The 142,268-nt window shown below is 45.4% G+C and overlaps 3 protein-coding genes and 3 long non-coding RNA genes across 18 annotated transcripts; 3 read left to right on the forward strand and 3 right to left on the reverse strand.

Annotated features, from left to right (window-relative positions):
* The first annotated feature begins 2,516 nt into the window (after positions 1–2,516).
* Positions 2,517–30,129, forward strand: VEZF1 (vascular endothelial zinc finger 1). Of its 6 annotated transcripts, none has more exons than XM_082200816.1 (9): positions 2,518–2,838; positions 15,548–16,266; positions 17,273–17,336; positions 19,408–19,591; positions 21,435–21,476; positions 22,902–23,045; positions 26,669–26,707; positions 27,614–27,658; positions 28,326–30,129. In XM_082200816.1, the coding sequence occupies exons 1-9, from the start codon at positions 2,806–2,808 to the stop codon at positions 28,751–28,753; spliced, it is 1,698 nt and encodes a 565-aa protein (XP_082056942.1). In that variant the 5' UTR covers positions 2,518–2,805; the 3' UTR covers positions 28,754–30,129. The 6 variants fall into 6 exon arrangements, with proteins under 6 accessions (XP_082056944.1, XP_082056947.1, XP_082056942.1 ...); XM_082200817.1 differs by having other exon boundaries at positions 2,519–2,838; positions 15,548–16,245; XM_082200818.1 differs by lacking the exon at positions 21,435–21,476 and having other exon boundaries at positions 2,517–2,838.
* A 3,166-nt stretch (positions 30,130–33,295) lies between these two features.
* LOC309519730 lies at positions 33,296–40,273 on the reverse strand. The gene is made up of 3 exons (XR_014213986.1): positions 39,356–40,273; positions 34,758–34,860; positions 33,296–34,055 (listed from the first exon to the last, which is right to left on the reverse strand). It is a non-coding gene; the product is annotated as an uncharacterized lncRNA (long non-coding RNA).
* On the forward strand, positions 38,662–95,207 carry CUEDC1 (CUE domain containing 1). 8 transcript variants are annotated; one of them, XM_082200836.1, is made up of 14 exons: positions 38,662–38,882; positions 60,481–60,605; positions 74,355–74,480; positions 75,825–76,044; positions 77,469–78,108; positions 81,831–81,958; positions 85,982–86,108; positions 87,904–88,087; positions 88,714–88,797; positions 91,463–91,537; positions 92,131–92,224; positions 93,231–93,289; positions 93,932–93,995; positions 94,867–95,207. In XM_082200836.1, the coding sequence occupies exons 5-14, from the start codon at positions 77,818–77,820 to the stop codon at positions 94,871–94,873; spliced, it is 1,113 nt and encodes a 370-aa protein (XP_082056962.1). In that variant the 5' UTR covers positions 38,662–38,882; positions 60,481–60,605; positions 74,355–74,480; positions 75,825–76,044; positions 77,469–77,817; the 3' UTR covers positions 94,874–95,207. The 8 variants fall into 8 exon arrangements, with proteins under 8 accessions (XP_082056962.1, XP_082056963.1, XP_082056964.1 ...); XM_082200837.1 differs by lacking the exon at positions 38,662–38,882 and adding an exon at positions 38,939–39,088; XM_082200841.1 differs by lacking the exon at positions 38,662–38,882 and adding an exon at positions 55,008–55,139 and having other exon boundaries at positions 93,932–94,000.
* Positions 88,852–91,456, reverse strand: LOC309519736. Its single transcript, XR_014213993.1, has 2 exons — positions 91,121–91,456; positions 88,852–90,892 (listed from the first exon to the last, which is right to left on the reverse strand). It is a non-coding gene; the product is annotated as an uncharacterized lncRNA (long non-coding RNA).
* A 361-nt stretch (positions 95,208–95,568) lies between the features above and the next one.
* On the reverse strand, positions 95,569–100,372 carry LOC309519729. Its single transcript, XR_014213985.1, has 2 exons — positions 98,731–100,372; positions 95,569–98,662 (listed from the first exon to the last, which is right to left on the reverse strand). It is a non-coding gene; the product is annotated as an uncharacterized lncRNA (long non-coding RNA).
* A 4,329-nt stretch (positions 100,373–104,701) lies between these two features.
* Positions 104,702–110,347, forward strand: MRPS23 (mitochondrial ribosomal protein S23). Its single transcript, XM_082201318.1, has 5 exons — positions 104,702–104,857; positions 105,515–105,691; positions 107,409–107,486; positions 107,598–107,721; positions 109,918–110,347. Exons 1-5 carry the CDS (start codon positions 104,814–104,816, stop codon positions 110,065–110,067), a joined length of 573 nt encoding a protein of 190 aa, XP_082057444.1. The 5' UTR covers positions 104,702–104,813; the 3' UTR covers positions 110,068–110,347.
* Positions 110,348–142,268: the final 31,921 nt, after the last annotated feature.

The following is a 142,268-nucleotide window of genomic DNA, read 5'->3' on the forward strand; positions in this document are numbered from 1 at the left end:
AATCAACTGTTAATTGCTGCTTTTACTAGCAAACTCAGGTGGTGAGTACCACCAGCAGGATGGTAGCCCAAAAGTGGCTACTGTGATTGAAGCAAGAGGGAAGTGGAAACCTGCTCAGGGGATCCCCAAAGATTTGGAGTAGGGGAAATCTAACTGAGCTAAAAACAGCCCACAAAGGACTGATCATACTCTGTAGCAACAGAATGCAGAGTTGGGGAGTAGATTTTCTGCTTGGAGGAAACAGCTGGCCAAGAAACCTGAACAGGAACATGTTTAGAAGGACAACATTTTGGCAGAGCAGGCCCCAGGTTCAATTCCAGGTAGAGCTGGAAGACTCCTTACCTGAAATGCTGGAGAGCCACTCCCAGTCAGTGCAAACAGTATTGGGCTAGAGGTACCAAATGCTTTGACTCTGTCTAAGGCAGCTTCCCATGTAAGTAAGATGTCACGCAGGTGGGGGCTGTCCAAGGGCAGACAGAGTTTGGTGGGGCAGTGCCCAGCCACTATTGACTAGCTAACTTTTGACCAGATTCAGATGTTTTTGCTCTGGGGTGCGGGTGAATCTGTATTTTTCAACCACAATCCAGTACTACTTTCTGTTCCTTGGATTTCTGGGGCATTATAAAGAGTGAAACACAATGAGCAGTTAACTTCCGAGTGGGTCTTGATTGCGTGAACCATGCTTCCATTAGATGTTTAGAAGGGTTGCCAGATATTTCTTATTCTAGGATACCCGTTCGTATACTAAATAAACCTTAGAGAGTCTGTTGCTGTGGCATAACCTTTCACAGACAATGGCCTTGATTGTATGGATGGCTGGAGAATAGATGAAGTAAAGAGAATCAAATAAAGAAGCAAAAACTATACGAATACACACATGGTCGAGTTAATAGAATCAATATACTGCATGCCATAGATTAAGACCATTGTTTATGAACAGTTAAAAAAAACAATATTGCCAAATAATTTGGCAATTATATGCAATCATTTATTAATAACTTGGCACCACATATGTTGAATTGCTTTCTAGACTCTGTGTAATCCTAAACATCTTTTACTGAGTAGGAAGTTCCATTAATGTTACTTGAAGTTAACTTCCAAATTCATTTAGGATTGGATTGGCGTTGTCTGCCACAATCCTATGCAAGTCTGGGAGTACGTTTTTATGGTGGTTTGTTTTGTGCTGAAGAATGACGGATAGGATATAAGTATCTTAATAAATAAATTGAACTTTCTTCAGAGGAAACATGCAGGATTCTGCTGTTGACCTGACAAATTGTACTTCAGATTAGAACAAGGAAACCCTATATTACTAAAGAAAGCTGTACAGGGTTCTGTATATGTAAGTTAGCTGTAAGTTGTATTGCGTTAGATCAGGCTCACACCCAAGTGCTATACAGGGCAATCCTAAGCTTACTCAGAAGAAAGTCACATTATTTTAAATGGGACTTACTCCCATGTACCGTAAGTCCTTTTAGGATTGCAAGCTTAGATGGTGTAAATGGCAGGATTCTTTTTTTTGCAGGATGCAACTTTCTAAACTTCCCCAATGTTGCAGTTTTGAATTTTAGGCTGGGGATTTGGGTTTGACATGGAAGAGTTACCCTGCTCTGCCTGGTCTCATTATTTGTGAATGGTGACATTGATTTTAGAACACTGTAACAAGCCAATTATGTTTTGAAAGGCAAACGAGAAGCCAATTTGATAAAATAATTCATATTGTCATCTTCTTGTGTGTGTGGTTGGGGGTTTTTTGGGGGGGTATGCCTTTGTCTTTGGGGAGATTTCTCCCCGCTAAGCAATACCTATTATACGTATTTGTGTGAAGCAGATTTTTGTGGATTTTAATACTTCTCAGGGAAAAACGGAATTCCTCCGCTCCCAGATGCTGTTTTTGACAGAAATTCCTCTTCCCTGCTTTTCAACCTCACAGGACACTCTGTGTTTGGCTTTATTTTTAAAAAAGTGAGGGCGGGACGGGGAATAGCCTTGGTGACCAGCCCGGGCCTTCACCCTCAGCCCTCTCTCCTCCATCTTCTCACAGCTCAAAAAAGGCTCAAACGCTTCTCTCTCTCCACCTCCCCCCCCCCACGCCCCGCGCTTCAGCAGCCTGAGGAGAGCGGGCCGTCCCATTCCGCGCCTCCGCGGGGGTGTCCCACTCACCACCCTCGCCTCGCGCCTCCCCCCCGGGCTCCCCTTCGCCCCTCTCTTCCCCGCACCGCACCGGAGCTCAGCCCCCCTGGGGCCAGGGCGCGGAGGAGCGGGGTCCCCGGCTCCCCATCCGGCCCCGCCCTCTCCCCTCTCCCCGCCGAACCCCCCTATTCGGGGCGATGGTACGGCCCGCGGGTTAGCGGAAGCGCGGCCGCTGTGGCGCTGCCATGTTGAGCAGCCTCCTCCTCTCCACCTCCTCCTCCTCCGCCGCCGCCGCCGCCGCAGCAGCCCCAGCCGCCGCCGCTTGTGCTTTGTTGTCGGCTCCATGTAGTTGGGGGCCCGGGGGAGGGAGGAGGGGAGGGGGGCGGGCGGGGGAGAGAGAGAGAGAGGAGAGAGAGAGAGGGAAAAAAAAGAGAGGGAGAGGGAGGCGAGCAGGCAGGAAGAGCGAGCGGGCGCTGTGAGGAGCCGCAAAAAGACCAGGCCGCCGGGCCTGAGGAGAGAGAGGGAGGCACCATTTATATATATATCTATATCTTATAACTCTTATCTATCTATATACAGAAGGCACTATTTTTTATTTTTTTAAAAAACATATATATATATCTATATATATAACCTTCCGTATTCCCGGCTGCCGCCGCCGCTTCCAAAGCCATGGAAGCCAATTGGACCGCGTTCCTCTTTCAGGTGAGGGGAGAAAAGACGACCACCCTCTTCAAAAACCAACCCCCCCCCCCGCACCGCGCGCGCACTTCTGAATAGCCCCCCCCCTCCTTAAATGTCCCCGCCTCTCCCTCCCCCAACCCCCCCTCCCTCCCTCCCGCCCGCGCTTGCCTGCCTCCCCCCCCCCCCGCACAAGGCACCCCGCGCAACCCTCCCCGCCAGGCCCTGATTCTTCTTGCAAAGGGCCGGCTCGCTCTGTCAGCAGCAGCGGCGGCGGGCGACCCCCCCCCCGCTAGAATAGCCGCGCGCGAGGGGGGGCGGAATAGCGGGAGGGAGGAGAATGTAGCTGCTCTCTACGGCGCTGTGGGAGGCCGGCTATAGCGCGCTCGCTCTCCCTCTTTCTCTCTTTTCTCCTCTCTCCTCCCCCCACCCGCAGCCGCCTGCGTCCGAAACAGCAGCCCCGCCACTACCGAAAAACAAACACAAATCTGTTTTGTGGAGGTGGCTTTCCTCTCTCCCCCCCCCCCAATACTTTGCCTTCTGTAGCTGGTTGGGTTTTTTTGTGTGTGTGTCCATTTTTTCTTCCCAAAGAAGAAGGAATTCGAGCTCTCTCTCTCTTTAATTTGGGGAGTGGTGGCTGCCCTCCGCTCTCCCGTCTACTCATCGTATTTGCTCAGATATTGGTGGCCGACGTTTCTTTTTTTTAAGGGGGCCATCCAGTGTTTTCTCCTCCACCCATTGAGCTAGAGTCCCCCCCCCACCCCATCTTGGGCTCATATCGGTGGCTTTTAAGGGGAACAAAACCTGTTCCCATATATATTATTGTACTTCTTGGGGCTTCTGTGCTTTTTCTCATCTTGTGCTCAAGTATCCGTGCCCCTTTATATGTTAAACTCCTTGACACATTAGTTTTTCTTTCTCCCCACCCCACCAGATTTTTCTACTGATATATGTGTGTGTGTGCTCTTAGTTCTTTTTTATGTTCTAATTGTTTACGATTTTAATTAAACTCCCCTCCCCTTGCATAGCCCTCTCTTAACTCGCATTTTCAGCTGCTGCATTCTTTGGCTCCCCCCAGTTCTTTAGGACTCATTTACTAATTTTCCCTCTTTCCTCCATGAGCTTCTCTGTGCACTCGCTCTTGCTCCTTCCCTTGCCACCACATTTTCTGCTGCATTCTTTATTCCAACTCCCTCCAGTTCTCTAGGATGTTTAACCAACTGCCTGCTATGAGATTTTCTGTACACTCTACTTTCTTCTCTCCCCTCAACTCTTTTTGCATTTTTCATCTCGTCCCCTACCCAGTGTTTAATTGGGAATCTTAAATTATTTTTCTCTCCTCACTCCCACAATGGAAAATAGGATTTTCTGCATACTTTTCATTCACTTCAATCTCCTCTACATCTTGTGTTTTTGAGCTGCTTATTTTTCTCCCTCAATACCTCTGCTGCTTTGGGACTCCTTAACTAATCCTTACCATGTCCTCTCTACCCCCTCTAAAGATTCTCGACACCTTTTACTCCCCAGGCTCCTAGTAGTTTTTGGTCTGCATTATTTCTCTTGTCCCCAAGATACTTTTGCTGCCTTTTATTATTAAAAATAGGTGCTGGCTCCCTCCCCCTAGCCCTATTTATTTTGCTTTTATGTTTTCTTTGGTGCTTTATTTGCATTTATCCCCCCTTTTACTCCCATCATCGGCACTTTCCCTTTAGTCTTTTAAGGTGCAATAGGGCCTTATGTGTGTATGTGTGTATTCTGAAACTAACGGCTACTCTGGAATTTCTTGCTTTGTAAGTTGCTGCTACTTTGGTCGCCCTTACCCCCAGCATGTTACCTTTAACTGTTCCCTCTCTTTTTTTAACCATGTTTTTGGTGGTGCCAATTTTACTGATTTTTCATTCTTTTTCTGTCCTGCAAATCATTGATCTTTTGCCCCTCCTTACTTTGGCTTGTGGAATTCTGTATTCCTCCCCTTCTTTGCCCTCTTCTGTTGTTTTCCAGTTTTGAACTGAGCTACTAATTCTTGTTCCCTAAACAATTATGCTCTTCCACCTTTTGCAACTTTGTCCTCCCATTTTTACTACTTTTTTTGCCCTCATATTTTTCTATCTGCTGTGCCTCCTGGTTCCTTCTCCCTCTTTCTGTTCCCTCTACCTTTTTTCCTTTGTTTTTCCCCTCAGTTTTTATCATGTACCTTTAAAGCATATTTTTTCTTTAAAGATTTATCACTTTCTCCAGTTTGTCCTGCTTCTCTCCCTTTTTTCTAAAGATGTGTATTCACATGTTTCATTTCCTCTTAGCCCATTCTTCAAAAAATTGTCACTTTCTCTACCCTTTTGTTCTGCTCTCCTACTTTAAATTACTATTCTCTTCTCCCTTCTCCCTTATTCTGTTTTCTCTCTGTTACTTTGTCACATAAAGCCCTTCTACTTCCCCCCTGGGTTTTTACTATTCTTCTGTTGGAAAGTAGTCCACTGTCTCCTGAAAATTATTTGTAAGTGGTTCTTTGGACAAGTCTTAAGGACAAATTATATTTTAATTTCCACACCTAACCCTCTTTATTGGGATATAGGTCAGGAATCCCCTTACCTGCATGTGGAATCAAATACTGGGCTTCTTTCAGGAGAGAGCATGTTGATAATGTAGCTGGAATTTGTTGACTTAATAAGAAAATGTTGGGACAAACCATCAGGGGTGGGGGCAGGATATGTTCAGGTCCTAATCAATTTACTAGTCTGCAGTTTTGATTTCAAGGAATACTTGCCCATGATAATTTTTGAGGGATTGCTCTCTAAAACCAGGGCCTGAGTGAATGATGAACATGTCTTCTATTAAGCAGCTCTCCTTGCTTAAACCCCTTTGAAAAACAAAACTCCCATTAACTGCTTTTTCTTAAAAAGATGCCAGAATAATGTAGTCAAAATGATGCCATATAGCCTACAACTTGAGTCACTTAAAAGCATTAATATTCTGTAAGGAATGCAGCATGCCAAGCTACTTCCTCCTTAAATCTACAATCCAAGTGAGAACCTAGATTACAAACCATTTCCCCTTTTTAGCTTGGAAAAAGTAAACTAATTACAATACCTCTTCTCCCCCTCTTTCTTGAAGGTAAAATAATCCTCTCTGCAAATTACAAGTCTGCGTCATTTTCCCACTGAGTCTTCTGTTCTCTTTAAAATACAAAGCATGACTCCAGTTTGAAAACATGAAGCGAAGGAATAAATCTGAGGCAAATGCACTGCAGTCTTTCTCTTCTAAAGGAAACTAGTCACCCAAGTACAAAGATGAGTCATTCGCTTAGGTGCCCAGTCTTTGGATGCAGGCTTAAAAAATCCTCTTGAAAACAGAATCTGTTTGAGCTTATGATAACTAAGAGCTCTTGTGTGACTTTTATCTTTGAATACAAGGAATGAAATGTTTTACCATAGGCAGATTCTAGCAGTGATACATCTGCAGTCCAATGATGGGTTTGATTATTTTCCCTGTTTAGAGATTTGAACATTGTTAATCTCCTTAGTGAATCATAGGTTATAAGATACATTTTTCCTTCTCTTTACCAACCTCTACTCCCTTGGCTTCTTTCCATAATAACCACTTGAAGGAATGATTATTGTGAAAATATATGTTAGGACCTTAATGGCTGTCTCACAGTTATATTTGTACTTCACTTGGCTTTTACTTCTTAGCTAAATAATTTGGTACAGTATTTCAGAGTTGGGGTAAAAATTAATCTTATGAGGAGGTCAACTTCATAAAAATATGCTAATGTCAATTAGTATGCATGATGGATTTCCCCCCACTTTTTAAAGGTTTTTGATCTTGTTCATGTGTTGAAAATGTCCTGCTCTGAAGCAAGGTGGAGGTTTTAAGCCTGAGTAACTTTTGCCTACACAACGGTTTCTGAGCTTATGTATATGTTAAAGCAGATTTTATAGCTGCCTAGGAAGTACACGTTGCATGTTTAATATTTGGGGAAAAGATAACCCATCTAATAATGCAACCAAGGTATGACTCACTTATGCTAATTGGTTGCTCTGACATCAAGGCTTCAGTGCAAAAAAAACTTTGCTTCTGGCAATGAAAGTTCACAATGCCAATCCTTCTACCCTGGGTCTTGAAACTGTTTTGTTTTCTATCACAGAAATCACAAAAACTACACTGCAAGTGAATGAAAATGACTTAACAAAAGATAGTCAAATGCTCGTGCCCTCATTTACCATTTAGCCCCTGATCCTTTTTTAGAAGGCCTTAATGCAAGGGATCATTAGGAATCACAGAAACCATTGCTTTTGGCAGAAAGGGGACATTGATTTAGCAGTTTCAGCAAACTCTTAGCAAGGTGAGATACCCAGGTCTTAAAGTAGATATCCTTGTTCAAATTACTTTTATAGCAGAAACCTTTATGAGTATGTAGAGTTCAGCCATCTTAACAGTTATGTAGATTTTGTGTTAAAAGAATGAACCTAACCTCCCTCAGACTTTCACGTTCCCCCTTGCCTGGTGGGGCTGCAAGGAAGAGTTTGGAAGCTTCCACTTCAATTTCAGATAAACCACAGTTTAGTCTATTATCTGAACCCTAAATCTTACTGGTGATTAGTGAAAGCATGGCAGCCTCTTTTAACTATGGTTTGAAATTAGATTGTTTCTATTAACCATAGTAAAATAATTCGGTTTTTCAAGATGTAGATAAAATGGCAAGTTGCTGGTGATAAAAGAGGACTTAAATGTCTTCTCATGGTTGCATGGGGCTTGGGGAGAAGAGTGTGCAAGTCCAGAGAGAAACTAAGCTTGTTCTAATGATGCTAAACCATAGTTTCCTGCTGGGTCCACACAACCCCAAAGCTTTAAAAGGTTCTTATTAAAGTGTGGTTTCTTGAATCTTGTCTGAAGGATTTGTGTTCCATTTTGAACTGATATATTTGTGCCTTGATAATGTGATTTAAGTTGGGTGCCTTGGGCCAAATCTTTCCCTTCCATTATTTTTTATTGGTGCCTCAGTTACCAACAGAGGTAAAGGGAAGGGCATGGAAGCAGATGTAGGAGCTGTGCTAATCACTAACAGGCTACTTTGATAGAGGTGGCTATGGCCCTGGCCCCCTGCTGAGAACTGCTTGCAGGCTGCCATCGTAGATAATGTGTGCAGTGTATTAAAATATGTAAAAACTTTGTATGAAGATAATTGGGCTCCGAATGCTTACTGTCTTCAGTTTTTTTTTGTGTAGAGCCTACAGGGAAATAAACATACAGTAAAAGAGTTAAAGCTTGTCCGAGTTGGGTTTCCAGTGGTTGCATCCTTGGCTGCAATTGTTTTACAGGATCATTATGATATTTTAGTTGAAATCTTGATGAAAAGTGGAACCTTGTGTTGGGTTCACGCTCTGGTCACCCAGCCTCCAATCCCTGCTATATTAAAGATGCCTGTGAGCTATTCTAACAGGCTCAAGAGCCTTTCTGGGGCAAAAAAGGTTCTGTGTAATTCATACAAAATTGGGCACTCACATTACCTATCCTTGGAAAGTACCTCCCCCCCCCCCAAGAACAACACAATGCCATTTATCTTCAGTGAGCAATCATTTCAAAGGTGGCGGTTGGAAAAAGGTTGCAGCCATTTTTGGTCTCAATAAACTCTCAGATGCTGCATCTGACAGACGTACTTGCACAGGCTTTTGTCTTTTTAGCTTTTGGAGGGATGTGCTACTGATTGTGAATTAGTAATTAGTGACTTGCATGTGCTGTTTTATGCTTTGCTGATTTTATTGTATTGTTGTGGGTGGCTTTTATTGAATTTTGGGGTTCTAATATTTTAATTTGGTTTTTAATTCTATGTCGGCTACAAAAGTACATTTCCTAGGTAAATAAGTGAAATAAATAAATGTTAAAAACAAACCTGACAGCAACAGCTAACTTCATAATAATGGGAGGCTGGACTCTCCTAAGCCCATCTTTTCAGCTTGGAATATAGTGGAGGACTCTGTAAGGACAGAAATGTCTCCTCTTCCAGCCTTGCTGAAAGTGGCCAGAGGTGCTATCTAATTTCCAAACCATGTGGATATAGAGTAGAGAATGGCAGAAAGGTGGACAGAGATGCTGAAATATTTGGGAATTTCTCTTGTCACTTCCTGCACTCTGTGCCTGGTGGGATACTTGTAATGGCTTGTGGACCTGATGCAAAACCATGTTGTGGGTGACCCGCTGGCTGTTCCTTGTATATGAGGTGGGTTAGCTGGTTTAAGTCAGACTATCTCAAGTGAAAATATATGGTTGAAATTGTGCAACTCATGAGAGGGTTGCATGTTGTTTAGACTTTGTTTTCCTCTGAAATAAGCTATCCAGGTGTTTCAGAACCAGCCTGTGCTATCCAGAGAGCCCAGTTCTCACAAGGCTCGTGCAGGCCTCTAGTGTGAGCATAACATGGCCTGGATTTACTCACTCAGCATGCCTTGCAAGTCTCCTTAAGCTATTTCTAGTAGCAAAAGTTTGTGAAAGGCTTTGTTTTTCACTTTAGTACTTGATGGAGTGCCTCTAGACATGAACTGCAGAGGTTCTTTCAAAACATGGTTGTTTAACTCAGCTTCAATAAGGTCTGTCTTCAAATGAAGAACCATTTCAACGCTGGATTCTGATTCAGACTAAAAATGTATGACTAATTTTGGTTAATCCCAACTATCGAAAAGCAAATGACAGTGCAGCTCATACAGCGTGAAAGGAAACAAGCCTCAGTTTTTTTCTTACCTCTATAGACAAAATTTAAATAAACTGTACTGGTAACAATTAATTTTGCCAGTTGAAGAGAACCTATAGGGTCTGATTCCAGTAGGAACAAGAGTACAGGCAAACTGTTCATTCCTGGGAAATGACATAGTGTGTACAGTTGTCTTTCTCTGCAGTCATTCAGGGTCAACTTGTACTCTGGCAAGTTTTAAGAAGTCTCTGCTTGAATTCTCCCCAGTCCTATACAGTGAGACCCATTTATGGTTTTAAAATACTTTTCTTTACTTTGAAAGCAAGCTTAGTACAATTTTGATTTGTTAAGGTTGCCAAATCTTACATAGTACCCCCAGATAACACTCGAGTATGGATGGAATCCACTCCACGCCCCTTCTTAAGCAGAGTCATAGAATACTTGGGCAACTGTACATGGGAACTCTTTTGTCTTCATGCTGGGCAAGTGAGTTTCAAAACTGGGATACAGCTAGCACCTATTCTCACATCTCCCTTGGTTTATTGTTCTGTCTGATACAGAGCACTGTCAAAAGCTCTCATGAAATGCCGAGAAACAGGGCCATGCACACACTCCTTAAGCACAGGTTAGCATGTGTTTGAAAAGTTGCTCATCTAAGAATATTTCTCTTGTGAGCTCTTTTTAACATTGCAAAGTGAGAAATCCAACCAAATGTCATGTCCTCTCCTACCTTTGCTCCTTCTATAGAAGTGTGGTTTAGCTAGAACTATTCCCTTTGTCCTTGAGCCCAGCTTGTTTGTCCTCTCCATGGCATCCAGGTGATATGGCTTGCAGGCCATAGCCCCATTATGGATTTAGAAGTGAAGCCTCTTGGGTTGTCACCAGATCCTCTATATTTGCCCATCTAAAATCTGTTCCCCAAGGAGCTGCTGACAGAATAAGAATTACATCTCTTATTTTCACCTGTTTTCAGCCTGGAATGCCTTAGTCATTGTGTTACTAAATATATACATGTCAGAAGGTGTGAGTTCCCAGTACATGCTCCTTGTGTTTAGTTCCATCACGGACAAGTTATTACAAGTACAACTGACTTGGTTGTACTGTCTGTCTGGCGGGCTCATGGTTGGCTTTCAGAAGCAGCCTTCCTGTCAGTGGACTGGTGTCGACAGTTGTGTTATCCCCCATGTAATGTATCCACAATCTAATAGAGCAGAGTGGGCATTATAATTGTATTTGTAACTTGTAGTTAACCAAATAGGCTGTCATTAAGATAGGGATCATGTAATATGTTGAGCAGCATGGCATACACCCAGTCATTAGCTGCAAGAATTGCTCCCCTCAGGAATTAAAAAAATGGTTTGCTGAAATGTGCACCTTACTATATCCGCCTGACGAACGCCTGTATTTAGAAAGCAAGTGGCTTATCTTCCTTTTGGGGAAATTACTGTGGGTGGGATTATATAACTCTAATGTCCATTTACCTCAGTTCTTATGTTGAGGATTTGCTCTTGTGTTTATAGTGGGAAAGAATAGCATAGTAAAAAGGTGGAAACTTCAGTGGTTTTGCAGGTGACATTGCTATTTAAGTTGGCCAGCAATTTACTTTAAGAACACACTCCTGGTGGTTCAACAATGGCAACAACAAAATATTTGCTCTCCCCATTATATGGCTGAAATGAAGAAAGCTAGGAGTAGGGGAGGGGATCTTTTTGTGGAAGAAGTGAAAGTTCTGTCAGTTGTACTGTATTAAAAACAAGTTATTGGGTTTAGAATGTTTTAATTCTAAGTGTGTCTTTTGTTCTGGAGGATTTGGGGTTTTAGTAAAAAAGAAAAGAAAAAGGAGATCCTGCATGTCTTAAGTCTGCCTACCTATATTCTAGGAGTATGCTTGGTTCAAGCAGGTTTAGTGATGAAGTCGAATAGTCAATACAGTGGTACCTTGGGTTACAAACACTTTGGGTTATAGACTCTGCTAACCTGGAAGCAATACCTCGGGTTAAGAACTTTACCTCAGAGTGAGAACAGAAATCATGCAGTGGCCGCACAGTGGCAGTGGGAGGCCCCATTAGCTAAAGTGGTACCTCAGGTTAAGATTGGTTTCAGGTTACGAAAGGACTTACAGAACGAATTAAGTACGTAACCAGAGGTACCACTGGAGTGATAATAAACATAAGGCATAACCTCATAGTCCAAGTATTTGTCCCTCTAGCCCAGTGCAGTCTGCTCTAACGGGCAGCTGCTCTCCAGAAATTCAGGCAGACATCTTTCCCATCACTAGTTGCCTGAGATCTTACTTGGCAATGCTAGAAATTGAACTAGATACCCTCTGCAATGCAAAGCTTGTGGTCTGCAACTCTCTTTCTCTTTTCTGGGTTCCTTGGAAATTTCCCTGGAATCTTCTGCAAGATTCCTTAGCACTTCAGTCAAAATGGGAAAAGTCCACTGAAGAGAAAGAGTTTGAAAACCCTGTTGTTGTTGTTGTTTGTTTGTTTGTTATATCACTTTTCATCACAAAAGAGTAACCCAAAGCAATTTACAAAAACTCTGGCAGTCTGAGTGCGCAGTCTACATGAGACTCTCTGGGTCAGACCAATTATATGCAAATCTGTTCTCCTAATCTCAGTGGAACTTATTTTCAGTAAGTATTTGAGAACAGTGACCTAAAAAAATGTTTTTAGCCGCAATTTTCAATCCTTACTGCCTATTTTCTATTATTTAGGATGACTTGCTCTTTAAAAAAAGTTCAATTCATCAACAGTCAGTCTGTATAAATATACTTCCCAATAATCAGCAATAAGAGAAACTGTTTTATTAATATTTTGAAACATTTCAAGACGCGTCACAAAATAAAATGGGTTTTGTAGTGAATTTTACTACTGCTGAGTTGCATTGAGCTTGCCTTCTGCTTTAACTTTATTTCTAGCCTGAAGGATACTGCAAGTCCTAACTGCTGTACTCAATGCATTGGTAACCTCGATGCTGGATAACTGTAACACACACTGTGTAGGGGCTGCCCTTGGGCCTGGTTGAGAAGCTTCAGCTGGTACAGAATACTATGACTACATTGCTGATGGAGGCATCTGGCTGACAGCATGTGATACCAATGTTAAAGTATATTCACTGGCTGCCCATCTACAGCCAAACCAGGTTCATTGTCTTTGTATTGATTTACAAAGTTCTGAACAACTTAGGTCCAGGCTACTTTAGGGACCACCTGAACCCTTATATCCCAGCTCAGTCACTTCAGTCATCTGCTGGAGTGATAGAATCATAGAATTGTAGAGTTGGAAGGGACCCCAAGGGTCATTAGTGCAACTGCTTGCAATGCAGGAATTTCAACTACAGCATCCATGACAGATGGCCATCCAACCTCTGCTTAAAAACCTCCAGTGAAGGAGAGTCCACAACCTCCTGAGGGAGTCTGTTCCACTGTAAAACAGCTCTTACTGTCAGGAAGATGTTCCTGATGTGTCACCAGCTATGTTGGTGAGGTTCATTTGACAAGAAACAAAGCCTTTAGTGGCACCAGCCCAGTATTCTGGAATGCTCTGCCAAAAGAGATTCAGCAGGCTCCTTCAATTTCAAACTTTAAATTCCTGCTGAAAACTTTCCTATTCCATCAGACTTATGTAGGCAGTTACGAATACATCTTTCCACAATAGTTAGATTTTAACTTTTTGTATGCTTTTTATTGTATTGTTTTACATGCAGTTGTTTTAAACAGCTCTGATATACTTTTATGAATAAAGTAGAATATACCTGTTGGGAACAAAAGGATCAGTATTACTTTCCTTTCTCTTGGATAAGTTTGCCCCTTCAAGTGCTAGATGGACCAATACCCCACTTTCCAAGTAAGATTGGCTCCTACAATTAAAATTCATACAAAATCCACCCCCAGTTGATAACGTACAAAAATGTGGCTTTGGGCTGAGTAAGTACGGAGGACAGTTGTATTAAGTAACAGGTGAGGCAGACCAAACATTACTTGTTATTCCTGGCCTGTTAACCAGTTGAGGATCAACATTGGTGGCCATGTGGGTGGCTTTCTTAATGGAGCATGGATTAGGATTTTGATGTCTTGGGAGGTGTATTGGAAGACTTTGGAATTTTGACATTCCCAGCACTTTCGGCAAATAATCATGAATTAGTCTGAAATGAAAGCGCACTACATTATAGTCATACTTTGGATCTTGAACACCTTGGCTCCCGAACAAATTGGCTCCCTAACGTTTGAAACCCGGAAGTGAGTGTTCTGGTTTTTGAACGATTTTTAGAAGCCGAATGTCCAGCGTGGCTTCTGGTTGGCTGCAGAAGCTTCCTTCAACCAATCGGAAGCCACACTTTGGTTTCCAAATGTTTTGAAAGTTGAACAGACTTCTGGAACGGATTCTGTTCAACTTCCAAAGTACGACTGTATATAGTATACAGCCCTCCTGGCCTTCCTCTCAGGTGCAGAGCACAAGGGAGTTAGTCAGAAGTATAGCCCTGACTAGCTGTTTCTGTAGGCTCTCCTGCTCTATCTCCTGTGGTGGTTCATACTCTTAGCTTTCCCTCAAACAAGGAAGCTTGATACTGGTTGCTATTTAAAAGGCATACAGTAAACAAAAGCAAATGCCTAGACCAGTACTTAAACTGCACTCTTCCATTTATTAGCCTGCGGGTGGGGAACCTCTGGCCCATCTATAGGCAATTTTGACCAAGCCGCACGTACTTGTCAGTCACCTGTTTTGGTATTAAAAGCTCTATCAGCTGATCAGCAGAGCTTCAAAGCACTGCACAACACTTTGAAATCCTGATTATCAGTACATATCTGTGCATCACAGCACTGCAGTGTCATTTGCAATGTCAGATGATTGATAGATGAGCAGCCCCCCACATGTCAAATTCAGCCCAGGGGGGTGGGTTGGGGAGCTAAGGATCCAGTTTCCCACTCCAGCACTAGCTATAGCAAGTTTCCAATACTTCATATCAGTATAAAGAAGATTTTATGAACTGCCTTCACCTGCTTCCTAAAAATAGAAAATGACGAGTTTAGGTGGATCTCCTGGCGGAGGTAATTCTATAAAAGGTGTGCCACAAACTGCTGGCTGGCTGTACATGAGAACAAGATTCATTTGTTAAGACAGGTTTCTTGCTTACAGTGTCAAAAATTTGAAAGCACATTGACTGACTGATGACTTGAAAATGAAACAACTTTAGTCAGGCCTGTGATAAAACTTGGATGTCTTGCAGAGTTGCTTGTCCCTTCTGTTTGCTCAGTCTGTATAACTTGCATTCAATTCTTGTGTCAGGCTTCCTAACTCTTGCTAATGTGTGTGGGGCAGGAGGGGAGAGGAAATAAAAAACCTGAATTTTGGTGGTAGTAGTATAAATTAGCAAGGTAAGATATGTACAGATTTGCTTTCAGCGTTCTCTGTGTGTAGCTTGAATCCTTTTGTTGCCTTGTGTGTGCACAGTCCTACACATTAAGTGCCATTTGAACATTAGGAGCTGGGTTAGTAGAAATGTTATAAGGAATTAAGTATAAACAGATTAATAGAATATTAAAGGAAAAAATAAGGTTAGAATGTGTTAAGATAATTATAGGATAGAAAACATAGGAAGATGGAAAGGAATTGCTGAAACAATTAACAGAAGTGGAATACAAAAAGGGAGGTGTGAGGAGGTCGTGGAAATAAGTGAATGAAAGATAAGATACTGAAATTGTTTGATGTGTTTTAAACTGTTTTTGTTTGGTTATGTTAGTTTAATGTGTCAGTGCTATGTAGTGTTTTTGTATTGTATTGTATTGTTCTTTTTTTTTGTAGCGTTGTGTTTAAATTGTTGGAAAAGTAATAAATATTATTTTCAAAAAAAAAAAAAAAGAACATTAGGCGCTGGGCCCCCTCAAATCTGTTCCAGTGAAGGGCAGCTCTTGCCTTCCGAATTAAACCCTACGACATTAGGTAATGCGTGGAATTTACCATCTCAACAGGTTTCTGAGCAGTCTTCCCTTATCAAAGCTAAGTAGTGCGCTTGTAAGTTACAAATGAATATTTCTGTTTTTAGGCACACGAAGCATCACATCACCAACAGCAGGCAGCACAGAACAGTTTGCTGCCACTCCTGAGCTCTGCTGTTGAGCCCCCCGACCAGAAACCAATTTTACCATTACCAATAACACAGAAACCTCAGCCCCCACCGGAAACGCTAAAAGATACCATAGTCGGGATTAAAAAGGAGAAACCGAAAACCTCCTTTGTGTGCACATACTGCAGCAAGGCCTTCAGGGACAGCTACCATTTGAGGCGCCATGAATCCTGCCACACAGGGATAAAGTTAGTGTCACGGCCAAAGAAAGCTCCTGCAACGATGGTGCCCCTAATCTCGACCATCGCAGGTGACAACAACCGGTCAACGCTGGTTTCGACCATCGCAGGTATCCTCTCAACAGTCACTACGTCTTCCTCCGCCACCAACCCAAGCAGCAGTGCTGGTGCCACAGCAATGCCGGTGACGCAGACGGCGAAGAAGCCCAGTAAGCCTGTCAAAAAGAACCACGCCTGTGAGATGTGTGGCAAGGCCTTCCGTGACGTCTACCACCTCAATAGGCACAAGCTGTCCCACTCAGATGAGAAGCCTTTTGAGTGCCCAATTTGCAACCAGCGTTTCAAAAGGAAGGACCGCATGACCTATCACGTGAGGTCTCATGAGGGTGGCATCACCAAACCCTACACCTGTGGTGTTTGTGGAAAAGGCTTTTCGAGGTACCATGTAGAAAATCCCAGGCGAGCTCAAGTATTGGATTTTCATTCCGTGTTCGCGTGGGGGGTGGGGGTGGGAAGGGGCCGTAAGGAAAGTGAGTGTGGGAGGCGGGGTGGGGTGGGGTTGGGGACAGTGACCCTTCTTGGGTCTTGAAGTCTGAATCTAAAGGCAATTTTGCAAGTGATAGGACATGCTGCTTGTGAATTTAAAACAATAAATTATTTATGTTGGTCTGCATTGGACCTTGCATTAGCAGGCCATGGATGGAGATCTTAAAACAACTCTTTTTATACAGACCAGAAAGAGTACCAATCTAGCAGTATTGGGGAAGCAGAGATTCTGTTCTATTTGGATGATCTCCAGTTCTAATAGCTAGTAGATCTTTCTCTTAAAAAGAGAATTATACCAATGGGGTATACCCCAATTGGGACGCGGGTGGCGCTGTGGGCTAAAGCCTCAGCGCCTAGGGCTTGCCGATCGAAAGGTCGGCGGTTCGAATCCCCGCGGCGGGGTGCGCTCCCGCTGCTCGGTCCCAGCGCCTGCCCACCTAGCAGTTCGAAAGCACCCCCGGGGGCAAGTAGATAAATAGGTACCGCTTACCAGCGGGAAGGTAAACGGCGTTCCGTGTGCGGCTCTGGCTCGCCAGAGCAGCGTTGTCACGCTGGCCACGTGACCCGGAAGTGTCTTCGGACAGCGCTGGCCCCCGGCCAATAGATGTGAGATGGGCGCACAAACCCCAGAGTCTGTCAAGACTGGCCCGTTCGGGCAGGGGTACCTTTTTATACCCCAATTATACCATTTGGGGGGGATTAATTTTTTTCTTTTCCCGCAAATAATCACAGGCAAGCCATGTGACCTCTTTGAGGAATGCAGTTAGAATGCTGCTTATAGGGAAGTATGGATTTGAAAGATTTGGGTGGTTGGTTAATTGTTTATTGTGGAGGATGTTGGGTTTTATAAATGACCTACACTGTGTTATGTGTAACAATGTGTTCTCTTTGTGTCTCTACTTTTTTCTTTCTTATACAGGCCTGATCACTTAAGTTGTCATGTTAAACACGTTCATTCCACAGAGAGGCCCTTCAAATGCCAAGTAAGGGGTTTGGTGATCTACAGTGCTAAATTTATATGCTGTCTGCTAAACTGCTTCACAAAGAGTTTGGATTTGCATGTCATAGGGGCTCTTTGAATTGGAAATATTGGGGCGTGAGAACCAGATTGGGTTGCATTATGGATCCTTGGAATCTTACCTTCAGGCTTCATCAGTAGAGCTTCACCTTGCTTTAGAGCATTCTTTCAGCTTATCTCCATGAGGCGACTTTGGCTAAGTGCTGAAATAGCCCAGAAGACTTTTTACAGCATAGGTGAAAAAGCACAAGGGAGAGAGAAGCTCCCACTTATGGTAGCAGCTTCCTTGAACAGGGCTCTACAGATCTCGGGCTGACTTTGGTAGCCAGCCCAAAGTGGTTGGGTCATGTCTGTGCCATTATGCTAAGCTTGGCATGTCACAGAAGAGCACTGTAAGTTCAAGGTGAATCTCTTCCCCTTTCCCAGCTTCAGTGTGTAGCTATGTTTACTTGGCTGAATGTAAATGCTCCAGATGTTCTTGATAGAAGCATAAATGTATTTTTATCTCTGTATTTGAGCAGGACTGTACACATGGATTACTTGAGTGTCTTGTTTTGCTGTCTTAAACATGTTAACTTCACTGTTTCCTCCAGTGGAATAGAAAATGTCCTCCATCCTGAGACCATATCTAGTCTTAGTTCAGTAAGCACATTCTAAGGCATTTTCAGCAAATATTGCCAGTTCTAGCCCCAGTATTGAAAACAATTTCTTGTGACAAAAGTTAGCTAGGAACCAAAGACATACTTGCAAATATCTCTTTGCAAATAGGAATCTCCTTCAGCTGTGACTGCATAATTAAGCTTTTGTAAACTGAAGGAATAGTTGTGTTCTTTTTTTCCACTTGCAACTTGTCACTGTGCCATAAATGACAACCTGCATGCATATGTAGGCAGACTAGCAATTCTTTTTGTATTGGCTAATAACTTGTCAACTAGTTTATGAGGCTGAGCTTAAAGGCAAGCAAAATGGCTAAGTTGATTGAACAGTTGGCTGTTCTTCTATTTTGCTTCATCTGTGCAAGACTGAGCTTGTTCTCCGTGACTCAGCTATGGCCAGCTAGTGCTTTGAATTAAAAGGAATGACTCTTCATGCTTTGTGCTTAGTTTTTGTCTTGATTTTTATTTAACTAAATGTAACTGAACAGTGGAAAAATCATAAGCAGGAGTGCTGGCAGAAAACAATACAAGAGACCACCTGTGTGTGTATTCCTAGCATTTATAAGCCCCATGGCAGTTTGGTATGCGAGACTGTCTTGCTATCAAAACACAAAAGTTCCACTTTTGTCCTCTTTAAGCATTACTCAGCTCTATGACATGAGTGTGCTGCTCAGTGTTTGGATAATGGGTACATCAGTTAAGAGATGGTTGGAACCATAGTTGGTATCGAGTTCATAGAATCCCAGAATGTATTTAGATTGGTCTTTTATCAGCTGCATCTTCATACTGCCTTCATACTAGCCAGCTGCAAAAGCGTAGTTCGGTGGCTAAGCATGTTAGGCCTGGTAGACGTGCTAAAACTCCCAAACTACTTCATGGTTCACATAGTTGAGCGGCACTATACGCACACACAGATTCTTTCCAGAAAGAAGGAGAGGAAGGATTCTAGCCTATATTGCAAATAATTCTTATGCAGGAGGATTCAGTCATGATACTCTCCCCTGCTGTCTTCCCACTCTGGGCAGTCTAAAGTTGTACAGTCCAGATACAGGTTTACAATTTTACTTGTGTTTTAACAAATTAAGTGTTGTATCCCGTTTACACATACTCTGATGGATATGACTACTGGGGTGGGGTGGGGAGCAGCCATACTGGTTGGGCTACAAATGAAAGGGGTCTTCCTTCACTGTGTGTACTTACGGGGAGGAATACTGCTATGCTTTAATTGCACGTCAGAAGGGTTTGAACTAAATCTCAAATTTCAGTTCCTCCTTTGTGGGGTGTAAGGACTGATGGTGTATTGGCAGCATAATAAGAAGAATATACCTAAAATTAGCATTCATTGGAGTAAGGGTAAACCTTCTGTTTCCTTCCATGTAGACTTGCACGGCTGCCTTTGCCACCAAAGACAGGCTGCGGACACACATGGTGCGCCATGAAGGAAAGGTGTCATGTAACATCTGTGGTAAACTTCTGAGTGCGGCATATATTACCAGCCACTTAAAGACTCATGGGCAAAGCCAAAGTATCAACTGTAATACCTGTAAACAAGGCATCAATAAAAGTAAGTGGACACCCCCTTTTTTCAAAACAGTCTTTCAGCGTACTCTTTAGCATCAGCTATATGTAGTGTATGTGTGGCATGTTTAAAATATAAAATACATGATGTAGCTCAGGCATAGGCAAACTCGGCCCTCCAGATGTTTTGGGACTACAACTCCCATCATCCCTAGCTGACAGGACCAGTGATCAGGGATGATGGAAGTTGTAGTCCCAAAACATCTGGAGGGCCAAGTTTGCCTATGCCTGCTGTAGCTTATGTGAGAAATGATGGGGAATTGTAGTCAAACAGATGAGACTTGCAAGGAAAGGAATTTCTGTATTACAGTGGAGTTTGCACCAATTTTTCTTTCCTTACCCAGTCGATCTCAAATGTTGCCAGGCCTTACCCAAAGCCCTTTGAAGTCGGTGGAAAGTATCCCATTGATTTTAGCAGGCCCTGAATTGTCGCTTCAAAGTTCTTGGCATGCTAGAGCTGATGACTAAACAAGTTTTTTTAAACAAAGCATTCATCCTGATTGAGTTTTTAGGGCACTGAAGATAAATCTTGGTTGTTGCAGCTGAAATGCCCAGTCATGTTTAGCAGTGCAGATAATGAAGACATTTCCTCCTCTAAAACAGCTACATAAGAATGGGATTTCAGTGGATCGTAAAGGAGTTAGGGGTCAAGCAGCTCACTTCAGTTCCTCCTTTGAAGGATTTCCATAACACAACAAACGTTTTCATTTTTGTTCCTTCAGTTCTCTCTGAAAAAGCTTGAAGGCATGTATTAGCTATGAGGAAAGCAAGATAAGAAATTTATAGGATCGAATTGTTCATCACATAATAGGTTTCGATGTTTTTGTCAGAATCTGCTAATCCAAACATAGGTTTATAAATAACAACTTGTGGTGAGTAAGGATGGACAGGAGTTGTTACGAATTTTAAGTCTTTTACAAGATTTGGCCTATACATGCAATAGAATGAGAAGGTAGAGATATGAAGTGGTACAGTAGGCTGTACCACCTCATTGAGTGGCATTTTTGAATGCTAGTTGATAATAAATAAACTTCAGGCAGAAAACTGGCACAAGGAGCAGACTGCAGTAGATCCATCTCCCTGATGTTCTTTGGTAGAGGGGGTTATTTGCAGAGAAAGTTTTACTTTCAGTACTAAAATACCTCCCATCTTTCACCTGTTGTCTAAAAGTAGTAAGTCCAGTCTACCAGCTCAGAAATCTTTTGCCTCATTCTATTGCATGTGTACATGAGACATGACTAATAAGATGTGGGCTAGTAACTTTCATAGGTTCATGAGTATGGCTGCCTAAGAACTAATAAACCTACAAAATAAGTGATAACCTACCAAATTGAAGGAAAATAATTATGTGCGTTGTTGCCCAGTCTCCTCAAATACTAGAGGCAAGAGTCGGTCATGGATTAGCAGTCTGGAAGAAAGGTTTCTGTATTGCCCCTCCTCATAACTCCTGTTCTTCCCCAATAACTTCAAAAGGGTTGCTTCAGAATATATGTTTTTATTTGTGATACCATTGCAACAATCCAGTAAGGATCTATTCAGACTTAGCTAGTGGTCAGCTCCATGGCTTGGCAGGGGGACTTGAAGCAAGTTTTCCCATCTCCAAACTGTAGCCTGTACTCACCACATAGGCTCTGTTGCTTTCCCCTTGTACAGCAGCCTTCCTTTGCCTGTGTATCCCCCATTCTTTCACCTTCTCTGTTTGTCGCTTATCCCTTTCCACATTGTGCCTTTCCACATTGCGAGTGCAAAAGAAGTCTTTTGGTGGAGATAAATGGTGTCTTGTGTTAAATTATGCAAAGTCGCTTCACTCACATTCCTCTTAATTGCAGAATTTGGGTTTTTCAAGCAAGAAAATCTGCACCTCCCTGCTTGTGAGTAGCAATTGTCTAAAATTGATATTGTTAGTGGTATTAGGCTGGAAATGCATGATGCAGTAACTGATAACCTGCCTTTATTAAGATACTAAGTTTTTTATTGATATGGACTGCTTTGCATGTTAAACTATGACTTAACACAAATGAGCAACCACTGTACAAATCAGAGCTGCGCCCCTCTTCTTTGCTGTGCCGGAAGGACACAAACCCAGTGTTGGCTTAAGTCTTATGTGCACCCAGGGCCCTTGATTGGTTCCTCTCCAAACAAGTCACAAGAATAAGCCAAAGAAGATATTCCTCATTCTTAGTCGTTTGGAAAGAAACAAGCCACAGTGGCTGATGTGCATGTAACACTAAACTAGTGTTTGTGTTTGTTTTCTTCTGGCTTTGCAAAAGAGAGGAGGTGGGACAGGTGCACTTTGAGCAGCATGCACTAGCACACCTGTTTATTCCTAGTAAGCCATAGTTGCTTAACTCTTGCTTGCCATTATGCATGAACCAGGCTACTGAGAGTTGTTGTATCTAATAAGGCCTACTCAGAGAGGACCCACTGAAACCGGTGCTCCTAAATTGGCCGTGTCCATTAACATCATTGGGTCTACTCTTGAGTAGGACTATCTTTGGATACCACCCTGAGCCCTTGTACAAGCCATGGTGGCATAGGTTTCCAGTTTCCCCCATAAATGATTCCCAGCCAATCCGTCCTGCAGTGCGGTCTGTCAATGCAGCTAGGCCACCTTCCATCCATCTGCTTTATCCACAACTGTGGTCACTGTATGAGGAAGCGCTGCACACACTTGGCCACTGTGCACACACTTTAGTCTGACTTAGAAGTGGTCGTTTTGACACAACTACATTATGGAACTCCCTGTTGGCAGAGACGGTATACCTGCAGTTGCTACATGTTCGGAAAGCAGCTGGGTCTCTTCCAGCAGGAAGGTCTGTTAAAACTCATTTGTTCTTGCTCTTAATCACAAGGACTTAAGGAGGGTAACATCCACTCTGTATAAGGTAGACAGGTCAGTGTCCCTTAAAGAACTCCTGATCTAAGATGAACAAATTGGACCCATGAAATGAGAGGCAGTGGGAGGCTATGTTTGTCCCAGTCATTTCAGCAGCACACTTAAAGGCGAGGGTTTGGTCTCCTAGTTCTTCTCCAATCCATTAAATAGCTGGGTTTGAAGCTTTACACAGCTGTCCTAGCAGAGGTGATGTTGGAAGTGTTAAATTATTTGCACACAACTGCTTCTGTTCAAAATCATGAAGGGGTAGTTTTATGGAAAAGCGAATGCAAATCTTCCAAAACCCAAATCCACTTTCCTCAAGAGTTGCCAGACTTCAACAAAATTATTCCTTTTGATGAAAACTCTAACGTGCATCTGTATATATGTGTCTCTCTTATAAAAAATTTGGCTGGAATAGCATGCATGAACGAAGAGAGTAACAACCAGAAGCAGCAGCAGCAGCAGCAACAGCAGCAGCCACAACAGCATGTCACAAATTGGCCTGGAAAACAGGTAGAGACCCTGAGATTATGGGAAGAAGCTGTTAAAGCAAGGAAGAAAGGTAAAAATCTATGCCCTTAGAATGTTGTTAAGTGATGCTGTTGGTGATAGATCAAATTCACAATAACACTTGTGTCGTGGCAGCAGCCACTAGATAATCTGGCATTCCCTCCTGCCATTGCCAATCAGACTCACAATAGGTCCTTACCGCTTAATCACCTCAAGCAATTGCCCAATTATGAGAGCAGGCTGGGAGACATTAGTCCTGTTATGTGTTAGCAAGTCACCTGTCAGCGTGGTCTGCTGCTTAAATAAAAAATGTGAGCTCTTGCTCCAGTGTTAAGAATTGGGGACATATAGAAAACTTTGATTTAAAACCTTTTATGGCAATTTCTTTTGTAAAGCTATGAACTCTAGTGATAGAATTAAGACCAATCAGAGGCATACTAAAGAAAGAAAAGAAAAAAGAAGTTACAAGTCCTTCATCGGAGAACTAGTTTCTGGGTTCCCCTTGGAGAATTCTCAGCAACTTTGGAAAGCCAGAGAAGTTAAACTGGTATAAAGCCACAGTGTAGATATTCTCAATTTTGATGTCAGGTTGCTCTAAGTTGGCTAGGAAGGCATCTGGCCTAGGTTTCTTGACCTTGTTACCAATCTCATCCCACTTGCTTTTTATTCCCATCTTGTCTTTCACTTGACATTTTAACAACTTTCTGTTGCTTTCTTGTGTGACTAGTTGCAAAACAACAAAAAGTGGTATGTTCTCTTCTTGCCAGGGTGACTCCAAGACCTGCTGTAGGCTGAGCTGGTCACTCAGTTGCCTTTTTTGTAGCTCATTTTTGTCTTAACTTTATAACGCACACAAGTAAGCCAAGGAGGTGTTGGCTGACCATTGGAGGATAATGACATAACTCATCTAATGGAGTCTAAGTTACTAATTCTTCTCCACACTTGAGCTTCTAATGGCGGTCCTTTTGTTTCAGATACGTTTTTTTCTTAAAATAGTATGAAAAGTACACTTGTCTTTCTATTACTATGTCTTGCGGTGGCTTCCATACAAGGAAGTAGCAGCGACCTAATGCAGTGAAAATCAGTGCCAGATTTAAAAAATCTTTGTTTAAATGCAGGTAATAGTGGCCTAGTTTGCACATATGTTAAGTCATGGCTTGTTAAACCATGATTTCTTGGCTTGTCTGATCCCCTGTCCAGCAGCTTAACTGTGGTTTGTTAATTGCCAAGAAACCACATATTGAAGCCATGGTTCGCTGGCTAAGTTTTGTTTTGACATTGCGTGCAAATCCAGTACCTTTCCTTAACCATGGTTTGTTCAGCCACTGCAACCTAGATGCTTGCCAAGCTACAAAGACAGAAGGCAAGCGTAGCTAGGGGAAAAAATCAAACTCTTGAGAAGGAAGCCATATTTTGTTAGATTGCCTGTGGAACAACTCTTGGTTTGTTAGCCAAACAAGGGTTTTGGGTTATGGGTGAAATAGGCCAGTATAATATATATGTGGTTTTTTTGTATGAATAGAAGCTACAGAACAACTCTTGGTTACAGGTCCACTTTGATATTTCTCCTTCCATCCACACTAACTTTTTCAGCTGTTGTTGAGCAGTGTACTTCCTTAAAGAAGATTACTGTAGTAGAAGTCTTGCAGATAATGATCATATGGCAATGTCCAGTTTTTATTAGGATTAATGAGTATATTGATATCCTTATTATTTGGATTTTTGTGTTGTACACCAAAGAAATCTGGCAATTACAACAAACCATCCAGGTGTTCCTCTTGCGTTATTCTGCTTTCAGAGTTGAGATTTTCAGGGCGAAGAATGATACAGCAGATTCCATAATTATAATTTCTGGGCCACTAGAACACACTCTGACACACACTAGTCTTGCCAAGCTTTCTTCTAATTTCCCTTTGAAAAAGCTAAGACTTCTTGGGATGCTGAATCCTGAACACTAAATCCCATTCTTTCTAGTGAAAGATGTAGCAATATTTAATCTTATAATCCTGTTCCTCCAATGGCAGCATGCACAGCTTCATGCTAATTTGGCTTCACAGATAAATTGAGAATGTAACTGGTTCAAGGTTATTACTCCATTTTATGATTGACTAGGGATTTGAACGTGGGTTCCCCAATGCAAATCCAGGTTGCTTATGTATATGATCCTGGCATGCTCTTAATGCTTAATGCATAGAGTCTTCCTTAGGACCCAGAGTTTCCCTTCCTTCCCAGATAAAGGTGTGTTGAAGTGAACTCCAGTTCCTCAATAACTGACGTCATATTTTAGCCCCACTAAACACCTGCATTTCTTTCTTGTGTTGCCATTTGCTCCTTCATCTTCCTCTGGTGCCTACGGTGGCTGCTGGCATCTTAATTGCATTGCCCTATTTTTTATGAACTGTGCATGCACACAGAGCCAGGGAACTTGGGGATGGAGAGACTGTTAGAGTTGTAGCTGGGTGGGGACCGGTGGAATCCTGAACTCTCCATAGGGTGCAAAGACTGAACTGGGAGAGAAGCCCCCGCAACCTAGGAACAGGGATGGTTTGACAACTTGGTGGAAGCTGAGCCTGCAATTGCATGAATGGTCAACTTTCTTGGGCAAAAAGCAGAAGGCATTGGCCATTTCTTAAGGCAGTTTTAACCACTGATTTTTGGAAGACAGAGTTTTCAAACATGATGTAGACCGAGCATTTTTATACCTCAGAAGGCAAGAAAAGGGAATGTCAAGAAAAGAAACCATTCAAATAATTTTTGCCTGGTGTAACTAAAGGGCCGTGGAGGTAGCCTGAGAAAGGATGGCCAGAGTGCGAGTGGAAAGTACTTTAGCCTTAATTGATTCTGAATCACTTGCACAAAAGGAAAACAGTTGCATTCCATTGAGAAGTGGAACCCATTGGCTCTGCTGCAGAAACACCAGCCACAGCACAAAGCAGCCCAGTGCACAAACAGAAAGGTCTGACTTCAGGATGCATCCTGCCTTGGCTTCTTGGGACACAAGCCAGGATGTGCTCTCATCCCAGGGGTACCAGGAAGCCTGGATGCCCTACTTGTGCTTGCTTCTTTTTCTCTTGCACTGTTGAAGTCCCAAAATCTGCATTTTAAAGTCTGGGTGCTCCTTAACTCCTTTTCTCTTGTGATGGCAAGTCACGTTGGTGCACACTGAATTATTGGCACCTAGGTTCCAACAGTTATAAATGCAGGGCAGTATTGTGTATGCACAGTATCCTAAGGAATGTGATGGTCAGGACTGGAGTGCTGGCAGCTTCTGTATGCAATAGGTGGCAGATCAGGGCACGGTGAGAGGCTGTAGGTCAGTTGAAAAACCCCATGCTTCACAGGTGGCAGATGTCAGATTCAACTCATGGCATCTTATGTTTAAAAAATCTCAAATTTGCTGAGCTTGAAAAGTCCCCTGGTTCTCTGAAGACTTTGTATGCGGCTGCTAGTAAGAGTAGATAGTACTGGGATAGATTTTTGCCTCACAGTTTGAGAGCCTATGTTGCCTGGGAACACTTGGCTTTGGTTAGAAATTTTAAAGTTAGACATGACAGTTTCATGCTCGTGTGTAAATGCAGCCACCTCGGTTATACTAGAGAGTAGGGGGAAACTAGAGAAATGTCATTGAATGGCTTAATTGCAACACCTTTCCTCCACCTCCAATTTTGATTGCAGAAAGTCAACAGACACTGAGGCCAACTTCAGTCAAGCAAGGTAGGGTCAGATATATTTATATAGCTTGTATGGTAAGACCAGACCCTTGGGTCTCTTAGAATCTGATTCCCCAGATACAATTCCTCCACGTTTGTGGGTTACAAGGTGGCAGTTTCCAGACTCTGACAATAACACTAGCTGCCTGTCACTAAGAACTAAACACCCTGGGGAATTGTATAGGGGCTAGAACCCTGTCTACCCAACCACCTTTTGCCCCTGCCAGTCTTTTCTTAATCTCACCCTCCCTATTTGTGCAGTGTGAGGCCCACCTTTTGAAGGGTGGGGTACAGTCTGTCTGTTGTGCAGCAGAGCAATAGCATGGCACAACCAAGGCTTCACACAAGTTGCAACCTGAAAGAGATTCTGGCTATATGGCTTTGATGCACTAGCAAGTATGTGAACAACTTTATGCCTTGGCTTTATGCCTGGAGCTTGCCTAAGTTAAGGTTTCCAAGAGGAGCTAGCTGTTTGTTTTCATGCCATAACTAGAGGAGTTAGTCGCACATCCTTTTCTTTCCCCCCTATATGTGAGCATAAGTATTCTATGGCTAGCCAGCAGGTGGTGCTGATATACTAGAGGTATTTACCTCTACCATGTACACTTCCTGCTTATTCTCCCCACACGGTTAGCCCCAAGGGTCCTTCTGGTGTACATTATAAGCCTAACTCTTTCTCAAAATTCTAAAGGAAACACTGGTGTGTAACTTTTAGCCAACCTGAAAAGCTATGTGACCAGTGGGGTTTGATGCACACACCTTACTGACTGGGGTGTTGTAGTAATTTAGTAAGAAGTTACACTTACTAAATTATTCCGCCAACTGTGGTTTAAATTGATCTTAAGCAGGTAAATAGTGAAACCAGCTTTATGTATTGGTCCCTAATAATGACTTTTTAAAACCTTCACAGAATGTCAGTACAACTTTGAGAAGGCTATAGAGTACGTACCATTCGGTATGTACACTCTCCTCTACTTATAATGTTCCTCATGAGAGGATTTTCTGCTAATACTGTGCTGTTTTTATGAACAAATCCCCCTTTTATATTTTAAAAAACAACTTTCGAAGGAAATGTATTTAATTCAGATGAATTGCATGATTGAAGTTAACCTAGGCTGTAGAATTAATTGTATTTAATGATCTTATTCCCAAATTGATGCTGTTTGAGGATACTTAACTGTTGCAGAGAGAGAACAGAGAATTTGTTGACTGCCATTAGTTTTCTTTAAAAAAAAATCCAGTGGTTTTGCCAAATTACCAGGAAACCTGAGAATAGCTGCAGGTTGATGGTTAATTTGTTGGCCTGCAAGCACTCTGTAGCCATTGGCTGAGCTGCTGTGAGTGAACTGTCAGCAATGAGGGACAGGAGCTGGAAGGGACCATGTGTTGCAGTGGGAAGGGATACTTAGAGATGGAGGGCTGGCTTTGCAAGAGTACAGGTATGAACCCACAAAAAAATGCAGTAAGGTTTATGTAATGGACTCGTCGTCCATTATTTAATGGACCCTTCTAAGGACTGCCATGCCAGGGGTTCAAAGTCTTCTCTGGGGTGTCTTTTAATTTTAATGTTTAGGAAAAAAACAACCTTTGGTCTCTTTTTATATCTCTTTCTTGTTTTTTAGAAGCTGCTAACCTGTGCCAAACGTCCACTGCTGCCACTACGCCTGTGACTCTTTCTACTCCCTTCAATATAACTTCCTCAGTGGCATCTGGGACCATCACCAACCCAGTCACAGTGGCTGCTGCAATGAACATGAGAAGCCCAGTCAATGTATCAAGCGCAGTTAACATCTCCAGCCCGATGAGCCTAGGCCACCCTGTCACCATTACCAGTCCGTTGTCTATGACCTCTCCGTTAACACTCACCACACCTGTTAATTTACCAACTTCAGTAACTGCTCCAGTGAACATAGCACATCCGGTCACTATAACCTCACCCATGAACCTCCCGACGCCAATGACATTAGCTGGTCCATTAAATATAGCAATGAGGCCAGTGGAGAGCATGCCTTTCCTTCCCCAGGCATTGCCAACCTCTCCCCCATGGTAAAAACAAGCAAACAAAAACTCACAGCAGTATTAAAAAGAGGAATGAAAAGCAAGTCCTTACCAGCAATTATATTTTTGTTTCGTTTGTTTTTGTTTCGTTTTAGTTAACAGCGGTAATGAAGCCAGGCTAATTCAGCTGGGGCAAAAATAATAATAATCATGCACCGTTTTTAAAAATGGAAAACTATTATAGTGTCTCTGTTTAGTTAGCTGGCTGTTGATCTATATTACTGGACCACATTTGTTTCCTTCAAGCTGGCAGTGATGTTGGAAGAGGAACAGATTGTAGTTGAACCCAGTCATTTTTTAAAAAAATAAATCAGCATTGCTGATAGCCCTGGAAATTGCGAATGAAGAAACAGTTTTAATCTAATGAAGAAACGGTTTTAACCTGAACACAAGAAGGCTTAAGAAAGGCCCTCCATATTATCATAGGATGGAGATGGATCACTTGCCAGCTCTGTGTCCCTCTGATTCAGAACGTAGTGTTTGTAGTGTTGTTTTTTTAAGTAAATGCATTACATGGTCCTTTTTTTGTTTTGTTTAAGAAAATGCATTTTGAGTAATTATGCATTTTACCTTTTGGGAATATGATAATTTCAGGCCGAATTCCCTATGGGAAAAGTGATACCAGCTCTGATATGCAAAGCATATGGTAACTTATCATTCTACCTGCAACATATACATAACTAGGGATTGTGACCTGATATTTGGAGATGTAAATACTACGAGACATATTACCCTAAGGGAATATAACATCATATTCAACATTAAAAAGGAGGAAAAAAAACTGTTCAATGTTTGGCAAGGAACAGCTGTGGCTGGTGGAAGAGGATTTGAAACCTACACAAGCATGGTCTCTGCTCAAAACCCAGTTGGGACTCTTTCGGAAGAGCAAATAATGGGCTTTGGAACACAGAAAAACAATGCTTTAAGCTAGAAGACTGTGGAGATGCTGGGGTATGATGTATGTATGCCCCCCATTCTCCCAATCAGAACCTGCTGGCTGTGTTGACAAAGGAGAGCAGGTGGTGTTCACTAGAAGTTTTTTGTCTTATATTATAAAATGATATACAGTTTTTATTCTAACCACTAACTAGTTAGGATGCCCCTTCAGGACAAGCCAAGTGTGCATCTTATTGTTTTGTGTTCTTTTCTTTTTTTAAAGCCCCTTTCTTCCCTTCTCCTTAATCAAGTGTTGTGCAGATCTCTTCAACTTTGTAAATATTTGCAGGAGAAACCCCCCCCCCCAATCATTTTTACTTTTAGTTAATTGTGTTAACCCATAGTTATCAATTTGTGGGGGGTTTCCCAGTAACTATCTGACCTATCCAGTGAAGGAGAAATGCCCCTTTCCCCCACCCGATGGTCTCATTTTTTTTTTTTTTTAAAATACAGCTACACCTTTCTTTCAACTTTTTTTATCTGTACTTAAAAAGTAGGATGGAAAATCTAGGGAAGAGGTTACTTTTTTAGGCTATCATGTCACAAACATTTTTTAAGCTTCATTAAGACCTGTCCTATAAACAAGATGTTGTGAGAAATAATTGGAGGAGCAGCCAGGTGGCTATTGATTGGAACCAGGGGCCTCACGACAAAGTGACTATCAATACTTTGATTTTAATGGGATGCAGGCAAGCCTGTGAGAGTCAAGCCCACTGGTGTGGTTTTTTTTTGTGTTAATACCCATCGTGTCGTTGTAAAAGCAACATATTCCGTACTTTTGAGGCATACGTCTGGGGTCAAGAGACGGATGCCCAGATTATGTGAAAACAATTCTAGGGGCTTGGACTACATAGTAAAAAAAAAGGGGGGGAATAATAGAACTTAGTGTAAAATAATTTTATAAATGATCTTTTGTACCTTAGGACATCAAATTGTACAACTTTTGTATATATAAAAGCTTAGGAACTTCCTGTGTAGCAGAAAGAGAACACATTCCTACACTTTTAATGTATATGTTTGTTATAATGTCATGTAAACATATGCCCCATGTTTGTGCCTTTTAATTAGTTTGTCTCAATAAACAGAAATGTAGAGACGTCGTAGTTATGTGTGCATTGCCGTACAGTATTTGTATTTATGCACTGTTCCTTTTTCTATTTTTGTCAAGATCAGTGCATGAGGCAGCTTGCAAACCTTGCGATCACTTGCAAAAGTGCATTGTTCCAGGGATGCATATGTGCTCATTTAAAGATTTTGATCTGTATGTCTTGCCTGTTCTATACAGAAGAGGTAACCATTGATTGGAGCGAAACCATCAAAAAACCCTCTTCCATTAGTGGGAATGCCTCCCTGCCCTGGAAGAACTGTTTCCTGTTTTACAGAAGAATGAAAGACTACACACAAGCTCTTTTCATGAACTCCCCCACCCAGCCACAAGTTTCCTTGCATCAACGTATGTTATTACTGTACTCCTGATGTATAGTGGCTCTGTGCAGAGGAGATAAGTCATTCTCTGTTAGCTCTTGCACGATAATTCATGGAATGTTACCAATCCATTTTATCCTCCTTCACTCACAGTTCTTTGCACCCAATCCATTGTCTGGATATGTGATTTGGTAAGGTGGTGAATCAAACCACAGCTGCTTGCAGTTTGCTTAAACATAACACCCCATACATACATAGATGTAGAAAGGGGGAGGGCTCCAGAGTTGGCGATCACCCAGTAAGAACACTTGTGTAGGTGTTCCTGGTCAATGGTCCTGTCAAGAGCCTTTCCTACACATTGTAGGTAATGAATACATATAGAAGGTTGTATATAAGGACCAACCAGGTTGATGTGTTGGTTTTAATGGATGAATTACGTATGGAATTCTGCAGCACCGTGCTCCTACAAACTTAATGCATCCCAAATAGTTTGTGTGTATGTAACTCTTAAAGAGTTCACTGCCTGTGTTTTGCAAGCTCAAAGTAGTCATTCATCCACCTAGAAAGCAGGAAGCATCCTCAGCAGGTAAGTTCTACTGCCACTGTTTCAGGTGTTTTTTTTATTGTAAACCACCTTGTGATCCACATATGAGTGGTGGTGTAGAAATTTAATTAATAATAATAAAGTGGGCCACCCAGAGACAGTTCCTGTTTCCTGTTGCTCCAAACAGCAGTACTACAACAGATGGTTGGAAATTGCAGGTTGGGTGAGGCAAGGTTTTTTAAAATAATATTTCTTCTGTCCAGCTGGCTGTCAGGAGAGGGTCAGAGCTCTTTCCAGAAGTCTGAACTGATCTCTTGCAGAGGGCTTCCTTCCCATTCCATTGCTTCCTCTGTTTGGCTCCCCACACCTACATTAATTGAGCTGGCACACATCCAGCACTCTCATGTCACTTTAAACAGTCGTAGTTTCCCCCCAAAGTACCCTGGCATGTGGTTAGGTAAAGGTGCTGAGAGTTGCTAGGAAACCCCTATCACCCTTATGAAGAAGAAGAAGAAGAAGAGTTTGGATTTGATATCCCGCCTTTCACTCCCCTTCAGGAGTCTCAAAGCGGCTAACATTCTCCTTTCCCTTCCTCCCCCACAACAAACACTCTGTGAGGTGAGTGGGGCTGAGAGACTTCACAGAAGTGTGACTGGCCCAAGGTCACCCAGCAGCTGCATGTGGAGGAGCGCAGACACGAACCCGGTTTCCCAGATTACGTGACTACCGCTCTTAACCACTACACCACACTGGCACACTGAGTTAGAATTTCCAGAGTTCCCTGAGAAGACAAATGGATAAACCATTCTGGGAATTGTATCTGTGAAGGAAGTCAGGGTTTCACAGCTACCGTACCATTGGCACCCTTAACCAGTTCTTTTGGAGAAGCTGTGACTTAATGGTACAAGTGTCCTTTAAATACAGTGGTACTTCAGTTTACGGACTTAATCCATTCCGGTAGTCCATCCTTAAACCAAAACCGTTCTTAAACGGAGGAGCGCTTTCCCTAATGAGGCCTCCCGCCGCCAGTGCCCTTCCACTGTTTGGATTCTGTTCTTAGGCCAAGGTAAAGTTCTCAAACCAAGACAATATTTCCGGTTTTGCGGAGTTTGTAAACTAAATTGTTCTTAAAACCAGACTGTTCTTAAACCGAGGTACCACTGTATGTATGATATGGATGTATGTCTGACTGCCAACCTCATTCACCAGAGGAGCATTTTGAAATGTTTGTGGTCTTGTAGTCGTGACTTCCTTGGGTTACTGTTTTTGGGGGAAATGTAGGGGTGGAGGAAATCTCTTTGATAAGCTGGACCCAGGCCATTTTGGGGATTGTAGGTAATTACAGCCACCTTAAATTTAATCTGGGAGGCTCATTTTTTAAATTTTAAGTCTATGCAAAGACCTGATGCCTGTAGGCTTAATTAAAATACTGGTTGGTTGATAAACTTAAGTTTATTTTTTAAGCATTATTTACTGAAATGTGTGAAAGCTCAAGAAAATAATAAATATTTTGTGTCAAGACTGGATGCAGTTGGCTGTCATAGAGATGTATAACTTAGCAGTTGAGTGCCAGCAGGATTGGAGTCAAAAGTGGGTGTTCCTCTGAAACAGGAATCTGCTTACTCAAGATTTATTATTTACAGACTTTATTAATTGCTTTATATTAGAAATACCAAACAGTGTATAAAAATTATTTTTTTAAAATTCTTTGCTTTTAGCAAACAAACTCCATGAACAATTTTACCAAGCTTTTGGCTGTAATACTTGAAGCTAGTCGACCCAAAGCTAAGGCAAACTCTCACTGCAGTTTGGGCCTGTCACACCAAATTGGGTGAAGTCACACCAAAGTCATGTTTTGGTGTGCCATGTTTATTCAAATTGGCACCCTGCATGCAAACTTGGACGAAGAGCGCTGCCTCCACTTCGGGGACACTCATGTTGAGTTTGGTGGTGATACAGTGAGAGGTGGACAAGCCTATCGCCAAAAATGAGTGAAGTCACCCCATAGTGTCAGTTCAGTCTTCCATCTTGATTCAAAATGGTGTCTGCCATACCAGTATCGACTGCTGCCACGACCTCGGGAACTCTCCTGCTGAGTTTAGCGATGATAACCAGCATCAGGACCCACAGAGTGGACAGACCAAAGAACAAATGGCTTTCCAAAATAGATAGTACACAAGTGGGGAGTGCCTGATGCTGCCAGGCAATTCTTTAAAAAGCAAAAATATATTGTGATTTATAAATGGATAGTGTAATACGTGAGTTTGGACCCGGCAAGCCAATGTTACGAAGTTTTGCCAAAGTCATGTTTTGGTCCATCTTGATTCAAAATGGTCTTGGCATCCAAACATCAGCAAAGATTGCCCCTGCCTCCTCAGGAACCCTTGTTCTGAGATGGTGATAGATTGAGTGGTGTCAGAACACATAGGAGGCAAACAGGACAGACAAGCAATAAACTTTCCCAAATACATAAGAGTCTCAAGTATGGAGCGGCTGGCTGGCTGGCTGACAGTCTGAACACGAGCACTTCTGTTATGGGATGAGGATACAGTGCAATGTTTTGTTTCAGGCCCGGCTCATCTGATCTAAAACTCTTGTCAATAGTCCTGTTGATGTCTAGTTTTTTTTAAAATTCTGGGTTTTGTATTGTTAGCTGTGTTGTCAATTCACTTTACTACAGTTCTATCAAGCTCCATGCCTTCTCTCTGACCTACGCTTTGAAACAAGACTGGATGATTAATATTTTAGCAATCATTTGCTGGCTGTACTTCAAAGCCAGCTTGAAATGATAAAAAGTCATTGGCGCTAGGCAAATAGCAGTGTTGGTTTTTAAAAAACAAAAAAACCCCTGCCTGATTGTAAAAGTGCACTTTGCCCTCCTCCCATTTATAATAAAATGGCTTGAAAGCCAGACAAAAATCCACAAATGCAAAACGTGGAATATTCTGCATGTCAGACAGAAAATGACATGCACAGCACTCCAGAGGATGGATCACTGGGTGAGTGAACATTTGAGTAATTATAGCTGGCCACAGGCTAACCATGATTCATAGGAATAACTGTTCTTTAAAAAGAAAAACAAAGGAAGTACCTTTTGGGCATTTGACAGTCATATCCTAAAGATGAGTAATAGCTCTTTATTTCGGTTCCAGACTTCAGCTCCATTTCCCCCCATCATTAAAGTTGTGTTGATCCTGCAGACGATATAAATACAGTAACAGGCACTTGTTTTTTATTTTTTTATTTGGTCCGATTTATTTGTCTAGCAGTGCAATCCTGGGTATATGAGCCACTGTTTCACAGTGCTTAATCCCTAGTACAGGGTGGGGGTGGAGATTTCAGCCCAATTTCCCTAATGGGCACAAACCAATGGTGAGTGTGGCCCACTGGGACAGGTGGGCTGGAATGCAGGGAGGCCAACAGTAGGTGGAGTCAGAGCCAACGGCGGGTAGAGTTGGAGCCAGTGAATTTTGCCTCCACTCTCCTTGCCGAGTTCTCCAAAGGCAACACTGCTACTGAGGAGAAGTTGGCACTGCCACCCCCTCGACTGGTTTGCAGCAGGTAGGCAGGTGAGGTCTGGCTGAGGGCACGCTGAGCTTGGCGGAACAGTGCCCCAATTTGCCCTGATGGACCAGGTGGGGCACTGGATGTGATTGTTGCCCTTGTACAGTAGGCTACAGCCTAGCTACATACATGTACATCTCTCTCCAGACAAGCAAGAAGCATGAAGAATAAGAAGAGTTTGGATTTGATATGCCGCTTTATCACTACCCGAAGGAGTCTCAAAGCGGCTAACGTTCTCCTTTCCCTTCCTCCCCCACAACAAACACTCTGTGAGGTGAGTGGGGCTGAGAGACTTCAGAGAAGTATGACTAGCCCAAGGTCACCCAGCAGCTGCATGTGGAGGAGCGGGGAAGCAAACCCAGTTCACCAGATTACGAGTCTATTGCTCTTAACCACTACACCACACTGAATGTAATTGAAGGACACAAATAAACCCAGAGGAGGAGGAGGAAGCTGACAACCAGTGCCACCCCCTTGGCTGGTTTTAGTGTCTCAGCTTTGTCTATGCTGGCTTCGTCATGTCCACAGTATGGAAGATGGCAGAATCCCCAAGGACGTGGTCTATGGGCAGCTGGCTTTCAGCACCAGGCCAGTTGGCAGACCAACCGTGTTACAAAGATGTCTGCAGCTGGCACATGATGTGGCAGCTAGCAACACCAACTCTGCCATCTGGGAATCCCTTGCAGACAACCACAGTGCCTGGAGATAGGCAGTCAGGTTGTGAGCAGAGGAGAAATGACTGCTGGGAGGAAGGCAGAGAGGGGAAACGCCCTGGTGCATCTGCAGCAGCACAACTGGATGCCTTCATCTGCCCCAGCTGCAACAAAACATGTCTCTCCCGTATCAGTCTCTGCGACCACAGCGGGTGCTGCAACCTTCCAAAAGCTTGGCCTCACCCCCAATGGCGTATTTAGCTAGGTGGGGTGCTGGCTGAGGGTAGACTGAACCTGGGGCAACCCCCTCCCCCCAGTTCAGATTGCAAAGCACTTGAGAGGAACCTGAGGTTTAATATGTGTTAATAAAGGATAGTAACTGAGTTTTTTTGTTTGTTTCTTTGGGGCAGATGAGATGGTGCTCTATTTATGGATGCTACCTTGCAAAGTGTGCTATTGGATGCTAAAAATACCAGCCCAGGTGACACAAGTAGGGCTTTGCCCGTCTAGAATGGTTGGGTACCTAGTGATGAATGGGAGGAAGGCGAGACTGACTAGGCCTGACTCATCAATCCTAGTTTGCATGAGATTGCCTTATACAGGATCAGACGGTTGATCATTTTAGCTTGGTATAAGACAGCTTCCTATGTCCTTAAAAATCACACCTATCACACGTGATCTGAAAGGTGGGTATGTTGGACCTGAAGCCCTGCAGATGCTCTGGACTACAATTTCCATCAGCCTGAGCTGGCAATGCTAGTCTTCTCTGGTTTTGTCATGCTCATTATGTTCTGTGGACTGGTTGTTTTGGAGAAGGGGGAAAGCACCTGTCTCTACAGGAGGCAGACTGGAGTTTGGGGGAAGTGTCATCACTGTTCTGGTGACCCACAGCTCTGCTTCTCCAGAACATCTCAGTCAGGAGAGGCTGTGCACCATCGGGACCAGTGTTTCACAAACTTGGGTGTCCAGATTTTTTGGACTACAATTCCTGTCACCCCAGCTAGCAGAACCAGTGGTCAGGGATGATGGGAACCGTAGTTCAAAAGCAGCTGGAGACCCAAGTTTGGGAAACACTGATCTGGACCATGGTCTGGGCAAAGTGGCAGACTGGATGGGGCCCAGTAAACTGATCCTGAACCCTGGGAAGACTGAAGTGCTATAGATTGGAGGTTCCCGAGTCGGTGTTCTCCTGAATTTTTGTCACTAGAGGCCCAGTGGCTAGGATTGCCTTTTACCTACCACAGCTGGTGTATCAATTATGGCCATTCTTGGACAAGGATAGTTGAGGCCACGGTGATTCATAGAATCAGGAAGGGACCCAGCAGATCATCTAAGTTCAATCGGCTGCAATGCAGGAATATGCATCTGTCCCCTACGGGGATCGAACCTGCAACCTTGGCGTCATCAGCACCATGCTCTAACCAACTGAACTATCCAGGCTGAGCACTGATAGCCTCAAGACTCCATTATTGCAGTGCAATGGGGCTACCCTTGAGTGCCTGGTCTAGAGGCTCCAACTGGTGTCGTCTTCTGCATTTGCAGCACCAAAGTGACCTCTCCGGGGTGCAAGCCTGGACAGAGTGTCTGGAGGTCCTGGGCTGCCCAGATAACAAGAGACCTCTCTTGGCCTTGCTGATGTGGTCCAAAGGAAAGCAGAGAAAGTCATTTAGGACCAGGAGTTGCCAGAAGCAGGAGGACAAGGCACCACCCAACCGTCTTAGGGACTCCATTCCAGATTTACTCCTGGAGGGTTTACTCCTTAGCCTTTTCTTCTCCTGAAGATGTCCCGCAACACACTGGGCACAGATTTGCCCTCCCCCTGAATCAACAGGCACCTCATTACTGCATTTAATGTTACTGCCTTGGTCTTCTAAGCCAACTAGGCCCACTAGGAGGGTTGGGTGGACCCGACATCTTATTGGGAGGGACATCTCTCAGAGGTGGAGCATCTGCTTTGCTTGCAAAAGGTCCCAGGTTCAATCCCCAGCCTCTCCAGGTCAGGCTGTTAATGTCCCTTCCCTGAAACCCTGGGAAACCACTGTCAGTCAGTGAGCTGCGTGCACTAAGGGCCTGACTCTGTGGCAGGAGCTTAAACCAGTTGCTACCTCGGGGGAGGTCTCGGTATTTTAATGTTGCTTGTTAGTAAAAACACATGGGAAATGAGTTTTTTTATTTTTTTCAAAATGTTGGGTTATGGGTTGTAGCCAATGCCAGTTTGCTACATCACTCTACTGAAAATAATGAACACGAGTCACTTGGGTCTATTAATTTTAATGGGTCTACGCAGAGTAACACTGAGTTTTGCCCACCTACCAATTACTTGCAGCACTGTCTGAAACGTTGTTGTTGTTGTTATTATTATTATTGTTATTATTATTATTATTATATTGGTCGTATACTTGTTGAGCTTGTCTCTTAGCCCGGGAGCGCAATACTGAGGAGTCGCAATTTGATATAATGTGCTGCTCGGGTCCTCATGCCATGTGGACCCGCGCGTGACGGACCGGGGCCACCACGTCTTGGGTCTGAAGAACCCCAATAGCAAGGGAAATTAGGGGGAAAGCAAACTCCCGGCCAAATTTGGGAGCTGCTCTTGTCCTTTGTGAGCCCCTCCTCTTTCTCTCTCCCCCCCCCCCCGCCGTGTTCTCGACACCCTCGGTCTCCCCCCCCCCCGCTTTCCTCCTCAAATCTGTGCCACTTGTGGCGAGGCGGCCTTCCTACGGGGAGGAGGGGTGTGTTACACAGCTGCGTTTCAAACAACCGGCCGCTAGGCTTGGGGAGGGGAAAAGGTGGGGGGGCTAAGGGAGGCAGAGAGAAAGGCAGCTTCGCCCGCCGTTACGTTGCCCTCCTGTGTTTGCAATGGATCGGTGTGACCATCGGGGAGGGAGAGGCGATCCAGCGAGCGGCCACACCAGCATACATTAAAAGGAGCGACCAACCTGCCCCCCCCCTCTCCAAGGTCTTGGATACGGAGGAGGAACAACTGCGAGGGAACTAACGTAGGTAGACCGGGGGAGCGAGCGGGGAGGGAGAAGCGGGCGTAGCTCTTCTCCTACAGGGGAGGGGTCGGCGGCGGCAGGAGGATCCTTGCAACACCCAGCGCGCTCTCCCTACCCATATCTTCGGCTAGCCCTATCCTGCTTCTTTCCCCGGCAGCCCAGCGGTGTCGCGCGTCTCCCTTCCGAGCCCTCCTCGAGTGGCGCGGGTAAGCTTTGGAACGTTGGGGGTGGGGAGCGGGGCGGGGGGAGGGGCCCCTTTGGAACGCCGAGGAGCCTTTTGGAACGCCGGGGACGGAATTGTGGCTACTTTCCGCAGCTTCCCTTTTTGCGCGCGCCGAGCGTTCGCTTAGAGACCCTCCCCGCGGGAAAAGGGAAATAAAGGGGGTTGGGAACCCCAGCCCCGAAACGCGGCGGCCGTTCCTACCCGGGTTTCCGAAAGCTGTAGCAGCTGACTTTCCAGCCCACCCACCTACCCCGCGTCTCCCCTCCATAGCGGCCTGTTTTGGAGCCCGCGGTGCCTCTCGCCTCCCTCTCCCTTTGCGCCGTCGGAGGGCCCTCTCCTCTAACGAGGCGCGTTCTCGGCTCTGCTTTCGGTTCCTCGCTCCTAGAAGGACCTGGCGGATTGGAGGCGGGTGGGTTGGCTGGTGTCCCTGCGCTTCTTCCTTCTCCTCCAGGCGGTCATGTTCCCCACCTCCTTTTGCCGCCACCCCCTTATTTCAACTGCGAGGGGCGTGTGGTTTGGAGGGCGCAGATAAGAGCGTCTAGCCCGGTGTAAAGGGGCAAAAAGGGGTGTGTATGGGTGTGTTTTTAAGCAAAATGAGCTTTGCTTTGGGAGGGGGCAGAGAGAGAGGGAAGCTGGCAAGCATGGCTGATGTGAGATGGGAATCAAGGAAGAGTTGGGAGTTGATTCGTTGTTGTTTTGACACCTACCTTTCAAAGTTTACTTCTTGTTTGCATAATGAGGCGCTGGAAGGCTGCTTTGGAGAGGTTTGGGACCTCCTCTCTTTCCCCAACGCTCATTATTTAGGAGGAACTGGTCCTGGAATTGTATTTCTGCTATTTCTCTCTCCTCTTCTCACAGCCCCTCTCCCAAATAATCTACTTTCCCACCTCCATTCCACAATAGTTGCACATTTGTTTCACTTTCTCTCTCAAATTTCTTCCAAGTTCAGCATCATAGTAGTAATAATCCGCAGTATTCTCATGAATGAATATATATACTGCTTAATTGCCAAACACACCTTTTAATCAACTTACAAGTATAAAACCAATTACAAAATAATATAATGGCGTGTAAATAAGAATGCACAATAAAACAATTCGACTGAAACATTGAAATAAGCATCCATGTATAAAAAAAGCAAAGCAAACACCTTTGAAGAGTGCAGCAGTTTAAAAAAAGCAATTAAAAGAATTAAAAATTAAATATAGTAATAGTAATAAGTGTTTGCATTGAACTGGAGTGTTCTGATGCTGCCAATAATGTATTATTGTAATCCACGTGACACCCCTGTCAGGTATGCCTATGGTATTATCTCCACCTTGCAGAGGGCATAACTGAGGCAGAGAAAGAATGGCTTGTTTAAGGCTACATAGTTCTTGTGGGAGGTAAGATGAACTGATTTTACTCTACTATGTAATGCCAGTGCTTGGTTAAAAAAGAAAAATGAGAGGTTCTGTATCCTGAATGGTGGGCTATCAGTTGTAATAAACAGGACCTAGTTATGGCTGGTTTATTAGTTTATTAGTTTCTTCAATTTTGATACACACCAATGCAGTTCCATTTCTGAAATCTGTCTCTACTTTGTCACATAAATGCTATTGCTTGAGTGGCATGGGAAATTGGCTACCTTTGTGCAGGTAAAAGCATCCACTAGTGTCTCTCAAACGCTCCAATTCGACAAAAAAGGTAGCAGAAAGTTTGCTGTGTGGGATCCACTGGTGGTCTACTAGGTTTCATTGGGTTCTTGGGCTGAAGTTGGAAGTGACTGAACTGTCAGATTGTTTCCGAGTTTCCGAGCCGCACTGTTATGATTGAAAAGATTTGGTTCTCATTGTCTGGCTCACTCTTGGCCAGTTGGAGTCTTGCTCCCCACCTGAGAATTGATGCAGAAGCATCGCTGACCACATTGTCTGCCAGGTAAAATGGCACAGACAGTTCCCAGCACAAGGAAATAAATGCAGAAAGCGCTTTTCTATGGGAAGGATGTTTCTGAGAAGAATCTTCCTTCTTCTGTCAAAGTCATTTTGATGGTTTGGATGTTGCCTGGGAGTTTTCATTGTTAACTGTTGTGACAGGATTTTATTTCATTGATAGCTGTTGATGACATGCCCATCCAAGGATGGAAATGCTTGAAATCTGCTTGGAATTTTGAAACTTGCAAATAAGGAAGGTGGCAGAGACCATGGATTGGTTTATTGGCTGGTGATGTCACCGATGTCCTTTTCCTTGTTGCTGTTCTTTGTAGAATTGGGCAGACCACAGGTTTTCCAAGATCAGTTTATTAACTTTGACCCTCTCATCTTTCTCACAGCACCTCTCTGACTTGGGCAGATAAAATATTTTAGAAGGAGCAATTTGATAGGCTTAGTTGCAGGCATCTGAAAGATATTACTGGTACCTTGATTCTACCACACAGAAGTGATTTTATGTTCCATTCTTTTGTGCAACACCTTAACAGAATATATTTAATTAGATGCAGATGCAATTCCAAAATGTGGAATAAAGTTTAAATATGAAGGTGGGAAATGAATACAAAACGAAATACGATCTTCCTCCTGGAATAGAATTATTCAGGCTCTGCAATCCTGTACACACTTGAATTCAACAGGGCTTAGCAGACATGTATAGGATTGCACCGTAAATCTGCTATGTATTTGGACAGCTGCCTGTTAGCTATGCATTCGGACATCTCTTAAAATATAATCAAAATTTGTGTGATGATTCCTGAGATCCATGAGCAGGTTTTTGCCTGTGTTTGGATACAACTGAACATCACTTTGAATCAAGATGGTGGGCTGAACCTTTCGAAATTGCACTGATTGTAACTACTCCGAGCAATACAAGGGATGAGGCTACTAGACTATATATTTCATCCTGTGTTCTGTACATCAACTGCTCCCGTTTATTAGTGACCCAATTAAAGAAACCTTAGTTGGCTGATTGTATGAATTTTGGTTGGTTGATTAACTAAATTTGCATAAATTCACCAATGGATAAAACAATATCTGAATAGTTCTTTAAACTTGTAAAACATCTTGACCTATTTTTTATTACTCATTTTGCATAGGTCTCTGAAAGGTGAGCTTCTTCGCCTACAGACCCACTTGAGTGTTGTCATCCTTCTGTGCAGTGCTCAAAATTCCTCTGGCGTGTTTTGCAACTGGTGCATGCCCAGTTGCGACCACCTGCATTCTGCCCTTCTGGTGCCAATGAGCATCTTTTAAAAGTGGGGTTTGATCACAGGGCAGCATTTCAGATTTTGGGAGGTGGTGGGGGCAAAGAGAAAAGATAATCAAGGTTTAAAGCATATTTTTCCCAATCTGGCGACCTTCAGATGTCGCTAGGCTACAACTCCCATCATCCCTGACTATTCAGCTAGAGCTGATAGAAGTTGTAGTTGAAAACATCTGGAAGGCACAAAGGTGATGCAAAGGCCAGGGTTGGGTTTTTTTGATACCCTGGGAGTTAAATTGCCAATTTAAATTTCCCAGAAACAGCATGCTTTAAGAGCATTTGCTGTGGTTACTTTTTAAAAGACCCATAATTATTGTGATATGATTGGCACAGGTTAGAATACCACCCCCTCCCAAGTAATGGGACTGTGCCTTCCAGCATGAAAGCCCATTTAATAGTTTATTGTTGGTTTGCTATTATCCTGGGCGTGCTTTCCTTGGAACAGGCCCCACTGAATGCTGGGAGACTTCTGAGTGAATATGCCTGGAACTGGGTTCCAGCTCTGAAGCATCTTTGAGCAGGCTCGAGATCTAGGTGTGTTGTGGAAGCCAGTGAGTGGGACAAATGCATGGACTTAGCCTATGAATTTGATCCCTGTGTCCTCAATGTCTCTTAGTGTATCGAAATTAATTTGGGAACTGCTTGCTGACAGCCTGGATCACAGATGTCTGTTTTCTAAAACGATGTGGTTTATTTCCCTTTGTTAATAAAGAATTTTACATTCCTGTGGGCTGACAATAACTCGGCTTTGGATTAAAGTCTGCAAATGTTTCCAACTCGGAACATACCTTCTCTTCGCCTCTTAATGTAAAGAGTACATTTTCCAGATGCCATCTAATACTGCAGTAATATATAGATTTGCAGCCCTCCAGATGTGCTGGTGAAAACTGGCCTGGGAGAGGTGTCTGTGTGTGGGCAGAAACTGCTTCCACTTCACTTCCTGAATCTTCCTCACCTCCTTGTATTTTGTTTTCCTCTTGGTCTCTTTAATCTCGGATGCTACCAAGTGTTTGGTCGCTATGCCGTCGAAGAGAAGCGGGAATCAAGCTTTGCAAGAACTGAGCTGCTAGGTCTAACCTCAGAGCACCTTGCGAAAGCTCAGCAAATCAGAGAGAGGAGATCGGCTGAAGTTCAAGTTCAGACCTTGAACGGAGCAGAAGAAGACTTAAAATGAGTGGTGAAAGAGTGGGCCAACCAGTTCTATCTGTCTGATGGAGATCTGAAGTGGAGGCTGCGATCCTCTGTACACCTTCCTGAGAGTAAGCCCTATGTAAGACAGTGGGGGTGTTTCTTAGGTGGCAACATCCCCATATTTAAATCACACTGGACACCAAGGAGAACTGTGGTAATAATAATAATAATGATTATTATTATTCTTATTTTTACCCCGCCCTCCCCAGCCAAGGCTGGGCTCAGGGCGGCTAACAAGCAATAATAAAAACAAGCTGAATGAATACAATTTAAAAACAAGATTAAAATACAACAATTAAAATATTGAAACATTAAAATATTAAAAATGCAGCCTCATCACAGGAGGAGAAAGGAAAAAGGAAAAAGAAAGAGGGAGAGGGAATCAAATTGGCTCCAAGCCAAAGGCCAGGCGGAACAACTCTGTCTTACAGGCCCTGCGGAAAGAAATCAGATCCTGCAGGGCCCTGGTCTCATGAGGCAGAGCGTTCCACCAAGTTGGGGCCAGTGCTGAAAAGACCCTGGCTCTGGTTGAAGCCAATCTAACTTCCTTAGGGCCCGGGACCACTAGGGTGTTGCTCTTTATGGACCTTGAGGCTCTCCGTGGGGCATACCGGGAGAGGCGGTCCCGTAGGTACGAGGGTCCTAGGCCATGAAGGGCTTTAAAGGGTAAGGGATGAAAGCCATGGCTGAATCCTCTTTGTAAGCAGGAGAATCAAAATTGCCACTGGGTGCACCAGTGTGGTAACCCATGTGCAAAATGTCCCGGCTGCATGCTACCCAGGCAAGGAACGAGATAAACACCATTGTGCATGCTGGCTGGACTGATGGGAGCTGGAGTCCAATGGCACCACCAGCCAGGGCTCAGCACATCTGATTACATAAGTAAAACTTGCATGTGATAAAGTGCTTGGAGGATTGTTGGGGCAGAGGACTGAGGAAGCTCAGCATTGCGTTATTGGTTGGTATTTTCCAAATCAACCCTGTGGTGTTTTTTTAAATGGGAAAACTATCAGAATCCAGTGGTGGAGAAATGGGATGGATGGCGGCTAATGGATTGAAGTTGAATCCCGACAAGACAGTAGTACTGTTTTTAGGGACGGGGGGCCAGCAGGTGTGGGGGGACACCCTGGTCCTGAATGGCATAACTGTGCCCCTGAAGGACCAGGTCTGGGAGTCATTCTGGACTCATAACTGCCCATGGAGGCGCAGGTCAATTCTGTGTCCAGGGCAGCTGTTTATCAGCTCCATCTGGTACACAGGCTGAGACCCTACCTGCCCACAGACTGTCTCGCCAGAGTGGTGCATGCACTGGTTATCTCCCACTTGGACTACTGCAATGCGCTCTGTGTGGGGCTACCTTAGAAGGTGACTCAGAAACTACAATTATTCCAGAATGCGGCAGCCAGACTGGGAGCGGCCGCCAAGACCACATAACACCAGTCCTGAAAGACCTACATTGGCTCCCAGTACATTTCCGAGCACAATTCAAAGTGTTGGTGCTGACCTTTAAAGTGGCCTCGGCCCTGTATACCTGAAGGAGCGTCTCCACCCCCATCATTCAGCACGGACACTGAGATCCAGCACCAAGGGCCTTCTGGCGGGTCCCATGCTGTGAGAAGTGAAGCTACAGGGAACTAGGCAGAGGGCCTTCTCAGCAGTGGCACCCACCCTGTGGAACGCCCTCCTATCAGATGTTAAGGAATTACATAACATTTAGGAAACATCTGAAGGCAGCCCTGTATAGGGAAGCTTTTTAAGGTTTAATGTTTTGTTATGTTTTTATATATGCTGGAAACTGCCCAGAGTGGCTGGGGCAACCCAGTCAGATGGGTGGGGTACAAATATACTGTTGTTGTTGTTGTTGTTGTTGTTGTTGTTGTTAAATTATTTGTTAAGATATAGATACAGCAGGCAGGATTTAGTAAAAGAAAACCAATTTAGGGAGCAGTCCAAATAGCTTTTGAAATTGGTGCATTTATGTCCTCTGAAGCTCATGAAGTTGAGCAAATACAGACACAGCCATTTCTCTGAGGCCACATCAGTGCATTTCTGGGACGTCTGCTCTTGGGTATTTGCAGTCTTTTCCGCTGCACGGCTTTGCCGCCTGATGCTTATTGTAATGGCTCAAGAGCTAATGTCCTAAATCCAAAATAAATTAAAAGGTGTTCCTTCATTTACCGCAACAAAATGACTTCCTCCTCCTCCTGCCTCTAAATCCTGGGCTGGCTATTAGTTTCCTGGCTCCGTGTTGGGGGAGTTATTATCCTCTGTTCTTCCAGCATCTCAAATCTCCCTTGCAAGATTTTTAATTTAAAATCTAATTAGCTAAGCACGCAGTCGGGTTGTCATAGGTAACGGAAGCGGACGCTTTGTTGTTGAGGCCTGCGGATGGCCTTTCAAGATAGCCTTTGTGCATTCAGCAAAGGACTTTCGGGGTGGCAATGGTGTTGTTGAGACCTCTTAACGATGATTGGTTGGGCTGCTGGGCTGTCACAGAGGGACTGAGCAATCGGAAGGCCTCTATTGATTGCGCTGCTCAAATTCTAAAAGAGGGCTGGGGCAGAATGAATGGTCTGGGGCAGGGAATCTGGGGAACCTGTTGCCCTCCAGAGGTTGCTGGATTATAACCCCTGCCAATTCTGACTACTCTGACTACTGGCCATGCTGGTTGGAATAGAATCAATATTTGGAGTGCCCATCCCTAGCCTAGGGAATTTTGAAAGCCCTGGTGTTCTCTGGGGGAATCTACATTCCTTCCCTTAACCTGAACCTTTGCTAGGTAAGCTAAAATAAACGGATGTCTAGTTGTGCCCACCTTTACCACAGACCCCACAAGTGTCCCAAATTATTTGGGACAGCCCGAATTGGCAGAAGGTGCCCCTTCTTCTCCACCCAATCCCAAATGTCCCAGTTTTGCACCCCCATGCTGGTTGAGGGAGCAAAAGATGGGCGTTTTCCAGTTCTGCTATGGTGCGAGTCCAGAAACAGGTCCAAAAACTTAACCTTGACCTCCTCTTTCGGAAATTTGTCCGTGGTGCCCAAAAAGGAGGCGGAGGGCAGGGAAAAGCCCAGAGAATCACTGTGCCACCCACCTACTGAATGGGAAGTGCTGTAGGAAGGCAGTGTGGTGCAGCAGTTAGAGTGTTGGACTATGACCTGGGAGATCAGGGTTCAAATCCCCACTCGGCCATGAAGTTCACTGGGTGACCTTGAAGTCAGTCACAGCCTCTGAACCTCCCTCACAGAGTCATTGTAGTAATTATCTGAGGGGGTGGGATGGGCCATGCACTCCTTGGGGGAAAAGGTGGGATAATGAGTAGGTAAGCAGAAGGGCTTATTTATTTAAGAAAGCTGGAGATACCAGCCAGAGGGAGATGGCAGCCGGACATCCAGAGATCTCTATGTGGTCGTAATTGGACCCACACCAGTCGTAAAACACATCTGGTGCCTGGCTAATTTCTAGCACTGTACAGAACATTGGGTCAGCTGCTTGGAGACCCTTAGCTAATCATGGCTGGGATGGGAAGCATCCAGTCAGGAGGGAGAGAGGTCGGAAAAGTTTGATTTTACAGTTTAGCTTCAAGATAGGGCCCGGATTGGGAAGTTGGTAGGATAGACATGGCAAATTCCTCAGGCGGAGGGAAAGGTTCTAGAAAGTGGCTAGACTTTTTGTTTTTTTTACAGGCGGGGTAGAGCAGATAGCCATTCTAAGAGAGCGCTAGATTTCCTGGTTTCGTTGAAGAGACTTGTAAGTAAATTTCTCTTTTTAGCCTGGAATGGTGTTTATGACTGATCCTAAGTGTTGTGCTTTTATTAGTGAAACCATTGAAAGTGTCTATTAAAATAAAGTACGGTATTGTATCCAGTGTGCCTCGGCTTTAATTTATTCCCAGAACTGGAAATAAATTGCCTTGGGACCTCCTCGCTGCAGATTCTTAGTGTTTGCTGTCACTCATCAAAAATCCCTGCATTCACACTTGATTTATACAGGGAGTGACCAAGGATAGATTTCCTATTCTCAGTCCTGTTGCCTCTGGACTTTGTCACACCTTCTGACTCTAAAATTCTGTGATTCCAGGTGGGAATGTTTCCAGTTGTCATTTGCAAATGGCAGAATTGCAGCCCATTAAATAAGTAGATAATAATACATGGGTTCTAATTTTTCTGAGCTCGTTCTAATAGGCAAGGAGGTTATACGTTGCATGCTGGATCTGAAATTAAAGGCACGAGTTGAGACCAGAATTAACATTCTCACGTTGCAGGTTGGACTTTGATTTAACATGAATGTTGTGCTCAAAGCTGCTCACAGTAATCACAATAGCGGTATAAAAGAACAATAATTGCAATCACGATAATATCAAATACAGTAGCATATAAAGCAAAGAACAACCAATTCATCAAAACAATTGATGCAATTTAATAAAGCCATAGTAGTTCAGATTTCAGTGTGCATCATAAAATCATAGACTTGTGGAGATAGAAGGGGCAGCAGGGTCCAGGCCTCTGCAATGCAGGAATCTTTTGCCCAACGTGTCTTGAACCCACAACCCTAAGATTAATCGTCTCATGCTGTACCAACTGAGCTACCAAGGCAGATAAGAAAACACATAGGGCTCGTTGATGAGTTGGTCTTTGGTTGGAGTCAAACTGGAAATGCAAGACATGGGTGTTTTTAGTCTGTGAAATGGGTGCAATGCCATAAGCTGGTTTGAGAGGCAGGAGTGAAATCAAGGCCATCCAATTGTATCAACATGTGTCCCTGGGGAGGAGTCATAATTCTGTGCATGTGTAGTGCTTGCAGAAAGTCCTAGCTTTTATTCCTGGCACCTCCAGTTGAAGAGATAAGGTGGCAAGTTGATGAGGAAATCTCTCCAGATTGTTAAATTTTGCAGTCCTTGCGGACCAAGTTTGTCAGATGGGCGGGGCTGCCTTCCTGTCAATCACCTGATGTCACAATGGTGTCGGTAGGGATATTGCAGAGTGCTCTCATAACCACCCAGCACAGTGATGGCCAAACCTCGCCCTCTAGCTCTTTGGGGACTACAACTCCCATCATCCCTAGCTAATAGGACTAATGGTCAGGGATGATGGGAATTGTAGTCCCAAAACAGCTGGAGCTGTTTGGCTATGCATTTTTTTAAAAATGGCCAACACAACTGGCTTTGCTGCGGTAATAGCTCATTATTTTAATGTGCTGGAATCCCCATTGCTTACAAAAAAGGAGTGGGGCACAGGCTTGCATTACTTTTAGGGAGGAGAAGGAGTTGGGCTACATGTTTTTCCTATTAAAAAAAAAATCCAGGCCAAAATCTTACTACGAAGTTTCCGCAGTAGGTGGGAGGGAAGCAGGAAATCGAGTTATGTTCTGCAGAAATAAATATTTCTCTGGGTAGCTTTGCAATGGGCCTGGCAGTTGATTAGGTTGTGTGTGAGTCACTCTTAATTCATCCTGTAATTAGGACAGCTGTGCGTGTGTGTGTCGTAGAGTTAGAATAGTGTAATGATTTAGCTGTGGCTTCTCATGGTATTTTAATTTTGTTTGTTTTTTTGTCCTATTGTATGATGTATTATTTAACACATGTCTCATTTTTGTAAGCCCGTCTGGGTACTTACTTAACGATCAAGTGGTTCTTGTTGTTTTCGTTGCTGTCGCTGTTGTATAGCCAAGAAACTGAACTACAAATCAGGAGAAGCCGAATTCGAATCTTGCCCCTACATTAATTCACTCGGTGAACATAAAAGCTTAGCAGGGCTGTTTGTATGCTCTTCAGGGTACCTGGGTTGAATTTTTATTCATTTACTTGCCTGAAAACTGCACCTATATTCCTCCTTTCTTCCAAGGAGCTCACGATGGTGCTCATGACTCTTCCTGTCCCCATCTTATCCTCACAACAACCCTCTGAGGTAGTTTAGCTTCTGTCTTTCCCTATACCTTCTGCTTGGATCATCATCCAGGACTTTTCTCCGTAGGCCCTGGATGACTGGAGGGTGAGTGAATGAAACTTTTAGGGTGACGCTGTGGGTTAAACCACAGAGCCTAGGACCTGCCAATCAGAAGGTCGGCGGTTCGAATCCCCACGACGGGGTGAGATCCCGTTGTTCAGTCCCTGCTCCTGCCCACCTAGCAGTTCGAAAGCACGTCAAAGTGCAAGTAGATAAATAGGTACCGCTCCGGCGGGAAGGTAAACGGCGTTTCCGTGCGCTGCTCTGGTTCGCCAGAAGCGGCTTAGTCATGCTGGCCACAGGACCCAGAAGCTGTACGCTGGCTCCCTCGGCCAGTAAAGCGGGATGGGCACCGCAACCCCAGAGTTGGCCACGACTGGACCTAATGGTCAGGGGTCCCTTTACCTTTACCCGCTTAAACTCCAACTCCCATAAGCTCCAGCCAGCAATTGTGAATGGTCAGGGATGGGGAGAGTTGTAGTCCTGCAGCGTCTTAAGAGAGCTACAGGTTTCTCAGGCCTTCTAAAGTAGCATTTATTTATTTTTTAAAGAGAGCTGAAGCAAGTGTCGTTGTGTTGCTGTGCTTCCTTGAGTTTTCACTCTGTTGCTCCGCTGCAATATTTCTGTTCGCTTCCTGTCTTTGTATTTTATTGGATTTTTATTCTAAGTGACGGGACGCAGAACACAAAGACTGAGTGATGGGTGGTGGGGATGGTACAGCACCCTGAACCATGAAAATGGCTTGCTTCTTTGGCCTGATCCCTTCCAGGCTGTAGAATTCACCTTCGTTTCTTGGAAAACAGGCCGGCCTCATTTTTGCAGCTGCAAACAAGCAAGTTCCAGCATGCAGCTGTTGCAAACAGCATGTTTGACCTGCCTCAGCCAAAGGCAAAAACCGGACTGTCTCTTAGGTTGCTGACGGCTCAATCCTTTCTCAGGCTCTGATTGGCCCTTGTCCTGATCATCTGATTGGCTAGAAGTCCTGTAGAGTCCACCCTTGCTTCGTTACCAGTTTGGGGAAGCCAGGCTGGTTCAGCAGGCTGGTTTTTGGCATTTGGGTCTTACTTAAGGGGCCACTGCTCATTGGTGGAGCACCTGCTTTGCATACAGAAGGTTCCAAGTCCAGTCCTGGTATCTCCTGGTACAGATGGGAATGTTCCTTGAAGAGCTGCTGCCAAACAGTGTAGGCCAAACTTGGTTCTCCAGCTGTTTTGGACTACAACTCCCATCATCCCTAGTAGCAGGACCAGTGTTCAGGGATGATGGGAATTGTAGGCCGAAAACAGCTGGAGGTCCACGTTTGGGAAACCCTGATCTAAGAACTCACTGACAGGGTAGCCAACTGATCAGCAAAAATGTAACCTGACCTGCTCCTGTGTTTTTAACACAGAAAAGTTAACAGTGCAGAAGTCAGCAGGCAAAACTTTTCACTGCTGATCAAACTTGAAAGCTTTGGTCTCCATCCTGCACTCAGCTCTCACCTGTGGCTCCTAGAAGCTGTCAGCATGTGACAGTGGCCACACATCCCAGGAAACTGCTTTGATTGGCTGGCTAAACCAGGTGAGGGCAGCAGGTGAATCTCAAGCCCTCAGTGAGTTAGGGAGTTGTGAGGGATTTCACCTGCATGTGAAGACAGGCTGCATGTGAAGACAGATTGAGTGGAAGAGACCAAGACTATTTTTCTTTCTTCTTTCTTTATTGTTGCTGAGCATTTTTGGGGAAACCAAAGCTTTTGGAGCTTTTAACCTTTGGGTTTCCCCCGACATTTTGCCAATTTGGCAAAATTCCCCCAACGCCACTTTTACACCCAGAAATCGGGACATGTCAGGAATTCTCCTGAACTATGGCAAGCCTAGGAAACCCTGATGTCAGTGTTCGAAATTAGCCAGGTGCGCTTTGTGCCTGACTATTGGCCACTGGCGGCCAAGTGAAGATGCCTGGGTCACAGGATGGTGCCTGGCACCTCCACTATCCGGAGGTACATGCCTGGGGATCATTGAATCTTGACTGTTTTCACTAATGCCACATCCTGTAGAATTCTGTCTGTTCTATTCTATCTGCCCAATCTGAATGAATTTCAGGAACCAAAATGTTTTTTCTGTGCAGCCTGAGCAGGAGCAGTGAAAAGCTTTACAGTTAATTGTTGGAGCTTGTCTTCACTTACCCCACCCTAATGCCCTGCTCCCAGTTGTGAATAATATTCTTATGTTATGAATGGTGCGTGTCATCATTAAGAAAAGAGGCAGGCCAATATACCGTATTTTTCGCTCTATAAGATGCACCCGGCCATAAGTCGCACCTAGTTTTTAGAGGAGGAAAACAAGAAACAAGGAAAGCAACGCAAAGCCTCTTGAGCGAAGAGGCAGGAGCGCTCCAGAGGCTTTGCATGGCTATCCCTGAAGCCAGAAGAGCAAGAGGGATCGGTGGCTTCATAAGATGCACACACACACACATTTCCCCTTACTTTTTAGGAGGGAAAAAGTGTGTCTTATAGAGTGAAAAATACGGTAAGTGTGGACTGTCCCTGGATCAAGTGACTTTTCTTCTTTAAGTTTTCAAAGTTAGGGTTGCCATAGGTCCTCCTTTTCCAGGACAGGTCCTCTTTTCCAGGGGTGAAATTTCTGTCCAGGTGGATTTTTTGAATTTGCCAAAACGTCTGGGGGTACGGGAGTGGGCTGCTTTTTATGTTTCATACGCAGTACTAGACAGCCAAGTGCAAAACGTATACATACTGTGTGTGAGATTTGCATGATGCAGGAAAGCGGTAAAAATCCAGGGGTGTGTTGCCCCCCAAACCACTGATGCCAAAGTTGGCATTTTGAATGGACATCAGAAGCAGACTCAGCCCTGTATGTATAACACATTGGCTCACCCTATCTCTCCCCCTCCCCCTTCCATTCCTAAGCTCCCTGCCCTCCTAGCGCTGGGCCAGCTGCTGTGGAGGATGAGTAGATAATTCATGTCAGCAGCTGGTATCCTTTTTTAAAAAAAGAAATCCTGGGGAACCAGAGACGACTGCCTGAGCAATCCCACTCGATGGCAACCTTGTCAGCCGGCAGCCTTGCAGGGACAGCTTCTGCGTTCGCGTAGCAGTGAGCGCCGTTGTCGGTAGACAGCTTGTTGCTTTCTCTGGGTACCTGCTGCACCGCTCTCTTGCCTCAAAGGGAACTCTGGGCACGGATGCAATTGGCCAGGCAGGTTTCCGAAATCGCACCACAGGTTGCTTCTCTTCTGTCTCCCGCCTGGCAGCAAACTCTGTCTGTCCTCCTCCTCTCTTAAAGCACAATCCAGGCTACCGCAATGATAGCTGGGGCTGATGGGAGTTCAATAGCATCTGAAGGTTCCCTACACCTGCAGTCACCATTGTGGTGGTGGATACTGTCCCATTGCCAGTGTTGAAGTAAGATTCAATTGCCAATACAGTCAGCTTCCATACATGGAACGGGGACACCATCTGGTCCATCATTCCCCTGTAGCTCATTGGTGGAGCATTTGCTTTGCCTGCAGAAGGTCCCAGGTTCAATCCCTGGCATCTCCAATTAGGACTGGGGTGGGGAATGTCTCTGTTCTGAAAACCTTAGAAAGCTGCTGCCGGTCTGTGTAGACAGTACTGAGCTAGATGGACCAATGTTCTGACTTAGTGTAAGTCAGCTTTTTATTTTCATCTCAGGCATTAAAATGCTTTGGGCCACTTCCTGCTTGGTAACGTGCAAACAGAAAATAAATGAAACAAAACAAAACTGGTGACTGTCTTGGCCTTCAGTGAAACCTCATGGTACTTTGCTACACGGTGTAAAAAAACACAGAAGGCTTTTTGGAATGCAGGGAAGAATGAGTCTTAATGGGGTTGTTGGTGGCAACAGGAGAAAGCAAACAGGGATGTATGAGACAAGCAAAAGGGCATTCTTTTAAGATTTTCATTCTCATTCCGCTCCTGGGACTTCGGGTTGTTAAGAATGTGTTAAGCTGACCACTACTCCCCCTGCCCCTATTGCCTTGCAGATATTAAACCCTGCATTTCTGAATGTTCTATATACAGTGGTAAGGTAAAGGTAAAGGGAACCCTGACCATTAGGTCCAGTCGTGGCTGACTCTGGGGTTGTGGCGCTCATCTTGCTTTATTGGCAGAGGGAGCCGGTGTACAGCTTCCGGGTCATGTGGCCAGCATGACTAAGCTGCTTCTGGCAAACCAGAGCAGCACACGGAAACGCCGTTTACCTTCCCGCCGGAGCGGTACCTATTTAACTACTTGCACTTTGACATGCTTTCAAACTGCTAGGTTGGCAGGAGCAGGGACTGAGCAGCGGGAGCTCACCCCGTCGTGGGGATTTGAACCGCCGACCTTCTGATCGGCAAGTCCTAGGCTCTGTGGTTTAACCCACAGCACCACCTGCATCCCATATACCTCTGTCTAAGAACAGTCCTGTTAACGAACAATTCAGGGAACGAATTCTGCAAAACCGGAAGTAGGTGTTCCGGCTAGCAAACTTTGCCCCGGAAGACGAACAGAATCTGAACGGGAGAAGGGTACTGGCGTCGGGAGCCCTCATTAGCGAAAGCGTGCCTCTGTTTAAGAACACTTTTGGCTAAAAAATGGACCTCCGGAACGAAGTAAGTTCATAAATGGAGGTACCACTGTACTTTTATTATTCCGACATGCAGGATTGTGGTGTGTGCGTATTTAACAATTCCTCACCATTTCCCAAAGCTAGCTGTTATTTCAGACAAATTCAAACACAACGAGTCTTGCTGGATCAGTCCCATGGCTACCTCTAGTCCAGCATCCTGTTCACACAGTGCCCAAGTAGATGCACCTTTGGGAAGCCCACAAGCAGCATTTGAGCGCAACAGCACTCTCCGCTCCTTCGACTCCCGCAACTGGTATCCAGACTTACACTGGGCATACTGCCTCCGAGGCAGAAACTAGCTGTCGTGGCTGGAAGCCATTGATAGTTTTGTTCTCCATGAATCTTTTCTGTCTGGATTTTCACTGTTTGAAATATGGCAACCCTGGCTTACTCCTTAGCCTTTTCATCTCCTGAAGGTATCCTGCAAGGCAGTGCAGATCTTAGGATCCTGCAAGGATCTGTTGTGGAGGGTTTGGGAGCACCTCCGACGCAATATGGAAGGTGGTTTAGGAGACTCGCTATTTTCCATTCAAATTCTTGCAGTGTTCTTTACCTCCTCTAAGACAGCTGCAGCTCGTTTCTGACAGCGGCTCTTTCCCCCAGCTGAGCAGACTGTATTCCAGCAAAAGTTTCGACCAATAGACAACAGTATAGTGGGGTGTAATGGTTGGATAAGAACCTAGGAGACCAGCGTTCAAATCCCCACTCAGCCATGAAGCTGACCTTGGGATTTAGTCTAAAAGTCCCTCACAGGGTTGTTGTGAAGATAAGATGGGGTCATGGCGATCCATGGAAAAAAGGTGAGCTATAATCCTGGAGGGATGGCTCAGAGGAATCTGGTGGAATTCTCTTTCATCACACTGGTCTCCTAGCAGCTGTCTGTTTACCTAGCTTGGAGACCAGGTGTTCTCTTATCTTGAAAGTGCTCTTAAGAAGACCAGATCCATCAGCTGAGGCTGGAGAGGTCCTGCCATTTGGTATCTGGTGTGGGCTCGATAAGAAGCTTAGCCCACTGTTTGTCCTGTGTGATCAGAGAAGGTAGGTCTTTGGGTCAGCTGTACAATCCGTTACATGTTCCTTACAGCTGGGTGTATTGCAAAAGCGTCCAGTCCAATCACTTTGGAGGGAGAAGCGAGGGATGATGGGAGTTGTAGTCCAAAAACAGCTGGAGGACCAAGTTTGGCCACCACTGTGCTACACAGTAGGTAGTATTTTATGACAAATGTTATTCTGAACGCTGGGAATGGGCTGATCGGTCAGTTCTGGTTTCTCTCTGATACTCAATTTTTTTCCACTGTTACATTCAGTTCTCCACATTTCCACATAATTTGTGATTAGTTTTCAGAAGGCCTCTTTTTATAAAAAAAAATCAGCATTTTAATGTGAATTTCGCCTGATGCACACATTTATCTGCAGTTTTGCCTAGTTTTATTTTTTGCAAAGCAGTTCCCCACTATACAATATTTTTTGGCTCATTGTTTTCACGAATTACGTATTTTTATATACACTTTACTCAGTACATGCATTTTTGTACACATTACTTGGCTGGAGAACTGCATTGCCACGTTCAGAGAAGTGCGAATTTGGAAGATGCCTGTGTTTCGGTTTGCATAGTGTTTTGGAAAGCATGAATTAGGTATGTTTGCCTTTAAATGCAAACTGAATTTAATCTCCCCCCCCCCGCCCCACCCCTGCATTCCTAGTGCCCCTTGGGACTGGTGGGTCAGAAGGCAGGGAGCCCAAACGGTAGGTGGAGACAGCGGTAATGGTAATGGCAGGCAGAGCCAGTGAATTTTCTCTCCTCACCTCCTCCCTGCTAAGTTATACGTGGGTAAGATGGAAACTTAGGAGGAGGACGCTGACAGGCAGTGGCAGCACCTGGACTGCTTGCAAGTACAGAGGCAGTGTTGGAGGTTGAGGGCAGAATGAGGTTGGTGGAGCAGTGCCCCATTTTCTGCAATGGGCCCACCTCCCCGACCTGGAATATATCCCTTCTGTTGTCTTCAGAGCTTTAATTCAAGCATGTATCAGCGCTGCCCCTTTAATTAATGGTTCTTTTGCAGACAGCTGGTATGATTCCCTTTTTAATCCCCTCTGCCTCATTTGCATATGGCTTAGTCAATGACCTAGCCTCCTCCATCTGAGAAATGCAGGGATTCCCACTCGCCTTTATGGGCACATGCAATGCACTCTAGGTAAGATGATCTCCTTTTATTGACTTTATTTATTTGTTCAGCGGAGGGAGCAGGATGTAGGCATTTGTGTTACACAGAACTCATTATCAGGTGTGGTTCTGAAGAAAAGCCTGAACACTCCCTTTCGCAACCCTCAGTGGCTTATTTAGAGCATCACCTTTAAATATTTGCATGTCCTCTTCTGTGAGGCAAACAGGGCGATGGCTGTCTCATCGCAGGTTGTGAAAAAGATAGTTCCTGCTAGATGATATGCCATGATTTTTGCCATAGGAAGTGCAGTAGAATCCTATTCCCAACCATATTCTTAAAATCTGTAATTCTGGAAAACTTGTATTCTGCATTTTGTTTATTAATTACACTTATATACCACCAGCTTCATGGCAGAGTGGGGATTCAAACCCTGCTCTCCCAGGTCCTCGTCAGTAGGGCACACCATTTGCATTTTCTTCCAAGCCACATATCTGCAATATTGCGGAATCCTGTTGTTTTATTTTTTGGGAGTGTGTGTGTCAATGCATGATGGAAGAACGGGAGCACGAAGGGCCGTAGCTCAGAGGAAGAGCTTCCACCTTGTATGCAGAAGGTCCCAGGTTCAATGTCCTTTATCTCCAGGTAAGACTAAGAAAGAACCCCCATCTGAAATCCCCAGGAGCTACTGCCGGTCCGTGTAGGCAGTACTGAGCTTTATGGACCCAATGGTCTGACTCATGGTCAGTACAAGGTTCCCAGAGGCAAAACACCTTTCTTTTCACTTCGCTGTAAAGTAGGGTTGCCATATTTTAAAAAGTGAAAATCTGGACACAAAAGTTGTTGGTTTTTTTGGCAAAGTTGTTGAGCTCAGGTAATTATAATAAAGTATTTTGCAAAATCTCCCCCCAAAATGAAGTTTTTGACCTATTTTTTTAAGGAAACTGGACAAAAAAACAAAACTTTTGGCATGGGTTGCCATACATCCAGGTTTTCCTGGACAGTTCTAGCGATATTGGGAATTCCGCCTGGATGCTTTTTTCTGATGGATGAATCCTGGATATGTCTGGGAAAACCCAGACGAATGGCAGCCCTGCTGTAGGGCAGCTGTGACGAACCTTTGGCCTGCCAGATGTTGCTGAACTACAACTCATATCTGCCCCTGCAAGCATGGGCAGTGGGCAAGCATGAAGGGAGTTGTTGGTTAGCAACACTGGGGAAACCAAAGCCTTCCTACACCTGCAGGTTACTAAAAGCAGCCTAAAAGAGTTGGGGCAGTAGCCCAAATATGGAGGAAGGATAACCACCCAGATAGGGTGTGGAGGCTCTCTCACAAAACACCAGGACCTCCTGCAGAAAAGGAAGTGGTTGTTTTCAATCAGCCAGGAGTCTCACACCTCCTATAGATCAGGGATTTTTGAACAGCTCTGTGGACCACCAGTGGTTTGCAAGCTTCATTGAGGCAGTCTCTGGCAAGCCCACCTTCAATATATTGGTTTTTGTATTTGCATTGCTGCTTTTATTTCTTGAACTGTATTTTATTCTATTGCAATTTGAAATGTGGGAAATGCAAATTGTAATACAATGTAATAAAGGAAGCTATAAAGATACAATTAAAAAAACATACAGCATCTATCACAGCACGGTGCAGTTGCTACACGAGGCCAAAACGTCATTCAGTCCTCATAACCAGGAGGACTAGGCACTTGACTTTAAAGCAAGAAAGTTGATAGTTGGCAGGAATTCAGAATAGATTCCATCCATTTATTCTGAACCCGCTATTGATTTTGTGGATGTGTGTTAATCCCTTTTTGGTGCATCAGGATAATCTGGGCTTGCTTTCCTGTGTATTTCTAAAACATATATACAATGTAAGGTCAGAGATGAAGTCATTTAGTATCCGTGTGTGTGTGTGTGTGTGTGTGTGTGTGTGTGTGACATTAATGCACCAAGAAAAGGCACAAATGTCTCTTCCTCGCCCCTTGAAGATTTTTCTTAAATGTTCCTCATATGACAAGCTGTTTTCTGTAGCCAAGCTGGTTTTAGATTAAGATATTTATCCAGTAAAAATGGAGAACAGAGATTACTCTTGACGGGCTGGATATAGGGCTGCAGGCTCCGAGTCTAGGTTGGCTGCATCTTTCATGCACAAAATTAAGAAGGGGAAAAAATGTGTGTTGTGGGGCGGGGAGGGGGACGGGGGCAGTTCAGTAGTTGCTGACAACCAGAGGACGAAAATCCTCCCCAGTACTTCAAATTATTGACCCATTCTTCCAATAGGAGCTATAAGAACATAAGATCAAGCCGATGCCTCATCTAGTCCACCATCCTATTCTCACAGTCACCAAATATTTCCCCCAATGGGAAGCCCGCAAGCATAATTTGAGCGTAATAGCACTTTCCTTGCCTGTAATTCCCAGCAACTGGTATTCATATTGCTTCCCAGTCCTCCACCTCCACCAGGTTGTTTAAATTTGTGCTCTGTGGGCCTCACCTCAGCTACAGTCGTGCAAAACGTGTCATTCTATGGTGCTGAGGGTGGTCCTCTGAACCAGCGGTTACCTGGTCGTCAGTGCTCAGCTACCTTAGCAACATTATTTCCATTATTTGAGTGTCGAGCTCCTATAAAGCCCTGGCCTCAGAGAATGCTCTTCACCAGGGGTCAGAAAACTTTTTCAGCCGTGGGCCGGTCCACTGCCCCTCAGACCTTGTGGGGGGGGGCCCGGACTATATTTTTGAAAAAAAAAGAAGAACGAATTCCTATGCCCCACAAGTAACACAGAGATGCATTTTAAATATAAGCACACATTCTACTCATGTAAAAACACAAGGCAGGTCCCGCAAATAACCTAGAGATGCATTTTAAATACAGTGGACCCTCCGGATATGAACTTAATTCATTCCCGGGGTCCTTACGTACCCTGAAAAGTCCGCAACATGAGGCACCGCTTCTCTGCATGTGTGTGGCACGATATAGCGCTTTTGTGCATGTGGCAAAACCCGGAAGTACAGTCATACCTTGGGCTGAAGTCGCTTCAGGTTAAGCCTTTTCGGGTTGCGCTCCGCAGCGACCCAGAAGTAACGGAGCGCGTTACTTCCGGGTTTCGCCACTCACGCATGCGCAGACGCTCTAAATGATGTCGCGCATGTGTGGAAACACCAAATTGCGACCCGCGCACGCGCAGACGCGGGTTGCATTTGCTTCAGGATGCGAACCGGGCTCCGGAACAGATCCCATTCGCATCCAGAGGTACCATTGTATACACGTACGGGTTTGCTACGTTTGCACCCCGAAAGTTACGTTACCTGAAGGTATCGTAACCCAAAGGTCCTCTGTAAATGGACACATTCTACTCATGTAAAAACACGCTGATTCCTGGACCGTCTGCGGGTCAGATTTAGAAGGCGCTTGGGCCGGATCTGGCCCCCGGGCCTTAGTTTGCCTACCCATGCTCTTCACTCTGGGAGCAGTGTGTTGTGGGCAAGGCCTGCAAAATCTTCTGGGTTCTGCTTTTGTTGTACAGCTCCATGACTCTGAGAAGATAGATATTTTTTGCTCCGTGAGGCAGCTCCTTTGCATCACAAGGACTGAGGCCTAGTCCCAGTTACCACAAGCAGGCCAAGGATGGGGACACAGCGTTAGTTTCCAACTCTGGGGAACCGGTTTTCCTGGCACATATCGAACGCTGACAGTCTGCAAACATTAATATTTGAGGAGGTGGTGAATAACTGAGGGGCGATGAGAAACCGACACCGTTTGTGACGTCTTCTTGTGCAGAAATAGCTTTAATGTGCAGAAATAGGAAGCCCTTTTGTGTTTTTCTGGTCGGCGTTTAACGATCCCTCGCCCCAACACCTGGCAATGGGTTTGCTCATTTTATGGGTGCATTTATTGCTTGATGTTAAGCCCATTTTTGTCCCATTGTATGTCAGAGGGTTGTGCGGTATCTTGAGAAAAGACCCAGAAATCTAAAGCTCCTCATGTGAAGCATTGGCTTGTTTCATTGCTCAAAAAGAAGCTGCACAATCCATATCTGGAAATGTTCCATGTTTAGACGCGTGTGCAATCGTATTGTTACTGCCATTAACTTATTTGCACAGTGCTTCCAGCACACATCAGGACAGGTTGTAGCTTTAGCGGCAGAACACATGCCGAATGTTCCAGGTCCCCAATCCTTGGAACCTCCACTTTTTAAAAAGGATATTCTCTGTTTCAGTGCTGCTGTGTCTGAAGAATGGGCCTTCACACTCCAGCTTGAGCGGAAAGCAGTCAACAAGCAGGAAGCGGGCATCGTTCCAAGTAGATTCCTAAGGGGTGCCAGCCAGCCAGTGCTAATTGAAGGTAATTGCCTCATCAATATTTATAATCCCTATTCTTTCCCCTCCCCCAAACGATGATCTGGTTATGCCAACAAATCAGCGTGGGCCTGAGGGGCCCCTAGTGTCATCGTCACTTGCTAATGTTTTCTTTAAAATGCCAACGACTTGGTGCTTTACGTAGGAAATTAATGAAAAACCCACAGTGCCCCAATCTGCAGGCTTATGATTTACTTGTTGGGAGAGGAAAATGGGATTTCTGGCTACCTCTCACTTGTGGTGTGATCTGCCACCAGGATTCTAGGACCACATCTGCACCACACATCTAAAGCAGGATCGTACCGCTTTAGACAGTCAGGGCTTCCACCAAAGAATCCTGGAAACTGTAATAGTAAATGATGATGATGATGATAATGATAATAATAAATTATTATTATTATTTATCTGTACCTTGCCCATCCGACTGGGTTTCCCCAGCAACTCTGGGCTACTTTATTATTGTTATTATTATTATTATTATTATTAGTAGTAGTAGTAGTAGTAGTTATTGCATTTATATACTGCTCTATATCTACAGGTCTCAGGGCAGTTCCAAGGATAAAATTAGAATATAAAACCACAAAATACATAATCAAAATAAAAACAACAGCAACCAGAGTTGTTAGGACAGGCATAGGCAAACTCGGCCCTCCAGATGTTTTGGGACTACAACTCCCATCATCCCTAGCTAACAGGACCAGTGGTCAGGGATGATGGGAATTGTAGCCCCAAAGCATCTGAATGGCTGAGTTTGCCTGTGCCTGGGTTAGGAGAACGCCTATAAGAAAGCACAATGGGTTTTTCCCTTGAAAAAATGTTTAGGTGTACTCTCATTTTGACTCAAGAAAACCACCATTTTATAGTTCAGATTGGGGAAAATAAATACAGTAAATGGACAAAAGTACAAAGATTCACAAAATGTTTAGGGGTATACGTACCCCTGTGTCCCTCCCCGCCCAGAGGGGGGGAAAAGCACTGAGAAAGCACCCTGGCTTAACCTAGTCCTAGTCAAGTTAACTGGCTGCATCTTTGCCTGGTGTTTTGGGACTTCCTCTTCCGGTATGATGGCGGACAGCACTCTACTAATGTGAGCCCATTGATTTTATCTTTTTATTTTCTCTTACTCCTTTAAAAGACTATTTTAATGAATATTGAGCTCAGATAAATTTAAGCACCTCACCCCATTCTATCCTACGTTTCGCTTTCCTGACTCTTCTTGGAGCTTTAAAGCTGCATTGACTATCTTATCACATTGCAAAGAGCTTACAGGAAGATTCACGGGCTGTTCCCACCACAAGTCTGGAGGCACAGACGGAGCATAATTTAGTGTTATGCCTAGTGTTATGCCTGGTGTTTTGGATACTCGTCTCTCTGTGATTTCTCCTTCCAGCAAGGATGAATTGGTCCACCAATGGAACAAGATTGCTGGTGGGGCAACCTGCCACATAGGTGCAGTTGGACAAGATGCTCCAACATTTGCTGGGCTCTAGCAGCTGTTGCACAGGGTGAGGAAGCAGACGCTTGTACCTGTCAAGCAGCAACAGTTGGAGATCGTGGAGGTTTGCCACGGAGCAGCAATTACGATACAGCCTGGCTTCCTATAATATCTCAACATGGGTGCATTTGTCAACAAGAGAAGATCAATAGGAGGTTGTCAGATTTCCTACGCCTAGAGAAACGGGATCTTTAAATTCACTCTTCTTCTTTTGTTTGTTTTCTTTCTCTTTGACAATTTTTAAAGCTGTGCTCTCTCGGCCTTGATGATCACTGTGGGGGAAGGACGATGGGAAATTTGGAGCTTATTAGAAGACGGGGCTTGACTCTATAAAATCAGCTTAGTTTGCCCAGTTGGCTCTGCTGGGGAACATGGACGGTCTGCTGAATGAGGAATGCTGAAAGGAGGAAAAAGGAACCTCTTAGAACTGCCTTCTTCTATAGATCCTTGCCTTTTCTCTTAAGAGCTGCATGCTACCCAAAAATGGGACTATAACTGCTGTAATAGCTTTATATGTTGGCTGTCTCTCCAGGAAATAAACCAAACCCAGATGTATGGGATAAACCCTTTTTCTTTTAAAAACACCCCCGCTATGAGCCACTTCTATTTGCAAGACAGTAGGAGGATTGTTTGTTGCGTAGACTTCTTTTGAAGACCTGATTCACTCTTGGCAATGCCGACTAAGCCCCCCAACCTATCTATTGTCGCGAAATATGAGCCAGGATTCAATCACAGCATTAAGAGTTGCTGTGACTTGGAATGTGTGATGTAATAATGTGTGGAGTTCCTTTCCATTGTTCCTGCGAAACCCAAACTGCCATCTGAGGTTTTTATTTGGGAGAGGGGCTTTCAGGAAAGAGAGAGAGAGTGTGGCTTCAACATGGATGTGAGCCCCAGCACTTATCTTTACAAATTAGCTGCACATTTTCTGTCTGTCAAAAGAGGAGTGAGGCTAGCTTCATGTTGTCAGGGATGGGCAACCTGAGTTTCAGGGCCAGATGTGACCATCCAGTATTCTCTATCTGGCCTTTAGGCCTCCTTCCAGGCCACGCCCCCGTCCCTAACTACACCCCTCACTGGGCCTAGTATAATACATTTTTAAATGTACAGTGCAGATGGGGCCTTAGCCATGTCTACTCGTTTTGGTGGGTGAGTAGCTCTAATTGGATACCATCCTTTGGTTATTAAATCTTTGCCACCAAGTGGAAGGTGCCATTTTGGATTCTTTGCCTCAGGCTCCACCCCATTTCTGGCTCCTCCCCCAGCACTTTCTTTCACATTATTGCCTTATTAAGTGGAGAAGGACCCAGCTTTACTCGTGGCAATAGAAAATGAGTATTCATGTGCACTCTTGTGTTATTATTACGCTGGTGTGGTTTTTTAATGTGGTTTTCCATATTGTGTGCTTACTGTTTAATTCTGCAGTTATTTTTGCACGCAGGGCATTATTATTATTATTATTATTATTATTATTATTATTATTATTATTTATTTATTTATTTATTTTGTTAAGCCAATAATGTAAGACCTAAATGACTTGCCTTCTGCTTCCCAAGCATTAGGCTGGTGGGTCTGAATTAAGCAGGTTGTGTCTCTCTGCATAATGAATAGCTTTAAATCTTTCCCCTTAGACCTTAATGGACAGAGCCCTGTCCTGCTTAAATAATTTACAGTGCCCATAAATGAGAGGGTTTTCTCTCCCCCCCCCAACTCTTTTCAAACTGCACACATTCTGTTTCCATAGAAACACATGCAGTCTTTCTGCTTTTGCCTCGCCTTCGGCAAATCAATAGTGGTTTATTTCTCTTTTCCTACACACACACACACACACACACACACACACACCCCGCTCCTGCCTTTTAAGGCCTTCTGTGGAGGCCTTGGGAAGGAGAGAGAGATGTCAAAGGCACGGTTCCCTTTTGCACTCTGTGGGATAACTTTGTGGTGTAGAGCCGGGGGGTTCTGAGCAGCAATTGACCCACCGGTGTGATTAAGAAGTGACGGTTTTAATTGCACATTATACTGCAACCCACCTCCCCTCCCCGTGAACTGCTGCTGGCTGAGGACAACCCAAAGCTCTTGGATCCTCGAAGGACCACCGCCATGAGGAACAGGCCCATTGATAAGTCAGGCCCCCTCCAATGTACAGGGGCGGCACTGTATAAACGCATTGCCTTTATGATTTGTGAGAAATTCCACAGTCAGAGCTACAGGGTCCTGTTTCCTTTTGTACAAGAGAGCTCTGATGATTTATTGTATCCTGGGGGAACATAGGAAGCTGCCTTATTCCTAGTCAGACCATTGCTCCATCTGGCTCCGTATTGTCATCAGAGCAGCCCTCCAGGGTTTCAGACAGGAGTCTTTCGCAGCTGGGGAATTGAACCGAGGACCTTTTGCATGCAAAGCTTGTGCTGTGCCACTTATTGGAAGGCTCTGCAAAACAGGCAGGAAAATGGTTGTTTCTGCGTTGTTGGATTCTCAGAGAGCAACAGTGCCCCTCCCTCTTCCCCTGCGCTTCATGGCTTCGGCTGCTTCTGGCTCAGCTAAACTCCCAGCTCCGTGTCCAGATATAAGTGTTTGTAGATGCACCGCAGGTGAAAACGCCCTGATGGATGTCTCATTCCAAAGGCCAGGGGGAGAGATTCCAAGGCCATCAAGGTATGGGGAGATGCTTCCATTAGGTAGCTGCCTACCTGTTACGTTTAGCAGGCAAAACTATAGCAAAGGCTCATTTTGATGAGTAAGTAAAGTCCCCATACTTAGAACAACATGAAAGCCAGTTCCTCACATTCCAACCCTTCCCATCTCGCTGTTTTGTTCCCCACCTCATCCATCCCTGGGCAACTACAGTTTTGAACCTGTTTTGTAGGTTCTTGCATTAAAATCATCACACAGGATGGTGTTTTGTTTGTTTTTTAAAATCCCACAGTCATTGCCCTGTGAATAAGGTGCAGACATTTAATCAATCAGGATGCTTTTAATTAATCAATTGGATGGATTGGCTAAATGTTTGCCTCCTTTAAATTGTATGTGTATTAGTGCCAGTGGGTTTTTTTCTGTTGCTACACTTCAGTATGGCATTCTGGCACCTTTATTATTTATTGAAATTACCTGCCACTTTGTTTACTAAACTTAATTCAAAGCGACTTACAAACATACACTAAAACCAACGTAAAGGTAAAACGGAGTAAAAGCTAAAATGCATTCACATTTATAAAGAGGCAGGACTAAGACATTCTGCTCACTGAAGGAGGAGGTCAAAGGCCTGGTGGAAAAGAAATGTTCTTGCCTGGCGTCCAGATACAGGTAATGATGGCGCCAAGTGTGTCTCGCTGGGGAGAACATTCCATAAGCAGGGGGCCACTACTGAGTAGGCCCGTTCTTCTGTTGACACCCTCTATACTCCCTTGGAGGGAAATGGAAGAGAAGGCCATCTGGTGACTAATGGGGATCCGGGTTGGTTCATGCGGAAAGAGGCGGTCCTTGCGGTATTGGGTCTTGACCCGCTTAAGGCTTTGTAGGTCTAAACTTGAACTGAGCCCAGAAAACTAAGTGGAAACTAATGCGATCATGCCTGAATTGGTGTTATGTGCTCAGACCATCTTCTGTTGGTCTGCAGTTTGACTGCAGCTGCCAAACTGTCTTCAAAGGCAGACCTACATATAATGCATTGCAGTGATCTAACCTAGAGGTTAGAAGGGTGTAGACAACAGAAGCAGGGTTGATGAACCCCTGATGCTCCAAATTGTTACTTCCCTCCCCACTGAATGGGCCAACTTTGGCAAGGGGTAGGCCCACCAACCTGTCAATCATCTGATGTCATAATGATAGTAGATGATTGACACTCGTGGAGGTGAGGGCAGATGGCGCACATGAGTAGACGTTCGACTCTTCACCTGTTGGACAGGGAGTTCAGTCCTGCTTTCTTCAGATTTGGGTGTGTGAGGGAGTTCTGTGCATGGTACCCCCTCATGCACCCAAATTGAGGAGGATTCAGCTCCCCCCCTCCATCAGCTAACTGGTTCGGTGTTGGTGTGTGATAATCCTGTCTTATGCCAGCTTTGTGTTACTGAAGCAGACTTTGAGTTACCCGCACCCCAATTTCTGTGTTACAAAGCACTGAGTATTGCCTTCACATTCTCGCTGTCCTCCCTTCTTGTAAATCTTATTTCATGTTTGAATTCCCTCAGCTATTTCAAGAATGTCATCCTACTGAGGTCAGATTACTTTCCCATGCAATGTATAGAGAGAGCAAGCCTGCGAGGCATGGCACTTTTCAATTAAGTCCCTCTACTTTTCTCAATTAATTTCTTAATTTAGAAGTATAGGAGGCTGGAATTCCAGTATGGATCAGCAACACATCAGTCACAAGATACAAAGGGGGAGGGGGACCCCCCCCCAGACTTCAGATATTTTTAGAAGCTGTTCTAGAGGGGGTCAATGCCCCCCAACACAGTTTTCTGAAAGCCAAATGTGGTTGTTTGGGTCCTTGCCTTCGTAGCATTGAAGTATTGCTTTTTTTAAGACATACATTTACATTGTGACTTGAGAGTTGAGCAGGTAGGGTGGCAAGACAGATGCTCAGCTAGTGGTGAGGGGGGAAGACGCCCGCATTCTCCAGGAACGGAGAGACACAGGTTCAAATCCCTGACTAGTCTTGGACCCTGAACCCCAAGGAGGAGACACTGTTTTCCCTGTGTGGCAGGTAACCCAGAGCAGCCGTAGGAACAGAGAGCCCCTTTCCTTCCCACAGTTGCTCCAGCAAAAGTGCTGCCTGGTGACTAACTGTAGGAGGCTAGTAAAACCATGTCATTTTCTAGATCCCCTGATCCTCTTTGTATGCCCATTCTTTCCATTGCTGTGGTTGGTATCAATTTGTTCATTTGTTCTCTCAGCTTCTTTTCCCCACTTTGAGGAATACAGACAAACTCTACAATTTGCCAATGGTTCTGCATTTCCTGATGGAGCTTTTACTCTGCTGTGGAGTCTTGGAGGATCAATTCTTGTTGGAAAAGTGTGTGTGTGTGTGTGTGTGTGTGTGTGTGTACTTGTGTGCCTGGTTGTCCCCAGAGGGCTTGCCCATTTCATTTCCTCCTGATTGCTTTGTGTCCCTGCCCCCCCCCCCGACAACTAGCTTAGTCTCTGCAGCTTAATATGTGGCTGAACGGCATTAACAAGGGATCACTCAGGTGCTTTTATTTTATCAGAGTTAGAGGCCAGCACTCTCCTCCTCCTTCCCCATGTTTTGATGCCACGGCTGCAATGCTCTGAACTGGCACCGGATAACCAGGAGCTGCCATTTTAATTTGCCACAATGCCCCAGAGCAATAGTCCTTCAGTTGCATTGTGGGTAATTTAAATGGTGGCTCTCAGTTTTGAAATGGAGGGAGAGAGGCCAAGCAGGTGTTGGTTTGATATGCTGCCACCAGGACCCTTGTAAGCAAGGTCTGGCCTTCATAGTAATGACACCCTCAGTGTGGTGAGCAGGAATTTGGGCCTCTGCTTGTGACATATATGGTTTTGCCCTTCTCACTGAAAGTGAGTGGCTGGCCCAAGGTCACTCAAAGAGCTTCATGGTTGGGTCCTCTACCTTAGAATCATAGAATTGTAGAGTTGGAAGGAACTCCAAGGGCCATCTAGTCCAACCTCCTGCAACCTTCTGTGATTTTGAAGGTGAACACAAAGCTACTTCAGCAAGTCATTGAATGTCTTACCCTTTCCGGTCTCCTGTCATTTAGCAGCACTTCTAGGGATGGGGGATAAATTAGATCCAGTTTGCATTTAAAGGCAAACCTACCTAATTCACAGTCCCCAAAACAGTACCTGAACTGAAACACAGTCATTCTTCAAAATGGGCTCGTGTTTAAATTTTGCAATTCAGTTCTCCAGCTAAGGAATGTGTACAGAATGCGTATATTCCCTGTTCAGGGAAGTTTTTAATCTGTGATATTTTACTGTATTTTTTGTTTCTATGGAAGCCGCCCAGAGTGCCTGGGGAAACCCAGCCAGATGGGCGGGGTACAAATAATAAATTATTATTATTATTATTATTATTATTATTATTATTATTATTATTATTTTATTATTATAATATTGGTGAAAATACATGATATTAGGCGAAACTGTTTTGCAAACATGTGCCTATTAGGAGAAATTCACACTACAAACAAATAAAATAAAAATAAATTGGAAACTTATATGCAGATGTGGAGAACTGAAGCCTGGAAAAATAAGAAACGGAGAGACGCTGAAATTGACAGTTCTAAGGAGAGGCTCTTTGGTACAACACTGAGCTTGGTAGGCTTAGGAGGTTCGTTTTTGCAGCCTTCTGCTCACTGTGTGTGGGGGATTATGCTCCCAGCCCTGGTAAGGAGGACAGAGGGGAGTTTCCACGACCGGCCTCTGCCACCTCTGCAAACCAAAGACAGGTGTTCGAGGTCTGAGCCGACGTGGTATTAAATGCTTTGGACTCCCACATACGAAGATCAGCTGTCAGGAATCCGCACAACTCACGCAGGCCTGCCCAGGTCCATGGCACGATGACGCAAAGGACAGGGAGCCAAATGTATGCCATGGATGTGTGACCCAGTTTTGCCTTTCGGAGGGAACGTCTTGTCAACTTTTTGCTGGTGTGAACTGCTTGTAGCGACGCCATTCCTCAGAATTCAGCTGCTGCTCCAGAGTCTCGAGGGGTTATGTCTGGGAGGGCATGTGTGGCGTGCATGCATCTTCTTTTTAGTGTACCCATTGGCAAATACATCCATGCTGGCACAAGGCCACATCCACACCAACCACACTCTCATACCTCTTTAAACTGTCATGGCTTTCCCCAGAGCATCCTGGGGAATTCCCAGAGTTCCCTGCAAAGAGGGATGAATTCATCATCATCATCATTTTTAATTTCTATCTTACAATACTCAAGGCGGTTTACAAGCTGAAGAAACAAAAAATGTACATCTTATAACAATCTAATGCAATACAAAAATGTGATAATAAAACATAACTTTAAAATAGGCAACCTCCTTCAAAAAAGTATCATTCAACAATCATTAGAATAGTATAAAATAATAATATCAACATATAAAAGTTAAACAGAAATCCACTCAACAGCTACAATAATATCTAAGCTATAATCAATTAAACAACGGCAAGCCATAGTACATAAAACTAATACAATACACATTGAGAAGCAGAGAGTGGGGCAAGGCAGGTGGAAGGAGGCCTTGCCTGGTGGAAGTCTCCCCCCTCACAGAATTGTTAAACTACTGTGGGGGATTATAGCTCTGGGATCTAAGTGTCTAGGAAGCTGCCTTATCAGCAGGCCAGATCAGTGACCCATCTAGCCCAATATTTGCTATAGTGACTAGCAGCTAATCTCTAGACTTTCAAGACAAGGTTACCTCATTCAATTAGGGACTTTCCGCATGCAAACCCAGATGCTGCAGGATCCTTTTCCTGTCTCAGCCGGCTGGTGGCCCTCTCGATGCCAGCGAATTGGTGCTGTAGAGTTCACTCTCGCAAGTGGTAGTTACGGCCACCAACTTGGATGGCTTTAAAAGAGGACCTGGACAAATTCACGGAGGATGAATCTGTCAGTGGCTACCAGCCACAATGGTCATGCTCTGCCTTCATGGTCGGGGGCAGTAATGCTTGTGAATACCAGTTTCTGGAACGGCAGGGGAGAGGGCTCTTGTGTTCAAGCCCTTCTTGAGGATTTCCCATAGGCATTTGGTTGGTGGCTGTGAGGATGCTGGACTGATGAGCCATTATTCATTATTTAGTATATTTCTATACCGCCCTTTATCCGAGGATCTTGACAGGGCGGTTTACAATACGAAAACACAAAAATACACACCATAGTAAGAAACAGAAACAATACCCCCCCACACACAGTATTTTACTGTTCTTGTGTTATGTTCAATTCAGTTAAAATATCAACAGCTTCTGTTTTTCTGCTTCTACTGGTCAGCTGTTCTCCGGATGCAACTGCTGGCTTCATCCCGCTTTTTTAATATTTAGCAGTCATTTATGCCTTCCTTTATAAGCAATTTTTAAAAAGTGCTTCCTTAATGTTGTTCCATTAATTCCCTTCTTGAATTGGAGGGCTGGAAAGCTAATCAGTTCATGTGGAATGGGATTGGTTTACAAATAATTAGCAGATGATTTTGTGCCAAATATCAGAAGCTAGGAGGAGAACCCCACAGCAGAATATTTAAGTTGATGAACATGGTCTCTTAGCCAGATTTTTAAACTAAATGGTTGAAATGTCCCCGTCCCCCCCCCCCCCGCTAAAACACTCTGTGATTTTTGTTTGCGTAGAATAATGGCTTCCACCCTGAGAGCAGCAAGGCTTCCATGCCACTGCATAATGAAGCGCCGTAATGATCAGGTGACGTGGCCATGGATAGCAATTGGTGGAGGGGAGGAGCCAAATGGCAGTCAGTCCTAGCTGAGCCAATGGAGGGTCCCTCCCTGTCTCACCTCTTCCTCATTGACTGCCATGTGGCCACCCAATCTCTGCTTAAAAACCGCCAATGAAGGCGAGTCCGCTACCTCCCATGGGAATCTATTCCACTGTCAATCAGCCCTTATTGTCAGAAAGTTCCTATATTGTCAGACTCTCCTGTCTTGTAACTTGACTCCATTGGTTCAGGTCCTGCCCTCCAGAGCAGTTGAAAACAAGCTTGCTCCATCTTCCATGTGACAGCCCTTTAGATATTTGAAAATGGCTATGAGATCTCCTCTCAGTCTCCTCTTTACCAGGCCAAACATACCCAACTCCCTCAACCATTCCTCATAAGACTTGGTTTCAAAAACCCTTTATCCATCTAGGTTGCCCTCGTCTGCACACATTCCAGCTTGCCAACACCCTTCTTAAACTGTGGTGTCCAGAACTGAACACAGTACTCTAGGTGTGGTCTGACTAAGGCACAATAGAATAGGACTATTACTTCCCTTGATTCGGACACTTAACTTCTGTTGATGCAGACTAGGATAGTGCTCATTAACTCTGTTTGCTGCTGCATCAAACCCGTCTCCTCGCTTTGTCCTGGGGCAGGTGCCCACCAGCATAAAAAATGAGGTTGCTGCTGGCGAGCACATTTCTGGTCTCTTGTGCAAGGGTTCTTGAGAATTTCCAACATTTCTTTGCACTGGAATGGGTGGAATAGCTTTGAATGGAGCGCGTGGGAGGCTTTATTGGCCCGATGAAAACCTGCACACATGCCAAAAGCTGTGAATGAACAGTTAACATGCCTGTGCGGGGGGAGAAGCATGTGTTCAAGGGCCCTCTATGAGGCATTCGTGGACAAATTGCAGAAGGGCGCAATATGGTTTTGATCCGTTTTGAAAAATGGCAGCGGGTGCGTGCCGGGTTTTTTTCTAGGGCCGTCTGCGTAATGGTGAGGGTGATTATTATCCAGGCGCTGTTCTGTATTATCCAAGTAGGAGGGATGGAATGACATAGAAACCGTGAACACCTAGCTGTTTCCAGCAACAGGGGTGGGGGGGCAGGGGGTTTACATTGAAATAGTGCCAGGCGAGCAACCAGGTTGCTGCATTTCAGGGTATGAAAGAGAATAATTCCCCATCTTGCTGGGAGCCGACAGCTGTGCTACAGCTGTAATCCTGCTCTGATTGACCTCCGTGCTTAGAGACTGCCAGATGCCGAGGGCAAGCAGCAGAGAATGCCCCATCTCCCTGGAAGCTGCTGGGTGCAGAGAAAAACGCTGGACTGGATGGGACCTTTTGGCCTAGTGCAGCAGGGTTGTCTTCTTATAAGCCCCAGGAGAGAGTGCCTAGAACAGGAGTGGGGATCCTCAAGCCCTGGGGGGCTGAATGTGGCCCTCCAGGCATTTCTGCCTGGCCCTCAGAACTCCCCCTGGGCCAGGCAGAGGTTTGCTGCAGCTCTGCCTGGAGATGTAGTGGATTGAACCTTGGACCTTCTAAATGTGAAGCAGATAGCCCAGTTGGTTAGAGCATGGTGCTGATAATGCCAAGGTTGCAGGTTCAATTCCCATTTGGGACAGCTGCATATTCCTGCATTGCAAGAGGGTTGGACTAGATGATCCTCAGGGTCCCTTTGAACTCTACAATCCTTCCTTCCTGTAGCTGAGCCCACTCTTTTGAGCTAAGACACTTTTCTGATAAGTAAACTGCGAAGTCCCATTGCCTTTGCTGGGCTGCCTCTTTCTGGAGGCGTGCTAAATTCACGTCCAGCGGTGAGCAATACAAAGCAAAAGTTGTTTGTGCAAGTGAGCACTCGGAACAGGATGCAAAAGAGACACGGGTGAACCAGTTTTGTTCCTCTGCGAGCTTGTAATAACCCGCTCCGCGGCACCTTGGAGATGTTCACTTAATTGAATTCAGTCTGCCGTCAGCTTAACGTCCCTTTGCTTGGTTGTTAATGAGGCTGGTACTAAGGCTCCTTGGCTCCTTCCCCAGCTTGCAGCAGGAAAGCTCCAAAGGCTTGCATGGAAATGTTCAATTTGCTTGGGCTATTCTTTGAAATCCATTCAAAAGGCAAAGCATCTGCAAGGCAGATGAACATTGGGCCTGCAGAGAAGTAGCCACCTTGAAACATAGCAGAAGTGGTTTGGGTTTTTGGGTGTTTTTTTTAAAGGACCTATCCAGATGTCTTTTATTGTGCATTCATGATTATTTGTGACCACAATGGTTTGGGGGCAGGTATATGCAATCCCACTTTGTTCCTGCAAAAGTTTTGAAGCAGTCATGCTGCCTTTATTTCCAATTGGTGCCTTTTGCATAACTTCCTGCTGAAGCGCTGTAATCATATGATGAAGAAGAAGAAGAGTTTGGATTTGATATCCCGCCTTTCACTCCCCTTAAGGAGTCTCAAAGCGGCTAACATTCTCCTTTCCCTTCCTCCCCCACAACAAACACTCTGTGAGGTGAGTGGGGCTGAGAGACTTCAAAGAAGTGTGACTGGCCCAAGGTCACCCAGCAGCTGCATGTGGAGGAGCAGAGACACGAACCCGGTTCCCCAGATTACGAGACTACCGCTCTTAACCACTACACCACACTGGCTCTCACCACAGATGTTCTGCTTTCATGGTGCTATAGCGGAGGAGTGACCCTCCCGATGGCAAAAATGTGGTAACCATCAGGGAATCATCACAGAACAACTCATAAAGTTGAATGATGTGTGGATGGTCCAGTGTATTGGTGGTCCAGTATATTGGTGGTCCACCACCAATGCACTGTTACTGCATCAATGACGTGATGCAGAATACTCATGGCAAGAAAACAATAACCCTTTAGCCTGGAGGTATTTGGCCCAGTGTGTTTTTAAAAGCCACATCACTGTGGGACAGCCTCCCATGCTCAACCCAACTTTCTCACCAGAGTGTCTTCCTATGAAGGTTGGTGACCAAGCCGCTTGGTTGAGAACAAACTCGCATGTGAAGCAGGAGAAAAGCCACACCCACCCAAGGCCTAGTCTCTGCAGCGCCCATCCTCTGTGTAAATACTGGACTGGAACTGTTCCATGCTCTGCTAATCTGGAACACATAAAACCTGGTCTGGATTCCCTTAACATTGCAACCACCGCCACCTCCCAGAATAAGGGCTACACCAGGAGTCTTTATTCGAGGAGGATCTTGGGTATAGTCATGCAATGCCAGTGGCATCGAATTTGCCCTCCAATGGCGCTCCCCCCCCCCGAGGATTCTGGGTTGTTTCAGAGGGTCCCAGCTGGAACTGCCTGTGGTTTCTTTATTTTCTGGCTAGTGGAGCAGGGAGCTGGTGCTTAATCTATGAGTCTCCCTGCTCAAGACCCATTGAGCAGAAGGGCCCTGTGGATTATGCCCCATGGGTCAGACCACTCTGTGGATCCTTTAACAACCTTTGACAAATCATTTTCTAGTTACTGCCAACATGTGCTAAAAGAAAGCTCTCTAATATTTCCTGAGTACGGCAGGTATGAAGAAATTGCGATAGCATATTTACAAGATGTAATAATTGTGCTTGGAACAACTTTAATATTAATCGCCAGTCTGCAAACTGTCACTGCCCTGCAACACCCCCACCTAGGTTTCCCACAATTTGAAATAGCAAAATGCACCCTGAATTCCCACTGAAAGTTGTTGGGGAAGGTTTGTCTACATAGTTTTGTTGGTGGGGGTCTTTTTTTGCCGTTTTACTTTCCTTGCGAAACATTCCCCCACAACCATTCAGCAAACTAAGGAATGACATAGCACTAACACAAGCATTTTCTTACAGGTTGCTATGGTTCCCCCACTCTCGGTCTGAACAGGCAATGAAAGAATCTCCCTCTCTTGGTAACAAGTAGCTTTCCTGGAATTGCTGGAGAATGAGATGGTGGTGCTGCCCCTGTGAATTATCCCGGTAAGTCTTCTATGTATTCCAAAACAGTTCAGCTGAAAACACAAGGTTTCCCCCCTCTAATAAATTTATTTTATAAGAAGAGACCTGCGGTGACAGGCCATAATCAAAATCATAATTTAATTGAAAAATCTGCTGGGTTATACAGTCTTCAGTAAGCACCAGAGGTTCTGGCCTCAGTTGCATGACATCGGACCCACAATGGCCCCTGGTGGCTATGAGCAGTGGCGTAGCGTGGGTTGTCAGCACCCGGGGCAAGGCAAGTAATTTGTGCCCCCTAACCCGTGGATTTGTGCCCCCTAACCCTAACCCCCGGATGTTGCACCCGGTGCGGCCAGCCCCCCTGCACCCCCCACGCTACACCACTGGCTATGAGCTGTGCATCTGAGTCGTGGGGGGAAGAGTATAGGCAGCTGGTGCAAGCTTTTGAGCAGCACGGTTAGGGGCTGGCTGCGCTCTGCCCCCAACAGCAGCCTCCAGGGCAGGGCAAAAAGGACTAGTTAGGGAAGCCTCCCTTTTCTGGAATCAAAGAAGAGCCCTGCTAGATGAGACCAGAGGTCTCTCTCTAGGCCAGTGTTTATCAATTTGCAAGGTTTTTCTTTTTCATGACAATTCATCAGCATTTCAATGCAAATGCCCTCTGTACATTCTACCCGGCCCTCAGAACTCTCTATGGCCCTCACCACTCACTGGCCCTGCTTCACACCCCTGCAGTTCCCTGCCCATAGAGCAGTGCTTTCCAAACTTGGGTCTCTAGCTGTTGTTGGACTACAACACCCATCATCCCTGACCACAAGTCCTACAAGCTAGGGATGATGGGAATTGTAGTCCAATAATAGCTGGGGACCCAGGTTTTGCAGGGAGTCCCATAGTGGGTGGAATTGGAGCAGACGACAGGCAAAGCTGACTCATTCTCCTTTTGTCCCCATCCTCTTCCCCATTATGGGATGCGGGTGGCGCTATGGGACGCGGGTGGCGCTGTGGGTAAAACCTCAGTGCCTAGGACTTGCCGATCGTATGGTTGGCGGTTCGAATCCCTGCGGTGGGGTGAGCTCCCGTCGTTCGGTCCCAGCTCCTGCCCACCTAGCAGTTCGAAAGCACTCTTAAGTGCAAGTAGATAAATAGGGACCGCTTTATAGCAGGAAGGTAAACGGTGTTTCCGTGTGCTGCACTGGTGCTGGCTCGCCAGAGCAGCTTCGTCACGCTGGCCACGTGACCCGGAAGTGTCTTTGGAAGGCGCCGGCTCACGGCCTCTAGAGCGAGATGAGCATGCAACCCTAGAGTTGGACATGACTGGCCCGTACGGGCAGGGGTACCTTTACCTTTACCTTCTTCCCCATAGCCTAGTTCTACAAGGGCATCACAGACTACTGTATAAGGAGGAGGCAGTTGGAAGGCAGGGCCACTTCCTGGACTGGATGTAAGAAGTCAAGCAGGCAGGTGGAGTCTGAGTTCAGACTGAGGTTAGTGGGGCAGCGCCCCACTCGCCCTACCAGACCAGCCTCCCGTGTTTCCAAGAATAATTCAAAGCGTTAAAAGGCTGCAGTTTTATCGCTGACATGAATCGGTTAGTACAAGAACAGAACATCTGTGCATAATATGTGTGCGTGATAAGAGAATTGTTAACGCATGGGTAAATTTTGCAGCTTATTGCTTTGCCTAATGGTGTTAAGTCTGCCTGCACGCTGTCTCGCTAAGAGGTTCTAATGACATTTCTTTTTCCTTTGCGTACACACACACACACTATTAATATGGTTCTATTATCTCGTTGGCTTTTGAAATCTTCCGCCTGCCACGTAATGGAAATGAGATAATGTGATGGAACGCTTTCCCCCCCCCCCCAAAAAAAAAACCCTGCCCAATTCATTCCTGGTGTAATTTCATCCATCAGTGGAGTCTGTACCAGAAATAAATGGTATTTTCTTTCTGTGTTTTCAAAGGGGGAAAAGGCAATACTAATAATTGAATTGGTGGTGCTTTCTGCTCTTGTGGATTTGAGGTATTTAACAGCAAAGCAAAATACTATGGGTTGCGTCTAGTGTTAAGTCATGCTCAGAGTTAGACCAGTTGAAAATAATGGGCATATTTAACACAGGTCCATTGGGCAGTATCCAGCAAACGCATCCTTTCAGCTCAAGGATTTCTACTTTTGCTGCCTTTTCTTCCCCATGCATGCCCTGTGCCCTTAGTGCTACGTTGAGTAAAACCCACCAACTTCAGTGGGTCAGCTCAGAATACAACTTGCTTGAATACAACCCTATGAGGCACATTTCTGCAACATGTCCTGATGTATTCTTTTCCTATCCATTTTGTTTCCGTGCGCTTTATATATTTTCTTTTTAACACTGAAATCAACACAACCAACATAGCAAAAAGAGAGTTGTTTAATTTTCCTGCTATGCAATTGTGGACACATTTATTCATTTATTTTAAATTAGATGCTTGCTGTAGTATCTTCTTCCTTTTTGATGCTGCAAAAATCCACTTCTTGTTTTTTAAACACATTTATATCCAGGCTTGCCAGCCTCTAATTTCAAAAGCAAGAGCCGCAGCTCATTAATAGCCCATATGCCTTGCATGCAGAAGATCCCAGATTCAATCCCCAGCATCTTCAGGGGGGGCTGGGGGAGACTCCCTGTTTGAAACCCTGGAGAACTGCTGCCAGTCAGTGTTGACAATACTGAGCTAGATACCAACAGGTCTGACTCAGTATGAGCCTAAAAGTAATGACACACTTGGAGGAGGCAAGAGGCATAGCCAACACGAAACCTCCCTCTCTCATTATACCAGAACTCAGGGACATCCAATGAAGTGGAAAGTTTATTTAGATGTTTGAATAAATTGTATTTGAGGATTTCCACCCCCAAACTCAGCTCAAATTCTGCCAATTCCCGGTTGTCTCAGGAGTTGTGTGGGCAGGTGAACTGTTCAAAACCAGCTATCTCTGGTTACATTTCTCACACAAAATAAAAAAATCTTTTTATTTTTCAGTCAAACATGTTTCTGAGGCTCCGGACGCCGTACTGAAGGGCCTTCTCTCGGACTTCCTCCTGTGGTAGATTCACCTTGGTCCGAAATTCTCCAGGCATATTCAGCAGCGTTTCATTTTGGCATCGCCAATGTCCCGCCATTTTGTTGTGGATTACTGGCTAGCGGCGCTGGAAGATGTCGACGTAGCTTCTTGACGACAAATCTGGAAGGCAGACTGTGTGCCTCCTCACCTTTTCTTCCTCCTGGCCTGGGGATTTATACGTTTATTCTCTTTCCTTCCTTTCTACCTCAAAAGCTGGTTTGAAAAAAAAAAAAGAGTCTAAACATTTTCCAAAAGCAGTTATCAAAAATGACAAGTCTGTTCCGGCGGAGCAGCAGCAATGGCAGCTCAAGGAACGGCTCCTCTGCCCAGGAACTCAACAACAGCCGCCCCGCAAGGCAAGTCCGGCGGCTGGAATTCAACCAGGCCATGGAAGATTTCAAGACTATGTTCCCCAACATGGATTATGACATCATTGAATGTGTCTTGAGGGCGAACAATGGCGCAGTGGATGCCACCATTGACCAGCTGTTGCAGATGAACTTAGACGGCAGCGGGTATGACGACAGCTCGGATTCAGATGACAGTATTCCTCCTGAGGTAAACCTCACTGTGTTGTGGAGGCCGTCCGCAAAATGCCCTCTGGTGGACCCCGCCTTAGGCTTGCGTGCCATGCCTACCCAACATGGCAGTGCTTCTTCGATTGCTGCTGGGTGTCCTCTGTTTTTACTGCTGCAGGGCATTGTGGGAAGTGAAAATGGTGGCTGCCCAGCCCAGCCCAGCCGTGAATACTGGGGGGAATGGGGAAATCCAATGAAAGGTGCCAAGGCTGGTGCCAGCAATGATGCTTTGTGGTGAGACCAGGCCTTTGTGTTTCCTAGCTGATGTTCCAGGGGTCGGCTGTTTTTCTTGTGTGGAGAAAATAAAACCAGAGGATTTGGGGGAGCAGGGAACTATGGAGTCAACAAACTGGACCGTGATTGCTGAGGTGGTGGTTGTATTTTATACCACGCTTTGTCACGCTGCTTTGTTTCTAATCATTGAATATCCTGTAACTTGCTGCGGAAAGCCTGAAACTTTTTAGACCCCAAATGTTCTGGTTCTCTCCCCTCCCAAAATTTGCTGCATTAATGCCATGTGGTAGCATTGGAGAAGCATTGTGGAGTGACTGATAGAGCGGAATAAACCCGCCACTAAATGCACTGTGTGAGGATCGTATTACTTTATAAATCTGTGTTTCGCACTCTACTCCATTTTAAGCCATTTGTTGTTTTCTTCTAGGTTTTAGGTGTTTTTTTAAAAAAATTGAATGTTGTGGGGTTTTCCCGCTCCCTCTGTTTTTATATAGATAGCTCAGCAGTTAGCAGTGTATATAGCAGTATATATTTAAAATAAATAAATACACTAGTCCCTGCTGCCCTGCCCCGTCCCATGTTTTGGATTACAGCTCCCATCCGCCTGAACCGGGACAGAAAAATTCTATAAAAATATAAGATGAGCTGTGCTGGATCAGGCCAGGGGCCCATCCAGTGCAACATCTTATAATAGCAGATGCAACCAGATGCAAGTGGGAAGCTCTCAAGCACGATCTGTGCACAGGAGCACTCTCCCGTTTTGTGGTTTCCAGCAACTGGTATTCAGAAGCATAACCAGCCAGGATGAATTTGTCTAGTCCTCTTTTGAGGTCCATCCAATTTGGCGTCCATCACTACCTCCTTCAGGAGCAAGTTCCATAGTTTAACTCTGCACTGCATGAAAAAGTCTATTATCCTGAATGTTCCAACATTCAGCTTCATTGGCCGCCCACGAGCCCCAAACACTACGGCAACCTTTCTTCATAAGGGCTCCATCCCCTTGGTCATTTTGGTTGCCCTTCCCTGAGCCTTTTCCAACACTACAATATCTTTTTTGAGGTGAGGCGCCCATTCCAAATGCGGTCACACCATGCATTTGTATAACAGCATTAGGATATTGGGTTCCTTTTCATACTGGGTCAGTGTCCTTCATTGAGCTCTCTACTCTGACTGACTACAACAGGCATAGGCAAACTCGGCCCTCCAGCTGTTTTGGGACTACAACTCCCATCATCCCTGACCACTGGTCCTGTTAGCTAGGGATGATGGGAGTTGTAGTCCCAAAACAGCTGGAGGGCCGAGTTTGCCTATGCCTGGACTGCAAGGTCTCCTGTTCCTGGTCAGCCACTGCCAGTTCAGGCCACACGCAGGTTTACGGGTTTGGGGCTCTCCTGTGAATAAATAAGGAGCACGAGAGTTATAGGGCATTAAAGGATAACATCTCCTGCCCCCATGCGGACCTTAAGAATGGCAGTAGGAAAAACTATGTGCATGAGCTTTGCTGTGCAGAAAAAGACAAGGTGGGGGGGGGAGAGAAAGGGGTGGATGACAACATCAGAGCAGCCACGGCGAGATTAAGCCAACGGCCTCACATTCTTTCAAAGCAGATCTGACAAGGGCAGGCTGTGTGTCGCGCTTGGTTAGAGGGACAACTGCAAGCGGGTTTCATGTTGCGTGAATAGCTCGTCGACTATTTGCGGATTTGAAAACATCCTGGCAAGATGATAGCACACGCTCCCTGCTCCAAGGCTGCCAGGATCTCGGTGGAGTTGAAACTCTTTTTTTTTTTTTTTGCTCTAGTAGCGGGAGAAGTCAGGTGTGGAGGGGCACGTCCTGCCTTGGGGTGACTTAAGGCCAAGCGGACGGTTGTCTGCCCAGTCTTGGAGTTTCCCCAGGGGTCTACCCGACTCACGGCCCTTACAAGATGCATTCAGCCCACCAGCTGGGCACGGCGGGGCCTCCAGAGGGCAATGGGAGTCTGGTTGTGTTGTGTGTTTGAGGCTGCAGAAACAGAGGCGGCTGTGAAGCACCTGTCAGGCCCTGAAAGGTGGCTATTGAAGTGTATTTAGCTGTGTGGCATCATAAGATGCTTAGCCTTGCTGTACAGTGGTGCCACGCAAGATGAACGCCTCGCGAGACGAAAAACTCGCAAGACGAAAGGTTTTTTCGTTTTCGAGTTGCTTCGCAAGACGAATTTCCCTATGGGCTTGCTTCGCAAAACGAAGCTTGCCCCCGCACCCCGGACCTCTTTTGAAGCAAGGGGCGGCGGGGAGAAGATCGCTTCTCCCCATTGCCAGCCCCGCAATCTCCGGGGATTCCCCTCTGTCCCCGGACGGTCTCCATAGGAACGCATTGATTGATTTTCAATGCATTCCTATGGGAAACCGTGCTTCGCAAGACGAAAAACTCGCAAGAAGAAAAAACTTGCGGAACGAATTAATTTCGTCTTGCGAGGCACCACTGTACTGCAGTGCTTTCCAAACTTGGGTCTTCAGCTGTTTTTGGACTACAACTCCCATCATCCCTAGCTAGCAGGACCAGTGGTCAGGGATGATGGGGGTTGTAGTCCAAAAACAGCTGGGGACCCAAGTTTGGAAAGCATTGCTCTACAGGCAGGGAGCCTCAGGTGCGTGAAGCAGAGGTGTGAAGCAGGGCCTGTGAGTGGTGAGGGCCAAGGAGAGTCCTGGGGGCCAGGCAGAATGTATGGAGGGCAACTGCATTGAAATGCTGATGAATTGTCATGAAAAAGAAAAAAAATTGCAAATTGCTGCAGAAATGTGGAGAGTGAATTTAGGGTTGGAAAAATGAGAGGCTGAGTGGACGGAAAGTTCTTCCATGACTTGTCCCTTGCTGCCCCCTCCCTTAACCCCCATTTGCTACTTTTAACCTTCAGCTCCTTCTGCAGATCTTTTGAGTTCATTTTTCCTTTGGCCTTCTGCTGTGTCAGTTCCCACTTCCCCTGCCCTTCATCTTATAGAGTCACCAGTAGCTTTTTAAAACAACAACAAATTAAGAGCTGCCTCCTTTTAGTGAAAGCGAGGAAGCCACAGCCGTGAGACCTCAGTGGGGATGCCATAGAATTTGGTCAGAAATGGGAACATAAATTGCCACAATTTATATATTTTTTCGCCTCATGTCGGGAACAGTATTTATGGTTGTATTTTTAGTCTGCAAACCTTATGGAAAAGATTGTGTTACTGTCTGTATCGTTTTTGACATTTCCCTTCTACTGAAATGCATTAATATGAATTATGATATCAATTGCACAAGTTTTGGCCCTAGCAGATAGAGAGGCAGGTCTTAGCAGAAGTCAAACTGTAGCAGAAGAGAAACGCTGCTGATTGCAGTGAGCACAATCACTGCCTCCTTTACATCCCTAGTCCTCACCGTTTCTGCACTTCTCGGATCTCTGTAATGTGCAAAGCCATTATAAATTCTGTCTCCTTCTGCCTCTCTCATTTGATTCAGATCTTGGAACGGACTCTAGAACCTGACAGTTCAGATGAAGAGCCGCCTCCGGTTTACTCTCCCCCCTCCTACGACATGCACGTGTTTGACAGACAGTACCCACAGGCTCCCCCGACACCACCTCCCAGGTAAGCAGGCTAAACTCTTATTGGGAGTTCACAAAATTCTAATGCATTTTGTTCAGCAATCAGGCGATTTGCATGAGCTGTCCGTCTGAGGCATAAAATGCATTGCCTTTCAGGCCTAAGAGCGGAGTGAAAAATAGCTGAATCCACAATATCTGGCCCACTAATCCAGTCTTGCAATTAAGCACTAGCCTTGTAGCCATAGGCAACCAGGAGTTTCATGTAAACAAGTGACCAGGCTGGCAGAGGAGGAATGGAATATTCCATCCTTCCTCTGTGCGTGCCACAGAAACCAAGCAGAGTGAAGCCCCCCTCCTCTGCACACAGTCCGTGGAGATTAGGAGAGCAGGGCAGGATGTTAGAAGCAGGGGTTTCATCACCAGCTGGAGATCACAGGCCTTTGGAAGCTACTCCCCCCCCCCCGCCCCATCTTCAGCTAAAAGCAAGCTGCTAAGAGGATGCTTGAATGCAGGGACTCTCCTGGGCTGTGTGGAACCGTCTGCTCTTTGCATCTCGGGATGATGGGGGATTCCCACGCAAACAGAAACTGCTGCAGTTCATGTTTTTGTCTGTAGCCAGGAACGGAAATAATGCAGTTAATACAAATCTATGGTGCGGCCGTATTTGGAATATTGTTCTCCGTTGTGGTTGCCTCACTTCAAAAACGGTATTGTGGACTTGCAAAGGGTTCAGAAAAGGGCGCCCCAAATGATCAAGGGGGATGATCCCCTTTGGGTCTTTTTAGTTTGGAGGAAAGGTGAATAAGAGGTGACATGAAGCAAGTTCATAAAATGATACATGGCATAGAGCAACTAGATAGAGAAAGGTTTTTCTCCCTCTCTCATCAAACTAGAATCCACGGAAGCTGAACGCTGGAACATTCAGGACAAATAAAGGAAAGTTCTTGTTCATGCAGCACAGTGTTAAACTATGGTACTCCCTGCCACAGGAGGGACTGGTGGCCACCGACTTGGATGGCTTTAAAAGAGGATTAGACAAATTGGTAGAGGAGGAGGGAGGCTATCAGTGGCTACAAGCCATGCTGGCTATACTCTGTCTGTACCGTCAGAAGCAGGAATGCTTCTGAAAACCAGTTGCTGGAAACCACAGGAGGAGATCATGGTTTTTTTACTCAAGTCCTGCTTGACCGTTTCCCACAGGCATCTGGCTGGCCACTGCGAGAACAGGATGGTGGACTAGATGAGCCACTGGCCAGATTCAGCAGGCTCCTCTTACGAGCCAAGCCAATGCGATCTGCGTTCCTCCACACAGTTGTTGTTTTTAAGTCCCCAAACAATATGTAATTAACGACTTTATTTCAGCATATTGTGACGTTTCCTTTACCTTGAAATAAGTGCTAAGTTAAAAAGCAGACAGTGAGATGGAATAATGTAGTATTTAGCAGAAACTGAACTGCAGAGGAACAGAAACATTGCTGATCTTAATGGATACAGGACAGAATGGAAATCACTGCCTTCTGACATCCTTTTTGCATCCTGATATCCAAGGTGAGGAGCAGCACAGCTCTCATCTGTAAAGCAAAGGGGGGGAGAGGTTTGAGCCCCAATTTGAGGAAGGGCTGAGCCCCTGGCCCACTTTGACTTGGGATCGCTCCCCGATTTGAGGAGGCGTGTTTGCATCCTTGACAGCATCTCCACCCCCGGCTTCAGTTACCTGCTCACTGCCCTCTCTTTTTAAAAACCCTGTCCTAATGAAGACACTAACCTGTGTATACAGTCATAATTGCCTCTTGCCGCCCTCTCTGACTTTCATGCTCCAATGAAGGGGCCGTGAAGGGGAATTCCCAGCCTTGAGACGCTCAGTTATTAGCAGCTGCGAGCCGAGCCAAGATCTGAAATATAGCAGAGCCTGGGTCCCTGTGGCGTTCTTTCCTCATTTTTTCCTCTCCTTCTTTGGCTTTGAGCCCTCTTCCACGAGTTGGCCTCCCTCGTGTGTGCCAGTTAAGGGAGCCTAGGCTACTTTCCTCTCCCTTCTCTCAAAATCCTGGCACAGCGGAGAGACCAGATCTCGATGGGTGTTCTCAGACTCCTGCCTCGGCCTTCAGAGTTTGCTGAGTTTCTTTTCATAGAATCACAGTTGGAAGGGACCCAAAGCACCATCTCGTCCAACCTCCTGCAATTCATTGTGTGGAGATTTTCCTTCCACAAAGAACCAAGGACCCCGTTTTTGTTTTTTTGCAGGTGCATTCTGCAACATGCTACTGACACAAAAATAATAGTTTCCCACTTAGGTCTTCAACCAGTGGGTCAAGACAAAGCTTTTGCCACCATGTTGGTGTCTACATAAAGCTCTATGACGTGTCTGGGCTAGATGTAAATGTCTGATGCGACACTCATTTTATCAATTTCTATGAGTGCTGTGTTGTGGCAAAGGAAAGGCATGAGCCTTTTCCAATAAGATACACATTTCTGATCAGTCATATCCCCCACTTTCCTGTGGCTACGCCTGCAGTGAGGGAGTTCTCTATGGAGCAAGGGCACTCAGTTCACTTTCTAGTCTGCTCCTGTGGCTTTTCGAGACTCCTCGTAGAATGGAATTTTGCTGGGAACTATGCAGAAAGCTGGACCATAAAAAAGGCTGATCGCCGAAGAATTGATGCTTTTGAATTATGGTGCTGGAGGAGACTCTTCAGAGTCCCATGGACTGCAAAAAGATCAAACCTCTCCATTCTGAAGGAAATCAGCCCTGAGTGCTCACTGGAAGGACAGATCCTGAAGCTGAGACTCCAATACTTTGGCCACCTCATGAGAAGAGAAGACTCCCTGGAAAAAACTCTGATGTTGGGAAAGATGGAGGGCACAAGGAGAAGGGGACGACAGAGGACGAGATGGTTGGATAGTGTTCTCGAAGCTACCAGCATGAGTTTGACCAAGCTGTGGGAGACAGTGGAAGACAGGAGTGCCTGGCGTGCTCTGGTCCATGGGGTCACGAAGAGTCGGACACGACTAAACGACTAAACAACAACAACAGCTTGCAGAAGTGTCAGCTGTGGTGAGGCAGTTTGGTTGCCATCATAGCAGCAGTGGCAACTCAGGAAGTGACAGCAAGAGTCTGGTAGCTGCAGGAGGTTAGAGTTTCTGGAGGGAGAAGGACTGCCGTGTTTGTTTATTTATTTTTCATTCATTTCATTTCTATACCACTTCATATCAAATTTAAAAAAAAATTAAAAATCTCAAAGCGGCTTACAATCTGCATTAAAACATCAAATAAAACAGTCCAGAATTAAATGTTATGGAAGAAAGTCAAATATAAAGTATACATTCAAAGCAGCATAATCAATGGGAGACGAAAATATTATCTTAAAAGATTTCAGAAGGAAACATTACAGAGGAGGTCAAGTGCCAGAATGCACATGTAAAGCAGCGAAGTTAACCCCCCCCAATTAATCTCAACATTTCAAATGAAAACCTTACTAATGGAAATCAAATATAAAACACATGTTTAAAAGAGCATAATTAGCAAGAGACTAAAAATATTTTCTTACAGCTGTTGCTGTCCTGCCAATGGTGGTACATGGCTGGTGGCAGCTGTGGAAGATCAGGCTTCGATGACCTGGGTCTGCACTAAGAGACATCCAAGATGTCTCTGGCCTCTAACAGCTTCAGCTTTTGTAGCTGGAGTCAGTCTGGGCTTCGCCCTCCCAGGCCAAATGGGAGAAGGCCTGCAAGGCAGGGAGCACGTCATCCAGGACTCACAGCCAAGATGGTCATCCTCACTCCTCTCCCTGCAACTTGAAATTTGGTTGGGTCAGGGGAAATCCGGTAGGAGCATAGGAAGCTGCCTTCTTCCAAGTCAAGACCACTGGTCCATCTAGTTCTGTGTTGTCTACACTGACTGGCAGCAGATCTGGTGTTTCAGGGAAGAATCTCTCCCACTCCTACCTGGAGATGCCCAGCAAGGGTTGGGCATGGGGACTTCTGTATGCAGAGCAGATGCTCTAATAGTCTGCTACTAGGTTTCAAAGCTTTGCCTTAATATGCCTCCCCCCTGCTGTTGACCCTGCAGGAACGATATCCAGAATTCCAGTGGCCCCCAAGCGCAAAGGCGGTACCGGAACTGGAATCCACCGTTGCTAGGCAACCTTCCTGATGACTTCCTTCGCATCTTACCCCAGCAAATGGAAAAGGTGCAGGTAGGGTGGATATAACTTTCTATATTTGGGCTATGAGTTCAAAATATCGACAAGGTCCGTTCAGTGTTTCGGCCTTTCAGGGCATTAGATAGCTCAGCAACTTGGGATTGTATGTGTGCATGTTGCCACAAGCTCTTGAACCACACTTCAGCTCTCCTCAATTTGCACATAGGCCCTAAAAGGTCAAGTACCACCCACTGAACAATATAAATGCTTCTTGTTCCCTGATCTCAGCAACTTAGGAGTCATAGAATTGTAGAGTTGAGAGGTACCAAAAGGGTCATCTAGTCCAACCCCCTGCAATGCAGGAATCTTTCACCCAAGGTGGGGCTCGAACCCATGACGCTGAGATCTCATGAGTCTCATGCTCTACCACCTGAGCTATCCCTCAGGTCCTTGCTGCTTCCTCCATTCCCTTCCCCCTCTTCTGCCTTCTCCATCCTGCCCTGCTTGACCCAGAAGTAGCTGTGTCTGACACTGACATGCCTCCAGTCCTTGAAGTCCCTTTTCCTGCCCTTTTGGGTTAGTTTTAGGAGCAGGGTTCAGATCTAAGCTTCAAGTAACGCATTCAATTTTATATGTAATCATAGCTCCCCAGGGGGGTATTTTATTACTTGTAACCGTTCCAGATCAGATTGGATGGCAACCCTGTGAACCTGATCTTTAAAAGATCTGTTTCAACGAAGGAGGATTCAAGAGAGAGGAGAACTCCCAAGGAAAACCAATAATGTTGAATGTAGTGTGCAAGCCTTTAGAAGCGGCTTCCTCAACCTCAGCCCTCTAGATGTTTTTGGCCTACAACTCCCATCATCCCTAGCTAGCAGGACCAGTGGTCAGGGATGATGGGAATTGTAGTCTCAAAAAACATCTGGAGGGCCGAGGTTGAGGAAGCCTGCTTTAGAGTTAGGCAAGTTGTTGCTATGGTGGTTGTTTTTTATTTACTGCATTTATATCCCACCCTTTTCTCCAAGTAGCCGTACATTGTTCTCTCTCCCCCCACTTTATCATCGCAACAGCCCTGTGAGCTAGGTTAGGCTGAGAGGCAACAACTGGTCCACGGTTGCCCTGTGAGCTTCATGGCTGAGTGGGGATTAGAACCCTGATCTCTCAGGTCCTAGTCCAACACTCTAACCATTACGCCACACTGAGATCAAAAGCTGAGCCTTTTCATTTGCCCCAAGAGACACAGTTTAGGCAGTGCTGTGTTTGGAAGAGAGGAGACTTGTGGGTTTAGGGCCAAGCTGGACATCCAGTATCAGATGCCTGTCTCAAAATGTAGTCTCCCACCAAGCATCTAAAAAGCGTTAAGTTTGGAGTGTATGATTTGGAGAGGAAATGCCGTGGGCAAGAGAACAACACTTTACCCTGTTTCCTGCCTTCCTCTCCCCCAGTTCCCGCCCCCCCCCCGACCAAATCACACACTCCCAGTCCTACTTCTTAGAGTAGGCAGAGATCTGGTTCTCCACTGAACACCTACTTTTGCTTATTATGTGGACTGAAAAATGAAGCCTTGTGGATTGAGTCCTCAGAGTGACAGATTCATGTGTTATGTTTTGGGGGAGGGCAGGTAAAGGTGTACACGCAAGATTTTTTTAAAAGTGTCTATTTAAAAGAAAGTATGAATGCTGCAAACCTAGGTTATGCATCATACAGGTGCAGCGATCGGGGGGGCGGGCGCTCTGATGGGTTGGGGCTCTGGGCACTGGGTCACTGTGGTGGTCATGGGTTTGCTGCCCTGTGAAGCCTGCAGACCCTAGCCATTCCTTCTCTCTCTGTACGCAAATGACACCTCCAGAGTCCGCAAAGCTGCCACCAAAAAACAGCAAGCCCAGGAAGCCAGAGGGCCCACGGCTCATTGGACCAGGAGAGGAAGTGGAAGCAGTATCTAGAAGATGAGCGGATCGCGCTCGTCCTGCAGAATGAGGAGTTTATGAAGGAGCTGCAAAGGAACCGCGATTTCCTCCTGGCTCTTGAGAGAGGTAATGGCATATTTCAGAATCTTATGGTGCTTTCTTTGTTTGTTTCTTTTTTTGTAGGAATGTGGATTTTCTTTTAGCCAACCAATTTTATTTATGTTTTTATTACTGTTGTCATTTTTGTATAGTGTGCTCTGCTGTATTTTTTAGGAAACAGGTGTTTTATATATATGACAGCACACATAAAAGAACATTCCTCAACACAAAGTCTTATCTGAGGCAGAGCAGCAAAAGCCTATCAGTATAGAAAGGTCTTGACCTGGCATAGGCAAACTCGGCCCTCCAGATGTTTTGGGACTACAATTCCCATCATCCCTGACCACTGGTCCTGTTAGCTAGGGGTCATGGGAGTTGTAGTCCCAAAACATTGGGAGGGCTGAGTTTGCCTATGCCTGGTCTTGACTGACCAATGGCAAATGGCAGAGAGTGGGCCATTTGAACCTCAACCAGCAAGGAATTCCATTGAGGATTGAGCTGAATGCAAGGCAGCAGGTCTTCCACTGAGCTATGGTGCCTGAATGGAAATCAAACCCAGACCACAGCAGGGAAACTGCCAAATCCTGACCACTTGACTGCCAGTTTGTGACACTCATGCATTTCCTTCTCTTACTTTTTTGGTCGCCATCTAGATCGATTGAAGTATGAGTCGAAGAAATCCAAGATGAGCAGCGTTGCCCTCACTAATGATGTTGCTTTCACCTCTGTAATATCAGGTATTTCCCCCCAATAGTTCCCCCCCAAAAAAGGACGGATGTTAGCTTTGGGTCAGCTGCCAGAATGTAAGGGTGCAAATCCAGTAAAAAATTATTCCAGTTCAATCAGTACTTAGGTTACTTTGACTATGCAGGTGTGGCCAATGACTGGCTCAAGGTCACTCAGAAGAGCTTTGTCTCCATATAAGAATTTGAACCTGAGTCCGTCCCCCCCCCCCAGGCCTTGTTTGACACCAACAGTTAAGCTGCGTATGGGGAAGCTTTCTTTTGACCATTTGGCACGCTTTGAATTTTGAGAGAGTGCTGGGGGTGCCAGTCACAAAATGGCTGCTATGGGGGGGCGTGGCATAACACAAAATGGCTGCCGATGGTAACACAGAATTAGACAGTCACTCATGACAAATTTAGGCTTGCCATGGGAAGTCAGCTTTGTCCTGCTGGTCCAGATCAGAGAGATCACGCAGTATTGATTTTACACATGCACACACATTCTCTTGCTGTCTGATATAACAGGGAGCATTCTTCAGCAGAAATAAACCACACCATGTGGACTCTCGTTTCACAGAAATAGCTTAGAAGAACCTGCACCTTTTGCAGCACCAAAACTTCCTTTTTAGGAAGACTAGAGACTTTTTAAAAAAATGAAAGCTCTGCATTGGGGATCTTGCCCCAGGGCAACAGTGAGAGCTTCCACAGGCATCAGTTGCACCCATAGGTGCCCGGTTGGACATGCCTGGTTTAGTATGTCTTGGGCCTCTGGGGCAAATAGCTGGTGTGAGGCAACAAACAGCTTCTGGAATATGTTTTCAACTCTTTCCCTGTACATTTGCAAGGAAATGCTCATAAGTATCCTTTTGCTTTGGACTGTTGGATCAGGACTTAGTCTCCCCCCCCCCACTCCAGATCCTCCCCCATCCCATGAGGAATGGGCACAAAATGGTGAGCAACCTGCTCTGGTCCCCAGTCGTAGTAAGCACGGATTCCTCCTTCCTTTCATCTTTGAACAAAGGGGATATAGCCTCGCTGGCAGAACGAGGAAATAATCCTGCTTAACCTTCACTACCCGAGCCGAGCAGCAGCCTCGGAGGAGGGAATTAGAGCCACTGTCTGTCGCTATCACATGAAAACCGTGGAACCGTCGGGGCCTAACCAAGTATTATAAAGAGACTGCTTTGGCTGAGGATGCTAACGGCAACTGATGCTACGCTGCAGGCAGTGGAATCTGAGCAAATGGGGTAGTGCCCCACCAAGCTCAGTCTGTCCCCCTCCCATGCCTTATCGCTTACAACTAGTCTGTGGGGTGGCCCTCCCTGCCACCTTCCTCCTCCTTAGTGTCCGAGTTGCCCCTTTAAGATCTCAGCAGGAAGATGGAGGCAAAACTAGAATGAGCTGGCTCTACCTGTCTTTGTCTCTGGCGCCACCTGCTGTTGGGCTCCCTACCTTCTGCCCTACCAATTCCCAGAGGGCACCAGCCACGGCTGGATTCAGGGGCAAAATGCTGAAAAAGGCTGTTTAAGAGGATTGGGGCATTCTGGGCATACCCCACTATCAGACCTCACAAGAGCCAAATTTGGTGCTAAATGCCGAAGAGTTGCAAGGAGACGCTCTCTGGTTCTTTAATTATTTACTATTAAGTTCCTAGTCCTTAAGGCTGTAAATACTGCACTGCGTGATCTGGAGAAAAATGGACAAATATAGTTTCCTCCCCTCTCATGCAGAATTCAGCAGCCAGGCTGCTCACTGGGGCAAGTCGATTGCAGATATAGCACCAATCCTAGCTCAACTTCACTGGCCGGCAGTTAGTTTCCAGGCCCAATTCTATGTGCTGGTTTTGACCTATAAAGCCTTAAACAGCTCAGGACCGCAATACCTCACGGACCGCCTCTCCCCACATGAACCAACCCGGATCCTGCAATCATCATCTGAGGCCCTTCTTCATGTGCCTCCTCCACGTGAGAGTGGCAACATGAGAATGGGCCTTTTCTGTGGTGGCTCCCTGCTTGTAGAATGCTCTCCCCAGGGAGCTTCACCTGGCGCCTTCATTACCTATCTTTAGGCACCAGGCAAAAACATTCCTCTTCACCCAGGCCCTTGGCTAATTAAAAAATATACAGTGGTACCTTGGGTTACATACGCTTCAGGTTACAGACTCCGCTAACCCAGAAATAATACCTCGGGTTAAGAACTTTGCTGCAGGATGAGAACAGAAATCGCGTGGCAGCGGCGCAGCAGCAGCGGGAGGCCCCATTAGCTAAAGTGGTGTTTCAGGTTAAGAACAGTTTCAGGTTAAGTACGGACCTCCGGAACAAATTAAGTACGTAACCAGAGGTACCACTGTATGACCTTTCAAACTGTGTGTGTGCCAGGGTGTGTGTTATTGTTTTAATATGTTATGTATTTTTGTGTTTTTATATCGCAAACCACCCTGTGATACTTGGATGAAGGGCAATGTAGAAATTTAATGAGAATCATAATAAATGGCAACATGCCTAACATGTTTAATCCCCTCTCCGTTTTTCAAAATGCACACGATCGGCTTTCCAGCCACAATACCCCCGACTTTTAGCATTTTGTCTTAACTGCACACTAAAAAAAACACACGTTGAAAATTCGCCTCTGTTTCCTCAGTGTTGTGTTTTAATCCCGAGTTTGTTTTGCCTTCCAGACGATGTAGCTCGCTCCAGTGGTGCCGTCTCCGATGATGCCTTATTCAGGGACAAATTAAAACACATGGGGAAATGTGAGTTGTGTCATGGTGGGCAGCATGGTTGGATCTGGAGCTGCGGTGGGATTTCCCCCACCGGCCTGCATGAGTGAATGTATCGTAAATGCTGCGCTAGACCACTGAATTACTTTGACAGTATATGGGAATCTTAATACCTGCCTGTAACTGACTGGAGTTTTGGGGAGGGTGCATGTGACCCTTGCAGTATACAATGTGGGCAGGAGCTTTTGCCAGCACAGAGGGGTGAATGGGGATGACTGCACAGTCAGCTCTGATCCATTTTCCTGGCCTGCCACATTTGGCCCCTGGGTGGTCAGGGGGATGTATGCCTTTACCAGGGACTCCTCCTCATTCTTCTCATTCTGTAGTCGGGGATATGGATACATTCTGCAATGTGCAGAAAGCTGGGTGCGGAATTCAGTATCCCGAGAAGATCACGTCTTTTATTTTAAACAGGTTCCCAGTCCTTAAGGCTAGAGCCCTTACCCTAATTTCAAAAGCCAAAGCGAATAGGGTTTCCAGTGGTCCTTAGAGAAACTGCATGGTTAAATCCTCTTTCTCCTTTAAAAAAACAACAACAAACCTTTATTTCCACACACCCCTTCCAGCTACACGCAAGAAGCTCTTTGAACTTGCCAGGGCTTTCTCAGAGAAGACCAAAATGAGGAAATCGAAAAGAAAACAGTTGTTAAAGCATCAAGTGTATCCTTCCACGTGAAGTCTTGCTATTGTGTCTTGAGGGTGCTAAATTCCCTGCAGTTCCGAGCACATTTAAAGTAGATGGTTTTCCCCAAAGAACCCTGGAAAAGTGTACTTTTACCCCCACAGCTACAGTTCCCATGGTTCTTTGGGGAAAACCATGCGCATAAAATACGCTTTAAATGTTTGATGTGCATGTGACCCTCAGAACCCACCCCCTTGCATTCTAGTGTGAGGTTGGCCATGCCAGCCAAGCTATGTTGCTGGCACAGAGCTGGCTTTCTCCACTCAAGTTCCTTGTGGCATGGCCCAGGGGTCAAGAGGGGCCTCCCTTTGGGTTTTCTCCACTGTCCATGCCTACCCCAAGAGCAACCAGTGAGCTTTGTGCTTGAGCAGGGAGTTGAACTCCTTTCTCCTCCTCCAACGTGCGAGTCACTGTGCTGTTTTAGACTTCAGCAGCTCAGCTGAAAATGTAATAGATCTAGATTTATAACACTCTTTGCTTGTTCTTGCTGATGTCACCATCAGCACCAGCTGTGGTTGGTGTTCACTGGCAATGGTAGGGCTGATGGCAGGGAAACCAAACAGTAAGCAGAGCCGAGGAAAGGAAAGGCAGGGCCTGCTCATTCTAGTTTTGTCCCCATCCTCATCCCTGCTGCATATGTCGTTGCGAACCTGCTTCTTGATCTCAGGATTACGGTATTTAAAGAGGTGGTCAGGTGCATAGAGAACAAACAGCTTTCCAAAATATATAATAGGTAATGACGATGCAGTGTGACTTGGGAATCTTTGGATTCCCAGTTGAGTTTGCAGATCACTGAGTGAAAGACAATCTTGCACGTGTGTGCGCACACACAGAGGAACCCTAGCTTTGTCTTCTACTCTCCTGGGGCTGAGCCATAGCCATGGAAATCATGGTTCTGGAGCTCAGATCATCTGAGGCCTGGCTTAGATTATGCCCTCCACATGCCATTGGTTTCCTCTTTTTCCTCCTTAATCGCAAGTGCAGGATGGGAACAGCAGCTTCGACAGCTAATCTTCTTGATGACGTTGAAGGACATTCATGCGGTAAGGCGAGAGCCCTGTTTCTAACGTGAGTGCTACCTTTGGGTTGGTCCCAGCTAAGCTCAGTGTGCTGATTTACTTGTGATCTCAGCTCATAAGGCTACTGCTTGGACTGATTCACCCATTTAAGACTCTTTCAAACTGTATATAACGATGCCTGATCCTTTATTGGTGTAGACTTCTGCATAGCTCAAAAACCTTGCCCTATATCTTCACCTGTGGAGGCTGGTCTAACACAAGATTTCCCAGTCTCCCTGCTTATTCTGTGCCCTCTCTCTCATTCGTTCTGTGGGGCCCATGTGACAGTAGCTCCACATAAGAAGAAGAAGAGGAGGAGTTTGGATTTGATATCCCGCCTTTCACTCCCTTTAAGGAGTCTCAAAGCGGCTAACATTCTCCTTTCCCTTCCTCCCCCACAACAAACACTCTGTGAGGTTAGTGGGGCTGAGAGACTTCACAGAAGTGTGACTAGCCCAAGGTCACTCAGCAGCTGCATGTGGAGGAGCGGAGACACAAACCCGGTTCCCCAGATTATGAGACTACCGCTTTTAACCACTACACCACACTGGCTCACCACATAACTTCAGAGTGAGCTGCTTCTCACTGGCAGGTTTCCATATTCTCTTGCCTTCCTCTGCCTTTCAGATGAAGAAGGCCAAGCAAGAAGACGACAGCTACACACGGAAGATGAAACATCAAAAGAAGCACAGTAAGGTGAAGAGTATTTGGAGATTAGGGAGAGGGATGTTGCTAGTGGTAGAACATCTGCTTTGTATGCGGAAGGTCTTGGGTTCAATCCTGGCATCTCCACATAGAGCTGGGGAAGATTCAGTGTCCAAAAACCCTGGAGAGCCACAGGTGTTCAGTATAGACTAGGTGTTGAGAAGCTTTGGCCCACCAGATGTTGCTGAACTACAGTGCCCATCACCCTTGACTGTCAGATATGCTTAGCCGGGGATTATGGGAGGTAGTTCAACAGCATCTGGAAGACCAAAAGCAGGCTTCCTCAAGCTAGCCTTCCAGATGTTTTGGAACTACAGCTCCCATCATCCCTGACCACTGGTCCTATTAGCTAGGGATGATGGGAGTTGTAGTCCCAAAACATCTGGAGGGCTGGGTTTGCCTATGCCTGGCCAAAGGTTCCTCAAATCTAGGATAGACAATACTGAGGTTATATGCACTTTGGGTTGGATTCCTATGCAGAACTTTTGCCTTGGGTTCAGTATTGAATATTCCATTAAAAAAAAAAAGATGTTTCCAGAAAATGGGTGTTCTTTTTTTCTATTTTTTCTTTCTATTGACCCTTCCAGTTTGAGCCACTAAAATCCGCTGTCTTGGTCATAGCACGGTGCTAAAGGACAGCAAGTCTGGTTTCAATTCTGGTTTTGGGGTGGCCCAAAAAACATCTGAAGTTTTGAATGTTTGAAGTTTTATTCTGTTTTTAATGTTCTGTTGAAAGCTGCCCAGAGTGGTTGGGAAACCCAGCCAGATGGGCGGGGTAGAAATAATAAATTATTATTATTATTATTATTATTATTATTATTATTAAGCATTGAAATCTGCCCTCCTTTGTCTTCTAGATCCTGAGCTGGCCAATATATATATTTTTAAAGAAAAGGTGAATAATGGGAGAATTAGAAGATGTCAGAGAAGCACGATGGGGTCAGGTGCTTTTGTCCTCCCCTGGAGCTGTCAGATGCTTCCCGAAGCCCAAGCTTTTTATAATGCCAGGCACATGGTTGGTCCTTTCTTAGCAGCTGGGTTCGAAAACAGTTACCGGTTGGTTTTTCCTCCTCCTCCAATCTGAAGAATCACCAGCCCAAAAGGAGGAAAGAAACAACGATCTGATTTTACAGCTGACCTGATTTTTTTTTCTACGTCAAATCTTTGCAAACTGCAGAATGAATTTTCGAGATCTTAAGGATGGGTCAAGGACCTTTCTTTCTTTGTTATACTGTAGGGTTCAGATGTCTGAACGACGGGCGGGGGGGGGGAGATGCCGTTCAAATGTGGATTCTGGCCTGGTGTTTTTAAACCATATCTCTTTAACTAACAGATGACCTTTCTGCAGCCACAGGATGGCCTCAGAATTTCATTGTATCATTGATGATTATCATTACATAATTATTGCTGCTAACAGAAAATAAGCCCAAATCAAGAGATTGGATGGTCAGGATGTTATAAACTTCTCTCCACGTAAAAAAAAAAAGGGGGGAGTTTCTGCTGATTCCAACTAACAACCAGAAATGCCTCACAGTGGATTAATCCCCTGCCCTTGGTCCTTGTTTATTATTATTTTAAAAGTGGGCCTCGGAATTGCTGTCCTTCCAGCTAGAAACCACTTTCATCCCATTGCTTCAGTGTGGCCCCTCTCCTAACTATGTGTTCCTTGTATTGCTGAAAATTATGATTGGAAAATAGGATTGATGTAAAGGGTTGTATTCTGTATGTGTTTCTGTGAATAAGGCATTCTTCATGTGATGGTTGTGAAAGCCATGTGGTTTTTGTCCCATGTTGCTCAGGTGATGCTTTGAAAGCCTGGAGCCAGTCATTAAGTAGGAAGGAAGCACACAGTTGTCTTCGGCCACTTAGGGACAGGCTTTTGAACGCTACCTTGGTGCTTTACGACAAGGCCATGTGTGAGGGGACTCTTCACAAGAGGGTCCTGCCGGGACAGAAGTCTTTAGTTCCTCTGATACAGCGTCTGGCTGGCGTCCCCTGGGACTGGGGGTGGGGGCAGAAGACAGAGAGGGCAGACTGAATTTAGTGGGGGCAGTGCCTCGTTTGCCCTAATGGCAAATGACCCTTTGTCAGGCCCACCATGCCTGCTGCTTATGACTGCCAAGGTTTGATCTGAAACAGACACTCGTCCTGCCGTTCAGAAGTGACACTGACCATAGAGATCTGAGTTGTTTTGGTGGTTTTTTAATGCCCATCCAAAGCGGTGCCAGCAGCAGAACCTGTGCCTGTTGCTTTAAATCACAGGCGGAGAATGCCCAGCCGGGCTCTAACAAGGGGGGGGGAGTGGGGGGGGACAACAACAACCCAAACCCTCAAAACCCTGAATGAAGGTTTGTATGTTCTCCAGCACAGAAGTGACGTCAGTGCAACTTAGACAAAAGTTCAGCCTCTTGGACTCTCTCCGCAGGGCTGTTTTGTACGGGATCCAAGTTTCCAAGGAGAGTTGGGAGAAAGCAGTATTGCTTAAAAAGATCCCCAAACTTGAGGGGCTGCCAGGCAGAAACGGTTCTCTTTTGGGGAGGGGAACTGGGGTAAGCAGAGAGAAAGAGAGAGAGAGAGATCCTCAGGATAAGACCACCCCCCTCACCCAAAGCCGTCTTTGAGGCTAAGCATCCACTAGTTGCCAAGGAGAAACCTGGAGGGTGGCCACTGGAAATAAACAGCCAGAGAAGTAGAAAAGCCTTCCAGCCTCTCTCCCTCTCCCCCCCCTTCCCTGTGGGTTCCTAGCTGAATAAGCCACCGGCTGTTCCTCTTTTGACATCTATAGCTGGACTTTCTCTCTCTCCCTCTCTCTATCTGAATGCTTGGAAAGGACTCAAGTTCTGGAATCGGATCTGCTAGTTTGAAGGCTCCATTGCTTCGTGGCTTAACTTTTTAAACTTTCCATTTTATTTTTGTGACGCAGACAGAAGCCAGGGAAAAAATCTTTCTGCATGGCAATGGAGGCTGCTCCTTTAGGGGCGAATGGGGCATTGCCCCACCAACCTCAGTCTGTCTTCAGCCAGCCCCCCCCCCCCAACCTGCCTGCTTTCTTAAGAACAACCTGTTTGGGGCAGGGAGGGGTTGGCCTGCCAGTAGCGTTGCCCCCTTACAGAACAGCAGGGAGGAGAGAGCGAGAGCAAAACCAGAATTAGCTGGCTCTGCCTGTCGTTGGCTCTGGCGCCCCCTGCTGCTGGGCTCCTTGCCTTCCACCCCACCATGAAGGCAACTTTGCAGGAAGTGTGACGGGGAAGAGGACATGTCAAGGGTGCTTGCCCTTCCTCAGGACACGCTGCCTTTTGTGTCTATATCCAATAGTGCAAAAAGCCATGCAGACAGCTTTCCCCAAGAGGTGGGGAAATGGCCCCACCTGTTTTGAGCGAAATGACTATACGGGATTCATGGAGTTGCTGCATTTTCTCCCTGCCAGACTTCCTGTGCCTTTAACACTCTAGCTGGCAGCTAGGTGAGGAAGGGGCATAGCTCAGTAGCAGAGCATCTCCAGGCAAAAGGACCCGGGTTCAGTTCCTGGCATTTCCAGGCAGGGCTGGGAATATCCCTTGTTTGAAACCTGGAAATCCTGGAGAGAGACAATCCTGAGCTACATGGACCAACAGTCTGACCTGATATGAAGCAGCTTTCTATGGCCCTAAAGTTGCAGGTGGAAAGGAGGAATGGGCCAGGGTCCTGTTGTATTACTACTCCAAAATGGGCTGTTGCAAAGTTTCACAGCCAAAGTTCCCAACAAATGTCCTTGACTCTGGGTTGGCAGTTTTTAATTTTTGCAGGGTGGATGGGTGGGAAGGGATACTTCTCAGGCAGGAGGGTGGTTTTTGCCTCGGGGCTTCTGGCTGCTGTTCCTTACCAGCTTCTGCCAGGAGGAGGTTCTTCCAGCTCTTGCTCCTTAGCAAGCTTTGCTTCTCCATCCTGCCCTCATTGGCTTGACCAGGACTCCTTTCTCGGAGCCATGGCTCAATCGGTTCCTTCTGCCATTGCAAATTCTTCGCTTCCCTGTTGTCCTGCTTTATTTTATTTTTTACATTTGAAACCTCAGGTCAATGTGGTCGCTTCTCTCTGCCTGGCCCTTGAGACTTTTCTCCAGGCAACACCCCCTCACCAGCCTTCCTTCACACCCTGCTTGGGTGTGTTTGCTTGGCTGGAACATGTCTTTGTTCTTGCTTGCTTGACTGGATGGAAGAGGGAGAGGAGGGGTGAGTAGAAATCAGTCTCCTGTATGAAGGTAAAATCTATACTCATTGCTCCACCTACTTTTGCCCCTGGTCCCTGCCCACCACTGGCATGTGGCCCCTGGAAGGGTGACAATGAGGACGTGCGGCTCTTGGGTTGAAAAAGGTTCCTCGCTTCTGTTTTAAAACAAGTGCTGGCTGCCCCTTGCTGTGATTGATTGATAGTTTCAGCATACAAATGAGAATCTGGGTACATTTGTTCAGCTCCCATGAAACCCTGCAATCCTTGTGAGTCTACACTAATGAAGCCTGGGCTGTTTCAAGCAGGTGCGGGGAACCCGTGCCTTCCATATGCTGCTGAACTGCAACTCCTATCACCCCTGGCCATTGCCCATGTTTCTGGGGCTGATGGGAGTTGTGGTTCAGCAACAACTGGAGGGCCAAAGGTTCCCCATGCCCAGCTTAGAGGCTGGGGAAAGTTCTTTTTTTTGGAGACCCCTCCTGGCTGTTCAACAGTACTGCAGCCTGAAAGGGCACACCCGCTCCAGATGACCCGATTATTGAGCATTCATACTGATTTGCTTGCAATAAAGCTTATGCAGAGGTTAGACTACACCTGGCCTTTACTGAACACCCATTCTCATTTGTTTGTTTATGACAAGCATTTGTCTTGATTTGCTCACGCAGCGTGTTTAACATCTTCCCCGCTAAGCATCTGTTTGTCCCACCTTTTCCAATGTGTTTCCCCATTACAACCCTAACTGCAAAAAAAGTCTGATCTTTCAAAAAGTGGGTTTGTTGCACTCGAGCGAACAGAGTGCTCTGATCCACTGCAGTTGCACAACTCTACGCTTCTGGTACAAGCTTGAATATATTCCTGCAGAATATTGGCGGTCTGGATGCAACTGTGGCCCTGTGCAGGTGAGAAGACCAGGCGGGCAATGCGGCCAGGAATGCGGGTGGGAGAAGCGTAGTTGAGTCCTCCTTGGTAGCTGGGATAGGTCTCTTAAAGAGAGGGTCGTTTCCTGGATTGGCCAGGCAAGAGCAATAAGGGATTTGCTCCTTCAATATTTTCTGGGAGTTTCATGGATGGAAGGGAGCACCTGTTTCCAAAAGAGGCTCCCATATAAATAAAAGCACGCACACACCCCAATGCCCAATGGATCAGGATTAGAACCCAGGCCCTCCACTTCTTCAGGTAGCAACACTGACATCCTTTTAAGCCTCGCACACTGAAGAATGTAGGCTACATGAGATACAGAAGTTTGGGAAGGGCTGTAGCTCAGTGATGGAACACTTGCCTTGCATGCAGAAAGTCCCATGTTCAATCCCTGACGTCTCCAGGTAGGGCTGAGGACTCCCAACGAAAAACCCTGGAGAAGCTGCTGCCAGTTCGTGTAGCCAATACTAAGCCAGGTGGACTGAGGATGGATTCCGTGCAAGAAAGTTCCCTATGTCGTTACTAGGTTTGGAAAGCAATTGGGGAATGGCCAAAGCAATGGTTTTGTATTTGTGCAGGTGGGTTGAAACACTTCAGACATTTCCTTTAGCAGCCTCTGGACATTTGGACCAACTGAGCCCATGGGGCATATAGCCCAGGGGAATGAGGGCAAGGATGTCATTTTTAAAGAATCTAATGTAAATGCATTTTAGAGGCCGCCAAGTTGGGCTCCTAAACCAAGCTGTATTTCTCTGAGCACCAAACAATGTCCTGTCCTTGGTAATGTTTGTATTCCTTTCTTTAAAAAGGGGGGGGGGGAGAGGGTTTTTTTTTTTAAAAAAGGAGACAAACCAACAAAAAGAAGAGGAGACTTCTGTGACGTTTGTGAGTGTTGCTATTTTAGAATTTATTTCCATACATGATTTTTTTTCTCTCTTAAAGATGTTCAATAGTAATTCATATAATAAAGTCATGTTGTACTCTCGTAATGCTTTTGGCTTTGTGAATCTCCACTGTGGTTTGCTTATTTGTTTTCAGAAAGGGGAACTTGAGGCAACTTGTTAAAACACAAACATTTAAAAGAAGTGCAAAAAGCAAGGACAATAGCTCAGTTGGTAGAGCGTGAGACACTTAATCTCAGGGTTGTGGGTTTGAGCCCCGTGTTGGGCAAAAGATCCCTGTATTGCAGGGGGTTGGACTGGATGACCCTCGTGGTCCCTTCAAACTCTACCGTTCTATGACTCCCTAACTTAGACTACTCATTTAGAATATGGTGCAAGAACAGATTCAAAGGTCAAGCCTACCTCCTGCATCCCAAATGTTGGGTTTGGAAGAAGGGAGACAGACATCCTTTTTAGATACAGAATGTGGGCTTTGCAGCGGCTGGTCTGTAATTAGAACAGTAGGAACCTAAATCTGGCTTACTGGTATTCTTAGGATGTCTCTCATAGACGTTTCCTGGAAATACTGGAGGTATGAGAAGACTGCTTGTTCCAGTAACCTTGGTGTAGGTGTTCCAGTGCATTAATCAAAGGGGATGATTGGGAGTGGGTGAGAATACAACGAATATGATGTGAAGTGTTACATCTGGTGACATCTGGTGGACAAATCTCAGAAGTGCTGGTAAGCCTTCAGGAAAACATGCACAGAGACCCCGAAGACTAGGCCTCAAGCCTTCCTAGGGTGTGTAAAATGATGCCAAGCTAAACTTCCTGTGCTGTGCTCAGATGAAATCTTTCCTCACCAGAACTAGGCTTGGGAAAGCCTAGTTAGTTGCATAACCCTACTCTGCATAGCACTGATTGGCTAGGACCTGTAAGGTCACAAACTTGCTGCCCACCCCCAGAGTAATTTTGCGATGCTTTCGAAAGCAATTCCCTGCTTTTAATTACAAAGACAAACAAACCAAAACCTAGAGCAACAAATGAGTAAAGGGAAGAAACATGATTCAAGGCTTGGGAGATCTAATGTTCAGCTCCCCGCTCAGTCATGAAGCTGCATAACCCTGGGACATTTGCTAGCTTACCTGTCACGAGGATAAAATGGGGTGGGAGGAGCTCATTGGAAAAAGGGTACGATAATGAATAATAAAAACCAGAATAAAACAATAATAGTCATTTTGGTGGACACCTTTTCCAGCCATGCTTTCAGCCTGTTGAGGTAACCCCAGGCCTGGTGGCTATATGTGCCCCACTGGGATTCTCTACATGGCCCTCAGAACTTCCCTTGCCACCCTTGTCTCATACCCTCCTTGAGTGTTTTTGCCTGGCTGGAATGTGTCCTTGAACTCTGAGCATGCCTTTTGCTTGCCTGGATGGAGGACAAAGGGCTGTGTGCAAGTGTGTGTAGAAACTAGCCTACAGTACAAAGATAACATTTACCTTTGTTGCCCTGCCCACTTTTGCCTCTGGCCCTACCTACCACTACTTACAAGAAGAGATTTGCAGAGTTTCCCTTCCTTGCTCTAAAGCATGGCGTATGTCACCCAGAGGTGAGGCTAATAGGTATATGGTGATCTATTAAAGTGTGTTTTTCAGTACAATACAAGTTTCCAAAGGGGTATACAGTTTAATCACGGATTGCAACAACCAAAACACAGTGTGTCCTAAAATATATAGCAATTTAATCACGATTCAATAAATCCTGACCAGGCTTGCACTGTGCCCTTCTAAAATGTTTTTGCCTAGCTGAAATGTTGTCCTGGGCATAGGATAATGCCTTCTGCTTGACTGGATAGAGAGGGCGGTGTTTGTTTGTCTGTTCATATTATAAACTACCCTGTGATCTTCGGATCATAAGGCAATTTAATAGTGATTTTAAAAAATACAGCAACCTCTGACTTTCCTGTGGCTGGAATGTCCCATACTGTACAGAGGTCCTTCTCTGCCCCTAGCCACAACTTCAATCTTCCTTTCTCTCTCACTGGATGCATTCCAGCTGTGAAACTCTCCCCTCCACCCACCTAACACACACCAATCTTCAATTCAAGCAGGTGGAGTTGTATCTGGGAGTCAGCAACCAGCAGCCATCAAAAGCCAGCAATGCTCACTAAGCAACTGTTTTTAAAGCAATCGACGCCCGTCTTTAGCAAAAGTGCTCAACAAGTCAAGCAGAGAAGGGGGGGAAAGTCCCATCCTTCCTTGACATCCGTAACAATGTCTTCCTATTACGAGATAATTGCCACAAAGTGCACATCTATTTATGTTTATGCGGGGAAACAAAGCTGACAGAAGCCTCATCAAGCCTTTCAGGTTTGGGAGCCATCTGGACTCTACGCTCGGCCATATGGTCTGAGCTTAAGGACTTTAATTTGTGTTAAGTTGCAAGGCACACCGAGCGTCTGTCCTCCTCCTCCTCCTTTACTCAGATGCGTTTCTTTCCTAATGGGAAGAAGAGTGGCATTTGCCAGCATCGCTGTTCCCTCTCACTGTCGCGCTCTGGGACTAATAAGCAGCTGAAATGCCTTCTGTCCCCGTAGAACCAGTTCACGTTCCCCTTCGCAATCATGAGGAGTGTGAAACGGAGAGGGAGAGACCGCGTGGCAGCGGCGTAGTGTGCGTTGTCAGCACCCGGGGCAAGGCAAGTAATTTGTGCCCCCTAACCCAGGGCAAGGCAAGTAATTTGCGCCCCCTAACCTGCCGCCGCTGCCAGCTTCTTCTTGCTGCTGCCTGGTCTGGTCTGGTGTGGTTCTCTCCCGCGCTCAGCGCTGCGCTGGGCAGCCGCTGCACTGTCCCTCCCCCAGATAGTCCCTCGCTCTCTCTCCGCACCGCATGCCTGGCACCCACCCCCTCCACAGTGGGCAGCGACCCAGCGGCTCGGATCGGATTCGCACAGCCAGCACTGCAGTGAGAGAGAGTGAGTGAGCCAGGTAGGGGCAGAGAGCTGCGAGTGCAAGCGCGCCCCCCCAGATGTTGCGCCCGGTGCGGCCAGCCCCCCCTGCACCCCCACGCTACGCCACTGCCGCGTGGGCTGGTGCCCGGTGGGGCTGGAGGGGGGGAAGGTAGGGAGCCCCACAGTGGGCGGAGACAGAGCCAAAGACAGGCAGAGCCAACTAAAGCCAGTTTGGCCCACCCACCTCCTCCCTCCCAAGCTCCAAAAGAGGCAACCCCGAGGCTAAGAAGGAGGAAGACCCTGGTCTGGTTGCATGTAAGAAAGGGTGAGGTTGGTGGGGCAGTGCTCCATTGTGCAGCTTCCACTCCAAAGAGAAGATAACCAGGACTCCTGTCCCCTGCACACACTCCAAAGCCAGGCTGTCTGGCGCAGTGGTTCAGGTGGATGGTAGAACTGGAAGGGACCACAAGGGTTGTCTTGCTATTGAGCTGCTTTTTAATGCACTTTGAATGTTGATAGGTATACCATAGGGGTTTTGACATGAATTTACTTTGGTTCTTTTTTATATAATACTGATTTATAGCAATAATTTATTATTTATACCTCCGCCCATCTGGCTGGGTTTCCTCAGCCACTCTGGACGGCTTCCAACAAAATATTAAAAAGACAATATTCTTTGATATATGATTGTCCTGTCTCCGATTCCTTTTGGAGAAATGGTGTGTATGGGGAGTGCCTTTTACAGCACATAGGCAGTTTCTTGTTGTTTAGTCGTTTAGTCGTGTCCGACTCTTCGTGACCCCATGGACCAGAGCACGCCAGGCACTTCTGTCCTCCACTGCCTCCTGCAGTTTGATCAAACTCATGCTAGTAGCTTCAAGAACACCATCCAACCATCTCATTCTCTGTCGTCCCCTTCTCCTTGTGCCCTCCATCTTTCCCAACATCAGGGTCTTTTCCAGGGAGTCCTCTCTTCTCATGAGGTGGCCAAAGTATTGGAGCCTCAGCTTCAGGATCTGTCCTTCCAGTGAGCACTCAGGGCTGATTTCCTTCAGAATGGAGAGGTTTGATCTTCTTGCAGTCCATGGGACTCTAAAGAGTCTCCTCCAGCACCATAATTCAAAAGCATCAATTCTTCGGCGATCAGCCTTCTTTATGGTCCAGCTCTCACTTCCATACATCACTACTGGGAAAACCATGGCTTTTACTATACGGACCTTTGTTGGCAAGGTGATGTCTCTGCTTTTTAAGATGTTGTCTAGGTTTGCCATCGCCTTTCTCCCAAGGAGCAGGCGTCTTTTGATTTCGTGACTGCTGTCACCATCTGCACTGATCATGGAGCCCAAGAAAGTAAAATCTCTCACTGCCTCCATTTCTTAGGTCGAACTAAATTCTACTCCGAATGGGGGAAGCAATTTCACGCTCACGCTCCTTTACTATTAAGGTTGCAAGCCTACAAACTGTTACATGAGAGTAAGCCAACTTCCCAGTAAACATGCATGGAATTATTATTAATGATAGTCACTGCACTACCAGTTGCATATTCTATGGCTGAGCCATAACATTGCAAATGGGTTCTAGGGCAGAGATCAAAGGAAAACAGTTCTCCCCCCTCTATCATACAGAAGGCAGGCAGCGCCCTCTTCAGTCAGCCCCGCTCTTCCATCGATTGTTTCTGCCTGCCTTCGCTCATCCATACTTCTGTTTGCAACTGTTCATCACGAGGCTGCGAGGCGCTCGCGTCCGGCAGGCGTCTCGCGAGGTTTTGCGTTTCCGGTTCCGGGTGCTGCGGGTTGCTAGGGCCTGCTCCGGGTTGCTAAGAGAGGCCTAGCGAAGGCCCGAAGGCGTTATGGCGGGGAGTAGGTTGGAGAAGTTTGGCAGCGTCTTCAGCCGGTGAGGCAAGCTTGGCGGGTCCTCCATTTAGCAATTCGGGGGTATGGGATGGCGAGGAGGGACTGTCGAGGGTGCAGACTCGGGGCGGCTGCTGGTGTAGCGGGTAAGGAAGAGTGTGGAAGTCTCGTTGAACCTTTGGGGCCTGGGCTCGAAGCGAGGTGTCATAAGAGAACGCAAGAAGGGCCCTTTTGGTTGGAAACAAATGTTCTTGTAGCTCAGGTGTGGGGGGGGGGGACCCGCGCGCCCTTCAGATGTTGCTGGACTACAGCTCCCATCATCCCTCACCATGGTCATACTAGCTGGGGCTGATGGGAGTTGGAGTCAAATAGAAATCTGGAGTGCTACAGATTCACACACACCCCCCCCCCCGCATTTCTTCCTTGCCCTATCTTAGACTGAGGACACCCTAATAATAATAATAATAATAAATTTTATTTATATCCCGCCCTCCCCAGCCAAAGCCGGGCTCAGGGCGGCTAACAACAATAAAACAGTACAAAAGTACAACATAAACAACATTCTAAAATCATTCATTATAAAAATTAATTAATTAAGCTTGTTGGTTTTTTTTTGCTGATGTCATACTCTTTCTTTCTTTCTCTCTCTCTCTCTCTCTCTCTCTCCCTCTCTGTATATTCCCTTTTAAAAATACTGCAGCACACGGGACCTGCTACGTTCAGGGGTCATTCCTGAAGCCAAGAAACCCATCTGGTTCGATGTTTACGTCGCTTTCCCTCCGCTGAGGGAGCCTCTCTATCGGGAGCTTCGTCCGCAATATGGCAAGATCCAAGATGTGGTCCCCCCCATCCTGTACAAGGAGGATGAGATTAGAGCGTAAGTTCACGCCCTCACCTCTGCTACACACATTTCTGCTCTCGTTCATTCGTTTGCTGATTGCATCATTATATCCCACATTTTTTCTATCTCCAAGGAGCTCCAAAGTGGTGTACGCCCCCATATAATCCTCACAACAACGCTGTGAGGTAGGTTAGGCTGAGTGGGAGTGTGGCTGGTCCAAGGTCACCCAGTGAGCGCTTTTTGGCCAAGTGGGGATTTGCACCCAGGTCGTCTAGCAGTGAAATTGATGGACAGTAGATTCATCATGAAGAAAAGGGCGCCCTTCTTCCTTTTACAAGATGTGGTGATGGCAACTAACTGAAGAGGGCTTCACCATGGGAAGTGTTTATTTATTTTGGAAACTACTTGTGTTTTAAAGTGCAACCAAACATATATGCAATAAAAACCATGTAAAAAATGGTTAAAAATGGAGATCAGCTAACCATGACTGGAGTTGCTGTTGTTGTTAATTGCCTGTGTAAGGTTGGTAGCATAAAAAGGTTTCCAGCAGAGCTGGACAAATTTTTGGAAGAGGTAAGGCCTATTGGTGACTGTTAACCATGAAGGGCAAATGCCATGTTCACATTCAGAGGTAGTATGCTTCTAGGGACATAGGAAGCAGCCTTATACAGAGTCGTATGCTTAGTACATTCAGCTCAGTCTGCACTGACTGGCAGGTGTCTCTACAGGATTTCAAACAAGGAAAATACCCATCTCTACCTGGAGACTGCACCTGGGGCCTTCTGCATGCAAAGCTCAGGGTCTACCACTGAGCTTTAGCTCTTCCCCCAAATGCTGAATATCAATTGGGTTTTTGGGGGGGGCGGGGAGCTGTTGCCTTTAGGTTCTACTTTGGGCTTCATTGACACATCTGATTTACTACTGTGAAAAGGAGAATGGAGGATTAGATGGCTCTTCTGTTAATTATTCCCCTGTCTTTTAATTCCAAGGAAATTACTGGTCGCTTGGCTGCCTGGTTATATGAGGAAATTCTTGCCTGAGCAGAACTTCTAGTAGGGCACACATCTCAAAAATGTTTCCACTCTCAGTCTCCTGTGAATAAGTTTGAAGTCTTTAGTGAATGTAACCAGAAATGTCCACTGGAATTTCAAGTATTCCTTGGAATGTAAATATGTTATCTGACTGCTCATCACCCATGCCTGAACCTACATTCAGGAAATAAAAGATTTGTTTAGAACTCCATCCCAAGTGCTTGGAGTAACCAGCAATAGTCTTGTGCAAAATGTTTGTATACACACCTGCATGCTTTATCTAAATCTGTGTTGCCAGAAGGCAGCCAGCCATAAGGCTGTCCTATGTTGGCTAAATCAATAATCAACTTTGGCATTGGTTGGTCAGCAGGGAAGGCAGTTTCATAAGTTGATGCTTATGACCCTATAGAGGATTGGAAATTCTAATCTGAGGTAGGCATGGGGAGGGGGACTATCTTTATTATGGATTAGTTTACTTGCAACCTTTTTGCTTCTGGCTGTACCCACCATTTGCACCCACTACTCACTGCTTGTATATAGTCCCCAACAGAATGTGGCCTGACTTAGTCTTGAAGGGTGTAGGAATCTAGTTCAGATCATGAAGGGGGGGAAACCCTCTAGAAATTACATTTGCTTTATCACTACTGGATCTACATATTTATTGACATTACTGTCTTTATATAGATCAGTCCCAAACTGAAACTTCTTGTCTTATTTATTAGGAAATTTTATAAAGCTTACGGTAATGGTCCAAGAGCCTTTGAACTGTCCAGATTAAACTTCAAATCCACCTGCCAAAGGTAAGTGAACAAACTCTGACATGAAGATTTGCCCCTGAAATGATGGAGGAATAGGGATTCATTTCCCCTGCTTGTTGCTGTTTGACTGGTGACGGGTGCCTTGAATTTCAGGTTTGTTGAAAAATACATTGAACTGCAGAAACAGGGAGAAATCGATGATGACAAACTGTTTGAAGAAACAGGGAAAGCACTCTTGGCCGAGGGACTTCTTTTACGCAGAAAAGTGACAGAGAATGTAAGTATTCCAAAGAGTTGCTCTAAAGGAGAGGCAGGGGCTGAATTAAGTTTTTGAATGGTCTTTGGGGCCTCAGTGTATGAGGGCTATGGACTTGAAGACTGGTGGTTAGAGTTTAGCTTTGGAAATGGCCTTAGTTGGCGATTCTCCAGAGCTAACTTGACAACTAAGTAACCATTGCGTGCAAACCCCTACAAGATAAATTTAAAAAGCAGTTTACTACTTAGAGGGTAACCGTGTTTTATTTCTGTCCACTATTGATACACATTTACTTTCACGAATAAGTCCTGATATAACACAGGCAGTTTTAAGGTTACAGTGGTGGTCCTTGTAGCACATTGGTTATCCAGGGGGCACTGTCACATTTGGGGTAGAATAGGGACTGGTGTTCCAGTGTTTTGCTTGACTTTGGCCTATAAATGTAGAGCCAAACTAGACAAGACCCAATACACACAGATAAATTGTGTGGGTGCCTTTAAAAAAATAAATGGAAAGTGTGGGTGTGTGGGATGATCTGGATCAGAATGCTGGTGGGGATTGGTTAAGCCTTTGCTCCCTGAGGAAGGGCCATCACTCAGTGATAGAGCATCTGCTTTGCATGAAGAAGGTCCCAGGGTCAATACTTGGCATCTCCACATGGGGCTGTGAGAGTTTCCCTGCCTGAAACCTTGGGAAGCTGCTGTCACTCATTGCAGACAATATTGAGCCAGATGGACCAATGGCTCCAGCTCTGTATAAGGCAGCTTCCTATGTTCCTATGCTGTGTTCTTGGTTAAGATCTTCCATTGGCATTAATGGACCCCCCCCCCCCACTTATAAAGCAAAATAGTAGGTGTGGATGCCTCAAATTAGATCAAGACCACAGCGGCGGACAAAGGGTTTGAAACAAAAACCTTGTCCCAGAGTCCTCACCTACTTACTTCCAAAAACTATTATTGTAGTTGTCAGGGGTTCAGGAGCAGAGGCAAGGGCAAGGGAGGAAACAGAGAGCGAGGGGGAGGAGGCAGAAGAAAAGATGAGTGATGACGACGACCCGAGATCTCCGAGTCTTTCCAGTGAATCAGAAGATTCACAGAAAGGAGCACCAGTGGCCAGGGCAAGGGGGGAGCCTAGGGGGACACCCCAGGAAGATAGAGCCAGAGGGGACTCAGAGGGGAGCAGTTGGAAATCGGGACCAGCGTCACCGCCAGAGAGCAGGGAAGAGGAAGGGCGCCAGGGATCAAGCGCTGGCAGCTCACAACAGGAGGGAGGGCACGAGTCAGGAGTGGCCACACCTCCATCGGGGAGCGAAGAAACGGTCAGACGGAAAGTGGAAGGTTGGGCGCGCGCACCAAGTTCAAATGCACAGGAAAGTGACGCAGTAGGCAGCCCAGAGAGGGAGCCAGGTCCTAAAGCCCGGCGCAAGGAGACAGGAGGGTCCGGGGGGTCGGCGTCAGAGGAATCCCGGAGGGAAGAGACCCCGGGGGGCAGAGGGACCCAGAGGAGAACAGTCAGGCAGAAAAGGGGGAGCAGGGCTAGGATATTAAGTTGGTGCACAAGGGGCGAAGACTCAGACGGAGCTTCCCCCGATCTAACCATAAGACGTAGAGTTGCACGCAGCAGCTTGAGAATGGAAACTGTAACTCAATAAAGACTTTTACTTAATGATCGCTGGCTAGCATGATCCTCTGTGAGCTAGGATCGGGGAGCAGCTCTGACAGTAGTTGATAACTCTGTGAATAACATCTCATCTAGTTTGGCCCTAATATCGCTGCCCATAGCTGAGGTCAGTAGTGGAGCAACTGCTTTGCATGCAGGAAGTCCCAGGTCCAATTGCCAGCTTCTCCAGGTCGGGTTGTGTAAGATTCCTTGTCTGAAACTCTGGAGAGTTGAGCCAGTCGGTGTAGACAGTATTGAGCTGCATGGATTAATGGCCTGACTTTGTGTAAGGAAGCATCATGTGCTTTAATTTCCTCATGCTACAGCAGGGGTGGGAGGTCTTCAGCCTTCCATATATTGCTGATCTACAGGTCGCATCAGCCCTGGCAAGCATGGCCAGTGGCTAGGGATCAGGGGAGTTACAGTTACAGTAACATCTGGAGGGCTGAAGGTTCCCACCCACAAGGATGCTACAGCAACCCTGTAAGGGGCTAGACTCGAGCTGCTGCCTCTGTTTCATTCTTCCCTCTGTCTTGTTCATCTGCTTGTAACGTTTAGGTAGCCCAGCAGGCTTCTCCAGAAGCCAGAACCAGGGACCCGATGTTAGAGATGCGACTCCAGAGCGTGCTGCAGGAGATGCAGGACGGCAAGCAGGAGCAGGAGCTTGAAACCACAGATGCACCAGAGAAAGGTCCTGCCCCATCCTAAGGGCTCCATATTTTTCAGTTGCCTTGTAAAAGAAGGGTTAGATGCCACTGAATGTCTTCTCTGTGGGCATATGACTGGCTGGACTTAGAGACACTTACAAACAAGTGGTTGGCCTTTTTCCATCCACCTCACTATTTCATGTTGTTACACACATTGACTTGCAACAAAAGGATAACGAGGACTTTGTCTCATTGTGACTTGCTATGGCACAGGAGGGGCCAGTCCTGCACACTCATGTGCCTAATATGATGGATTTGATTATTAAAACTTCCTTCAGAAGCGTGTCTTGCCTTGGATGTTTGAGCTTTCATTTATGCGGTGGGTGAAGGGCTTGTGGAGTCATCTGGTCACTAGGCTGCTATTCTTTACACTCACTTGGCAGGAAGTCCCATTGAACTCAGTAGGACTGACTCCTGAGTGGATAGGATTGCACTGTGTGAAAGGACAAACTGAAGTTTTGTTTGCATCCTTTTGTGTGTGGGGGGAGAGGGTGTTCTTTCTCCCTTGCAGAATGTAATTATGGCATATAATATGGACAAAACTGATGGTTCTAAATGGGCAGAGTGATACCACGGAGACCTCTCCTTCCCCTGTCCAAATCTCGACTGAGTAGGTGACCTTCAGACAGTTGGAGTCTCTTGGGGATGAAGTACAGCAAGCCTCTTACAATAACTTGTAATTGCAGATGAATTGCCAGAACACAGCAATAATAGTAACAATAATTCTTCACCACAGGTCAGTATGTTATGTTTTGTTTGTTTGTTGTTTTTGCAGCTTGCATCCTGAAATCTTTGTGTAAGCAACATGGTTTAAAGCATACTGGAGGTGGGAGGGAATTGGGAACACAAGGAGAGCCCTGCTGGATCAGGCTAAAAGCCCATGTAATCTAGCATTCTGTTCTCCCAGTGACCTACCAGATACCCAAGGGAAACCCATAAGAAGGACATGAGCGTGGCAGCGCTTTCCCAACTACAATTTCCAGCTACTGACATACTGCCTCTGATAGTACAGAAGCACAGGAAGCTGCCTCATACGGAGTCTGACCCTGGGTCCATTTAGCTCCGCCTTGTCTTCACTGACTGGCATTAGAGTCTTTCCCAGCGCTACCTGGAGATTAAACTTGGAACCTTCTGCAGGCAAAGCAGGTGCGCTGCCAGTCCTCACAATAAAATATCTGGTGACATGTAAGCAGGGGAAGTTGCCTTTACACCAAGCCAGACCCCTGGTCCATCTAGCTCAGCATTCTTTGCATGGATTCAGTGAAGTCTTTCCCAGCCCTGCATAGAGGCACGGGGGATTGAATCTGGGATCTTCTGTAAGCCACCCAGGGACTAGGCCACTGAGTCATGGACCTCCCCTTTTAGTTATGGCGCACTCCCTAAAAGTTCTGCAATGGGGTAGGACATGGTCATTGAGCATTAGTAGCCACTGAGAGCTTTCTCCATGAATTTGTCCTCCGTGCCACATAAAGGCTGGAATTTTTCAAGGGAGGCCAGTCCCGCTTATCTATTGCCACAGCCTGCAGCTTATAATAATAACAACATAATAATAATAATTTATTATTTATACCCTGCCCATCTGTCTGGGTTTCCCCAGCCACTCTGGGCAGCTTTCAACAGAATATTAAAATACAATAGTCAGCTTAAACAGAGATCGTTATACACCAAGCACACCTAAGCAAATTAAGGCTGTAATGCTATGCATGCTTACCTGGGGTCAGCTCTGTTTGTACCCATCTCAGCACCGAGGATTGTGCTTTCAGTTCTGTTAATTTTAAAACGGTGGACTCCTATGTTCTTCAATCCAGCACCATCTTTTTTGCTCCCTCTGCCTCCACTCCCTGCTTTTGTGTTTCTGCTCATCCTGTCTGAAGAAGGGTTTTGTGAAACCCATAAAAGTCTTTCCCCCTCTTCTTTTAGCTCTTCAGTTGGTTCTAATAAATGGTATTGCTTGGCTTTGTATTTTGCAAGGAGGGGGGATTTTACCTAACTGGGCAAATTGCCAACCAAATTGCAGCTGTCTTCTTAAACCTGATCACTAAATGGAAAACGCTTGCCGTGTCTCTGGGGAACGTGTTGGCTCCAGCAAACCTCTGGTGCGAAGGAGCCCCCTGGAACCCCATCTCAGTTTGCACAGTGTACCCAGATGGTTGAATTTAGGGAATGTTCCCTGCCCTTATCTCTTTCTTCAGTGTTTGGGCTACTGGGAATGCTGCTAACTAAACACTTGTTCTAAAATTAAAATTGACTTGGAGAAGAAGTCCCAAGGAATTTGACTCGTCCAAGGCTGGAGCTGTCGTCTTGGCTGCCGGTTTTATGATCATGGCTTGGCTTGACACGTTGCCACCTCTCGGGAGAAGCCGCAGCCATTGGGCCTGCCGCCGGAGGGGAGAGAGGCATGATGGTGTTCCGTGTAGCTAGTAATGTGGTCCAATTAACTGGAAAGATTTGAAATGCCTAAGTGAACAGCCAAGCTAAATGAGCTGGCAGGGGTCAGGACTTGCTGCTGATGAGGGCGGTTTGTTGGCTCTTCTGTGGCAACAGAGATGGGAAAAGAGTTGCTTGTTTCTCTCCCACCCCCACCCCCTCTTTAATTTTAAAGGCAGCTTCCAGAATTGGAAATAGCTTTTTGGAATCTAAGTTGCTTGTTGGCTGACCTCAATCCCAAAGAACACATCAGTTGGGGTAGTGGCTGCCAGGCAAGCTCAAGTCTCTCATTTCCTCCAGCTGGCTGGGAAGGGGGGCAATCTTTGGGGGTTCACCTTTTGAATACACAATGTGATTTGCAAGTATCTTTTGCATTATGAAGGAAACAGCTCAGAAGGAAACCATGTGTCTAATCCTCCCTTTCTGTTGGGTGAGTCCTTTGTACTCTGGGCTCTGTCGTCCTTAGTGACCTTACAGGAGCTGGAGTATTTTTTAATTAAAAGGTTGTAAGCAAAACCCCCAAGGGTGACCTATTTACTTATTTATCAAGCATTTACCTTCCAGCTGTTAGCAAAAGGTCACTAGCTTCGGCTGATGCTTTAGGAGTTATGAGTGTGTGTGCTTTTTAAAATTCATTCCCCCCTTTTTTCTTTTTCTTTAGCTTAGATGAAAAAGATGCTCGATCAGTCACTCCACTAACCTTGGGGTGGGTTTTTTTCTTTCTCTTTTTGAATGCATGCAACATTCCTTGCCAATAACGATGTTGACTTTTAGGATGCTGTGCCTGCCTAACATACAGGGACAAAAAAAGAGTGTGTTTCTCATTGGTGTTTGTTTCCGCAAAAACCAAACAACCGGCTAGTGATTATGGCCAATAATGAGATATTGATTGTTTTGCAAATGTCACTGCTGGAAGGGCAGCCGTGCTGGCAAGCAACATTGCCGGTTATGCTTCAATCCACTTGGTGGCACTGTAGGGTTTGCCATGACAGTCTGTTAATTTCTGTTTTTATATACAGTACCATGTTTTCAAGGAGCAGTGTCTCCCCCTCCCCAATAAAGCCACAGGTCTATATTAGATTTATTTAAATTGTTCAATTAACAGTTTTTAAATACCATGAAGCACATCTGTTTTATTGTTTGTTTATATCCTGCCTTTTTAATGAATGTATTTGAGGTGGCTTATATACAATCAAAATACAAGATAGGCGGCCGTATAAGTACAGTGTGTGCGTGCATGTGCATAAAACATTTCAATATTTATCTAATTTTAAAACATTATAGCCAGAGGTGAAAATGTGAATTCCAACCCTTCTGGCAATTAACAGGAGTGCACAATTTGCACATAGTTCTTTATGCGTAGACACCATTGGAAGGAATCTGCTAGCTGAGGTCCGCACCAAGTTCTCTTGCTTTGGCTGCACAGAGTCCCTGTTTTGTGAATTAAAATTTGATACACATCCCAACAATCTATCTACATTATTGGGGTGTTTCCATGTTTAAATGCACACACAGAACCCATGCTGCCTTGTATAGTTTTGCCCTGAACTGAAGGTCGCAGGGGCAAGAGCATAGGGAGAGCCGGTGCAGTTAGAGTGTTGTACTAGAACCTGGGAGGCCAAGGTTCAAAAACCCCACTTAGGGACCTTGGGTGACCTTGGTTAATGTAAGGAGGGGAGAACCGTGTACTCTGCATTGTGCTCCTTGGAGGAGAGGTAAGATATACATGCATTAAATCATAACAACTTGGAAAATATTCATGACTTTAAGACTTGGAATGCAAGGTCTGTAGCCGAGTGTTAAGAGTGTCTTCTTTGCAAGTAGAAGGTCTGAGGTTCATTCTCCAGCACCTTTAAGGGGGCTGGGAAAAGTGTCCTGTCTGACATCCCAGAGAGCTGCTGCCAGTCAGTGTTGAAAATGTATGCCACATGCAACAGTGGTCTGCCTCTGTAGTGGTCTGCAGCTGTATTCCCTTCTGGGCAACTTTTTAAAGGGGGTTATAGTCTAGTGGTGGGTGGTGCAAGAGACAGAAAGCGGGTGGAGTATAGTTTTGGCCTTTGTCCCATTGGCCAGTTTTCTACACACCTTTCTCTATCCTCCATCTAGACAAGCAAGAGGCATCATCACAGTTCAAAGACACATTTCAGCTGACAAAAACAATCCAAGGAAGTTGCAAAGAGACCCATCAGAACAGAGGTCAGCAACCTTTTTCAGCAGGGGGCCGGTCTACCATCCCTCAGACCTTGTTGGGGGGCGGACTGTATTTTGAAAAAAAAGAACGAATTCCTATGCCCCACAAATAACCAAGAGATGCATTTTAAATAAAAGCACACATTCAACTCATGTAAAAACATGCTGATTCCCAGACCGTCTGTGGGCCGGATTGAGAAGGTGATTGGGCCACATCTGGCCCCCGGGCCTTAGGTTGCCTATCCCTGCAGTAGAAGGTGTGGCTTGGAAAGGGGAGGGTCCTGGAGCCCCAAGGGTCTTGGCTGCATTTGGGGTCTGAGTTTTCCCACTTCTGTTTAAGCACACATGGTTAGGTGTTGGGATAATTTCTGAGAATACAGTAATTCGTTATTTAGGGCCCAGCCCTGCCCTGCCAGTCACGCACATATGTCACCTCATTCAAAATCCTGTTTTGTGGAAGCCCCTGGAACCATCCTTTTTCAAGCTGAATACTGAGCATGGCAGAGTTACAGTGCAAAACCTCTGAAATGCACCCGCTTTGCTAAGACTTGTTGGTCTAGATCAGGCATGGGTAACATCCGTAGCCCTCCTGATATCGCTGGACTCTCTGTTCTCATCATCCCTGACCATTAGCAATGTTCTCTGTTGTTGACGGAAGTTGAAGCTCCCATGTGCTGAGATGGCAGTGCGAGAATCAGCTTTCATGATGGTTTGCATTGTCAGTTCTAGCCTGCCGCTACATTGGATAATGAGATCCTTCATCGGGAAACCATTTAAGTAAAAACAACAGGCCCTCCCCTGGGATATGTAATGGGGAGATAGCTTAATATAGTATGTAATAAGAGGGCCTGTCTTAATCTTGCACAAAACAAGGAGCTGAGATCCCTTCTCTTTCTGTGTGTGTGTGTCTCAATTCTCTTAAAATTCCCAGTCTAAGACCCATGGCGATGTGGAGGTGGGCAAAATGTCTGTCTTTTTGGGGGGCATAAAGGAAGCTTTCCATCCAAGACTGCGGCTCTATAGCTAATGAGCAGAGCTGGGCTTTATCTGTCTCTAGGATCCTATACCCTATTAAGAGAGCACCCAGTTGACCTTTGTGGGCTAAATTGCTGGTGACCTCCTTCCTGGAAGCTAACCAAAAGGGATATGGATCACGAGCCCCACACGAAGCTTCTGGCAAGCTTCATCAGAACACATTGTGAGCCAGCCAGTTAACAGTCAGTGGCAAGAGGTCAGCTTCTCGCTTCCACCATATGCCTCGAGGCACAATGGAGCTTTAAAATAACATCCTCTCATTTAAACGCTTCAGAGCAGGAATGAACTCTGTCACCCCCTTCTGCCTCCTCCCCAAATGGCATTCAGATGGGCCTGTGCTTCTCAAAGGTTTCCCAAATTTCTGGTAGCTGAGGCACCCTTTGCTCCGCTGAAAAGATGTCCTTTGGAAGCACACGAGGTTCACCCACGTTCCAATAGTGCTTTATAGCCCCGTTACTGATCTGGTTATGCCTCCTAATCAGAAGCCAGAGCAGTGTCTCTATAGGAGGGACAGTAGTTATTAAATTGCATCTAGTGCTAGGATGAAGCAGAATTAAATTGCATCCAGTGGTGAATGCATCTACAACAAAAGAACGTCTATTCTAAAAACATTCTAAAATCAGCTGTCAATCTCACTGGAAGGAGCCAAGGCCAGAGCAGTATATCATACAGAGATGGAACAGGCAGCCTTCTGAGGGCGAGTGATTCTGTGTTGACTTTGCTTGGGAACAAATGGGTCATTTAATCTTAAACAGTACCATCCACATACAGGAGGAAAAGTATCAGCAGACTTGGGAGAACTCGCAATTTTACGGAAGTATAAAAAAACCAACCCTTATTGGGGTGGGGGTCTCCCAAGGGAGTGAGGAACCTGGAAAACATTTCAGCTACAACTGAGCATGCTCACTAGCCACAGACTGCTGACTGGCGGCAAGGGAGAGGAGAATGGAATGGAACAGTCAACACTGCAACATTATGTTGTAGGTTGTCATACCTGATACAGAACTAATCCTAGCCTGGAAGAGGCTGATTGGAAGAAACCAAGGGAAGAGCAGTTAATCATACAGAGATGCACTGGCAAACATCCTCTGTGCATTGAAACACAGGGCTTATCATTAGTTGTTAGGAATAGGATTGTTGTTGAAAAGATTTGATGTGAGAAGGAATTTGAGGCTAACAGAGGGGAATATGTTCTGGCAGCTTCAGTTTTATTGCGAAAAGACTTCCGTCTGTGTTCCACAACAGCTTTAAGTGCCGCCAGATATTTGTCTGAGGTAAGATATCTAATAGGTCATTAGGGGATACAGACATTAATTGGAATAATTTACACTTTCCTCTTCTAGGAGACCAGGGCATTTAGTAATACAAGTGTATCTCTGTTTGTGCATGCATGCACACACTTATAATATGTATTAGAGCTGCAATGTTTAGTCAATTAAAAATCTTGCTCACTTAAAAAAGCTTCCTCCAACTAACCAAGTACTAGGGTTTTGTTCTGTTTCGAATAGTTGCTTTTGTAAGTACTTATAAATCCATAGGTAGCAGACACAAAGGGGCATTTCTACTTCTCTCACAAAGGAGGGAATACCTCTCCTGCGACTGTTCCTGCTGTGGCACTTACCTCCAACATCTTAAAAACAGAGGGATGTTCTCTTTCCGTCATACACACCGCCCATTTCAAGCAACCCCCCTCAATAATATTGGGAACTGTAGTTTGTTAAGTGTGCTGGAAGCTGTAGCTCTGTGAGGTGTAAGCTACAGTTCCCATGATTATTGTGGGCTGGCGGGAAGGAACATGCTTTAAATGTGTGGTTTGTAGGCAACATTACTCTGAATTAAATGGTAGCTCATTAAAACCAAAGCAATAGAAATGTGAAACATTGAGTGATATTAATTGATTGATTGACAAACATTGCTTCCCTGATGGAGTTTGGTGCCTTGAGAATATTTAACCCAGGGCTTGATTATGGCAGGCCTCTGCATCAGTGCATGCTGAGCTGTATGTTAAACACTGGAATAGTTTCTTGAAAACCAGTCCCTTTTGGTAAAACTTCCTCAGTCGAGATGGCAGGGACAGGAGAGCAAACAAGGAGTGCACCCCCTTGTGCATACTCCTCCTCCCTGCTTTGCACCCACGCTGTGCTGGAACAAGCATGTGTCGATCATTTGGGAGGCAATCCATGGGAGCTTCTCAGCTTGCCTTGTCCTCCCCACCCCCACCCCCCCGTGTGCCTCCGCCGCTGAGCATACTGCAAGCTCATTCTGCTGTGCGCTAATGCTATTATCCTCCCGAAATTAAATATCAGGCCCAAACCTATAATGTTTCACAGGGTGGGAATTGGGGTTATATATTCCTGGGTAGAAGCTACCTTCTATTTCAGTCATAGCATTTAATTATGATTGGTATGTTAGTGCCCACCAGAGCATAACAAATTGTCATTATGTTATTCTGCTGAGTCTAATTTAATTGGCAAGTTGTCACAAAAGCAATTATCCGTCATTTATTTTGTTGCCATAACCACATCTTGGAGAGCACCTGCTGTCTGTGATGTGGGGCGGTCAGGCGGGAAAGGATCCCCTAAGTTCCCCCCAGTCCTGGATTCCTTCCACTTTCCCCAGCGCAAGAGGCCTTTCCTTTGTTCCTTTTCGGTTTGGCGTTTAAAAATTTGTGTCCTGGTCTAGAAGATGTCACACCCTTTTGCCTAAAAAGTGCATGGCCTTGAGGGAAAATAGGAAATTGGGGAATGGCCCCACAGTGGGGCAGCCGGGTGTGAGAATCAGCATTTGGATTAACCAACCAGCTCCGCTCCTCTTGCTATTCGCTTTACTATTTTATTTATTGACAGTGAATAAGTGAATATATTTTGCCGTTCTACTTGGTGCCCATGGAAGACCACAAATAATACTGCAAGTGACACCAATTTAAACTGCCGGTGTAAATAAGAGCTCTAAGAATGCAGCGGTCGCAACACTCTCTGTGTGCCTGGACTTTGTCTTCCTATCAGCCAGAGCTTTTCCGAGGGACCAGGGCAGTGCAGAGTGGGTCAGGCAAGATCTATGGAAGTGCTTTTCGTTTGGATCCCACCCAGTGGTAACACCAATCTATCAAAAAAACAGCAAAACCCTAGGAAAACTAATAGTTTTAAATTTGTTCTTTCACGAATACATTGTGATCTGCAATTGGCTTTGCAACAGGGTGTCAGATCTTGTAAATGGCTTAAAGGTTTTAAGTGGTATATAAATTTTGTTAAATAAATTGATACTTAAAAAAAAAAGATGGAAGCAGAAATACAGTGGTACCTCGGTTTTGAACGTAATCCGTTCTGGAAGACCGTTCGAGTTCCAAAATGTTTGAAAACCGAGGCGCAAAAGGTGGCCTGCAAATTTAATGGAGAAAATTGAAAACAACTCGGCGGAAGCCGTTTGACTTCCGAGGCGCATTCGAAAATGGAAGCATTTACTTCTGGGTTTTTGGTGTTCAAAAAAAGAAACGTTTGACTTCTGAGACGTTTGACAACCAAGGTACCACTGCACTGATAGGGCAGGGTTTGCTTGCCTTACTCCATATGTGCCGTTACAAGTGCCACATGACACTCATTCCACGTTTGTAATAAGAAACCATTATTTCGGTGAGGCAGCACCTACTCTTTGAAACTCCCTGCCTATTGACACCTTCACTGTACAGTTTTTGGGATCCACTGAAAAGGTTTTTCAGTAGGAAAGTCTATCTAGACATGCAGAAGCTGAGATTAAAACACACGTCTTTTTAGCCTATTGTCGACTTCAATTATCCTTTGAATGTTTTCAACTCCAACTCCCATCAGCTCCAGCCAACATGGCGAGCGGTCATGCATGATGGGAATTGTAGTCCAGCAAACACCTGAAGGGCCACGGAGGTTCCCCACATTTGATCTAGGCATTTTATGAACATAACACACTTGGTTGCATTACTCATGACACAAAGGGGGCTTTCTCGCTGCCCTGTATGTGGAATGCCTCCTTCAGAAAGCCTCTTTTTTGATGCTAACGCTTATTAAGAAAGCTGAACCTTCCCTTGCCCTTAGATTTTTCTCTCAGAAGTGAACCACCCTTGAGGGGGAAAAAATCTGCATCCACAGAGTATGAAGAAGTAAGATGGAGAAATGGTTTAGATCCCTTCAACCATGTGTGCCATTTGATGGGGAAAAACCACAAACACCAGAGTACCCTGCGTCACTCCATGCTTTATATTTGAATGGTGTAGAAGACAAGTGAACAAACAAACATGGCTGCTGCCACCATGTCAAGCTCAAATTAAAATGTCTGAGGAAAATTTAACGGCTTTAGACAAATGTTTAAAATTACTGCTGAAGTAGTGCTTGAATGGAGTAGACAAGTGAGCAAACAAACATGGCTGCCGCTGTCATGTCAAGCTCAGATTAAAATGTCTGAGGAAAATATAACGGCTTTTGTAGAATGTTTAAATTACCGCTAAAGTAACTTAAAAGGTTTTTGGGGAGGGAGGGAACTGGTGGCTGCAGTTGGGGGGAAGATGTCACCTCATACACAGAGTTCCCTTTTGCCCTGAACCTTTTTCCGTGCGCAAAAAAAGATGGTTGCGTTGAGCCGGCAGAATATGTTTCGTGCGAGCGAGAAGAGAAAGGGGGATCTCAGCCCTGATTGTAATGGCTTGGTAGGAAATTAAAGCTGATCTCCTGGCTTTTCAGAAGAGCTCGCATCTTCCTGATGGGCTCTGATTCCACATTACTGAAAGGGCTTGATTATTATTCCGTGCAAATGAGAAGTAATTCCACCGAAGCCAGAATGGCTGCTTTTTCTGTGGACTTTGCTCCTAGCATAGTTAAATAAATGCTTGGTGGTGCCTCCTTCCAGTCTACATTGCAAATTATCGAGGCCTTAATTGCATCTTCCCCCCTCCAAATTTGGGCAAATTAGCCTGTGTTTGTGTGGCTCCAACTTTTAGCTTGAAATTGTTGGTGTGGATTGTGCCATAATGTCTGGAAGCACATTACTAGGTTTTGGTAATTCGTGCTCTAGTACAGTGTTTCCCAACCGGTGTTCCGCGGCACACTAGTGTCCCGCGAGACATTGCCTGGTGTGCCGTGGGAGGGAGGCGGGCGAGTCGGGTGGCGAGAGGCGGGGCGGCGGCGGCGAGGAGAGGCCGCCCAACGCGGGGCTCTCGCCGTCTGCCTGCCTGGCTGCCTGCGTGGCGCTGACGTCACGGGGCTGTAACGTGCCCCACATAGGCACACGCGGGGCAGCGAGCGAGCTCCCTCCCACATCCCATCGCCGCTCGCTTCGGCCGGCCTACTGGGCTGTCACAGGCGGAAGGCCTGCGCATGCACGAGGTTTTCGCGCCTTCGGGATTCCCTTCACGCCTTCCTCCTCCCGGGTCCTTGAGAGCGCGGGAAGCGGCAGCGCGAGACCAGCGTTGAGCCTGGTAGGTATTGAGCTTGCCAAGGCAGTCATTTGGGAAATGAAAACTTGCAAAGCAAGCAACCAGTTCAATCTGAAGTACGTGTATGCTTAATATCCTGTATCTGAAACCTGTTCTGCCCCCTCCCCCACACTTGGTGCCATTTTCATCTACACATGCAGCAGAGTAAGTTGACCCAGAATAGTACCAATTCAGATGACAGATGGGAGAATGACAGTGCTGAATGCTTTCCCATGTAGAACAGTCCCTGCAAATAAAAACCTAGCATATTTGGAAGAGGAATGCTAGCCTAACCATTACCTTCTATGCTGTTACAATTTTTTTATTTTTTTTTACATAAGTAAAAAGTGACCTTTCCCCATCTGGCATTGTGGTGTGCCTGGAGATTTTTTTCATGAAACAAGTGTGCCTTTGCCCAAAAAAGGTTGGGAAACACTGCTCTAGTAGCCTCCCAGTTGGATTACTGCAATGTGTTGCACTTGGGGCTGCCTTTGAAGATAGTCCAGAGTTCAACTGGTGCAGAATATGGCTGCCATGATTTTAACAGGGACCACAGGCATCATGAACACATTAATGTGTCCTTTCTGGCTTACTGATTGTTTCCAGGCTCAATTCAAAGACTTGGTTTTGACCTATAAACTCTGCAGAGATTGAGACCTTGATACCTGGCGGACCACTTCCTGCCCTTGTCCTAAAATAATAAACAGAGGTCCTTCTCCAAGAATCAGGTCAGCCTGAGATATGGAGGGTGCCATACAGGAGGAAAGCTTGGCTGTCCATAGAGGGGTTTGCTTGGTGTTCACCCGGCTGTATTTTCTGTGCCAGGCAAAGACTTTTATTTTCCCAGGTCTTTTAACATAATCTTAAATATCTATTTTGCCATCCATAGAACTTTTAAAGAATGTGTAGGTTAGCATTACCGTATTTCAAAAAGTGAAAATCTGGACAGAAAAGTCATTGGGTTTTTTTTATAATCTCTCAGAAAATTGAAGATTTCCAGCTATTTTAAAGAGAAATCACCAAAAATGACACTGCCAACATGGGTTGCCATACGTCCAGATTTTCCTGGACGTTTAAGCAATTTCTGCCCGGACACTGTTTGTGACAGCCAATTGCTGGCTATGTTCAGGAAATTTTGGACGTATGGTAATCCTAGTGTAGGTGATCTTTTGAACTATTTAATTTATTTTGTCTTTGTGGTTGAAGGTGGTGGGCTGTTTTAGTTTTTGTGGTATTCTTTTAGCTATTTCAAAGTGTAAAGTCATCTGCTATTACTTCTTATTGGGGTTTTAAGGGATTTTTAAAAAAGAATTTCCATGTTGATTTTTTTCTGTATTTATCTACTATATATTTTGGAAAGTGGTTGGTCTGTCTGTCTGTCCGTCCATCTATCTGTTCTCTATATGTTTGGCCTCCTCTTGAGACACCATTGTGATGAGGGTTTCTGAGGTGGGGGCAGGGGTCGTCATTGACATTTGGATACTAGCTGCCATTTTGAACCAACATGGTGGACCAAAATGTGACTTTGGCTTGACTTCGCCAAACTCAAAAATTACACTATCCATTTAAAAATCACATTTCTTTGGGTTTTTACAAATTCCTGGGCACTCCCCACTAGTTATAATCTGCAGGTCACCTAGGGGTCCCCTCCTCATAAATAAAATATGTTTTAGGCACATAAATAAGTCCAGATGGCACTGGATTTATTTATATCTAGGTGCAGTCATGAGTTCACTGTGTCCTGTTATTGTGAGAGTCAATTAAGTTTTTGTCTATCTTCCTTTGTCCTCTAAGCCTTTCATGATAGCATTCCATTTTATAATTATTATTCCTTTCTCCCCACCACCTTTAGTCTCATTATGATGCAGATCGGAGGTGATTATGTTTTAAGAACATAAGAAGAGCCTGTTCATCTAGTCCAGCATCCTCACAGTGACCAGCCCAATGCCGATGGGAAGCCTAAAAGCAGGACCTGAACACAACAGCACTCTTCTCATGTGCAATTCTGAGCATTCTGCCTCCGACAGTTGCAGGTAGAGCATTGCCACCATGACTAGTAAGTAGCCTTTGGGTTGTATTCAGCCAAGTTACATTCATAGACCCATTGGAATGAGCAGACTGGTTAGTCATGCACGTTCGTTTCAATGGGGCTGCTCTAAGTAGGATTAAGATTAGCCCAGCCCATCATTAGCTTTATCTTCCTTTGTTTTGCCTGGTCTTCTCTTTAAGCCAAGTTGATGGCCATCACTACTTCTCGTGGGAGCAAGTTTCAGAGTTTAGCAATGTGCTAGGCAAAGTAATGCGGATTCGGGTGGCGCTGTGGGTTAAAGCACAGAGCCTAGGACTTGCCGATCAGAAGGTCGGTGGTTCAAATCCCCACGATGGGGTGAGCTCTCGTTGCTCAGTCCCTGCTCCTGCCAACCTAGCAGTTCGAAAGCACGTCAAAGTGCAAGTAGATAAATAGGTACCGCTCCGGCGGGAAGGTAAACGGCGTTTCTGTGTGCTGCTCTGGTTCACCAGAAGCGGCTTAGTCATGCTGGCCACATGACCCAGAGGCTGTACACCGGCTCCCTCGGCCAATAAAGCAAGATGAGTGCCGCAACCCCAGAGTCGGCCACGACTGGACCTAATGGTCAGGGGTCCCTTTACCCTGCTTGGCCTGAATCTTCCAGCATTCAGTTTCATTGGATGGCTCCAAGTTCTAGTGTTAAGAGAGAGGGAGAAAACCCCTTTTCTATGTGTTTTCTCTATGACTTTTCATTGCAAAATACACCATCATCTCCTTTTCTGGTGCAGGAGAGATATCTTGCATCTGCTGCCAGTTTCATTGAAACTTCATGTCTCCCTCTGTCTCCCTGGAGTTCTAGAAAAAGAAATGCCAGGTATTCTATATTATTTTTGTTTTGAAAGCTAAAGAGGTAAGCTGCTTTGATAGCTGAACATGGGGCTTGCCTCTTCAGCTTCCTGAAATGCTAACATTGCTTCAAAATGTGATGGGAATTCTGGAGGTTTAGAACAAATGAATAAATTGTTTCCTTGCATTGACTATCTCTGTTTTGCTTTTTGCTAACATTGTAGAGATATTTTCAGTACACACGGGTGGATCTTGCCTGTATATTCCTCTTCCCATTTGGATTACAGCTTGTGTTCTTGTTCCCAAACCTTTCAATATCCTAGCTCCTCTTTGCATTACAAAGAATTCTAATAAATTCAGTGCAAAGATGTTCAGGACAACATACCCTTCTAACCTCCCTCCCCTTAAAAAATAAATTCTGATAAGTAGTGGTTGGCTATATGTATTTGTGCCAGAGAGAGGGGCGGGGAAGAGGGTAAAAATTTCCTAGCCTTCTTTTTTCTCTCATTACTTCAGATTTGATTATTTTCTAAACCAAGGAAATAGCCTAAGACCACGATTTATTCATCAGACACGCGTTGGGGTGATGTAATTCTGAATTGCAAGCGAGGCAGGGGCACCAGATCAGTATAATTCATTCCTCTCTTTCAGACACCAGCCCTCCTGCTGTAAAATCTGCACAGCGCTCTCCCTGCAGAGAAGCTTAATTGTTTCACCTGAGGGGGGGCGGTGGCTTTCCTGTCCCTTTTTATGCAGGAGCGCTCACTTTCAGAGGAGCATCTGCTCCTGTGAATGTGTTTATTATCCCAAAACCTTCTCCTCTGGTTTGCATCGCAGCTTAAAAATGTTAAGAAGTTTGCTGCTGCTAGCCTCAGTCAATAGCTCACAAGTAATATTCAGAGAAACCAGCCTCTCTGGATGCAATTCTTATGCTGCACAGATTATGATGGTCTGTGCTCGCAATAGTATCAGGGTGGTTGTATGCGACCCTGCGTGTTGTTTGCGCCAACAAAAGTTCTGATACAGACACAACAGACTTGTTTCCAGTCAGTGCACGTCCTGTAGCTTCCTTCTGAAACCCTGTAACTTTTCGTGCCCCAAATGTTCCAGGTTATTTTTTTGTCTCACGCTGTTGTGCTGTAGCGCACGAGTGCCCTTCCAGCCGGCAATAATGCAGTAACATTGGGGAAACATCGTTTGACGCAACCATGTGTAACCACTTTGTAAACAAATCACAGTGAATGCTCATTAAACAGCTGATGTCATCTAACCTCCCTACACACTTTCTGCAAATAAATCAGGATGAACGCTTCATAAATGGGTCTTCTGGAAGCAACCAGAATGTCATTTCTGGCTGAGGAGTGTACTGGGACTACATGTCCCAGCATCCCTGGCGAGGAATCAAGTCCAGGTCCAGGGGGTGGGTTTCCTCTGATACTGCGCTGGGCTGACATGGCAGTGAATGCAGTGGACAGCGGCAACTATTGGGTGACAGAGGGCCAGCGTTTGAATTTTCCACAATGTCCCAGAGTAAGGCTACTTCAGGGGCATTGTGGGAAAATTAAAATGGCATCTAGAACCAGTTACCGGCTGCTGTTCAGAGCACTGGGCTACAGAGAAAAAATAAAAGGGGCCCCCAGGGTCTTAGCAGCTGCCTAAGGATGTCAGGGACGCAGGTGGCGCTGTGGGTTAAACCACAGAGCCTAGGACTTGCCGATCAGAAGGTCGGCTGTTCGAATCCCCATGATGGGGTGAGCTCCCGTTGCTCGGTCCCTGCTCCTGCCAACCTAGCAGTTCGAAAGCGCATCAAAGTGCAAGTAGATCAATAGGTACCGCTCCAGCGGGAAGGTAAACGGTGTTTCGGTGCACTGCTCTGATTTGCCAGAAGCGGCTTAGTCATGCTGGCCACATGACCCGGAGGCTGTACGCTGGCTCCCTTGGCCAATAAAGCGAGATGAGCACCGCAACCCCAGAGTCGGTAATGACTGGATCTAATGGTCAGGGGTCCCTTTACCTTTTAAGGATGTCAGAGGCTCACAGGAAGGTGATGCTATTTGCATCATTTCCCACCAGTAAAGGTAAAGGGACCCCTGACAATTAAGTCCAGTCGCAGACGGCTCTGGGGTTGTGGAGCTCATCTCGCTCATTTCCACCAGTAGAGGGGGCTAAAGATTAGGATAACAGATAGAAGGTGTGGCAAACTTACCTGAGTAAAGAGTAGGAATGAAGGAGAAATTCAGGGCTTGTCCACACGTGGGTCTGATTGGTTTTCCTCTTGATCCACACTTTCTAGGCATGGGTCTTATCAGTCTTCTCCTTGCCACGCTCTTTTCCCAGGGAGATCCCGCTCTTTTGTGCTAAATCGGAGCAAACATAAATCTGGAGAAACCCTGAATTGCTGTTTGCTCCAGTTGAGTGCTAAAGAGTGGGTTTTCCACGGAGGGAAGCAGCAGGGCAAGAGGAAATGCAGATAAGCCCTCCATTGGCATTTTAATGTGAACCTACCTAATTCACACTTACTGGACCAAAACATGTACTGAAACACACCTGTCTTTCAAAATCCATAGTTCTCTGAATTTTGTGATGTAGTTCACTAAGCAAAACTTGATTGCAGCTGCATTAAAAAAAATTGTGTACATTAGGAGAAAGTGTGCAAAAAGGGTATGCATTAGAGAAAATAGCATACAAAAAAAATTAGGGGGAATTGCTTGCAAAAATGTCTGTTGGGAGAAATGCTGATAATATTTAATGAGGACTTTTTTCCTTTCTTTTTATTTTAAATGCAAACTGATGCAGAAATTTAGCAAACGGAATTCAAGAATGGAAAAATGAGAAACTGAAAGAGCTACTCTCAGCCCCCCCCCCTCCCAAGACCTGGCTCACAGAGCTTGCAAAGGTTGGTCCCTTTTCTTGGACATATGCTTCCTCCTGTTTCTAAGTATGTTGGGCCTTGGTGAGAAATGGCTTCTCTTTGAAATGGCTCTGCTATTTTTAACATAGTTATTCATCCCCATCAGCATTTTGGATGGAAGGAGACTGAACAATAGCAGCCGCCACAAATATAAGATAGGGTGTGGAGGGTGAAATCCAGGAGTGGGAGGCAGGCAGGCAGGTTGATCATGGAGAAGAGCTTTACCCATTTCCTGTAATTTGTCTTGACAGGTCAATTCTATTGTTGCTGAGCAGGGGAAAATGTGATTATGAGAGACGCGTTTGCTGCTGTTGTGATTCCCACCCTCCAACCCCCTGATTAGGCTTCTGTTTAATGTGGCAAATAAATAAATAAATAAATGAAGTGTAGAACATATCTATTCCCAAGAGCCAGCTCCTTGGGAATCCTGCCCTAACCAGGAAAATGCTATTAAAAAATTCCTTCCAGTAGCACCTTAAAAGGTAAAGGGACCCCTGACCATTAGGTCCAGTCGTGGCCAACTCTGGGGTTGCGGTGCTCATCTCGCTTTATTGGCCGAGGGAGCCGGCGTACAGCTTCCAGGTCATGTGGCCAGCATGACTAAGCCACTTCTGGCGAACCAGAGCAGCGCACAGAAACTCCGTTTACCTTCCCGCTGGAGCGGTACCTATTGATCTACTTGCACTTTGATGTGCTTTCGAACTGCTAGGTTGGCAGGAGCAGGGACCGAGCAACGGGAGCTCACCCCGTCATGGGGATTCGAACCGCCGACCTTCTGATCGGCAAGTCCTAGGCTCTGTGGTTTAACCCACAGCGCCACCTGCATCCCTTAGTAGCACCTTAGAGACCAGCTAAGTTTGTTATTGGTATGAGCTTTCGTGTGCATGCACACTTCTTCAGATACACTGAAACAGAAGTCACCAGACCCTTATATATAGTGAGAGGGTGGGGAGGGGTATTACTCAGAAGGGTGGTAGGAATGGGTGATTGCTGTCAATATCCTGGATCAGCCAGGCTGCAGAGCAAGGTGATCAGATCCCTTCTCATGTTACATCTGGACACATCCACACAATATATCTAGCGCCCACGGATTATGCCGAAGAATCCTACGAATGTAGTTTAAGGGCACTGGGAATTACAGCAAGCTCTGAAGGGTAAACTGCAGTTCCCAGGGGTCTTTGGGGGAATCAAAATATGTTAAATGTGCTTTCAGCTTATGGGTGTGATGTGACCTGTAATAATTACTTTGCTTCAGTAGTGGTCATAGTCACAATCTAGGGAGTTACAGAGTGGGAAGATGATGGATTCTAAGCCATGATTCTAAGTTACTGTCCACTAGAGCTATGTTCCACCTGTATGGCCAGCGGCATTATGTCTCCGAATTCCAGTTGCCAGGATTCACAGGAGGAGAGGTTGCTGCTGCAATCATGTCCAGCTTGTAGGCTTCCCATAGGCATCTGGTCATCCGCTGTGAGAACAGGATCCTGGGCAGGAAGAGTCAATGACTTGATCCAGCAGGCTCGTCTTACATTCTTATGACTGTGATAGGGAACTCTGTATAGTTTCAGGGTGTCATGGGCCAGGAGTTGGCTTCACCTGCTGAGCAGCAGCCTGAAGGGGCAGAAGGTGAAGTGACTCCAGCTGCAGCTGATTAGCCTTCTTGCTCCTGATGAGAACCAGCTGGCTCCAGCTTTCTTAATCAGGGTTTCCAGCCTCAGTCAGTTGCTGGGAACAACCAGGGCCTTGCAGAGCCAGGCAGAGGCCCTGGCCAGGTAGATAATGTCCCCCCCTTTTCTTTATCCTGGGGATAACTGAATTCTTCTAAATAAGTAAGTATATAAACAATTTTCACAAAAGTTATGCTGACAAATAATTTTATTTCAAGGCTTGAACTGTATCTGCATATAAAGACAAAATGGAAAATATAGATATATATTCTGACCGAGGCCCCCTTTGGAATTGGAGGCCCGGGCCAAGTGGCCCATATGCCCCTCCCCCTCTGTCTGGGCCTGGAAACAACATTTGTCATTCCTGGCCAGACCTTGCTGCTTCTTGTGACCTTGGAGCCTCAGATTTCTTGACCCCCAGATCATCTGACTATCGATCATTCCTGACCTTAGGACTGGACTGAACCTTGTATATGGACTCTGCCTACAGGCAAGTATCTCCCCCTGAGACTCAGCCAGTTGGCTGGCTTCTCCCTCCACTGAGCTACCCAGTTGTTGGGCTTTTCCAGATGACGCGTTAGTTGCACATTCATTCTGAGAGCCAGTGTGGTGTAGTGGTTAAGAGCGGTAGTCTCGTAATCTGGGGAACCGGGTTTGCATCTCCGCTCCTCCACATGCAGCTGCTGGGTGACCTTGGGCTAGTCACACTTTTCTGAAGTCTCTCAGCCCCGCTCACCTCACAGAGTGTTTGTTGTGGGGGAGGAAGGGAAAGGAGAATGTGAGCCGCTTTGAGACTCCTTCGGGTAGTGATAAAGTGGGATATCAAATCCAAACTCTTCTTCTTCTTCTCTTCTTCTGATATGCTTGTGCAGAGGTTATACGACAAGGAACGTACATCCTGATTTCAATCTGATTTGCTTGCATGGTGGTTGTATGCATCTTCCAGTTGATCAGCTGTTTATGTCAAGGGAAAATGGCTAGGCCTAGACTTTGGTCAAGAAAACTGCTTATATGACAGGGGATGGGAGGGGTGATGAAGAAAATGGGAAGGCTCCGAGAACATACCGTCTGTTCTGTAACCACAAGGATATTATTTAAGTTGATGAACGTGTTTTGAGCTTGTGTTGAAAACACATTGTACAATGAGATAAAGAAGTATGCTAGTATGGGGTGGTTGTTTTTCTACATTAGGTTGGTATTCTCTGCTTTATAAAAGCTTGTAACACTTGGTTGTTGGGTCGTTTCTCCCTGCCCACTTGTAATAAAGGAACACCAGGTCATGTTCTAATCAAAGCATAATACATGGTTCTTTTCCACAACATTTATCACAGTTTTTAGTGCATTTCCCTGTCACCTTCCTAACTGCAACAAGTCTGCTCCCCCCCCCCAAAGTGGATTTGTTTCAATGGAGCCCTTTAATATACTTTAATTGCACAAACCTACATTTGCAGTATACCGTTGAATCCCTCCCTCACAATACTGAGGGTGCTTCCTGACTGTCACTATTTTTGGATGGGATTCAGTCACATATTGACAAATTCAGCTTGTCAAATTGAAAGTTGATTGGGAGGTCTTGCACAACCAATCTGTTCCCCGCTACCCAAAAGATCTGACATTTTGCAGTAAGTAGAGTGATAGCAAAATGCACTGGAAAGTGTGAGATACTGCTAGCTTGGTGCAGCGTCATATAACTTCCCTGCAGACTTTGTGCAAACTAATCAGGATAAATGCTCAATAAGTAGCTTGTCTAAAAGCAACTCGCATAGACACTGCCTACCAGAAATGTTTTACTTTGTGCTAAAACACTGACCCCCCCATTTAAGCACAGTTCTACAAATATTTTAGAAAATCTGGGTGCAATATCTTAAGCGATTGAAAATGTATAGTGAACAAACAACTTTCCAAAACATATAGCAGATTAATTCAGATTTGAGTGCACAAAGCTTACTATCTGGTTAGACTATCTCTGGTCTTTATTGAGCATTCATTCTGATACAACTATGAGCATTCAGCCTGATTTGCTTTCCACTTCCTCCTGTTATTCATCCACCCAGCCATATTTTTCAATGGATTTTCAACGCTTTCCCCCATCACTTTCCCAAATGCAAATAGTCTGTTTTGTAAATAAAGTGGATTGGGTTTGCTAGGATAACCCAGCACTTTAACCCACTTCAAACGAGCAAACATAAATTACCAGTGCAGGCTTGAATCCCTCTTGCAAATATTGAAAACAAGGCAGCACCTCCCCTGCTTAAAATGTGAGTGAATGAAGCATAGCAATTCCACACCCAAATGCCTAGCGTACAAGTGTTGAAGTAGAAAGTTGGAAATGCAACAGTTTGGCAGTGATCTCTGTTGGGCTCTCCATGAAAACTCTGGGAACAAGTGCTCTCTGAGCTGCAGGAAATGTCCAGTGTGGAAGGAGTACAGACAAAGAAGAAGAAGAAAGAAACCACCTTCCTTAGCAGCAAAGGAAAGCTGGAAACTAGCTAGCACAGGACATTCTCTCTCTCTCTGGCCTTTTTGGATAAGGACTGCTGGCATCCTGGGCTAAAGTTCAGCAAGGATGGCATGAGCTAATGTTGTGGAAACCAAGGCTCTTGCTTGACAATGGATTCTTTATCTGTTTCTCGATTTGCCTCATCACTCGGATGAGTCAACCTCTAGTCATCTAGGGTTTTCGGGAAACCGAACACTTTTTGTGATGGGAGATGCTGGAATAGAAGCAAGTTGATCTGGAGGTTTTGAATCCTGTAATTTAATCACAGGATTCACAGGATATCACAGGGGATATACAATAAAGTTGGCATATTTTGAAGAAAATAAACAAGTAAAACAAAAAAGATGAGGAGAATTAGTTAAACGATTATACCCTTCTTTTCACATGTGCCTCAAACTGGCTTACAAAAAGAAAACATACTCCGTACAAAATTGAAAACATAGTTGAAAGCCTCAAAAAATAAAAACATTAGAACAGTGTGCATCCTGGAACAAATCTGGTTTGACCTGACATCTTACATTTTGCAGGGACAGTGTCTGCCAGGTTTCTAGTGGGAGGAAGTTCCAGACAATGGAACTTTTTGTTGACGTGAGTCATGCTTCTAGATCATGGGGGAACCATATAGTTGACTTGGTATCCCAAAGCAAATAGTGTGTGTGTAAACAGGTCTCTTGAAAAAAGAACTTTGAGGAAAGGGGGAGCCGAAAGCTGAGAGCTCGTAGTACAAATCTGAAACAAAAAAGTACTTCTGGCTGCAGAGCAATTATTAATACAGCTGGGGGGAGATAATGGGTGCTTTAATGAAAACCAAAATTTGCATGTAATATCCTTGTGATTTTCTTGGAGACACGAAGGGTCACCCACTGTTTTAAAGCAATTTTTCATCCTAAAAATCCTTTTGCATAAAAGTAGGTGCTACGAGAAACAGAGATGCCGCTCCTGCATTGGATTCTGTCTAGGGTTGTATCAGTGCAGCTCACAAACCTACCTACTTGGAAGCAGAATCAGGACTCCCTTCCAGAGGGGTTGCTAGTAGGGGCTGTGATAGAAAACATCTGGAGTTAGGTGCAGCTTTGGGGAATGACCTGGAAAATGTCTCAGATACCTTTTCAGAGCTCTGGAGAGCAGTAGTACCAGAGGGGCAAGCTGGAGTCTCTATCAAGCCAGAGACAGATGGAGAACCTCTGGAGAAGGGAACATGGGTGCACAGTGATCCCGAATTTCTTAAGGGAGTGAGTACATATAGGGAAGCAGACCTTGTTCAGTGAACCCATTTACCTCAATGTTGGCTTACATAGAAATGTGGGAAGGTCCTGGAAGGGAATTGCAAGTGGGCTTTCCCCATATTCAAGCCTGTCCCAGAAAAAGGCTGAGTCAGAGCTGCCAGGAAAAGGACAGCCTTGCTTGAAGTAAAGTTAAGACTGCACTTATTGTTTGCAGGAGAGTTACATCACTGAGTGAGATCATTGGCATGGACCGGGTTATTCACAGTGTGCTGTGACACCTAATGTAATGCCTAATAAAAGCTGTTGAGTTGAGCATTCCTTATGATTGTTCATTTGTATAAAAGAAAAGGAAAGCAAGGCCCTTTGATGTGCCCTTGCCCATGGATGCCCAACACAAAGGAGGATGTGGAAGTGAGATGGGATCTCTATGCTAGTAACCTTCAAAGCTTCCTCTTAACATGATGTCAAACCAACATTTTTTCCTTAGTGGGATGGATCAGGGAAAGGTGCATGGCTCAGTAGTGGAGAGCATTGCTTTGCATGCAAAAAGTTATGGCTTCGTTCCTTGGCATTTCCAGATAGAGCCTAAGGAATACTCCCACCTGAAACCCCAGAGAGCCTATGACAGGTCATTGTGTAGATTGGGGATTCCAAGCTGTTATTGGGTCAGAGGTACCACCAAAATACCAATGTCCAAGAAGGAAAAACCCAACGCTTGGAACGCCACTTTTCCCCAACAGGCAAAACCACAAATGAAACATGCATTAAAAGAGAAGGAGACAGCATCCCCTCAAAGAACAGGCAGACCCTCCACACAAGCAACCAAGCTCTCCTCATTTTATACACAAACAATTTTTCAGAAATCGGGAAGAGTAGGAGACCTTGGCAGGTGCCAAGCATGTATCTGAGGGTACTGTGGGGCCTGTGGTTGCCACATTGGGAACCCTTGATATTGAGCTAGATAAAACAGTGCTTTAACTAGGGAGGGGCTGTGATTCAGTGGTGGAGCACATGCAGAGGGTCCTACGTGCAGGTACACTTAACTTGGGCACCTGGAGGAGAACAATCAGTGTGGATAATACGGAGCAAAATGGACTAGGGCAGCTTTTTGTGTTCCTTGGGTATTTACCATTCTCATTCTTTGTGGGAGTTCATGGAGAACCTAAGCTGGTTTTCTGCTTTGTCCTCACATTCGACACCATATGCTACCTAAAAGCTGCAGCACTGCTGCCTTCTGCCATGTCTGTTCTCATATCCTGATATCCCCTGGCCTTTCCACCTTCCTCAGATACCTAAATATCTCCTTGACCTCAAACAACTTTGCCCTGAACCACCTCATTGCCATTAGGAATGGGTGGCTCTGTCAATGTCTGTTTTCTCTGTTTCTAACTTTTCCAATCTTGCATCCAGTTCTTTGCATTCCTGCAGCATTCTTTTTTAAATCCTCATGAAAATTTCTCAGCATCCTAGTGTGAATTTCTCCTAATAAACACATCTGTATGCAGTTTTGCCTAATATATGCATGTGTGCAAAGCAACTTCCCCTTACATTGGATATCTCTGTGTTATTTTCACTAATACATGCAAACTGATCCACACTTTACACTAGTATGTGCCTTTTTGTACACATTACTTTACTGGATAACTGTGCTGCAAAATTGAAAGATGTGTGAATTTCAAAGGATGGCTGTGTTGGAGTTGGAGCATATTGTTTCGGAAAGTGTGAATGTGGGAGCTTCTCCTTTCAATGTAAACTGAATGGAATCTCTCCCCCATCCCGAAGTGCCTCTTACAGCACCTTTAGGGTATCACTTTTCTCTTTCTTCAAATCCCTCCTCATGGCGACCCAGCTTTTCTGTGAAGCCTTTGCATAGCCAAAGATCCCATGGAGACACCCTCATTTTCAGCGAACAGGGAAAATCTATACAACTGGCTATCAACAGACCCTCTATGGCAGGGGCGGCCAACATGGCACTCTCTATATATTGTTGGAGTCCCAACTATCATCAGCCCCAGCCAGTATGGTGAATGGCCAGAAGTGGTAAAAGTTTAACTTATGGAAGTGGTATTATATGCTATGAAACACTGAAGTTTTTCTACGTGGTATATGATAAAATCACAAAAATGCACAGTGGATAAAATCAATTAAAATAAGCTGGAAAATCGGAAAGCTTGCTTAAAATGCCTGCTGAAATACTGAAATAGAAAGGTCAAGTGCCTGATGTTCAAGAGGGAGAGGGCCTTTCTGATCTCCTCTGGGATGGAGCTCCTGGTGGATGCAAGCTGTGCATCTGAACCATGGGGGAATCGCTAACAGAGATTCCCTGAAAATCTCGGTGATTGGGCAGAGCTATAAGGAATTGGGGGGGCCCTTAAGGTATCCTGCACTCAAGTTGTTAAGGGCCTTATAAATCAACACAAAAACTTTGAATTTGGCTTGGCAACATACGGGCAGCGAGTGCAAACTTCTGACCACTGGAGTATATGTGTTGGTGGTAGTCTGTCCCCACCAATAGTTCAGCTGCAGCATGTTGTACCAGCCAGAGCTTCTGTACCAGGCCCAAGGGTAGTTCCTCACAGAGCTCATTGCAATACAAGCAATCCTCATTTTGTGTGGGGGTTACTTGTGTGTCAGCGGAGCCCACATAAAGCATTCAACCCCACTCCCATTCCATCCTTTTAGGGATGTTTTGGGGTCACTTCTGGGTTCGGCGCTGCGCATGTGTGCATATTCGCATGTAAATCGGCCATTGCCTGTGCAGTGAACTCCCTGTTTGTGTGGGGGTTGCATTCTGGGTCACTGCATATGTAAGCCTGTTCCACCCCTGTTCCACCCTTTCCAGGATCGAAAGCTGTGTACATGTGTCCTTGTTTGTGTGCAAAATGGTCATTCCCTGTGATTTAGTTTTGAGATTACCGGTGCATGAATCACTGTGACCAGGCTATCTTTGCTCAAGTATAGCTATAATTGTCATACCAGATGTATCAGGTAAAAGGCATTCCAAGCCACTGAGGCTACCTGAGTCTCAGGTGACAGGGGTAAATCCTGGTGCATTTCCCAAACTATGAAACTTTTCTTTCAGAGGGAGCACAACCATTTCCAGAGTAGGCAACTGGTCAATCTCATGTTGTAGTCTAGCAGCCTCTAGGGATCACCACACTGGCCAACTTTGACATTTGAGCACTTGGGCATGATCGCTTGCCTCAGCCTCAATAGAGCACACATTTGTTATGTGTGTCTGCTGTACGATTTCAACTCATTTGACTATATTTCAGAGTTTGCACCAGCAGAGGGTGCTGCGCTCACAATTTTAACAACTTGGAGAATTCAGAGGAACGGCAAATAAGGTTACTTGTTCGGGGAATGTTGATATGAAAATGGAAATAACAAGACAACTTTATTCTTCCGCAGGTTTTTTTGTCCAAAAAAATATTATTGTTATTAATATTTTCTTGCTCCCCAGCCAGCTGCTGTGGATTGTGATGATATTAGGAATGACAGCTAAGATTTCTTTTTCCACCCGCTATGAGAGAGGCTTATTTCAATTTTCTGTAATCCGGAGAAGGGGAAGGTGTCCTTCTGTTGTTGACCTCTGCTTGAAGACTCAAGGAGAAAAAGCATAAGCACCGGCCAACTCTTGGGAGGCTGGGTGTCATGGCAAGCCTTGAGAGAAAATGCCGTGTCTCTGCAGGCTTTGAGCCCCAGGGCAATCAGATCCACCTTGTTCATAAATTCAGTTGCTGGGGCAGAATGAGAGCAGAATGAGGCCAAGCCCAGACAAAAAAAAAAAAAAAATGAAAAGTAAATGCATGGGCATAACCAGGATTTTTTGGGGGGACAGGCCTTTCATTAGGGGGGCAGAATCTGAGTTATGTATTTTTATTGATATTTTTTTTGGGGGGGGACTGCCCTTCCCTGCCCCCCCGGCTACGCCCATGAGTAAAAACATAAAGAAGAAAATTGTGAGCTGCACTGTGTCCTTCCGAAGAGTGAGCAATCTATGATTGTCTGGATGTTGCTGGACTGGAAATTGCATTATCCTTGACCCCCAGTGGTGTCTGATGCCCATTGGGATTGGCAGGGCAGAAGGTAGGGAGCACAACCTGTAGGTAAAGTCAGAGCTAATGACAAGAAGATGGTAAGGTGGAGGCAGACTGAGGTTGGTGGGGCAGTGCCCCAGTGAACTAGCCCCTAGTGCTGACCACTGGGTTTTCTAGCTGGGGCTGATGGGAGCTTGAGTTCAGTGACATGGGAAGTATCACAGGTCCCCCCCCCCCCCGGTCTGTACCACTATGGAACTGCCCATTCCATTCCATTTCCATTAGCTAGAAAAGTCTGTATGTCACTCTAGTGCTACCCACAATTCTGGCTCCAGGTTTTGCCAAGGTAGCTTGGTGGGGGTGTCCCCACTTTGAGTGGGCCCCACCACCTCTTCCTTACCCTGTCACCTCTGCCTATTTCCTTGTCCTCTCCTTGGGGGCTCACATCTGCCCAGTTTTCCTAAAGGAGCACTGAAGGCAAATTGAGGGTGTTGTTCCATTGCACCCGGCAATGCACCCCTCCCTTGCCAAGTACAGATTGTCCAGAGAAGGAATATATATGATGCAATTGATCCAGAGGGGCAGAGCTTTGCTACTTTTTACAACATTCTAAGACAGTGTTCAAGGGCAAAGCCTGGATCACGAGCTCCTAGGAAAGAGATTATATTATAGTCATCTCTCGAACGGTCATTTGATGCAAAATGTGAAATAATCTTTCTGTGTCATCAGTGAGTATCATCCCTGAGCGCAGTGAAAGAGGATGCATGTGGGATGAAGGCAGAGTTTTACAGAGAGATGTGCTGGGTGCCTCTTGCTAGGCTGAAATGTACTGAGAGACAGATTACCTGACTGTAAACAGAGGGGGAGAGAGAGAACGAACTTCACAGTTCCACACTGGCTTGACTCTGCTTGTGAGAGCATCTTCAGGAGGCAAATGCCTTTGTAATAGAGACTTTTTGCAGGTACCTGGCAAAGGAATGGTGCTGAGTTTGTGTCAGGGCTGCGTACTTCGGAAGAGAGGTTGACATATATAATGTTATGCAGCTTTCGTTCTCTGGTGGCTTGTAAAAAACCCCGAAAGATACGCCAACTTTCTCTTGTGTGCATGCGTGTCAGTCCCTCCCACATGACCTTGGCTATTTTCTTAGCAACACTATTAATGTGAATTAGGGAAGGCGGCGTGTGCAACATTTTACGGTAATGATTTATTACCTGCCCTTCACCCTAGGTTCCCAGGGTGGGTGACAACAATTTAAAACAACAAAGCTAAAAACAAATTATGGAATAGGTCCTAAATGTATACCTCTCAGGTCTCAAAGGCCCAGGTAAAGAGGTTTGTCTTCCCTCATATGATGAAAACTGTATAGTGAAGGTGCCAGATCCACCTCTTTCAGGAATTCTTTCGCTGCGATTCCTTTATTTCAGGGGGTTGGGCTAGATGACCCTTGGGCTCCCTTCCAACTCTACAGTCCTTTGATTCTATAATTATGGTGATTGACTAATAAAAAAACGCAACTTAAGCGAAAGTCAAAAGCGAGGGGTGCCTGCTGAATCTCTGCTGGAAGAGCATTCCACAGCGTGGGACCAGCAACACTAAAAGTCTGGTTCTAGTTGAGCCTCTGTAACATGGGAGACAACTAATAGCACCCGGATACTTCAGGGTAGGAATGGAGTCCAGTGGCACTTAGCAGGTGGCAGAGGATAGCTATCAAGTGCCACTCTTTGATCTGCTAGAATCCCTTTCCCCCTCCACATGCTGAGAATAGAACTTGATACAGTGGTGCCTCGCAAGACGAAAAGAATCCATTCTGTGATTCTCTTCGTCTAATGGTTTTTTCGTCTTGCGAAGCAAGCCCATTAACGGATTAGCGCTATTAGCGGCTTTTAGCGGCTTATCTGCTGATCGGATCAGCTGATAAGCGGCTTAGCGGCTTAGAAAAAGGGGGGGAGGGGAAAAAACCAGCAGGAACTCGTAAGACATTGTCATCTTGCGAAGCAAGCCCATAGGAAATTCGTTTTGCGAAGCACCTCCAAAACAGAAAACCCTTTCGTCTAGCGGGTTTTCCGTCTTGCGAGGCATTCGTCTTGCGGGGCACCACTGTACTTTCTGCGTTGAGATCTCTACTGTTAAGCTATGATGCACACACCTTCAAGATACAGGTTATGAACATAGTAACCTTCCTGGGAGCATTGATTTGTCAAGCAAAGTGCATGCATTACCATTGAACTTTTGTCCCTATGCCTCGAACATTGCAGTGCTGCTTCCAGTCGGAGAATGCCATACTGGGATTGATAGACCAATGTCCCATCCTGGCTCCATGCATCCATCAGCGGGCAGCAAAAATCCATTTATCCTCAAAGAAAGGGTCTGCTGGGCTTTGGGCAATGTGCCCAGAGACCAGGATGAGTCCTCCACTTCAAAGTTTTTGCCTTCGCCTTGAATGCTGTCCTATCAAAATAATCTGCGGATTACCACCGGTTGAGTTTATTGGCAGCAGAGATAGTGTAGGTGTTTTTTTCCGGTCGTACAGGGGGAAGTGGAGATAAGAGGGAGGAGGAGGAGAGCAGGAGGACAACTTGACGAACTAAGATAAATTTAGTGTGCTACAGGAAATCGAAATGGGAAATAAAGATCTCCAGGAACTGAAATATTTAAAAAGATAGAGAAGTTAGGCCACAGGCATGAGCCGTTCCAAGCCCTGATTTCCCCAACAAGCTGATCCTTAAATCAATCTATCACCCTAGCCAGACAGAATATTGTAAAGCTAATAGAATGGAAGAAAAATTGAAATGGAAGTGAGGCCATTCTATGAAGTAAAATGACAGAATCCCTGAAATTTCCATTATAATTACAAACATATTTCCATCTTTGCTGCTCCCCCACATCTGCTATGCCTTCCTCTAAGTGTATACATAGATATTATTAAGATCACCCCACTTTATTTGGTGAGAAGGCTGCAGCTCTTACCTGAGTTTGGTTTCCTTTGGAAGCATATTGGCATTCTGTAATGCTTGTGTCTATTTACAAATATACTGGCTTGTCCTAAGCCAGGAGCAGCCAATGTAGTACCCTACAGATGTTGGTAGACTATAGCTCCCATCAGCCCCAGCCAGTATTGCCAGTGGCAGTGATGATGGGAGCGGCCCTCCAACCACATCTGGAGGACACTATATGGGCAAGGGCACAGGGAACACTCCCAATAGGCAGCCAAAGTCCATCACTCCCATGTTGGGTCACTCCAAACTCTGGCTCTGGCTCCATCTCTCCTTCAAACTTCAGTTCTCTCCCTTTGTTTTTCTCACAGACACTTGCCTGGTGTAGAGCATCCATTTTCCATGCAGAAGGTCCTCTCTGAAACCTTGGAGGCCACTCGTGATCAGTGGTGACAGCACTGAGCTAGATGAACCAGTTGTTTGACGTGGTATAAGGAAGCTTCCTGTGCTCCGGTGCTACTGCAATCAAAATGCCAGCATCAAACTGTGAGTATCAGAATGCCAGATCCTAATTTAATCTAGATTTACCCTTTCCTCAAAAAAACCCCCAGTAAGTAAAAAAAACAAAACAAGAGTATGTTGTCAGCAACTCTGAATGCAATATCTGAATGACTCATTTGCAATATTAATCCCCTATCTGGAAACTCCTTAAAACTGTTATCTATAGACACACTTAAGGTAAAGGTACCCCTGACCATTAGGTCCAGTCGTGGACGACTCTGGGGTTGTGACGCTCATCTCGTTCTATACGCTGAGGGAGCCGGCATTTGTCCGCAGACAGCTTCCGCGTCATGTGGCCAGCATGACTAAGCCGCTTCTGGTGAACCAGAGCAGCGCACGGAAATGCCGTTTACCTTCCCGCTGGAGCGGTATCTATTTATCTACTTGCACTTGACGTGCTTTTGAACTGCTAGGTGGGCAGGAGCTGGAATCAAGCAATGGGAGCTCACTCCGTCGCGGGGATTCAAACCGCTGACCTTCTGATCGGCAAACCCTAGGCTCTGTGGTTTAGACCACAGCGCCACCCGTGTCCCTATAGACACACTTACTTGGGTGTAAATCCTATTAGCTGGGTTACTTTGGGCTCCCAGTCTCTTTCTCCTCCCTCCCCTTTCCCTGGGGAGATCACTTCGGTTCTGCTGACGCAGCGGTTTGGCTTCACCCCCGGTGGTGCACTCCATTGTCTCTCAATACAGATGGATGCCAACAACGTATTTTCCTTGCAAAATTAGACATTCAGTATTCTGCACTGTATCCAATGTGAGTCATATTTAGGGATGCAAGTAAGCATCCTTTTCTGGTCTGCCCTATATTTGCTTCATGCAGCACTGTTTCCATTCCACTGCAATTTGTCTTGTGCCAAAAACTACATTATTTGTCTCACTGTCTGCTGTTGCGATATTACATCACTTCTGTAATTAATTATGTTGTCATTAATTTATGCCATCTCATTAGTAATGCAGATGGGGGATGGATGAACATAAACTTGTAGCATTTGCAGACTGAAAGTAACAGCAACAGTGAAGACCACTCGTATTCACTGGGTTGATTTCTGTTCTGGACATCGGACAAATAAGTGAACATGGGCAATTTCTGCTAAGGTTTCTGTTATCATTGGAATTCTCCAACATCCCTAGTCGTTCCTGGAGTAGATCCATTGAAAATAATCGACATGACTATCTTCTGCCCATTTATTTCCATGAAACTAATTTGAGTAGAAATTAGTTGGTAAGAACCTCTTGTTTCCATTTCATTCCTGAAGCGTCTGTAACCTGACGTACCACTGTACTTTTAAAAACGTACAATCTCCTACTTTATGGGGAAATGTTAAATGAAATGGTAAAGTCAGCACAAATAAAGTGGGCTCAGGATTTAGGTCATAATATACAATTTGAAAATTGGGAAAAGATGTGGAAGGTGAATCTAAAATTTACAGATTGTATCTTACTGAGAGAGAATTATATGAAAATGATGTATAGATGGTATATAGCACCAGAGAAAGTGGTCAAAATGTATAAAAAGGAATCAAAAACTTGTTGGAAATTTAAAGAAAAAGATGGTACATTCTATCATATGTGGTGGGAATGCAAAAAGATTAGAACATTGGGAAATGATATATAATGAATTGAAAAAATGTTTTAAAAGACTTTTGTTAAGAAACCAGAAGCATTCCTCCTAGGAATTTTAGACCAAGATGTAAAAAAAGAAATTTGGAAATTATTTATGTATGCAACAACAGCGGCAAGAATTATACTAGCACAAACTTGGAAGACAGAAGAAATACCAAGGAAAGAACAATGGTAAGGGAAACTGGCAAAACTAATGGAAAAATTACATGAAAAGGACAACAAAGATTTCAAAAGAGAATGGGAACCATTTACAACATATATGAAGAGGCAACATAAAGAAATGGACTCACTGGCAGGGTTTGAGTAAACAATCACAACTGTATACAACAAAAAATACGACTATAGTGGTACCTCGGGTTACAGACGCTTCAGGTTACAGACTCCACTAACCCAGAAATAGTACCTTGGGTTAAGAACTTTGCTTCAGGATGAGAACAGAAATCGCATAGCGGTGGCATGGCAGCAGTGGGAGGCCCCATTAGGTAAAGTGGTGCTTCAGGTTAAGAACAGTTTCAGGTTTTTTGGGAAACAATATGCAGGGTGAACAATATGGAAATAAAGCAAAACGGGAGTATGAGGGAAGTCCAGGGGAGGAGGGTGGAAATATCAAAAATTGTTAAAGATATATTGTTAGAAGTATACATGGAAAAATCAAATATATATATCTGGGGTGGGAATCTTTGCCCCCAGCAAGTTTAGAGTCCAAGTAAGTTATTGGAAATTGGATGCTATTAAGCACCGCCTTGTGTGTTTTTTCCTGCTTGCTTCCATCACGTTGGAGGCAATCACGAC

The sequence above is a fragment of the Podarcis vaucheri genome (genome assembly GCF_965113315.1).
Source record: "Podarcis vaucheri genome assembly, chromosome: 15".
Lineage (NCBI taxonomy): Eukaryota > Metazoa > Chordata > Lepidosauria > Squamata > Lacertidae > Podarcis > Podarcis vaucheri.

What these genes read in the sequence shown, in the direction of transcription:
- CUEDC1 (XM_082200836.1), top strand. Translation starts at nt 77,818, where the DNA reads ATGACAAGTCTGTTCCGGCGGAGCAGCAGCAATGGCAGCTCAAGGAAC. An exon ending in ATGACAGTATTCCTCCTGAG is followed by an intron (nt 78,109 to 81,830) that starts GTAAACCTCACT and finishes CATTTGATTCAG; the next exon opens with ATCTTGGAACGGACTCTAGA. An exon ending in CGTTGAAGGACATTCATGCG is followed by an intron (nt 93,290 to 93,931) that starts GTAAGGCGAGAG and finishes TCTGCCTTTCAG; the next exon opens with ATGAAGAAGGCCAAGCAAGA.
- VEZF1 (XM_082200816.1), top strand. Translation starts at nt 2,806, where the DNA reads ATGGAAGCCAATTGGACCGCGTTCCTCTTTCAG. An exon ending in GGACCGCGTTCCTCTTTCAG is followed by an intron (nt 2,839 to 15,547) that starts GTGAGGGGAGAA and finishes TTCTGTTTTTAG; the next exon opens with GCACACGAAGCATCACATCA. An exon ending in TATAGAGTACGTACCATTCG is followed by an intron (nt 27,659 to 28,325) that starts GTATGTACACTC and finishes CTTGTTTTTTAG; the next exon opens with AAGCTGCTAACCTGTGCCAA.
- MRPS23 (XM_082201318.1), top strand. Translation starts at nt 104,814, where the DNA reads ATGGCGGGGAGTAGGTTGGAGAAGTTTGGCAGCGTCTTCAGCCG. An exon ending in AAGGAGGATGAGATTAGAGC is followed by an intron (nt 105,692 to 107,408) that starts GTAAGTTCACGC and finishes CTTATTTATTAG; the next exon opens with GAAATTTTATAAAGCTTACG. An exon ending in GCAGAAAAGTGACAGAGAAT is followed by an intron (nt 107,722 to 109,917) that starts GTAAGTATTCCA and finishes TGTAACGTTTAG; the next exon opens with GTAGCCCAGCAGGCTTCTCC.